Source organism: Camelus ferus, chromosome 15 (assembly GCF_009834535.1).
Source record: "Camelus ferus isolate YT-003-E chromosome 15, BCGSAC_Cfer_1.0, whole genome shotgun sequence".
In the NCBI taxonomy this organism is placed as follows: Eukaryota; Metazoa; Chordata; class Mammalia; order Artiodactyla; family Camelidae; genus Camelus; species Camelus ferus.
Window position 1 is genome coordinate 18,440,360 of NC_045710.1, and position 144,179 is coordinate 18,584,538.

General features: G+C 44.5%; 2 protein-coding genes and 1 non-coding gene across 4 annotated transcripts in view; 2 read left to right on the forward strand and 1 right to left on the reverse strand.

Annotated features, from left to right (window-relative positions):
• Positions 1-1,127: 1,127 nt before the first annotated feature.
• On the forward strand, positions 1,128-82,947 carry DPYSL5 (dihydropyrimidinase like 5). Its single transcript, XM_032497211.1, has 13 exons — positions 1,128-1,355; positions 36,926-37,190; positions 59,875-60,033; positions 61,998-62,177; positions 62,978-63,046; positions 64,911-64,955; positions 66,787-66,862; positions 67,979-68,135; positions 71,437-71,578; positions 72,859-73,001; positions 74,619-74,826; positions 78,037-78,205; positions 80,057-82,947. Exons 2-13 carry the CDS (start codon positions 36,930-36,932, stop codon positions 80,140-80,142), a joined length of 1,695 nt encoding a protein of 564 aa, XP_032353102.1. The 5' UTR covers positions 1,128-1,355; positions 36,926-36,929; the 3' UTR covers positions 80,143-82,947.
• On the reverse strand, positions 46,459-46,565 carry LOC116669086. Its single transcript, XR_004326473.1, has one exon. It is a non-coding gene; the product is annotated as a U6 spliceosomal RNA (small nuclear RNA).
• A 16,569-nt stretch (positions 82,948-99,516) lies between the features above and the next one.
• The window catches only part of MAPRE3 (microtubule associated protein RP/EB family member 3), a 48,332-nt gene continuing 3,669 nt past the window's right edge, over positions 99,517-144,179 (forward strand). For both annotated transcript variants that reach the window (XM_032497212.1, XM_014563510.2), the window contains exons 1-3: positions 99,517-99,680; positions 143,193-143,320; positions 143,970-144,115. In XM_032497212.1, coding sequence (XP_032353103.1) covers positions 143,200-143,320; positions 143,970-144,115 — 267 coding nt within the window. In that variant the 5' untranslated portion in view covers positions 99,517-99,680; positions 143,193-143,199. The remainder of the gene's footprint in view (positions 99,681-143,192; positions 143,321-143,969; positions 144,116-144,179) is intronic.

The window sequence follows — 144,179 nt, forward strand, 5'->3', positions numbered from 1 at the left end:
AGACAGGGAGGGGGGACCCTCTGGAGTAGTGAAGCACCATTTTGTTTGAAATTACCCCTCAGAGAGAAACATATCTGCTGGCTACAGCAAGGGAACTCCCTCACCTTCACTCCTTCCAGGGAGTCTGTCAGGGGAGGGGCTTCTGCCACAGCCTCTTGGGGTTCCCCGGGGAACCCTGGTATGAGGTTGAAGTGAGGCCTCAGTGCATTTTAACACCTTATCGATAACAACACCTTCGGAGTGACATTAAGTGAAAAGAGGCAAATTACTAAGCCGTATCTCAGCTATTATTACAACTACATGAAATAACATACACGGTAAAGGCTCCAGAGGGGGTCGGGAAGGTGGTACAAAAGGCCTGGTGATTCTCTCCTTTTTTAGATTTGCTGATTTTGTTAAACGACATGTTTATTCAAAACGTGAGGGGGGAAAAAGGTGAAGCGAATGTAAACTGAGTTATAAAACATTTCCAGACGCTTCACCATGCCCTGAAAGGAGATGTCAGAAATGGAACAGGCAGCTGGACCTGAGAGCTCTGGATGGAGAAAGAAGCCATTGCTCAACGCTGCTGAGATAATGAACTCCTGATTCGAGGCCCCAGAGGGAAGAAATGAGCACTTAGGTGGCCCCGAGTTGCCATCCACGTTGTACGTGAGAACATTTTCCAATAACTACACCCCCGCCCTCTCCATCCTGCAGTCCTGCTGAGCGCCCATTTCGATGGCGTCGGACTGGGTCTTGAAGGGAGCCAAGCGACCTTAGCCAGGCCTGGCAGCAGCTGGGAAGAGGCGACTGGGGCATTGTTTCAGCCCCTCGGGTGGGGTCCTGCAAGGGGAGGGGACGCGCTAGCCCTCCCAGGGGACGCGTGCATCAGCTCGTCCCAGTGCCTGGGCTTTGTGAAGTGTCTTGAGTTACCATGGAAATCCAAAGGAACGCGGAGAAGGGCGCGAGGGGGTCGGCGGGTTCTCGGGTCGTGCCCTCCATCCCCTCTTGGACCCGGGCCCTGCAGCAAGGCCTATCGGGAGTTGTAGTCCCAAGGCGGCGGCCGCGCGCAGCGCGGAGGATGTAGGGCGCCACGGGTCCCCGCCTCCCCCGAACCTGCTAGCTTGAGGTGGGGAGCCGGGGGAAGGAGCCGTCGAGTCCGTGATTGGCCGAGACTGCCTCCAGTCCCCACCCAAGTCCCCTCCCCCGCTCTCGGCTTCAGACTCCAGCGCCCGGCGCGCCAAGGCGGCGATCGAGCGAGCGCGCGTGCAGCCGCCGCCGCCGCCCCGAGCACCCGCAGCTCCCGCGCCACCGCGAGACAGGAGGAGAACCCACCCACCGACGGACCCTCGCAGCCGCGGCATCCCGAAGGAGTGGGTGATGGCGGGGCGGGCGGTGGGCTCATTTTCCCCGGGCTGGAACATCCATCTCACACACTCTTGTTTCTCCGGGAGGCGCACAATAGGGCGGGGGTCCGGGTGCGCCTTGGGCCCGGCCGCTGGGGACGCGGCGAGAGGTGTGGTTTGGGATTGAGGCCGGGCACCCCAGGCTAAACTGGGGCCCGAATCAGTTTCTCTTTGTAAGCCCACAGAGCTCCGTGCGGTGCCTTGCTCATAGTAGGCGTTTAATAGGTGCTCGGGAGATTGTAAAGAACTGGGATGAGGAGATGGCTTGGTTGGAGAGGGTTCACTCCTAGCGCACAGTAGGCGCCCAGCCTCACTCGTCGAGGTGTAGTGAATGGCTGGAAGGCTGGGCGGGGGCTTCTGGCCGTGGGCCGGTCCTGTCCGAGTCCCTAGATTGTTGCTGTCATCTGCCCCTACCCATCACCCATACACACCCTCTGTCCCTCTCCCCTCAGAGTTGGTATTTTCCCAGCCCGGGCCGACCTGGCGGTCCGTTCCACTAGTCCCAATAACGAGGCGGACGCCTGAGGACGATTCGCCTGCCGCCTCCGAGGCACCTGTCTGAACCACAAAGGCCGCCTGCCGCTGCCCGGCCCAGAGCGGGCGCCAAGCGGGATCCTTCGCTTGAGCCCATCGCGGGAGCCCTCCCCGCTGCATCGATCTTGGCGGGCGAGAGACGTCGACGCCCCAGGCCTGGGGAGGAGGCAGGAGTCAGCTGGAGAGAAGCTGGGATGGGGAGAGGCGGACGCGAGGCTTCAGTCAGTTTGAGCAAGGATGGGAAAAGATGGGAGATGGGGAACAGGGTGGGGATAGGTGACTGAGTCTGGGAGGAGGGGTAAGTGGAGACTAGGGTTTGAGGAGGAAAGAGAAGGGTCTGAGGAGGGAGAGGAGCTTGGAGCAGGTGGCACGAGACGAGGCTGGGACTGACCGAGAATGTGGGGGGAGGAGGGATGCAGGAGGGTGGAGACTGCCCGGGCTTGAGGAGGGTAGACGCCAGGGAGGAGGAGACCCGCGCGGTGAGGGGGAGGGGTCTCCCTGGGGAGGGAGGTCTCTGGGGAAGGGAGGGGCAGGCAGCTGGGGGGCGGATCTCTAGCCGAAAGACCCTCTGCTCTAGCGAGGGTCCTGGAGGTCCTGTGGCTGTCTGGGCGTGGCTCCAGGACGGGGCGACAGGCCCAGGATGGCGGATCCGGGACCGAGATGCCTGTCCATGCGAGGAGCTTTGTCTCCCGGCTTGACACCAGCCCGTAGGGACTCGTTTAGGGTTTTGTGATAATCCGCGGCGCCGCAGGCACACCCTTTTCTTTCTTGGTCCGGCGGCAGATGCTGCCAGGGAGGTGGAATGGGGGACGCCTTCCGCCGGGGAGACCCGGAGAACAATAGCCAGCCCTGGTACCCGCCCGACAGCGAACTAGGGCCCTCCAGAACTCAAGTGTACAGCTTTATGGTTGTAGAAAATGCTCTCGGAGAAATCACAGGGCACGTGCTTGTCCCATGGGGTTTGTGTTGGGGCACCAAGCCCCGCCATTAGTTCCCTGGTGTGAGACGCAGGTCCCCAGACTGTGGGACCGGCAGACAGACGCCGCCCCTGGCTTTAATACCTTCTGGCAGCGGCGCCGCCTCCCGCCCCTCGGTTGACCAATAACCAAGACGGTCAGGAGCGACCTACGGAGGTCGCCTCGGTGCTGAGCGGGTTCCCTGAGTAGCCGGCTTTGTCTGACGAGGGGGCCCACATCGAAGGTCTGCTGTCTGTTCATAGAGGGAGCAGTTAGGGCTGGTGCGGATTGTGGTAAAATGGGAAAAAGCAGGCGTGCAGATTACCGGGCACGGTGCGGCCACTGGTCTTCGGGCTTGCAGCCAGGGGACCGTTGCTTCCCTTTGCCAGTGGCCACACCCAGGCCAGCGTAGCCGTCCTTTGCACATTTCGCCGGTATTGTCTGCTGACCCAAGACGGGGACGGCTCTGTGATAGGAGGTGTCTCCTTGCCCATGGGAAAACAGATGAACAGAAATAGAAACACAAAAAGGGGCTCAACAGAGCTTTCCATGCACTCGTAGTTTTGCTTGCTGTCTAAGCATCTTTCATGCCAGGCTGCAGCATCTTGACATGTGAAATGACAGCCAAACCCAGCATGCTGTTTTACAGATTTTCTTTGATAATCATTTAGCTGATATTAAAAGTGACTCTTTAGCATAGATTTATACTTTTAAATTGCCATTCATTAAAAAAAAAAGAAGAAAAATAGCAAGGCAGAAGAATTTTTATTCCAGGAGTGGAGGAAGCTTGGCTAAGTGACAGACAGAGCATCATAGGACAAATTGGTGTGACGTTATTCGGCATGAAGTTGACCAATGAGCATTTTGGCTCTCTTAACCTAGCCTTGAAACCTCAGGATTTTTTTTCTTACCTGGGTTGATGCATAAGGTGAGGGGCTGTGATGTGACTGTTGCCTCTTGCCCAGAACATATGGTAGCTGCCAACATGAAGGCCTCCTACCTGGGCCGTACCCAGTGGCAGCAGCAGTAGACTCTGTCCTGCTCCTTTTAAAGGGTGCTGCTTTGAGGAAGTGCCTCTCAGAATTTGCAAAACTGGTCTGGAAGGACTAGCTGGAATGCTGTTCATTGGATGTTTTAAACTAAATTAATAGACCTGTCTATTTCTGGAGTAGGTGAAAACCAGGAAAGTCAGTGTTCGAACACCCAACATCTGACGCTGAAGGTTTTTTTCTTATGAAACAACTCCAATGGGAAATGTGTTTTCATGTCATTTCCCAAGGGAAAAGTTTGAGGGGTGAATGTTTTGTTGGTTTATTCCTCTTGGAAGAACTTTATGGATTTGTTTAAGGGTGTAATCCTGTTAAAGCACTGTGTGAACATACGACCCAATCTTTTCCTCCTGGGGGGTCAGTTCATGGATAAGGAGTGTCAGTATGACCAGCCCATTTCTACAGAGAAGAGAGAGAGAAAGCAGCACCCCCCTCCCCCCGCCCCTTGAAAATGCCTGGGAAACAGAGGAGAGAGGCAGGTGGCCTCAGAGAAGGACTTTCTGTCCCTAGAATTCCAGCATCCCATTCTTAACTCCTATTTCCCTGACCTTGGAGACCTCAGCTAGGTGTGCAAAAGATGTTCATGAGACATGAACACCTGGCTGTTTTCAGCATAGCCTCTCCAAATTGCAGGCATAAACCAGGCAAGTTTCAATATTCTCAGTGCACTGCATGTTTCCACCAATGAGAACAGTCACCCAGCAAGGCAAGTCTGCACAATTGGCCAAAATTAGATTTGAGGACTTGGCATAGGCTTCATCTGTGGTACCCCTACTTCTCCCTGTCCTTCTGCCCTGGATAGCTGAGAATTCTCCCTCCTTAATAATAGCTCCTCTGACACAGAATTCAGCTCCAGGGAACTGTAGGCCAAAGGCCATGACAACTGTGGACAAATCTCTGGGGTAAATTAGGACTTAGATAAATATTGAGAGCCAGAGAGTTGGTATTGTTAGAAAAGTGAATGTAAGACCCAATCTCTTTCTGGTGTAAAAACTAACCAAATTCTGATAGAATCTGATCCTGTTCATACATTTTTGTTTTCTGAGCTATGGGAAAATATTTCAGAAAAGTCTTCTAAGACTAATTTCACAGGAGCCTGAAGGAGAACAATAATACAGGAAATCTTTGTCAATGTGAAAACCTGTAGGGAGAAGTTGGTGTAAAATGAAATCAAATGAGAATAACAAGTAAGAGGGTGTTTAATTTCCTTGCACTGTTAGTGAATAAATAAGAAATAATTTCAAGATCAATTTGCCTTAAATTTTTAATATGAAGATGAAAGGGTCAAATACTATGGTATGAATCTTTTTTTTTTTTTTTTTTGCTATGGTATGAATCTTTAATGAACTTTGATATTTAGGTACAAAAGCAGACACATTATATACTTCAAAAGAAATTCATGGAAGAATACTCTTTATGATTTGTTCTATTTCTTTTGGGGGGGGTAATTAAGTTTATTTATTTCTTTATTTTTAGAGGAGGTACTGGGGATTGAACCCAGGACCTCGTGCATCATGCACTCTGCCATTTGAGCTATACCCTCCCCCTGTTGTATTTCAATCTTTGAAATTTCTTCAGTTTAAAATAAATGGACTAAACCATAGCGTCCTCTGAGCCTCTCACACCCTCCCATCAATCACAGCCCAGTTTTGTGCTTGTTGCCTTGCCTCCTCCCACCTGGACTCCCTCCTTACAATCCAGACTCAGGCAATGTACCTAGGAGAGAGAGCCTGGGTTTGAGCCAAAAAGCCTGGTGTCAAATCCCAACTCTGCCATTTTCTGTCCGTCTATCCTTAGGCGACTTACTTTTCTCACAGGGGCTCAATTTTTTCATACGATGGGGCTTCCATGAATTAATATATGTATAGCACTGAGAGTAGAGTCTGGCATCTGGGAAGTGCCCAATAAGTGTGGTCACCATCAGCACCATCAGCATACTCTCCCTCCAGAAGGTGTGTCCACAAAGGCAACATTTTGATTCCCCCTGTTAATCTTTCATCCCAACCAGGGCAAGCTGCTGTGGGGTATCAACAGTAAGAACAGAAAGAATGATTAGGACTCCTTTCTGAAACTCCCACTCTTGCAAAAAGTAGGAATAACTCTATACTGACTCTGAGCCCTTTAAGCACAACTGTTTTCAGCATCTGAAATCCTACAGGGTTAAGAATGTTCCAGAGGAGCTCTGACCCCAGGTTAGCCAAATCATCCCTGTAGATAGAGTTGGCCTGGGAACTCACCCTTCTCCTACACCATCTAAAGGAACAATCAGGCATCCATAACGGGTGAGATGCTATCATTTCAAGGCTGTTCTGTTCTTGGTGTAGGAAAGAGTGATTGTGTTTGGTTGATGGCAAATTGTTGAGAATAAAGATATCTCACCTTTTCCAGCTAAGAAATAAACTTGGTAGCACAGAATTACTTATTTAACAAACACTTTCAAAGCACTTATTCTGTGCCATGTGGGGTTCTTATTCCTATGAGTTAAATACAATACTGTTGTTATCCCGTTTTACAGCTGAAGCAATTGAGGTACAGAAACCACCCAGCTAGGGAAGTGGCAGAGCCAAGCTTTAAACCCCAGAAGTCTGCTGAGAGTCTGTATAAGTCGGGGTTTCTCCAGAGAAAGAACCAATAAGGATTGGCTTATGTGATTGTCGAGGCTGGCAAGTCTGATGTGTGTAGGCAGGCCAGCAGACTGGAAACTCTCAGGTGGGAACTGAAGTTGCACGGACCCTGTAATGGTTAGTCTTAAGGCAGAATTTCTTCTTCCTCTGGGAAACCTTAGTTTGTCTCTTAAGGCTTTTCAAACTGATTCTATGTGGCCATCCCACATTTTCAAGGAAAACCTCCTTTACTTAAAGTCAACTGATTGTAGATGTTAACCACATCTATAAAATACCTTCCGAGCAACACATAGAGCTTTGTTTGATTGAGTAACTGGCTACTACAGCCTAGCCAAGTGGACACAAAAATCTAACCATCACAGGGTCCGTGCTTTTGAACACTATCCCAAGCTACCTCACTTGTTGGGTGTAAGGTTTGTAATAAACTTAAGAGTTTAGCAATGGGCTATTCCATTACAAAATGGTGCTCCTTACTTTGTTTAAAATAGACTTTGGCCCTTTTTTTTTTCATCCATGTAGCTTCTAGCACAAAATACTGCTCAGAGCAAGCATTCAATGGATAATACTAAGGAATGACTGATTGAATGATTAAGATGATATTTTACAGGATTTTCCAGCCATCGAGACCTCTGGCTCTCCATTTAAACTTAAAATCACATGGCTTAAGTGAAGTTGAGGTTTTGTGAACGACTAGATTCTCTGGATTCAAAGTGGGAGAATATCTGCATTCTGAATTGGGTGTTGTGTCCCTCCTCACCCCCTAACATCCGGCCCTTTTCATTGGCTCTGCAAAGTTTTTTGAGTCTATCACTGCCGCAGCTTCTTGTGAATGTGTCTCCGTACACAGTAGCAGAGCCCAGGACTCGGTCACACCCTCTTTGTGTCACTTCAGTGTCCATAGACAGGCTTTTCCTTTGTTAATTTCAAATCCACCATGGGCTCCCCCGAATTTCTCAGGCCTTGGGTCTTTATTCTCCCTGCTTTTGTCTGGTCCTGTCCTTCCCTTTGTCCTTCCCCAGAGCATGATCCACTATTGATGGCGAAGTCGCCTCCTTTCTCATTTTTAGCATTTCAACCATATTTCTGCCTTTGTGGATTGATATTTTCATTCTGTTATAAAATCCAAACATAGCCCCCGATTTTTTATTTAATGTCTTTTTGCTCCTGTTTCCAACAGATGTGAAACGCAACTTTAATGAAGTTACTTGGAATGTGTTAAGTTTGGCATGTTGCCCAGTATTTGGGCTACACACATAAAAAATGGTGACTTTGGGGGACTGAGGGTGTATTTTTTAAATATTTGTATTTTCTAAACTTTTTAGTGAAGTGTAACAGCTAAAGTATACAAATCATCAAGTGTGTAGCTTTAATTAGTTTTCACAAACTAAATACAGCCATGTAATCAGCATGTGAGCAAGACACAGATTACTGGTACCCAAAATCCCCCTTGTAGTCACTACTCTTCCTCCAAGTTCACAAACCACCATCAGCATGGATCAGCTTTGCCTATTTTTGAACTTTTGTACAGTTGGAATCATATAGTGGGTACGCTTTCACGAGTGGCTTCTTTTGCTCAGCATTATGTTTGTTGCATTTTATATGTTAATTTTCATTGCTATATAGCATTCCCTTGTGTAAATGTACTACAATTTATTTATCCATTATGTTGTTAATGGCCATTTGGGTAGTTTCTAGTTCATGAATAGTGCTATTGGGAACATTCTAGTACATGTCTTTGGGTGGATGTATGTGTGTTTCTCTTGGGTATATATTTAGGAGTGGAATTCGGGTCAGGGCTATGCATGTGTTGTGTTTTAGTAGACCGTGCCAAATAGTACAATAAATGGTGAAATTGGGAAAAAAAAATGTCACTCCCAAGGCATGCAATGCTGTGATTCAACTGTTTTTTAGAAGTCCTAAAGGCTGGCAAAATTTTGTGTCTTGATCTTATTCTTATTCTTCAGTTAAAAAAAATAGATCTTAGCCATGTCTGATTCCACAGTAGCAGAAATGAACATTTTTAAATGGATGGCTGTGCTTCAGCCTTGGTCTGGCTACAGCAACTTTCTTACTCCTGTTTCTAAGGGAAAAGCTGAGAATCAGATTATAATTGCAACATAGGTCCAAAGATCATTCCAGAGATATCCTGTCAGCCTTGAACAAGATTAACAAGGGATTTTTATTCGACTGTTTTATTTATTGTATTGGGTCAAAATAACAATTTTGAATTGTGTAATTTCTGTGGCTTAAAAAAATTCCTCAACAAGTGTCAGTTTGGAATCACAAAGTTCAGATTTCTTATTTGGGGATTAGAATTATAGCATAAAGCTCATTTTTTTGTGGGTTTCTAAAAAGACTTAAAATGCACATGATTTTTACAATGGGATTATAATGGAATAAAACCTCTGCAACTACTGGAAAACAATAAAGATGAGACACATAGATACGAGCAGTAGCTTCCGGATCATGGAGATGGGCAAACGCACTTCCTCTCCATGGCTGGTCTTCACTGTTGGCCCAGGAAAGACGGCAGCCATCAACATGGCCAGTGTAGATCAAGGGCAGAGATTTAGGCACAGTTATAGGATGATGGTAATGAAACCTTTGCCACCAAAGGAGCGTGACGGGGCAGTCATGATTTCCTGAGTTGGCTGGTTTTTCCTTACGAGACCCATTCACTGCCCAAGTTGTTCCCCAGAAAGAATTTTTTCCTGTTATGTTTGGTACTGGTCCTCATACAAGCAAATGAGGGAGTTCAGATTTATCATTGCTTTCAAACTTAGACGTACTGCTTGAACTCTGAGTCCCTTAAGCACTTAGATATTTCATATCTCTTTTCATAGAAGACTTAATTTTGTACTTTAAACTGTATAATATTCCAATATTTAACTGATTGTAAGACCACTTATAGACCATTTTGCTAATACAGCTAATGTAATGCCTGCTTATTTCATGAAACCCTTGTCCGTACACTCACATAATTTTTACAGAGTTGTAAACACAATATGGATACTATTCTGTATTTTATTCTTTCATCTGACATTAGAAGAAGACTTTTCTGTGTCTTTGCCTAATTCAGAAATGTAAACTTTTAAATGGCTGCCTACCGTTTCACTAGAATGTACTATATTTAAACATTTACTTATTGATGAACATTTGGATTATGTCCAAGTTTTAAAATTTTTAATACTGTTTACATCTTTGTGAACATCACATACATGATTTTATTACCCAGCTGATAATATGTTTTTGAGAATTGAGATCCCCTTAAAAAAAGGTTTTGGTGCAGGGGATGCAATTTTACTCATAATGCTTGGTAGTTTTCACATAAAGAGAAATGCATAAATACATGTTAATGCCTTGAAAGACATAATAACATGTTGCAGAGTTCCTTTATCAGAGAATGCTTTCTAATGAGTCTTAGTTGGCAAGTTGGTCATCAAAAAATTTGTGTTAATACAGGAATAAAATTGTCTGAGATAATCAGTCATTTAAAAAACAGAACCTGCAATAATAACTTGGAGGGCAAAGGACTCCAAGTGAAACAAATTTTACCAGTAAATTCTACAAAATTGCATTGTCTCTTAATAGCAGATAGCACCAAAATTTGACCATTGTGAAAGAAATTAAATGGTCTCCAAGTTTTGGAGAGATGGAACAGTATGAGAAGCATCCAATACTTAGTTAAATTCTAAATATCTGCCAGTAGAATGCAAATATCCAGAAACTAGCAATCAATGTTGGAGCAGCCTGGCAAGTGAGAGAGAGGTTTACTAACCATCAGTACCCACACTTAAGTTGCACTGAGATGTTATTTGAGACAGGCTTGAACCTCCTCTCACGTGTCTCTAGGGTGTGTGCAAGGAACAGTGCAATTTCCAGGAAGCAGCTTGCACATAAGAGAGAGGTGGGGCTTGAATCCTGACTCTGCTACTTCCTAGGCATGAGAGACCTTGGACAAAGTCATTTAATCTCCCCAAGCCTCAGTTTCCTGGTGATTTAGAAGGATGCTAATATCTTTCTCATAGATTTATGAGGAGGACTCAAGGGATAACATGCCCAGAGCCTGGCGGGCTGTGGTAAGCACTAAGTAAGCGGAGCTAATAGTGTCTCTTGGTGCTAAAGTTAGGTGCTTTGAGAGGGGTGGGTATAGCTCAGCGGTAGAGCACATGCTTAGCATGCATGAGGTCCTGGGTTCAATCCCCAGTACCTCCATTAAAAATAATAATAAAGTGAGGTGCTTTGAGGTAAATAAAGGTATATTACAATATTGTCCAAGTACATGACTATCAAATGAGCAGGCTGGACAATAGAGTAGCTGGTGCAGAGGTAACAGAGCACACCGGAAGTTCAGTCAAAGTGGCTCGGTTCCCTCCTCTGTACAATGAGATGGAGACCAGATGCTATCTGGCAGCTCTGATGTTCTGTGACAGCCACGCTGTGTTGCTGCTGAGACTGTCACAATTCCTTACCAGGTAAAACCAGCAAGGCTTACAGTTCAGCACTACCTGTCGAAATTAAAAGTGCACACACCCTTTTACCCAGCAATACCACTTCTAACAATTTATCCTAAAATGTACAAGTATATGTGCACAATGAAAAACAGGAAGGGGTATTATTGCAGCATTATTTGTATTAGCGAAAAATTGGACCCAACCTAAATTCTCCTCATTGGAGAGCCAGTTAAATACATTATGATCCATCCTTACAAAGAAATATTATGCAGCCATTAAAAATAAGGCAGATAATTTCTGCTCTGATATAGAACAATCTCCAGTATATATTGTTGAATAGGGAGAAAGCAGGCAGAACAATATTTAATGGATGCTGCTATTTATGTGAAATAAAATATATACATATATACTTAAATTGCACAGTTAACCTTGGAAGGAAATACAAGAAAACCTACGATGATGCTGGTCTTTGGAGAAGGACTGGAGAACTGTTCACTATTTCTATGGTTTTAAATGTTTATCATGTATATATTTTACCTGTTTAAACAATAATAATTTGGCAGCCCTGGCTGGCTTGGATCACCTATTAGGGACTCGAGAACACTCGAGAAGGGTACAGGTCTCAGCCCCATGCTCATGGCTTATGTTCTCAAATGGACCCCCAGATGGAGGACCCCTAAATAAACCTGCAGAGTAGGGCTTTCAAGCCTACTAAAGAGACAGAATGTGTAACCCATTCAAAACAGAAAGGCTTTGGGGCCAGGAAGTGAAGATGACACGTTACTACTGACTCCCAAATACATTGCTAGCATTTTCCCTTTTAGTCATTTTCATTCAGGAAAATTTGGCTTGAATCTTGGGATGCAGAAGGTGAGAAGTGCTCAGGGGGCATCATGAACTGCGTGCATGTGCTCATCCCTTCATCTCTTCCTTCATGGAACGGGTGCTTACTGAACGCCTGCAGCGGGCTGGGTGTCATCACAGGATACTGGGGCTGGAAAGAACCTTACGTGACATTTAATCATTTCACAGAGGAGGAACCTCCGGGGCAGTTTAACTTCCAGTGAGCTGTATCCAGTGCAGACAGTTTCCGGTAATTTTCCCTCTTTCTTGTCAAATGACACGTTAAAAGACCCCTGGATTCTCCTGCAGAATTAATTCGTTTGAGTAGTGTTCCATTCTGCTTTGCATTCTGGTTACTTGTGGGCATGTTTTCTCTGTAAGGACAATGAAGACAAACTCCTGGGTTCACACCCTTGTGTGAGCCCTTCCTATGACTTGCTTTTAACCAACAGAAGATGGCAAAAGTGATGGGGATGTCATATCTATGACTATCATGTGACATAAGACCCCATTTTGCTGGCAGACTTGCCCTAGAGACTCTCCTGCTGGCTTGATGGAATAAGTGGCTGTGCTGGGAAAGCCCACTTGGCAAGAAATTGGATGGCCCCTGGAAGCTGAGTGGCCTCTCGCTGGAAGGCTATGACCATAAGGAAATGAGTTCTGTCAACTACCTGAGTGAGCTGGGAAGGAGTTCTTTGCAGTCAGATCTCCAGATGAGAACATAGCCCGTCTAAAACCTCGGTTGCCATCAGGCTGTAAGCAGAGAACCCAGGACTCCTGACCCACACAAAGTGTGAGGTAATTAATGTGGGTTGTTTTAAGCTACTAAGTTTGTGGTAATTCTTTAATTACTACAGGGGCACCTCTGTGTGTGGAGGTCCAGCAGAATGGGGCAGGGCGTTTTGCCCAGATTGGTGGGGAGAGGGGCTGGGATGGAGCTCTGCCGAGGAATTCACTAGAAAGCAATTGTGGGGGTGGTCCACACTCCATTAAGTGGCCCTTTTCGATGTATGCAACCTATTCCGGAAGTTGTTTCAGCCCGTCCTCGGTTGTTTTTGCTGTTGTGCTTTGTTTGGTGGTGGGAGGGTACTTGTTGAGCAGCAGGGGAATGGGGACAGGCTGAAGGTGGTTTTAGGGGCAACTGAGCACATCCTCGCTTCCTCCCCTCTAGCGTGCTGAGGGAAGTAACAAGGGAGGATGGAAAAGGAGGAGATCTTTTCTTTATCTGCAGGAATTGACACAGACTCACTGTTTCCCTGAGCCTCCAGACCACCCTCAGCAATTTTCTTCCTGATAAAAATCAATGACGATACAATGATGAGTTTCAAAATATATTTCCTGTATTGTGTGTATATTTAAGGAGATCGTGTGCATAAGTGCAGTATGCTTTTTAAGCTTGTATTACAATGTCTCTTGTTTCTTATTTGAGAATCTTTGTTCACGTGCTTCATGCTCTAGATGGTCAATAAGCAGCACAGAAAACGTGGTCTTTCCTCCTAGGATTGTAGAATCCTCTGTTCTCAGTTAGGATGTGTGGAAAGGTTTTGTTTTTTGGTTTTAGGTTTATTATGAGCTTGGAGTAATCAGAGAGTTTTTTGTTTTTGGGGGTTTTTTGGATAAGACTTAATCATAATCAGTATGGCCATTGAGAAAGACTCTATAGGTGAAGAGACAGTCCAGAGCCTGGGAAACATAGCTCAGGGCTTCTCTCTTTGTGTTTCCCCACTTCTAGGTAGTAGTCAACAAATTGAACATTTGCGGGGCCCTGTGCCAAGTACGACACAGATGTTAACACAAAATACCTATAATGCAGTCTCACCCCTCCGGCGACCACAGACTGAAATGCTAGCAGAGAAGCAGAGGCTTGAGATTCTTGAAGACAGGGATTCTCCAGTATTCATTTTGAAGCCCACCATCCAGGATGGTAAGGGGCACCTAGAGGGCGTCTGTCTACCTGGTGGGTGATGGACATGTTGGTTGGCCAGACAGAAGGTAAATAGTGTGACAAGGATAGCCCAAAAAGTGAGCTATCTGAACCCCGTTGCATCCTCATTCATTGCAGTGTTGCTCTGAGGTTTAGAAATAAAGCACATCTGGTACCATGCATGGCACATACAGGGGCTCAGGAAATTTGATTGACCTTAAAGGACGGATAGGTTGTTTTTGCCTCGGTGAAAATGATTTTATTGCTTCCCCCACCCCTGGTTTTATAAATAATATGTGTTCACTGTGAAAACGTAAACAATATTTAAATGTATAAGAAAGAAAATAAAAGTCACCTGAAATCTCACAACCCTAAGACAGCTGCCATTTGCATTTTGGTGACCTTCTTTAATGCATCTCATTATGTAGACACACCCACACACATAAGCCTATTCTGTTTTTTGTTTCTTGTTTTAACATTTTTTATTGGTTTATAATCATTTCGCAATATTGTGTCAAATTCCAGTGTAGAGCACAATTTTTCAGTTATACATGAACATATATATATATTCATTGTCACATTTTTTTCTCTGTGAGCCACCGTAAGATCTTGTGTATATTTCCCTGTGCTATACAGTATAATCTTGTTTATCTATTCTACATTTTGAAGTCCCAGTCTATCCCTTCCCAACCCCCATCCCCTCGGCAACCACAAGTTTGTATTCTATGTCTATGAGTCTGTTTTTGTTTTGTATTTATGTTTTGTTTTGTTTTGTTTTAGATTCCACATATGAATGATCTCATATGGTATTTTTCTTTCTCTTTCTGGCTTACTTCACTTAGAATGACATTCTCCAGGAACATCCATGTTGCTGCAAATGGCGTTATGTTGTCGGTTTTTGTGGCTGAATAGTATTCCATTGTATAAATATACCACATCTTCTTTATCCAGTCATCTGTTGATGGGCATTTAGGCTGTTTCCATGTCTTGGCTATTGTAAATAGTGCTGCTGCGAACACTGGGGTGCAGGTGTCATTTTGAAGTAGGATTCCTTCTGGATATATGCCCAGGAGCGGGATTCCTGGGTCATACGGTAAGTCTATTCCTAGTCTTTTGAGGAATCTCCATACTGTTTTCCATAGTGGCTGCACCAAACTGCATTCCTACCAGCAGTGTAGGAGGGTTCCCCTTTCTCCACAGCCTCTCCAGCATTTGTCCTTTGTGGACTTTTGAATGATGGCCATTCTGACTGGTGTGAAGTGATATCTCATTGTAGTTTTGATTTGCATTTCTCTGATAATTAGTGATATTGAGCATTTTTTCATGTGACTATTGATCATTTGTATTTCTTCCTTGGAGAATTGCTCGTTTAGGTCTTTTGCCCATTTTTGGATGGGGTTGTTTGGTTTTTTCTTATTAAGTCATATGAGCTGCTTATATATTCTGGAGATCAAGACTTTGTTGGTTTCATTTGCAAAAATTTTCTCCCATTCCGTAGGTTGTCGTTTTGTTTTATTTATGGTTTCCTTTGCTGTGCAGAAGCTTGTAAGTTTAATTAGGTCCCGTTTGTTTATTCTTGCTTTTATTTCTATTGCTTGGGTAGACTGCCCTAGGAGAACATTTTTGAGATGTATGTCAGATAATGTTTTGCCTATATTTTCTTCTTGGAGGTTTATTGTATCTTGTCTTATGTTTAAGTCTTTGATCCATTTTGAGTTTATTTTTGTGTATGGTGTGAGGGAGTGTTCTAGCTCCTATTCTGTTTTAATTGTTGACAATTTTCATTCTTTTTTAAAAAGAATTAGATTTTCCTCCTCCCCCATTTTTCTCTTATCCATTCCTCTTCTCCAACTAAATACCACCTCCTCACCCTTCAGTAACCACTGTAAACAAACAGGGGTGCTTTCACCCATATTTTACTCCATACACATTATTGTGTATAAATATAGATAGATAGATAGATAGACAGATAGATATAGATAAAGATATAGATATAGATATAGATATAGATATAGATATAGATATAGATATAGATATTTTTCAGCCTTGTTCGTTTTACCAGAATAGGATCCTTTTATTTCTGTGTGTGTAGATGTCATGGGTACATGTATTGGATTTCTATTTTGGTAAAATATGTATCATCTCTACAACTTGCCTTTCTTATTACATCTTAGAAGAAGCTTTAAGCCAATTGATATGGATCTAAGTTTTAAAAAATTGCATGATATTCTATGACATGGATAATGTGATATTGTGATATAATATGAAATATATATTTGGTCTTCATCCCCAGTTCCTGGCACAGAGCTTCTAAAACTCAATTTTCTGATTGATTGGAGAGAAAAGTGTCTTTTGTTATTCATAATAAGCCCCTTTCAACCTTACCTGAGTTTATGCTAATAAGGTGACTCTCCCGGGCTGGGTGCTGGTTGCCAAGGGAACCAACTAGGCGATTAGAGAGTTGGAACTTTCAGCCTCACCCCACCTCCCAGGACAGGAAAAGGATTGAGAGACTGAGCTAATCACCAATGGCTGATGATTTAGTCAATCATGCCTATGTGATGGAACCTCCATAAAAACCCTAAGGAATTTGGAGAGCTTCTAGATTGGTGAACACATCAAGATGCAGGGAGGGTGGTGCTCTGGAGAGGGTATGGAAGCTCCACGTCCCTTCCCCATGCCTTGCCCAGTGTATGTCTTCCATTTGGCTGTTCCTGAATTGTATCCAGTAAAAGTAAAGTGTTTCTCTAAACTTTGTGAGCTGTTCTAGCAAATTACTGAATATGAGGAGGGGGTTGTGGGTATCACCAATTTATAGTCGAATGGTCAGTGACAACCTGGGACATGCAGTAGCGGCAGTCTTGTAGGACTGATCCCTTAGCTGGGGGGTCTGCGCTAACTCCCAGTGGTTAGGATCAGAAGTGTTGTGAGTAGGGAAACAATTTTCCTTTAGATAGTACTGGATTTTTCAACCATTCTCAGTTGATGAACTTTCAGTTTGTTTCCAGTTGTTTGGTTTTTTGCCTTACCAGAAGTGCTGCAGTGGACTCTCTGTCCATGTCTCCTTATGTTCTGGTGCTTTTATTTCTATGGATGGAGTCTTAGGAGTGGATTTGCTGAGTCAGAGTTCTTTTTACAATTTTAATAGAGGTCTTTTCAGATTGTTCCCCAAAAGCATGTAATAATTTACATTTCCATCAGCAACGCCTGCACAACCTCTCCCAACCCAAGCCCCTCTTTTCCCAAGTCCTGCCGACATCAGGGATCACTCTGGAATTTTTGCCAGTTCTGATGGATGTGAAGTGATACCTCACTGTGACTTTTATTTGCATCTCTTTGATTATTGGTGAGGTTGAACGTCTCTTTATAAGTTGTTGATCATTTAGATTTGCTCTTCTGTGTGTCACATCGATATCCTGTGCCCGTCTTTCTCTTGGTTTTATTTTTCTTATCAATTTGTAAGAGTTCATCGGTGTCATATACACTGCACGTTTCTCAAGCTATTTGTTGCTTATTGACTTTATTTCTATGATACCATTTTTATATCAAATGATATCTTTTTCTGTAATACCACATTCTAATATTTTTATTGTTTTATGTTTTACATTTAAATAAATTCAGATGAATGACAGATTTGGGTATATGCTGTAAGGCAGGGGGCCAACTTAATTTTCTTCCAGACAAATAGCCAGTGATGCCAGCCCCATCTATCATTAAGTAAATCATTTTTCCCCCTGCTGGACTGAAGTATCACTTTTGTTGGATTTAATTGAAATCTGCTACGAAGCACCTTACTTTGCTCCACTTATCTGTCTAATCATATGCTGATACCATACAGCTTTAATTACAGTTATTTCATCTAGTGTCTTTTATTATTCCTAAGGAAGTCCTGTACCTACCCCACAGTACTCCTTTTCATAGTTTTCTTGACTCTTCTCAATTCCATTATTATCCATTTCAAAATTAACCCTTTGGGAATTCTAATAGGAATTTTATTACAGTTCTCTATTAATTTTGGGAGAATTGACATTTTATGGTATTAGTTTTTCCTATCTGAGAATATATTTGTTTCACTTTGTTTAGCTCCTATTTTATGTACTTTGAGAAGTTCTATTAAGAATCTGTGCCTGTCTTATAGTTTTTTGTTTTTTTGTGAAACTGTATTGAGATATAACTTACCTACAATAAAATTCACCCATTTTAAATAGTGTACAATTCACTGATTATTAGTATATTTAAAGTGTTGTGCCACCATCGTGCAAATTAATTTTAGCAAATCTCCATCAACCCAAAAAGAAAACTCAAGCCTATTTGTATTCACTCCATTTCCTACTCCCAACACTGGGTAGCCTCTAAACAAAATAGATCCAAACAGAGAAAATACTTTAGATCTAAAATAGATCCAAATAGAGAAAATATATTTAGATTCATCTTTTCTGGACCGTTCTTAGTGGGGGTTTTTTGTGTTTTTTTTAATGCTTAAGTGTTTTCTAGTGTTTTTCACTATTGTGAACACAAATTTTTTTCCTATTTCTATTTCTAGCCATCTGGCTGCTAGCATAGGGAAAAATATATTGATTTTATTATATTTATCTTATAATCTGTTGTCTTATCAAATTTCTTAGGTTTTCTAGGTGTACAATCATAACACAATTTATCTCTTTTTTCCTACTTTTATCTTGAAGATTTAATTTTCTTATCTTACTACATTTTTTTAGGGAATTGCAAACATCATTTAATAATCATGGTCAGAGAAGGCATCCCTGCTTTCTTCCTGATTATAATGGCTATGACTTGCCATTAAAATGTAATTTATTGACAACTCTTGATGAACTGCAGAGGCAGAGGAAGTCAAAAGAAGGTTGAGAGGGAGTTACCTCTCCATGGCCATTTCTTCTAAGCCTGGTATAAAATAGACATTTCCTTAATCATTGGCTGGAGCTGCACTGTATAGTGCCTTAGCCACTGAGTTCCTCAGTTTCAGGTGTCACATTTCAAGTGCTCAGTAGCCACATATGGCTACTTGTTACCTCATTGGACAGCACAGCTCCGAGACCCTGGGTCAGAGGGGAGAAACCACCAGTAGGGCTTCTGTCCAGCCTGGTAGCTTAGACTGGTGTTTACAATTTTAAGGGATTACTTAAAAGAAAAAAGATGTGACAGAGCCTGAAGGTGGCCCACAGTGTTTAAAATATTTACTCTCTGGTCTTCTACAGAAAAAGTTTGGAGACCCCTGATCGAGTATTTGCCTCTCCAACTGAGTCATTTTTATATACCCTCTTTCCGATTTTCATTTTACAGTATCATCTTTTTCTTTAAGTAGTTTTGCCTTTTGAAAAAGAAAAAATTTATCAATGCCATAAATAAATAACTAGAAAAATAAATGTATTGAAAGCCAACCTATGTTATTAAATTCCAATAACAAACTAGACTTTGCTCTTTCCTTTGTTAAAAAAGGGAGATTAGCAAGTGCGAGGTATTAGAAAAGACACACGCACCACCTGAGAGGTTTTCCGTGATGTAATCAGAAGCTGAGAAAGCGAACTGAGAAAGAAACCACCTCCTCGCTCACGATTCAAGGTCGTTTATATCTCAAAATGTGTACAAGTGTCCCTGGCTCACTTTATGGCTGCTTTGCTTTTATGAAATACTTACATGAGTACCTGTTTTTGCTAACCGAAAGAGGATTTTCGCGTTTAGGAAAAAAGGCAAAAGACGAAAACAGTGTTCAGCTTTCGTTTTGCTGAGACCCTTTATAGAGGCGGCATGTGCCTCAAGCCTCACATGGCGCCGCCAGGCTCCTTCCCCAGGAACCACATTCAGCATCACACCTGCCATTGCTTTGAACTGTGTCTGTGAGCATCTCTGTTTCATCGGGATTTATTTTGTGCATCCGTTAGCAAGATGTCACCTCACATAACTGCTTCTTTGCTTTATGCCATTTTGCTTAGAAAGGTTTCATAGGAATGCTCTACTTTCTGATGAGGTATAGGGAGAATACTGTGCCTCCTAAAATCACCTGTAGCGATCCTCAATTTTGGAACACCAAGCTGAGGACAGAGGGGATGGGGAGCATGACTTTGGCTTAGGCAATGGCTGGATTTGGGGCAACCTAACTACAGGAGCGATAACTTAAGACACCATCCTCACCTTACCAGTGAAAGGGCGTGCAAGACACATTTGCATTCTCTTTATAGTGTAGGTTAGAGCACCAGGTGTAAATTTATAATTGGGCTATATCACTTTAACCTCCACAGAAATGTCATCACTAAGTTAAAATTTAATAGTATTTCCTCAGCCTTTTATTGATGTTTGCTCTATATTAAAAATGGCCCTTGGGAAAATATTTCTGCACCTTCTGCAAAACTGCAGTCAAATATATCCATGTTTCTTGTTTCCTTTAAAGAGTAATCCAATAAATTCCTTCTAGAATTATCTACAGAGAAAGCAGACCTGCTTTTTCAGCAACATTCTGACTGAAACCTTTTGAATGTTCAGTTGGATAGAGGGGAGCAAGGAATTATTTGGGATTCAAAATGCCTTCCCTGGTGGGTGAATCAGTGCCTCCATTTATCCAATGAGAAGAGTTTTCCCCTTCCATCCCAAACCATTCCCCCTTTGACTGAACTGCTGGGAAGTTTAGCATTAAATATAATTCCTACTGAATTATAGCTCTTCTTTTTCTGATTTCTCTTTAGCTGTCCTCTTTTTAATGGAGTTTTGTTGCTTTTAGGTCAAATTTGCTGAGGTGTAATTTACATACAATAGACACAACCATTTTCAAGGTTCATTTAAGAGTTTTGACATATTTATACCCTTGAGTAATCACTAGGATGATCAAGGGATGGAATATTTCTCTTCCCCCCAAAAGTTCCCTTGTGCCTCTTTCTATTCATTCCCCTCCCCCCTCCTCCTACTCTCCCCAACCAGTAATCTGTTATCACTGTAGGTCACTATTTCTCTACTAGGGAGAATTTGCCCCTCAGGGGACATAAAATAATGTCTGGAGACATTTTTGGCTGCCACAACTATGCAAGTGAGGCCAAGAATACTGCTAAGTATCCCACAAAGCACAGGATAGTCCCTACAACGAAGAATTAACTTGCCCCAAATTTTAGTTGTGCCAGGACTAAGAAACCCTACTACAGCTATAGATCAGGTGTGCAAATGATGGCCGGCAGCTCAAATCCAGCCTCACTGCCTATTTTTGTACGGCCCATAAGTTATAATGGTTCCCATGTATACTCTGTCATGACTGGCTTCTTTCACTTAGCCTGATGTTTTCAAGGTTAATCTATCTTGTAGCATGAATCAATACCTCTTCCCTTTTTATTGCTGAATAATATTCCATTACATGTATAGGCCACATTTGTTTATCCATTCACCTTGATGGAAGTTTGGATTGTTTCCACTTTTTGGCTATTATAAATAATGCTTCTATGAACATTCTTGTGTTAGTTTTTGTGTGAATATATGTTTTCATTTCTCTTGGATTTATACTTAACAGTGGAATTTCTGGGTCATATGGTAATTCTGTAACCTTTTGAGGAATTGCCAGACTGCCTTCTAAAGCAGCTGCATCATTTTTCATTTTCACTAGCAGTATATGAGTGTTCCACTTTCTCTGCACATCTTCACCAACACTTGTTATTATCTATCTTTAAAATGACAACTGTCCTGGTGGGTGTGGAGTGGTTAGCGCATTGTAGTTTTGATTTGTGTTCCCCTGATTGCTGAATGATGTTGAGCATCTTTTCATGTGCTTATTGGCCATCCGTATATCTTCTTTGGAGAAATGACAATTCAGCCTACCGGGAATAAGATAGTGGGCCCTTTACCAAGCAGGGCTTGGGTACAGGTCATCAGATGCCTGATGTGGAGTCTGGAGTCTGTCTGGTCCTCAGCAGCAGAAGAGATGCACACAGTCTGGGCTTGTCCAGTGCCATATGCCCTAATGGGGAGTCTCAGCATGTTGGACTCTAGTCTTTAGACTTGCCTTCAGAGATTAGCCCTTGGCCTGGGCAGGGACAGGGGAGGAGACTGCCAGGACTGGGAACCTAGGGAATCTGACCAGCCCTTCTGAGAAAGAGAGGGTTTATAAAAGTAATTGGGTGTCTGTCATCTAGTAGGAGCAGGTGAACAAGAATAAGAGGAAATGCTGGCATTCAGGATGAATTAAATGGGCAGACAACCAGACTTCCCATTATTCCCATTTACTTGCTTTTAAGAGATGTAGACTTATTCATCCCTTTTGTTGGTAGTTACTCAGCAGGTGCTTCACAGCCCAGCAAGGGCTGAAGGAAAGGCTCATTACCTCTTTTTGTTTAAGTGAATGAAGGTATCTCCCTTTTTTCGTATTCAACCAGGAAAAGCCTTTTGAACCCTGTACAATCAATTGCTCCCTCTCTCCAACTAGTCATTCAAGGAAGACAGACAGCCATATGGGCTGAGTCAGAGAAGGTGTTCATCTCCTATTTTGCAGCCATTTGAAAAGACGCTGTCTTGTCTGCGGCCCAGGTGAATGGAGTGGAAGAAGGGGCCATTCACTATTGCCCGTGGAGGTGACCCTGTCATTTGCTCTCCTCACTGAAGAGGATGCCCCTGGTGCTGGCTTGGTCCTAGAGTGGGGTGTGGGGTGTCTTTCACTGAGATTGGGGACACTGGAAGAGGAGCCAGATGGAGACAGAGTGTGATGAGCTTAGTTTTAGATGTGATGAGTTTGAAGGGCCAGTAAGACATCAGAGCAGAGCAATCCCATAGGCCATAAGGTGTACAGATGAATGGTAGCTGAATACATGTACAGGAGATGTTCACTTGCTAGTGAGTTGGCTGCCCTGGCACGGACTTCCTCAGCGTCTATTCTGGTGCTACTGCCCTCTTAACCAGGACTATCATCAGTGCCACGGCTGGTTTATTATAAAAATATGTTTCTAATCAAATAATGCAGAGAGATTGAGTCCTGCTGCAATCTCCTTTCTCTGGGACAACTGCACTTAATAGTGTTATGCCAAAAGCTCATTTGTATGTGAGCTTATTTACATATATGTGAATATGTAAAAGTGAGATTCATGTATAAACGATATTTCATATTCATATATATATGAAATCTCATTTAAATATAAATATACAAGTAGATACACGTACCATGGGTCCTGTTCTGTAACCTACTTTCTTCACTTAGCGCCATATCATAGATCACTTAGCGCTGAATAATAGATAACCTCCTGTGTCAGTACTTAGAGATCTGCATGATCCTTTTCAATGACTGCATAGCCTTGTATTGTGTGAAAATGCCATTATTTATTTAAACAGTTCTACTGACAGGCCTTTGGCTTGTTCTCAAATTATTTGCTATTATAAATAACAATGCAACAAAATACCTACATAATACATTTTGTGCAGTGGTCCGATTATTTCCTTAGAAAAAGTTTTTAGATGTAGAATGTACATTAAGTTTCAGATGTTCGGATTCCCTTCCAGGAAGGTAGTACCAATCTGAACTGCTAACAGTGTATGAGGGTGAGTGCATCCGGGCATTGCTCTCTTTTATCTATGCCATGAGGATAAGTGAAAAACGTAATTTCATTGTCTTCATTCACATTTCTTTGATTATTAATAAAGTTGAACCTCATTTCATTTGCTTATTAGCTATCTGTGTTCTCCCCACCCCCGTGGGTTACCTGTTTATATCCTTTGCCAATTTTTTGTATTGGAGTATTTGTCTTTCTCTTAAGATTTATAAGTGCTCTTACATATTACAGGTATCCTTGGTTATATGCCTGCAAACATGTCATAACCAGTTGTTGTTTGTCTTTATTAAAAGTTATGTGTGGTATCTTTTGCTGCATTAGTTTTTCACTGTTATTTTCGTCATAACTATGTCAGTTTTTTGCTTTATGGTTTCTATCTTTTGGATTATGCTAAGAAAAGCTTAACCCATCCAAAATGTATCAACATCTCTTCTATGCTTTCCGCTAGTACTTTATACTTTTATTTTTCATGTAAAGTGGGAATCTAATGATGTTACTTCCTCGCTTGCCACATCAGCAAGCCTTCCTGCTGCACTCAGCACCTAAGCCCATGCTCTTGGCATCTCCTGACGGGCCTCGGATGATCTGGGCCCTGCCTGCTCTCCAGCCTCATTCATCAAATATATCAACCATCCCGAATGCACTGCTCTGTTTGCATCTGGAATGCCCAGGCTTGTCTTCTCCCCATCACCTGGTGAACTCCTAAGCAACCGTTAAGACTCGCCTCAAAGTCACTTTTTCTGAGAAGCAGTCCTTTATCCCAGTCAATGTGAAGTGCTTCCTGCCTCTTCTGGTACTAACACAGCTAGCCTCTTAACTCAGATTGAAAATTTTGTTGATGCATTTCTTTCTACCACAAACTTGTGAGCTTCTGGGGTGTGGGGAGAGGGACGTTGGAGCAGCATCTGGCACTTAGTACATTACCATTTAGTAGGTGCTAACCTACCCCTGTGATCTGCTTTGCATCTTAGCAAGCTCAATGCACTAACAGTGTGGAGGCCAGGAGACCAATCAGAAGTATCCAGGTAATAGTGATGTCCTTGTTCAGGTAGCTGATAAGGGCCTGGCCTGAGGCAATGGTTTTAGAGCAAAGAGGATCAGATACAGATTTAGAAAACTGAACGGACAGTTGAGTACAGTATTTTGTTTGAAGTGCCTCCTAAATGTTCAGCACATGAGTAAATCACAATGTTAGCCCATTAGCAGAGTCCAGACCTTTTTTGATTCTGACATTATTTGGTGTTTAGAATTACCCTTATTCCTATTCCTTTCCATGAAGTTGTGTGACCTTGGCTAGACAGCACCCCCAGTCATCATCTGTCAAGTGGAGATAGCCCATCACCTCCAAGGGCAATTGTGAGGTCGTTTCAATTCACTGCCATGTGTTAAGGACCTTCACAGCCCCTGACACACAGTAGTGCTCAGTAAATGTTAACATTCTGGCCTCCTCCACCTCCTTACCTTGGGCGATTGGGTCAGTTGCCGTCTTTTGACTGATCTAAGGGATTCCCAGAGAGAGAAGCTGAAGTCAGCTTTTATTATTGCGCTTCCACAAAGCACAGGCGTGCCCTGACAGCTGGTCTCCATCTGTCCACAGCTCTCTGCTTGCCCTGTTTACTAGTGCTGCCATCTCACAGTCATCCCCAGGCTGTTTTTCTTTCCCTCCAGAGACCCTCCCAGCAGTCAGTCCTTTCTCAGCTCTGCAACTTCCTTTTCTAACCCTTGGGCACCACCTAAGTAACCTACTGTCTTCATTATTTCAATCACCGCTCTCCCAGCCTCCACTCAAGCTGTGCCAGGTATAGAAGTGAGCAGACCAGCCCCCAGATCGTGTCCCATCCCCAGATCACACTCAGCATCCTGCTCTGTGTGATCCAGAGCATCCCGGACCCCTCGTATCTCATTCAGAAGCCTGAGCCTCTTGCTCTGTGCTCCTTGACTCTATACCCTGGCTCTCCAAGCTGCTTCCTCAGCCCAGCCTAACCTCTTGGCCCCAAGGCAGTTCGTTGCCTTGCCATTCCCAGCCCATCCTTGCCAACTTCTGCCTCTTGTCTTTTTTTCATCCCAAAGAATGCCTGCTTTGTTCCTCTGCCTCAGGCTTGCACCAAACACCCTCACCACCAGCACAGAACTCTCTTTTGAGATGCTTTCCTTGCCCTTGCTAACAGCCCGCTACTGTGGCTGACACTTGGTACACAAAAAATCCTTTCCCACCACTGTCTCATATGATCAGTCCTCCTGCTTTCCTTCACCGCATTTAATGACTCAGCTGTGCTTGCCAAGCCCTTGGAAAGATAAAATGAGGTATAGGCTTTGCTCTCAAGGAGCTCCAGTCTAATAAGTATGAGTCCCAACCCACAGTTTCCTCAGCCATAAAGTGGGGATGATCATGTTTACTTACCTCATAGGGTTGTTGTAAGATTTATATGAAACTCTGTGTGAGCCTGACACAAAAAGAGCTCAACAGCGATGATGTGGTTTGGATGGTGCTGATGGCCACTTTACAGCCGTGAACATGGGCTTGGAGCAGTGAAGGACGTGCCCACAGTCACACAACTAGAAAGACAAAGCCAGTTTTGGTGCTTGTGGCTTTGCCCACTCCGTCTCCTCACACCCCACTTGCCTCCTTTGTGTCCCACTCGAGCCCGTTCGCTGCTCTCCTAAACAGGTCTGTGAACTGCAGACACACTCAGGGGAGTGGCATCGCTGCCCAGTCAAAGGGAAGTTGGTCATTTTCACCCCTAGTCCTTTCTGTAAGCCTCCTACGTGTGCCATTTGACCTCCCACTCCTGGTGGACGCGGTGCTTCCTGCACGTGCCCGGCTGTCTCACCCAGGTGAGTCTGTCTCCAGCGAGGAGACGACAAGCTCAGAGTGGCTCACCTGCCTTGCTGCCCGTGTCCCCAAAGTTAGGTTCTGTTAGTCACATAGGTCCACAAGTGCTGATGAGAGTGGCTTCTCAGGCTCCGGAAATTCTGGATCGGGGTAAAATATGTCTGCCTCAGTGATGAAGGTGAGTCAGATCCATGAGAAGGCAGCGAGCAGAAGCCAGCACAGGAGGGGAGGGTGTCACTGATTATTGGCGTAAAGTCAATAGCAGATAAAAGCACTGCATTTGGGGAAAGGGGCTGGAAGCACATTTTTAAGCCGAAGATGAAATATCTGGTACCTCTTTAAATGAGTCTTATATCACAGAGAAAAAATGTTTGTGTCCTTCTGAAATCTATTTAAGAGTCGAAATAAAGGCGGAGATTGGTTTGTCCTAAAGCCCAGGCCTTTTAGGAAATCTTCCAGAAGGTGGTGGGGTGATGGCAAGACTTCCTGAAAAGAAAAGGAAATGATTTTCACCTTATTTCAAAAAATTTTAAACAATATTAAAGTATCTATTTTAAATTATCCTGTTTATTTTTCACTACATAATTATTATCATATAGAAAGTTTGAATCATTAAAGTGGGACAATCACCCCATAACAAACCTTGTTTATTTTTATCTGATCTGTTTTTGTGCACATATTTTTATGTGGTTGTAATAATACTTGACGTATCATTTTTCTCTGCTGGCTTGCAGTTCTTTTTTATGAGATACATCCAGAAGACTGCCGAAGCGCAGTCATTCACTTTTGCCTGGTTTAAATGTTCCACGAATGGAATCATACCTTACTCTTTCATATCTTGCTTCTTTCCCTCAGTTCTTGTTTTGAGATATATTTGGCTGTAGTTGGTTCATACTCATTTTCCGTTTAAAAGAGAAAAAAGTGGAAGTTTTATTTTCCTGCTCAATTTCTATTCCAAATCTAGACTTTACCAGGTAGCCCAGGTTTGTGATGCTTTTGTAGTTGGGAAAACGCGTTCTTTCCCCCTGCTGGTGGCTGTCCCCACCCTGGCCTGAGAACGGAGGTCTCAGCGAGAAGAGCACTTGTCCCACTGTTCTGGCAGCAGCGCTGGCCCCTCCGCCCCTTGGCTGGCGTTCTAGGAAGCAGCCACTCTGTGGGCCGCTGGAGACCTCTGAGCTGCAGCTGCTGTCCTTCCAAGGGAGCTGATGGAATTATTTCTGGAGCCTGGAGACAGCTGGCGAGAGCATGGACAGCCCAGCAGGGCTAAGGAATCTGCTAGCGGGTCGGCCAGAGCAGGGAGGGTTGTGGTGATGCTGATTCTACTGGTCACGACAAGCCTGGTGTTCTCGGTCTAAAGCCTCCGTTGGGAGACAGGAACCCTCATCTCCAATGTATGGCCACCTTCCTCTACCCTTCCTCCAGGGCCCTGGAGCAGCTGGGCTCATGGAAGGGGGATTTAATGCATACTTACTGGTGTTTGCTGGTGCTCGGCCTCACCGAACCTCAAATGAAAAGCCTCCTGAGCTCAGTGAGTAAGTAGGCACCCAAAAGGAGCTAGGCTGTTGCCCAGATGCCAAAGACCGTGCGTGCCAGGCTGGGCTACTCACACAGGCGCACACGTGTGAAGCACACGGAGAAGCCGGTCCTGGGTCAGCAACACACATGCTCTCACGCACGCTCAGCCCTGCCTTCTAACAACTGCCTGATTTCTCTCGTCACTAATCTTGTCCAACAAGTGGCCCACAGCTCCATTTCTTACCACCCTCTCATGGCTAATCCTTTGGAATTTCGCTTTTGCCCTCCTATGCGTTGACAACACGTGGTCGGTGAGCCCAGCCCTGCTGGGCCAGGCCAGGCCAGATGAACCCGTGGGATTAAAACCACTTACTTGATCTTAGCCTGTTAAGGACTCACCCCCGTTGGATGCATATGTACTTCCCCAGAAGCCAGGTCCACCCCTTCACATGTGGCAGCATCCTGGTCCTAAGCCTGTATTTTATGCTCTCTCAGGAGCAAGCTCTTCCTCGTTCACCATATTCACACCCATCACATCGACAGACTATGGGCGTGTTTGCCTCCCTTTCCTCCTACTGCTTGCAGAGGCTGCCCCAGCACTGGGCTCTCACCTGTAGTCTTGCCCTTTCCTGACCTCCCTGGTCCCATTCTACCTTCTCTACCATGTGGTGACAAAGATGGTGGCAGTATTCCAGATGCAGATGCTTTGTGGTCTTGAACAGATGGTCCCCAATTACAAACACCCTGGGCCAGCCCTCACCTCCACCCACAGTCTCGATTCTGCCCAAGCCCTGGGTTAATGGAAACAGGGCCCCTGGGACGTTAGAGGCTTCCTGGCTGGCCAGTTAGGTGCAGAAATAGTGTATTGTAACCAGATGAAGGATCCGTGTGTGTCTCAGGGTGAGTGTAACATCGGCCACAGCCTCTCTAGCCTCTGCCCTCCATGTGCTACCCCTCGGCCTTACTATCCCTGCTTCCTGTCCAGGTCCTTGGCCTCCAGGTCCCCACTAGTCCTTGGAGAGCCCCAGATGAGAGATGGAGGACCTACCCTACACCTTCCCCAGTTCCTCTTCCCGCAGTTGGCATCCAGAATCTCTCAAAACATTTTACACAAAGTCACAGGTGAACAGAATCAGGCCCACCACTCATGCCAGCCCTCCTGGATACTGACACGGTCTAGTTGGAGAGGAATCCAGGAAGGGTTTCCAGATTCCTGCTTGCCTCAGCAAGCAGAGAAGTAGGTGGAGAAGAAATCAGTCTGAGGGCAGGTGAAGTGGGACTACAGGAGGGGTGGAGAGGTGGTCATGGAACAGGAACAGCTGTGATCTTGTCCCTTTTTTTTTCTTGTCACTCGATTGTTATTAGTCATTAGTCCATACAAATTGACTAGGGGAGCAGTTAACTCTGAGAAGGGGGTTGTAGGTTGGGACAAAGGAAGTGCCAGGGCTTGAACAGTAATAGCAATGCTGAGTTCACAGGTGTTTGTATCATTATTCTTTATACCTTACATGTAGGTTATAAATATTATTTAAAATCTCCTCAAGAGTTGATAAAGCAAATTGAGAATCAGTTATAAAATTATAATGTGTTTTAATATTAGTTAAGAATTTTTCAGTGCTTTACTATTTAGAAAGCAATTTACTTTTTAAAAATTAAATTTATTAAATGCTTGGCTGTTTCCTACTCACCTCAGACTTCCTTTTTGGTTTTTGTATTCTGTCGAACCTTTAATTTGTTCTCATTTTTTAACTCCAAGAGCATCCCTTTCCAGAATCATCCCAGGGGGCTCTAAGCACAAACACCCCACCCCCTCCAGGGATGGCGCTCCCATTATTCTGTTTCTCTTCCCTATGTGCTGATCAGAAGAAAAACAGGGGTGGGTATAGCTCAGTGGTACAGTGCATCTTAGTTAGCACACACGAGGTCCTGGGTTCAATCCCTGGTACCTCCACTGAAAAATAAGAACAGTAACAAAAAGAAGAAAAATAGCTGCATGGTTTTGTTTTCTTTTCCAAACCCTTGACATATCTTTGATCCTTTAGCAAATGTTATCTGCATGGAACAAGGGAAAGGCCATGCCATTCAGCCTGTGCCCTGTGACCTGAACGGCTTCACCTCCCCTCCAGCTGCCACCTCAGATTGCTTTAGGGTTGGCTTAAATGCCACAAACCCTTCTCAACTGTGTAGGGCTTTCATATTCTTGGATATCGCAGTGACCAATTGTCTGTAAAATCACACATTTTTCTGTGGATTCTGCCAAAAGAAATGTGAGTCTTAAACCAATCCTATTAAGAGGAAATACACGGCTTAAACCAATACCTATCAAGTTGGTTTTAAGGTCTTTGTGTAAGAAGTGTCCCCTGTGCACCATTCTGGCTCGTGTGTCTGTGCCGAGCACTGAAGTCGTCCAGCATCCGCCAGCTGAGCTGCTGGCAGGAGGCAGCTGTGCCGGACAGACTGTGCCAGCCCCCCTCGTCTCACACCTCCCTGCAGGCACGGGAGCTGTGGAAGGTGATGACAGAAGCAGGCAATTCCAAACACAGTGTTGGGGTTGGCATTTCCTTGGCAGGACGAATAGTGTGCACCTTCTAGGAGTGTGAGGTGTGTGCATTTCGTGAATGAGAAGCAGAGCTGCACTAGCCTTGAGTGTCCGCTCGACAAGATGCTCTGTGCACTTCTGCACAGGAACTGCTTAACGGCAGTAATAAGGGCAGGTGGGTGGGCGGTGCGGGAAATTTACTGCTATCCAGCAAGACAGTTGTTGGAGAGCAGATAGCAAGAATTGTTACTATTTTAAACATGAGGCTTTCTCGCGAAAGACTGCACTCCTGGCTTAAAGCGTGGTCCTTCTGCACCCAGAAGCCCCCCTTTCCCCAGCCTGTGCATCTCCTTAGCTCTGACCCTCCACTAATTCAGGAATATGAGGAATCCATGCCACAGAACCAGGAAACTGGGGTATACAAGCGGTGTACACTTGAGTAAATCCACCATCTTGCCGTGGAAGGTGTCTTTGCTTCCCTGAGTAAATTGTAAAATAATTAAGATTCCTAACATTTGCAGTGTAACACCACCCCATTAGCCCTGGACTAGGTTCCCTTCTATTCAAGGTCACTGTTGGTAAACTCCAGGGCTGGAGGGAAAGGCACGGTAGACTCATGAATCTATGCAGCTCCAGAATTCCATACTTCTGATTTATTTATTTTTAATAGCGTTTAACTAGCTGGCATTTTTTCCCCATTTCTTCCTGGGAGGACAGATATGTGGTCTGAATTCTCCCATTTGCATAGACAAAATAGCTGGATGATCAAATTTCTGGGTTAAAAAAAAAAATGGGAATGTGGAATATAGCCAGAAGTTTTTCAAGGAGGTGATATTTATTTTAAGGCCCAGTTATTACTTGATGATTTGATTATAATGTTCAGTTCTGTCTAACGTGGTCTCTTAGCTTGAGCTGCTATAATAATATCATAGGCTGGGTGGCTTAAACAACAAAAATTTATTCCTCACAGCTCTGAGGGCCAGGAAGTCCAAGATGAAGGTGCCAGCCAATGCAGTTCCTGGTAAGAACGTTTTCTTGCTTGCAGACAGTATCTTCTGTCTGTGTCCTCATATGGCAGAGAGAGATCTCACATGTCTTTCCTTATAAGGTCCTCATGACCTGAATGTCTCCCAAAGACCCCATCTCCAAATATCATCACATTGGGATTAGGGCTTCAACATATGAATTTGGAGGAGGGGAACCTAAGCATTTAGCCCATAGCATGTCATGAGCCAGTGGGCTGGATACTGTTATGATGTTTTGGAACAAAATGGGTGACTCCAAGCATCATAAATTAGTAAAACTGATCCTGACCTTCTTGACCATGACCACTGATAAAGGATGTTCCCCTAATATGCTGCCCCAACCAGAGCAGAGGGAAAAACTGTCACAGCCCATGGCGTTTGCACTGCTTAAGAGCATGTGTTTCAACAACTGGTCACTGTGATTTCCAGGAATATGCAACCCCTTTGCGGGGACTCTCCTAAGACGTATAAGGTGTCTCCCCACCCCTCCCCGCCTCACTCTGTTATGTCCATGCACGTGTACACGCACAGACAGCAAGTGCACTGTGGAAAAATACACCAGCGTGTCTTTCGTTTCTTGCCTTTAGGAAAGACGAGCAGGGAAAGCTGTAGGAATGAGGTGCTAATGAGGTTACTGGGGGAGGTGACAAGCACAATGAATGTCAACTGTCACACAAGTCAACAGCGAGGGGGGCGCCAGGACAGATTAGACATCTTGGTGATGTAGACAGTTTGGAAATGTAGAAATGTGTGGGGAGGATCCTGGTGTAAAGACATTTCTACCAACACCGACTGGCTGGTCTCACCCAGTCACAGCTCTGTTGTCTGGTCCGTGGTGAAAGACACCCAGTTTAAATCAAGTTAGATTTAAGGTCTTTAGGCAAGAAGTGTCCCCTTGACACTTTAGTCATTTATACAATTATCTGTGTGTCTCTCACCCACTAGACTTTTTGAGAGGAAGGCCTATGTCGCTTCAGAGTTGTCTCCTGTGACTGACACTGAGAAGGAGTGAAGTTCTAGAATATTTTCATGCACACAGATGTTCATTTTAAAAAGGTATTCTCCAAAAGCACCTTGGGCAGGGATTGGCAAGCAACCATGCTGCGATATTATCCAAACACACCAGTCCAGGCCTGGAGCGTTCTGAGACCTTGGTAACCACATCTGCCCCCAGTCTGAAGCTGGAAGTTTGCCAGAGGACTGGGGGCAGCTGACAGTCTTGTGCTGGATCAAATCTAACGGCAGGACTGTTATTTACAGGGTTGGTTTCTGATGAGGACTCTCTTCCTGGCTGGTAGACGGCCGCCTCCTCACTGTGTCCTCACATGGCCTCTCTTCTGTTCATGGGCGTTGGGGAGAGAGGGAGACTCTCTGATGTCTCTTTTTATGAGGATACCAATCCTATCTGATCAGAGCAACCTTATGACCTCATTTAACCTTAAAAACTTCCTTAGAGGCCCCATCTTCAAATATAGCAGCTAGAGATTAGAACTTCAGCATTTTGGGAGAACACAAACATTCAGTTCATAACTACACTAAAAACAACTGTCTGGCTTTCAATCCCTACTCTATATTAAACTAGCTGTGTGACCATGAAGAACTTTCTTTAACTTTTCTAAGCCTCAGCTTCCTCATGGTAAAAATGGAGGCAATAATGGTACCTATCTCAGGGCATTGTAAGGATCAAATAAGATAATGTATATGATGGATTTAGGAAAGGGCCCAGTACATAGAAGGTATTTACTAATTGTTAAGATCATTAACAGTGTCCTCTAAGTTCTGAGAATGAGCTCCCTCTAAGGTAGTCCTAGGAGTCCACTCCAGCTTGGATTTCCAGGACTAGCTCAGGCCCGTGGGAATGGGATCCCCAGACTGGAGAGGTTCCAGGATTCCCCAGTGTTGTTGAGGGAGCCCAGCCCATTCAGAGAAGGTTAGCCTTCAGGGATTTCCAATGGCAGCCGAAGCGTTCTAGAGAAGGATTCAGTGTTACAGCTGCTGGTAGCAGGTCCTTTTTCATCTCCTCCTGAAGAGGATGGCAGAGGGTGGGACTGAGCCCACTGGACCTGAATGGAGGGTCACATTGGATTCCTCCTGGCTTCTTTGTAGCTTAAAAAAAAAAAAGCTTCTTAACATGACTTTTCAAATTCTAAAAGGTAATACAAGTTTATTGCATAAAATCAGAAAAATACAGAAAACTATCAATAACTTAAAAATCACCTGTAAGTCTTCTACCCAAAGTTAAGTCTGATTAACCTTTTCTTTAAGTAACAGACCTGGATGTGAGACCCGTCCTTCTGTCCTGGAGTGGTGTGACCTTTAATGGGCTACGTGTTTTCAAAACCTCTGTTTCCTCCTCTTAAAATGGGACTAAAACTTCCTGCCTTGTTCCTACTTTGCAGGGTTGCCATGTGAATTAAATTCCAGGCACAGGGTGTTAGCTTATTACTAAGAGCTGTTTTTCTGTTGAAGAAGACACCCTTGGCTGATGATTCTAGCATCAAAAAGCTCAGACAAGAATCCCCAGTAAATCATTATCACATCACCCATTCAAGTTTTCCACCCTCCAGCTGTGTGCTATGAGTATGTGTTCTGGATTAGTAAGTAAATCAGTACTCTCATTTACCACAATGACATAGTGACTATGCAGCAATTTCCCAGCGTAAATATTCTTATTCTTACTTAAAGCTTCTTTAAAAGGTGAGGATTATATATACGTATTTGTACAGAGGATTAGGTGTGTATCTTACCATCACCATCATTTTCCTCTGAGTACTTGCATCTCTCTTTTTGTGGTCACACTTGGCCTTGAGAAAGAATGAGAGAGAGAGATTGCATCTCTCAGGCTTTCTCCGCTTCCTTTGGTCAGAGTGGTTGTGTCCATCCGCTAAGAACCAAACTCATTTCCTGATTATTGTGTATTAAATTAAGATTCCAGTTTTTAGATTTTAGGACAAAATCTTCTCCTGAAATATATTCAGCTTCAGACAATGGGCTTGTGGCTGTGACTATCCATGTCTTCCCTTCCCTCTGGCCCGTAACTTCCCACTGCCTCTCTGTCCAGTGCCTTCCACACTGAGGGAGAGGCCCCTTCTCCCCAGAGGTCAGAATGATACCTGGCGGGGCCCAGATGTTCATGGGGGACAATGTCTCTGTGCAAGGGAACGGTCCTCACTCCCAGTCACCTGTCTTGTTTCCCAGCACTACCCCCAGCAGCAGCCCCTCAAAAGGCCAGCCTCTCCTAACAGCAGGAGAACCTAGCAGCTGAGGCCACTGAATAGGCACTGTAAACTTTCTTGTTGTGGAGATTCCACGCACTCCAGTTTGGTCAACTTGACAAAAAAACAAACTGCTTAACCAAGTGTGTCCAGGATATCAGGCTAAGCTCTCCAGATATCTGACTTATCTCCTTACAGAGTTATTCCTTCAACAGATTCCAAGACCTTTTCATCCTGGGACACAGGCTTCCTGTACCCTGTCTGGTGGCAGGCAAAGAGAAATAATGAGGATGAGAAGGATGTTGCTTCCTTTGCTCTGTTCACAGTGATGTGTATTGGAGAGGGGATGAAAGTTGAACATGATCCTGGATATAGAGTTGCCAAATATCCCAGACAAATGTAGAATTGGTCAAGGATCATTCTTTGCCTATGAATATCCAGTTGCTCCAATATCATTTGTTGAAAAGATTATCTTCCCTCCATTGAATTGCTTTTGCACCTTTGTCAAAAATCAGTTGTATAGGGCTATTTCTGGGTCTCTTTTCTGTTTCATTGATGTTTGTGTCTATCCCTCCACTCATTCCACACAGTCTTGATTACTATAGCTATATAATAAGTCTTGAAGTCAGGTAGACTGATTCCTTCCACTTTATTCTTCTTTGTTAAAACTGTTTTAGCTATTCTAGTTCCTTTGCCATTTCACATAACTTTTGACAATAATCTTACCACTATTTATAGAAGATTTTTGCTGAGATTTTGATAGGAACTACATTAAACATGTATATCAATTTGGGGAGAATTGACATCTTTACTATGTTGAGTCTTCCAATCCATGAACATAGTATGTCTCTCCACTTATTTATATCTGCTGACTTCTTTCATCAGTAGATTGTAGTTTTCAGCATACAAATCCTATATGTTTTCTTAGATTTGTGCTTAAGTATTTCAATTTTTTTCAGTGTCCATGTGTTCATTGCTAGTATATAGAAAAACAGTAGCTTTTTGTATGTTGATCTTGTACCTTGTAATCTTGCTGAACTTACTTATTTGTTTTAGAAGACTTTTTTGTAGATTCTTTGGGATTTTCTCCATAGACCATCATGTCACCCATAAATAAGAACAGTTTTGTTTTCTCCTTTTCAATCTATTGCCTTTTATTTCATTTTCTTTTGTTATAGTGCTAGCTAGAACTCCCTTTGTTGAATAACAATGGTGAGAGTAGACATGTTTTCCTTGTTCCCAGTTTAAGGAGACAGTATTCAGTTTTTCATCATTAATTCTGATATTAGTTGTAGGTTTTTTGGTGATGTTCTTTATCAACTTGAGGAAGTTAACTTCTATTCCTACTTTCCTGAGAGTTTTTGTCATGAATGGGTATTGAGTTTTGTCAAGTGCTTTTTCTGCATCAGTTGATATGATCATGTGATTTTTCTTCTTTAGCCTGTGGATGTGGTGGATTATATTGATGGATGTTCAAATATTGAGTCAGCTTTGCATCTCTGGGAATAATCCCATTTGCATGGTGGGATTCTTTAATTCTTTTACATATTGCTGAATTCTACTTGCTGAGATGTTGTTAGAAATGTTTGTGTCTACATTCCTGAGGGATATTACATTGTAGTTTAATTTTTTTGTGTAATGTCTTTGTCTTTGGTATTAAGGTAATACTGACTTTATAAAATGGCTTGAAAAGGTTTTCTTCTCTACTTTCTGGAAGAGATTGATGTTCATTCTTCTTTAAATGTATGGTAGAGTTCTATGGCTTTTGAAAAATTGGTTCTGAGGACCCAGTCTGGACCAGATAACGCTAAACCTCTGAGGGTGGTGTTTGAGCATGGGTGCTTTTCAGAATCTCCTCAGATGAGCTTATTAAGGTGCAGCCAGCTGTGGAGCTTCAATGTGGTAGTGGACTTCTTGAGGCAAATACGGGAGAGTGAACTGAAGCAGAATCCATCTGAAGAATGACATGAATTAAACAGCTGTGAGGTTTGGAGAATTTGGCTCTCTGAGACATGCCTCAGGAGACTCTGATGTCTTCTGGGCCATATGGTATAGTAGGGACATTGCTCATACCTCTGGGTTTGACTTGGCTAATTCATAGCCATAAATTCCATATTAGCAATTTCAGCTTTTTCATCTGTAAAATGCCACTTCTGGAGTTGTTTTGAGAATAAAGTGAGACAGCAGATATGAAAATGCTTTAGAACTCCCATAACATTTCAAAAACCTGAAAATTGATATTTCTTTGTGCCCCAGCTTCACCCTTACTGCCACAGTGTCATGATTCCCAGTGAGTCCTATTGTGAGGACCACAGGAAGCTTGTGAACACAGCTGGCTGTAGGACCAGTGTCCTCAGGCTGTGGAGAAACTTCCTCCGAATCCCCCCTCACTTACTCTGCCCATTGAATTTGGGCTCTCATAAGAAAGGGTGGGACCTTGGTGACAGTGAAAAGGGACTTTGACCTTGACCAATGTCTCCCTCTCACCTTCCTTAGGAACATGCTTGCCAATTCAGCCAGCGTACGGATTCTCATCAAGGGAGGCAAGGTTGTGAATGATGACTGCACCCACGAGGCTGATGTCTACATTGAGAATGGCATCATCCAGCAGGTGGGCCGTGAGCTCATGATCCCTGGAGGGGCCAAGGTGATTGATGCCACCGGGAAACTGGTGATCCCTGGAGGCATTGACACCAGCACCCACTTCCACCAGACCTTCATGAATGCTACGTGCGTGGATGACTTCTACAACGGGACCAAGGTAATGCTTCTGTTTGGTGAAGATGCCTTCCTTTGTGGTTTTTCTGTTTCTGGGGCTTCTCCAGACTAGACCCACATGAACAGGGTGCTCCCACTATATTGCTAAAAGAAGTGTGCCCTTAATGAGGCGACTTTGGCAACTAAAATAGGAAGTTGTAGGCTAAATGTCATAGGTTTCCATAATTATGGGAAAAGGGGCATTTAGAACTATTTTCCTGGTCACATTACTTACCTGTGTACTCAGGCCAAGAACTGATTTTATTTTTATATTTTTACGTCACGTAATAGAGACCTAGTAAAAGAAGAGAATTAGCTGGTGTTTGTTATTGTGTATGTATGTGGTCTGATGGACTCCTTTATGTATAACAAGCTAAATTAATTTCACAAAGATTGTGAAAAATAGATATGCCTCTTCTAGATGATTTTAATGGTAGAAATTATGAAACAGACATAGTTAGCTGTCTGGAATGAGAATACCTGCCCAGTAAATGTTTGTTGAATGAGTAAGTCACTGATACTTATCCATGTGGGTCTCTACATCCAGCTGGATGTCAGATTCACTTATAAAGATTTTTTAAATGCAGAATTGAATCAGAATCTTAAGAGCTAGAAGTCCCTGACCCGGGCAGCAGCCCCTTGTACTGTATGATTTACAAAGGAATTGGCTTTTAACGTTCCCTGGGTGAAAGGGAACCACCAACTGCTGCCCCAGGTGGCTGCAACCCTTTGTCCTGCTTTGGCCCACTGCCTCAAATCCCCAGTGGCCCTGGACCCTCAGATCTCCCCTCTGTTCTACCCGGGGTTCTCAGGGAGCCCCTCGCCCGTGCTCAGTGCTCTCCCCCTGGGATCCATCTTCCTGGGGGCTCCAGTACTCTTGCTGCTAGGCAGCAACTGTCAAAGCTCCCCAAACCCACCCTAAAGAGCCTGTCTGGGGCTGGGGCAGGCAGAGGCTGGCCTTGGGGTCACAGCTCTCCAGGATAGTCCACCTCATGCAAGTGGCCCTTAATGCTCCCTTCCCAATCCAAGGTCAGCAGACCCACCCCGAAGGCCTGGGCCGTGAGGAGTCACAGTAGCCATGGCCCAGCCTGTGCTGAGGCGAGAATGCTCCCAGGCCTGATACTCTGGCATCCCGGGCCACACCTACCCACTGGAGCCAAGCCCAGGGAAGAGAAGTGATTGGTGGATCCTCCCAACTTTCTCTTCTGAGAATTCCCCCAGGGCCCTACGAGTGACGCTCTACTAATGAAATAGGGAGCCTCGTCCTCATAAACTCTTGCAGGGGCCTCTTGAGGGGACCCTGGTGGCAGTCAGGGTCTTTGTGACATGAATGAGCGCATTCAGCTCACCCTCCCCATGCACCCGAGCCGGCCAGGCCAGGCCTGCTTTGTTGGTGGTTATTGTTACTGTCACTGTTATTGAAGCAGATCACACATACAGAGAAGGGCACACGTTCCAAGTACACAGAATTGTCACAACTCAACACACTCTTGTGACCAGCACCCAAATCAAGAAACCAAACATTGTCAGCACCTAGAAGCCCCCCTTGTGTCCCTTCCCAGTCACTGCTCCTCACTAAGGATAGCCACTGTGCCTAATATCACAGTTTAAAAAATATGTAACAGCTTAATTGAGATATAATTCACATACTTTAATTCACCTATTTAAAGTGTGGAAGTTGGTTGTTTTCAATATATTAACCATAGGTTGGTTGTGACTTTATTAAATTAAATCAAGCAGTCTATACCCTTGCTCAACATTATTTTTTCAATCTGTGTCTGTGAATCTCTTCCTTTTTTTGTAAATAAGTTTGTGTCATTTTTTAAGATTCCTCATATAAGTGATATCATATGATACTTGTCTTTCTCTGACTGATTTTTTTTTTAATGGAGGTACTAGGGATTGAACCCCCAGGACCTCGTCCATGCCAGGGACACACTCTACCACTGAGCTATTACCCACTCCCCTGTTCAATGTTATTTTTGTGATATTCACCCATGCTTTTGCATGTCGTGCTTGATTCACTTTCATTGCTTCACGGTGTTCCCCTGTGTGAGAGGCCACGTAGTGCCTGGCCATTTTGCTATCAGTGGGCATTGCAGTGGTTACTAGTTTGGGGCCATTACAAATGCCATCACTGTGAATGTTCTTGTACATGTCTTTGGCAACCGGATGTAGACATTTCTGTTGGCGGTATTTCTGGGAGTGGGATTGCTGGGTCATAGAGGACATATATATTTAGCTTTAGGAGATAGTGCCAAGTCATTTTCCAAACTGGTTGTAACAGTTAATACTCCTAGTAGGAGAGTGAGAGAGGCCACAGTATTTGCCATCAGCATAACTCTGATAACCACACCAGTCCATCCTGCAGTCCATCCTGCAGTATGCTCAGGCCTTGCACCAAAACTTGTAGCTTACTGGTTACTGTCCCCCTTGGCAGACCTTTAGTCCAGGGACGCATGCCATGCTGTCACTACACTGCCTACCAGCCTCTGGGAGGGCAGGCTGGCCTTCCTTGTCTTATTTTCCACATTGTCATCTGCCGGGGCCTCATTAGCTTGGAGTGATGAGTTTTCCCCTGAGAGCCTCCAGCTCTCTATAGCCAACAAAGACCTTTGCACGAGCATCTTTGTGCGAGGTAGTGACTCTTGATCTTTTCTGAGCTTCTCATCCATGGGAGCTGCTGCCTCTGGAAAAACACATAAAAGTCCATGTGTGATTAAAAGTCCCACCTCTCCCAGATCCTGCAGGTTCAGGCACCCCCAATCTATGGGAAGCCCTAGTTACAGGGAATTTAAGGGCCCATAGACCCCCAAGCCACTCTGGCTGCTGGTGTTACCAAAACTGGCCCTTTGTTCTATCCATTCCCTAAGCAAGATCAGGCTTTGTCCAGGTGCCCCAGCTCATACTGAGTATCTGTTTCATCTCACAGCCCCTAACCCAGTCCTCCCCACACCCCTTCAGTTGACCCTGCCCAGAGTCCTGCCTCAGACATCCCAGCCTCCCCAGAAGCGACTCCTGCCCCGTCCCCCCTCCCCTCCACTCCTGAGTTTGTGCTCCTACAGCTGGATATTTTGGCTTCCTCTTTCCTCTAGTTCCTGACAATCTCCTGCAGAGAGAAAACGCTCTCCTGTTGCAATGCTGATCTCAGGGATGCATGGATTTAATTATTCACACAGCCTGTGGCACTCAGACCGAAGCTGTGTACCCTGATAGATTGCCGCTGACCTACTTTGTACCTTCTAAGAAAGGTAGCGGTTGATTCGCTGTAAGCATCTGGGTTTATAATAGAATAATAATCCCAAGGAAAAGCTCACCCAAGTGATTAGCCTATAGAGAAAAAGAGATCAAGTTGCATCTTTTTGTTCTTGTCCGACAGATCCGCGGGGCCTTGAACTCTGCACCCCCTGAGCTATTGCATGCTTGTCAATTTGGCAGCCGCAGCCAGGGCTGGGAAGACAAAACAGTTGAAAGCCTGGCTTTTCTGAGAGCATCTGGGTCTCCATTGTACTGGGTCTAAAGGGATTTCTCTAGCACTTCTTTAACAAATGCTTTGCCCGCCTCTGCTTCTGTTAGAGGCTGTGGCAGGCTCTGCCTGGCTCCCCTGCCTCTGCCGCCCTTGCTCACAGCCTGTCACTTGATCCTCCTCCCCGCCTCCTCCACACCCTCCCAACCTGTAGGCCCCACCCTCCCAGAGGCTCAGAACCTAGTTTCCAGAGGTGCCAGGACCCCCTGCTTGTTAATAATGCTGACCCCATTGAAGAAGGAGGTTATCTCCTGTGGGAAGGTGGGGGAGGAGGGGAGGGGGGAGAGCCAGTGACACCAACTGTGTTAATAAAGGCCTAGGATTTCACTTGGGCCATGGGGGTCTTTTATTTTTATTCTGCCTAGCCTACTTAGAAGTTGCATTTATTCTTTTGTGTTGTATCTAATATTACATAATAAGAATGTGAATGCAGGCTGTTGGGCTCCACCCCTTCAATGGCTCTCCATGGCCCCGTGGGAATATCAGATTCAGGCTTTTATAAACTGCAGGCACAGCCCTTTCACTCAGGTGGTGATAGAGGGGGCAGACATGGACAATGGAAAAAAGCTTCCTAGATGCCTTTTCTGCCTCCCGCACCTCTAAAACTGTACTAAGAACTACTGTCTAGGACAATTGCTCTCAACCTCTGGAAGCAAATTACAATAGAACTACTTGGGAAGTTTTTAAAAAATACTTGTCCAGGCTCCTCCTTTCCCCTACGCCACCTCCCCAGACCAATGAAATCAATGTTTCTGGATCTGCCTCTTCCCTCATCAGTATTTTTCAAAAAGGCATCCCTCGTGATTCCAGCACTAGCATGTGGATTATTAAGGAACTTTCTCAGTTGCCTTGAATGGCATGATGTCCTGGCTGCTACATGCCAGGATGACATCTGCATCCCCCTTGAAAGCTTGGGCCAGCCTTGCCTCACCCTTGCCAGTCTTATTTATTTGCTTCTCTCTTTCTATTCACACTGTAAGGTCCCATCATTGGGCTCCCAAACCCCAACCTAGGGCCTAGAACCCCTGTACTTGCTAAGTGTCCCTAGCTCTGTGTTCTGTCCTCCTGTCTGTACCCCATAGACATCATCAGTGAGCAGGGAAGTTGGCTGTGGTAGAGGTGTCACCAAACAGAGTCCAGCTGGGTCTGTCCCTCTTCTTTGAGGACCCAGAGACTCCCTCTTGTCTGTCCCAGGGCCATCTCGTCACAGAGACAGCCTCCCACTAACTCAAAATCGGCATCAGCAAGACATCTATTCTTGTAGTCAAACCACAAGGGGAGCCAAATCCTAACTGGAAGAGTACTTGGCCAGCACTGGGTCAGCCTAGGGGATGTTCATTGGCATAGGCTAGGATGGCCTGCCACATCTCACCCCCAGTGGAGGGTCCTTACCCTCCTTCCCCCCCACTGCAGAGGACTAAACCTGTCAGAGTCCTGACATATGACACGCTGGGACATAAATAAATTCCCTTTGGTGTCCACTCTGCCAACATTCGTACCAAGGAGCCCATTAATCCATTGGGCAGATTATTTTTGCTATTTTGCCTTTGAAATTTGCTCTTTTGAAATTGAAGCTTTAAATGCTGCTCACTTCCTTTCTTCTTTTTTCTTGACACCAGTATTCTGTCCCTTTCTGTTTAATTTTGGCCAAAATGTCTTTCCAGTCTTTTCACTCTGCAGTAGTACTCCCTGCTTATTGGGGTCAGACTCATATGGGTCTTGCTTATTAATTGATGCTCCCAAGTTCACTTATGTCTTCATTTCTGTGAAAAGCTGGAAGGAACCTTAGAAATCTAGCCCCACCTTCCCATTGATAGGAAGTTCAATGAGTTGCCCCAAGTCCCAGAGATAGGTGGACCAAAATGTAAATTTCAGGCCCTTTTCACCAAACCACTTAACGTTTCCTAAAATCGCAGACCTGGACAGTCACCCCTTTCAGACAGCCTGTGACCTCTCGGTGGGCTGCATGCAAATAGTTTGCTTGACACTCTATGGCTCCAAATTTGCCTGGACCCAGATAAAGGACATCTCAGAACTGATGCATCAAGCAGACAGCAGGGTGAGCTCTCTGCCTCCCCGAGACAGTGACTTTATAACACATCACTGTCCCTAGAGGGAGTAACATTGATGTCAGTGCCTTAGAGCTGACAGTTTTTGCTGCTTACAAATGGTTGTTGTGAGGATTAAATGAGGTAATGCATGAAAAACACTTCACACAGTGCCTGGCGCAGAGTATGTTGTAAATTAATGTTAGTCCCAGGCTATGACTACCTGCTTCCACCCTAGGGCTGGCCTTGGCTCTATCTTCCAGTCTCTTGGTTTACTTGATCCACCCACTTTGGTATTGTAATGAAATTGTTCTACTGTCCATCTAGTGCCTGTGCTGCCTGTGTCCTGGGCTTTGCCAGCAGGGTCATGTCCTGCTTGAGAACTTGCAGTGGCTCCTGGTTGTCTAGTTCAGAGTCCTGGATCTCCACCCTGGACAGCTCCCCCATCTGACCTTGCCCTCGCCATCCAACCTGCACTCCCAACATGTGTCCATCAGGTAGGGGGTTTCTTCAGCCCCCTCCCCTATGAACATCCCATGCTCTCCCCTGCCATCCCTCCCACCCATCGGTAGAAACCTTCAAGATCTACCACACTTATGTCACATTCTTCCTCCAGCTAATTTAGCACCAGGATCCACTTTCTTCTCCCCGACTGAAACAGTTTGTCATCCTGGGGCTTTCAAATTGTTTTCTGTATAAAGTTTGTCTCTCAATTAGATTGAAAACTTTGAGGGACAGAGACCACAATTGATACTTAACTTATGACTCAGCACAGAGCCACATAGCTGTAAACGTGTAGTAGATGGTCAAGAAATAGAGGAATGTCAACATACTGTGACAGTCATGAGCACAGACTGCAGTAGACTGCCAGAGTTTGAATTTCAGCTCCACATTTACTGGCTATGTGATTTGGACAAGTTAATCTCTCTCGGTCTCTCAGTTTCCTTCGCTGGAAAATGGAGATTATGGTTCAACTTTAGGTGTGTGAGTTACTACTGGTAAAGAACTTAAAATAGTACTTAGTGCTTAGTAAGCACTATAAGAGTGTATGTTAAATAAATAGACCATGCTGATTGAGGACTAACTCCTGGAAAGTCCAATTGTACAGTTTCTTCTTGTGTATATGTGTTAAACTGTTAGACATCAAACAGGAACAAAAAAATTGATTTCCATCTCTGCTATCAAGGTTGACCCTGTGTTTTAGATTTCAGATGGAGCCTAATAGTAATGGTGATGATTTCTAGATAATTTTTCTCTCCTTCTTTTCTCTTAAAGACAGAAATAGCCAGTCATAAACTCAGCAGGTATCAGGAGCTATTTAAAGATGTCCTGCTTCAAATCAGGTGTCTTGCTTAACAAACCCTTGCTGGCAACTTTCATTCTACGTCTACATAATTGCAGACCAACACGTAGGCCAGGTTGACCTTTCTTAGAACAAATGTAAGAGAGGAGATCTGTCATTTCTTACAAATTTTGAAATCTAGTATTGAGGGGAAAAAAATCTCCTGTAGTGACCAAACAGCTCCTCAATTCTTAGAATAAGAATGTTTGCAAAGAACTGACTGATCTATACAGAGAGATTATTGCTTTTTAAAACCTTTAATTCAGGAATAGAAATAAATGAACCGTTTATGATTGAACCCAAGCATCTTGGAAAATTTTCATACCTCATACAAGTTCTGCTTTTATACTCGCATCCTCTGGGGTTTAAAAAAAAAGAAAGAAGAAAAATACATGATGTATTGTATGTATACTTCAGTGATGCATATAATACATGAATGATGTCTTTTTCTTCCGTTTTCTTTTCTGAAAGCTTGCATATTTTTAATATTTCAATAAATATTTGAATATGACCTTATGGAATGCTTCAAAAATCTCAGTTGAAAATATCTCTTCTCTCAAACTTTGCTGAGGTTAACTGTGATCTGAAGTTGCCAGATTTCTATGTTAAATGTCAGGTGCATGTCTTAGAATGGTTTATTGCACTGCAGGTGGAAATGTGTGTAGACACCATGGTAGTTTCTGCCTCATTGTTCCCTCAGGTTATCCCTGTTGCCAACCACGTTTTTCTCTCCTTCTGATCCTTTTTTATTTCCTGTTAATTAAAAATTAGGAGCTCTAAGGATCCTTAATTAGTGACTATATGAAGATAAAGCTGTAGGCCACATATAGTAAGAACTTTCTCATTAACCGATGTTTATCTCTCACACCACACACACACATTCACACTGTGAGACACCTTCACATCCTCATACTCACACATTCTCACAGTCACACACTCACTGTCACATACACACACATGCACTCACTCATGCACACAGTGGTAGAGCTGGAAGTACCACTAGAGATGAATGAATTCATAAATAACTTTTTGCTTTAGATTTAAACTCTCTACAGTATTCTCAGTATTTAAAAATAAACTTAAACTTGATGGATGTTGGTGAGCTCTATTCTTGGGAAGAGTATAAAATGAAGAAGGTCATGATTAGGTAACCCAATGAGGCACCTTTTTTTTAATCTTTATGTTATACTTTTTTTTTTCAACAACTGGATTTGGGTATAATTGACATACAATAAGCCACACATTTTCAGAGTGTATAATTTGATACACTTTGAAATATATACACACTGTGGAGCCATCAGTGTTAATATAATGAACATATCCATCACTCCCTAAAGTTTCTTTGTGTCCCTTGTAATCCTTCTCAACATCAGGTAACCACTGACCCGTTTTCTGTCGCTGAGGATTAATTTGTATTTTCTCACATTTTTATATAAATGGAGTAATACAGTATGTATTCTTTTTTTGGTCTGGTTTCTTTGACTTAGCATTCTTAAGTTTTTGGCTATTATAGACAAAGCTACTATTAACATTTGCATACAAGTGCTTGTGTGGACATATGCTCACATTCCCTTGTGTAACTACCTCGAAGTGGGACATGTAGGATAGATGGTAGGTGTACATTTAGCTTTTTAAGAAATTGCCAAACTGTTTTCCAAAGTGGTTGTAACATTTTATATTCCTTCCAGGCTCCACATCTTTGCCAGCACTTGTTATGATCAGTCTGTTTAATTTTAGCCATTCTAACAAATGTAGCTCCTTGTGGTTTTAGTTTGCATTTCCTTAATGGCTAATGTTGAATGTCTTTACATGTGCTTATTTGCTCTGTGTATATCTTTGATGAAGAATTCACATCTTTTGCCTATGTTTTAATTGAGTCATTGATCTCTCTCTTTTTTTTTTTTTAGTATTTAATTTTATTTTCTTTACAATTTTTGTTGTTGTTGTTGTTAATGGAGGTGCTGGGGATTGATCCCAAGACCTCGTGCACACTAAGCATGCACTCTACCACTGAGCTATACCCCAATCCTTTCTTTTTTTTTTTTAATAAAATGTCCAGAATAGGTAAATCTTAATTTTTTCCTTCTAGTTTTATTGAAATATAATTGCTATACAGCACTGTATAAGTTTAAGATGTACAACATAATGACTGCACTTATGAAATGATTATCACAATAAGTTTAGTGAACATCCATCATCATGAGATACAAAATAAAAGAAAAAGAAAAAAGGTTTATCCTGTGTGATAAGAACTCAAGATTTACTCTTAACAACGTTCACAAATACTATATAGCAGTGTTAATTACATTTATCATGTTGTACATTACATCCCTAGTACTTATTTACCTTCTAACTGAAAAATACGGAACGCTTCACAAACCTGCATGTCATCCTTGTGAGGAGGCCTTGCTAATCTTCTCTGTATCATTCCAAGTTTACTGCTGCCACAGTGAGCACTGCTGGTCTTCTTTTTATTGAGTTGTCAGAGTTGTTTATATATTCTAGTTACAAGTCATTTGTTGGGTATATATTTTGCAAATATTTTCTCCCAGACTGTGACTTACCTCTTCATTTTCATAAACAGTGTCTTAGGAAGAGCAAAAGTTTAAAATTTTGAAGTTCAACTTACTGATTTTTTTTCTTTCATAGTTTATGTGCTATAATCAAGAAATTTTTGTGAAATCCACTAGATTTTCTCCTATGTTTTCTTTTAGAAGTTTTATCATCTTAGCTCTTTCATTTAGGTCTATGATCCATTTTAAGTTAGTTTTCCTGTTTTTGTGTTTTGTTTTTTTAATGGAGATAATAGAGATTGAACCCTGGATCTTGTGCATGCTAAGCATGCACCCTACCACTGAGCTCTACTCTCCCCCTCTTAAGTTAGTTTTTATATATGGTGTATGGTGAGGGTTGAGGGTCAGTTTTTTGTGTATGGCTATACAATTGCTCCAACACAGCTTGTTGAAAAGAGTATCCCTTGTCAAAAATCAGTTGACTGTGTATGTGGGTCTATTTTTGCACTCTCTTTTCTGTTCTTTCAGTCTATTTCTCTATCCTTACACTAATACCACACTGTTTTGATTATCATAGCTTTACAGGAAGTCTTGAAAGCCAATAATATAAGTCCTTCAACTTTGTCCTTCTTTTCCAACGTTGTTTTGGCTATCTTCTTGGAAACAAACTTTTTAGTGCAGGCTGTAAACCAAAACCTTAAGAAAACTGTAAACAGAGTGCTTTAACCAAGCACTTGATAAACTTTCTCAGCCCTTAGCATGGTCCCTTTCTATTAGCTAAAAGTTAAGAATTTTCTTCAAAATTTTCTCAAGTTATTTGGAGAGAAAAAAAATCTGTGGGTTGTGTATGTTAAAAGGAACTTTATTGGGTGCTGGGGGTTCAGATGAGGGCCATGTGTTGTTCTCCCTGATGCTTGATTACATACTGATCTCAATATGTTGTCTTCACGTGATCTGTATCTTAATGTACACTAAATTGTGGTGATGGTGTGGGGAAGAGTTCATTCTGCTCCCTCTCCCTTTTAGATTTAGAGTCAGTAGAGAACAAGAGTGGGCCAGGAGTTCTGAGCAGACTAGATTAGGATAAAACTTTGTGGAATGGAATTCTCACTACTGAGTTGTTGCCACCCTCTCCCCTTCTCTCTGACAGGTTTTCTATTCTCTTTGGTACCCTCTGTTACCACCAGGCCTGGGCTATAGCTCTTTCCTGATTTGGTACCCTAACTCTCACTTTGCCAGGCTTAAGATACTCTAGGACTCATATTTGGGAGAGCACTCTGGCTCCGAATCTCTAAGCTTCAGACTTAGTGGGCCATCAAAGAGTCTATTTTTCCTGCTGTCTGGAAAACAGTATTCAGAAGAGAGCAGGCTGAGCCTCTGATGGGCTTGGGCTCCCAGCCCCCTACATAGAGCATGGTGTGCACACTTCCCCACAGGACCTACAGCTGAACTTCCATCCCCTGCCCCCTCCAATGGGGTGCACTGAGCTTCCGTGCCCATTATACACTGACTGTGATCTTTAAAGCCCCCCTCAGGCAGCCTCATTATCCTTCCTTTCAGGGCAGGGAAGCTGAGCCTCAGACAGGTGACATAATTTGCCATGCTAAGAAGTACAGGCCTGGGTCTGCCTGCCTCCCCGCCTTGACTCCAGCCCACATTCCTCAACACCATGGATCCAGGAAGGCCTCAGGGCAGCCTCCCTCCACAGTTTGATAGCACTGGTATGACTTGGCTTTGGGACCAAAAAGAGGACTCACCAACATTGGAGTAGATGAGGGAAGGAGAGCACATAGGGTTACATGTGGTTTATTTCTGGATTGTTGATAAACCCCTCTTCTCTGGCATCTGCGGGCAGCCTGGACTTTTAATAAAGATGTTGGTGGCCTGCTTGTCTGTAAACTTTCCTGCTTTGGGATGAGAAGGGGCCTTGCTAAGAGGGATGACAAAGGGCCCCTCTGTGCCGCTCTCTTTTAGAATGGTTTCCCCAGGCCCCTCGGCTTCTCAGAAGCTGGCAGCCACGTTCTCTCCGCCACATAACTCCCTCTGAGGATCATCTCCAGTCTCCATGGTAACTGCATGTCAGGAGACAGCCTGCTCTGTTCTGCGGCTTTGTATTAAACACAATGAATTTAAATTGGATGCTCAGCAGTGAAGATAATCATTCTGGATTAGAGAGATGCCTGGAGCTCCTCATTTCATAATTTTAGATGTTGGCACAGTTCTTAGCTTTAGCCCCATAATTCAAGCCCAAGCCACACCTACCCTTCTGTTTCTAGACTGCAGTTAGGTCCAGTTTCACTTGGGCTTTTCTCCATCCTTTGACAGAGGAATCCTGGAGCCAGGGAGCCCCGCAGTTGGCCAGGGCTCTCCTGAGCTCTAGAAGGGGTGGCATGATGTAAAGGAAACCTGGGGTTCCAGGCAGATGGGCCCTCATTCAGTGTGGCTGCGTGATTTCCTCTGAGCCCCATTTTTCTTATCTGTAAAATGAGAGGAGTAACCTGTACCCTACAGAATCATTTTTTAAATTTTATTGATAAAATATATATAACATAAAATTTATTGTTTAAACTATTTTTAAGTATACAATTCAGTGACATTAAGTGCATTCACAATGTTGTCACCACAATGATCCATCTCCAGAACTTTCTTAGCTTCCCCAACTGAAACTCTGTATCCATTAAATGCTAACTTCCCCATTCCCTACTCCCCATAGCCCCTGACAACCACAATTTCACTTTCCATCTCTGTGAAGTTGACTACTCGGGGCACCTCGTATAAGGAATCATTACAGTATTTGTCTGCTTGTGACTGGCTTATTTCACTGAGCATAATGTTCTCAAGGCTCAACCATGTTGTAGTGTGTGTCATAATTTCCTTCCTTTTTAGGGTTGGATAACATCCACTTTATGTATCTACCACATTTTGTTTATCCATTCATCTGTCAGTAGACACTTGGGTTGCTTCCACGTTTTGGCTATTATGAATAGTGCTGCTCTGGACATGGATGCACAGATATCTATTTGAGTCCTTGCTTTCGATTAGAGTCATTTTGAGGATCAAATAAGACAACAAATGCTGAGAACCTTGCACGGAGCAGGCTGCCAGTAAATGTTTATTTCCCCAGGAGCTAACTGCCACAGTGGTCCGATGGCGTCCGTGGGAGTCGTGTCACTTTTTGCTAGCAGGCTGCTTCTGTGTCCCTGGGACATTCTAGTCTTGTTGGGTTGGGAATTAACACAATTCATTCCAGGGTTTAAGGAAAATATCTTAACCACGGAAATGTGCATCAAGTCTCACGATGAGAAAACCATGCATGCTTTTACATTTCTCCCACCAGTTGGCATTCATGTATTTCTAGTTCCAAAATGAGAAAATGTTAGGGCTGATGTATATACTTCCCTATCAGTTGTCTATTTTAAGTACACCCTCCGGGAGACCCTGAAGCTGGGGTGGGATCGCCCCAGGCTATGAGGCTCTGCTTAGTTACCATTTTGTTGGTATCAGATCTGTTCTTAGTGTTATGAGATTTGGAGTAAAAATATCTAGATCCCAGTCTTGGCTGATCTCTAAAAAACTGAGATGGTAAAAAACTTCTTTCCAACACGGTGGATGTGAAGATTAGATGAGGGAAGTACTTTGCTGTGCAGGTGACCCTCTCCAGGAGCACTTCGTGCATTGAGGGAGGAAGGGACCAGGTCCCCGTGCTGGTCTGCAGACCTCCAGGAGATTCTCTCTGGGCCTAGTTTCATCCGAAAGTTTCTGTAGTGGGTTTACTCCCCTGCTACCTTGGTCCCTGCAGGGGTGAGAATCCCAGAACCAAGGAACCATCTTTCCCTGTGGGGTCCTCTCATATTAGCCTTTCCAGGCTTGGCCGGTGATTCTGCCGCCAGCATGCCCACACAAGCAGCCCTGGAGAGAGCCAGCACCGCTTTGTCCTGAGGAATTTGCTACAGAAGGGAAGGGGGAGCAAGAGCTCTTGTATGGCCTCCCTCTGACCTGTGCCTGATCCAGCAGCTCCCCGCAGCATGGCAGTCAGGCCTGTTCTTTATTGATGGGGCTGAAAGGAGGAGGCAAGATGGGGATTTCACAGCGAATCTCAGACCTTTCTCTCCCTCTCAGCAGCACGCTCGCTGTTAGTAGTTCTCTGTGTGCCGGGAGCCTCCCTGTTGAGCAGGAACCAGGCAGGCTTAAATCAGAGCTTCCTGAGCTGGTGTGTCCACTGTCCCTGGGACCTGAAAGCTACCTCATCTGCTCACATCAGGGAGGGGGAGCTTGGGCCTCCCTCGAGGGCATCTTAACCTCTAGGGCAGCTCACCTCTTGAAGCCAGTGAGCCAGGGAGATTCTTGCCTTGGTGGGAGGACTTTCTTGGCTTCCAGAACCCCATGGCAGCCCGCTCCTCCTCCTATCTCTTTGCTCTCCTTCACAGTCTCCTACCTGGTCTCGTCTTACTCCTTCCTACGGTGATTGCTTCTCAGCATCCTACCCGCGAGTGCCTTCTGCTCATACTCATCTTCTCTCCCCAGGTGATCTATTACTGTTGACTTTCAGATTTATAGCTACAGCCTAGACACCTCTGAGCACCTGCCCCAAACTCAACACATCCACCACAACCCTGCTTCTCTCCTGGAAATGGCACCCTCATCCTCATAAGCCAGAGCTCACTTGCCCAGGAGCACCAGACTCCTCAGCGATAAAGCTAGACCTCAGATCTAGGTCTGCCAGGCTCCAGAGTTCAGGCCTCTCCCACCACACCTCCTGCCTCCACACACCATCAAAGAATTGAGCTGTATTTCTAACAAACATAAAAACTCAAATGTCACTCTAAGCTCCAACCAAACTCTGGGCTGTCTCCAGGACCCCTCCCCATTTGGGGCTGTGCTGGGCCTCCACCTGGACCCCTGTGTCAGCCCCCAGCTCCCCATTGCCTCAGCTCTCCCAGCCTGCTTTCTCTTTCCCAGCTCCTGGCTTCACAGAACTGGCCTCTTACAACAACAGCACATTGAGTTCAGCCCTCTCTTGTTGATTCTGTAGTGCATTTCCCAGACGATTTTCTTAAACCTCACCTTGGCTCAGTTCAACATTCCTCATTTTCCCCAAACCTTTCCTCTGGGAATTTGGCTTCATTTCCTGTTTTCCTAAGAAGTCTGGGGCCAGCTCTCCTCCATGTCTCCTCTGATCATCTCTTTTATTCACCCTGCTCCGGAATGGAGGGAAGAGTTGTTCCTCCCAGCCTAATAGATATGAATTGCAACCCTCAGTGTCCTCATCTGAATAATGGGGATTATAAGACACCTACTTCACAGGACTGTTGTGAAAATTAAACAGGCACTGAGGACACAGTCAGCGTATATTGGTTTTGATCAGCAATTTTCATCTCCACTGGAATGTCCCTCAATCAGCTCTTCCTGAAGATGTCTAAGAAGCCCCTTCCCTCCCAAATGTGGTTGTTCTTCTCCTGATACAATTTTTTCAGCCACACAAGCCTAAAACCTCCCCCACTGTTTATATCCCCTCCTCTTCAGTCATCAAACCTGGCTGCTACTTCCCCAGAAACAGGGTTCACATGCGTCCTTCCATCCCAGTCCCCAGGCTGAGGTCCATCATCTCAGCACTGCAGTTAAGTCTGCACTGTGCAGCTGAAGTAATGCTCTCGGGTCTGATTTTCATGTTCTTGCTCCACCCAGAGAAGCCTGCTGTGACTACAGGTGTGTCCAGGGATGGGGGTGACCCGAGTCCTCTCTGTAAATGTACTCCTATGCCCCACACTCCTGAAGCCCCCCCCCCCATTACCACCACCTCCACAACACACAAATGGCTACACTTTGCGAACTGATAGAATCCAGGTTCATCAAGGTCCACACAATTTGGTGTTTTCATCAGACCTACCTCAGCCAAAACCAAACAGGTCTCTTCTCGTCCCTCCAGCTGTGCCCCCAGCTCTGCCCACATCATTTCCTTCCCCAGAGCATCACATCCTGCCCCCCTGCCAGCCCTCAGCCTGCCCATCCTACTGTGGCCATCCCCTCCTCTGGTCTTCTTTTGAACTTGATGCTGCTATCAACATTGAGGAATGTTATCCCATGCTGCTTTGTACTGTCATTATTTTGAAGTCATTTCTTTCTTTTTAAATCTTTTTTGTAGGGGAGGGGGTAATTAGGTTTTATTTATTTATTTGTTTGTTTGTTTGTTTGTTTGTTTTAATGGAGGTACTGCGGGATTGAACCCAGGACCTCATGCCTGCTAAGCATGCACTTTACCATGGAGCTATACCCTCCCCTCTTGAAGTCATTTCTATTAAAAATGAACTTTCTTCTTGCCCTGTTTGCTAACTGGACTCTAAGCACCTTAAGTTGCTTGTATTTCTCACTTCTTCTAGAGCATCTGATACACATAACATGATGTGCACGTTTGTGCTACCTACAAATTTTACTTATTGTTTATTAACTATAATAGTTATAATAGTATAAATCACCAGTATTCACTGGCCTCCTGCTATGTGCAGGTAGTGTCCTAGGTGCTTCACATGCATTATCTCATTTAATTCTCACAGTAACCCCACAAGGGATGCAGTAGTATCCCATTTTATAAATGGGGAAATGGAGCTCAAAGACATTAAATAACTTGCCCAGGGTCATACAACTATATGTGACAGGGCTGGAATTTAAATCTAGATCTGCCTGTCTTAAAGCCTGATTCTTGTCACTCTACTATTTTGCTTCTAAATATAGCATTAATGTGCCTTTAAATGGCAGGCAGATTAAGTGTGGGAAAATGGCCTTTTCCCAAAGTATATTGCAGACTGAGTGTTGCCTGAGTCCTCTGCTGAAAATTCAAAGAATGAAGGGTGAGTTTTAGAAATGGTAATGCTTAGAGGGAGAGCGCTGCAAGGTCAGGATGTGGGACCCATGCCCTAGACAATGTGGTAGAGGCTGCGGACCCAGAAGGTTGGAGTGAAAAGTGAAAGGAAGTTTAGGAGTGCAGTTAATTCCAAATGTACAATTTGCAGAAAATCAGTCGGTTGCAGAATGAGCTCAACAGGCTGCAAATCATAGGCCAAGAAAAGGCTTGAGAGCTGTATGTAGCCAGAGGCACAGAGTGGGTGACCCCAAGGAACTGATCACGAATCACTTGATGTCCTGGAGAAAAGCTAGTGGGGGTGGGGGGTTATTTTGTTTGTTTGTTTGTAAAGGAGTATTTGATAGAAAATGGAGAGGAGACTTCAAGAGAAGATGGAACAGTGGTCAGCATCCAAGTGGCCTGGAAGGGAATTATCAGAGATAGGGTCAGTGTCTTGAGTCCCTGTGTGGGCTGGATGAATTGGCAATGAAGCCAGCATAAGCCTGTTACAGGAGTGTGATGTCCCTCAATCAGGCCAGTGGAGCTGGTAAAAATGTGGGACTCCTTGTTAAAAAAAATTAAGAATTTCAAAAGCAGAGATTAAACCAGGGCAGAGCCCTTCTAAATGCAGGGCCCTGTGAGACCACACAGGCCATGTACCCATGGAGCTAGTCGTAGCTGGTGGGCTTAGGTTTCAGGATGAGGAAGGTGTTTACTGAGTGCCAGGTGTGAGTATAACTACCATATATGCATCATCTCACTTGATGAAATGCTCAGGCCCTCCTTTGGGGAATTTCTCACATCCCAAAGAGTGGTGCTGTTTAAGAGCTGGCTTTCCAGAGGGACAGTGAGCAGCTAATAGATCCCTAAAGATGAAGGAAATTACTCAGAGCAAGAGAGAAACCACTGAGCTGGTTATTCTTTTTTCTCTTGCACTTTGAGCAAGTATAAGTAAAAGATGGAAGATAATTTTAACATGAAAAGAAAAGGAAGTGGTTCAGCAATTCTGAGAGAAGCAGATCCATCTGAACAAATGATGATGGCTTTCCCAACTGTGTTAAGAAGTGTGGAAATGCTTGCATTGAATTTAGTTTGCAAAGCACATCCAAATACTTATTTGATTCTCAGCGCAGGATTGTTCCCTCTGTAAAGATTGAGTTGCCCTTAATCTAAGCAGATCCTGCTCTTATGATTCCATCACTTCCCCCAAACACACCCCTTTTCTGTGCACTAGTATGAAAATATGCTCCAGGAAGTCCCTTCACCATCCCCAGTGAAAAACCCTGCAAATTAGCTCTGGCCCAAGTACCTTCTCAACAGCTGGGCACAAAATGTATGCTTTGACCTATTGATTCTTGACCTTGGAGCAAGAGAACCAAACCTTTTTCTTTAGTGAGGGGGTTGAGAGGGAGTAAGAGAAAAAAACCTTTGCTACTGGGAACTCAGCGAAATGTGATTAGAGCTGCAGCAATGTAGAAGATGGTAAGAGGGTGACTCTCCAAAGATCTTTGTCCTGACAAAGCCAGGAAGGGCCAATACATTGTTCTTTCCAACACAGGGATGTCAGCAAATAAATTATATGTGAAATTTCTTTCCAATTTGCTGAGCAGGTCTCTGGTCAATATGGAAACTCATGCACCCACAGTGGTCTGGTAACTTCTGAAGCATAAAGTTAACATTTATAATAACAGGTTCAGATTGAGCTCAGTACAAGTTCCTGCCAAATGTATGCCTAGGAACTGTGTCATAAAGTAGATTACCGTTGGGTACTGGCTTTTCTTAGAGAAAAAATGGGCAATAGGGGTAACATGACTGGGCATCAAACAAATCCAGATTTACCCAGCAGTATATCATAAATATCAAAAACAAAATAATAACCCTTTGAAATAGTAAAATTATGTTTCATATCCTGCCAAATGTATGTCATGATACTGTGTCTGTTGGTTAAACAAATGGTCCTAAAGTTCATATTAACTTACCAGTGAGAGATGTGAAGTCTCACATTCACAGAAGAAATGAATGCCACATACACACTGAGGAATGCTTGGCTGGACAGTAGTTTATGTTATAAAACAAAAATAAAAACAACACATACAGAAAAACTAAGGGCTTGGGTTGATAAATGGGCAGTTCTGGTCAGCCACCAGGCTCCAGGAGGCCCCACTGAGTTAGCTGTTCCATGGTCACGTCTGGCATAATTGGAGATGCCCATGTGTCATGAAGCAGCAATTCCACTTCCTGGCAACATCTACCCTGGATGCGGGGACTGCTCTCGCATGCATGAGATGCTCAAGCACCACGTGTAGCGGTAAATGTCCATGAACTCAGAAATGAACACATACCTGGAGGAGCTTTCATGTGATGAATTAATTTAACTGAATGAAATGTATCTACATAAATGAATCTTAAAGATGTCGAATAAAAAAAGCAAGTTGCAAACGGACATGTACAGTATAATACCATTTGTTTACGTTTTTTAAATTTGCAAAACACAGTAAAAACAATCGTGAGTGGGAGAGATTTCTATCAGCCTCAAGGGAGAGGGATGGGAATAGGAAGGAGGGCTTCAATTGTACTGGAGATATTTTATTTCATTTTTTTATTTAAAAACATGTAAGGGGAGAGGGTAGAGCTCAGTGGTAGAGCGCATGCTTAGCATGCACAAGGTCCTAGGTTCAGTCCCCAGTACCTCCATCAAAAATAAGTAAGTAAATAAATAAACCCAACTACCTCCCCCCAAAAGACAAACAAAAAATTAAGATAAATAAATAAATTCATCTGGAATTTTTTTAAAAAGAAATAAACTCTAGATTTAAAAAAAACATAAAGTAAATACAGTAAAAAAACATTAACATCTGTTAAATTTGAGTAGTGCATTCATGGGTATGTATTGTATTATTTTCTGTACTTTTACCGTATGATTGAAGTGTTTCATAACTTTAAAAGAAAATATTTTAAATGCATAAACATGGTTAACTAAATTTTGAATAGTTTTAGCTTCCTCCAAATTTGTTTTTTATGTATATTATATATATAATGTATATTATATATATAATGTATATTACTGTATATTCTAGTAAATAAATTTAGAAAATTAGAAAAAATAAATTACTCAGACTCTCATCTTCCAAAAACAGTCATTGTTAATGTTTTAGTATTTTTCCTTCCATTTTTTTTTTCTTTATGTGGGTGTGTGTTTTTAAACATACTTCTAAGCATCTTGGGTACACATATTGAATTCTGCCTTTTTCACTCATTATAGCTTCACCCTTGTTCCATGTTAAGACTTAGCCTCCATGAACATCATTTCTATTGATTTCTAAATCTTTCATAGCTTACTTTTCTTGCATAAAAACAGTTACGAACATTCAGCAGTCACACAGTCACATTTCCTTTTGATTATCGTAAACATAATCCTTTTGAAAGTCTCCAGAACAGGATTGGGTCACACTCTGCTGTTGATTTCTACAAGGCTGTTTTGTGTGGGATGACAGTAAAAAGGTCTGTCACATCTGTGATATCACATTCCCGCAAAGACTGAGCTTGTCGGCATTCATCCCGTAGGCGGGAAGTGTGCATATTTTAGAAGCCAGCTCTGTGTGCATCTTGCCTGAGAGGAAACAAGTGCTCGTGCATCCAGCATCTGGTCTGGGCTCCTGAACCTGCAGCTGGGGGAATATTTGCTGATCCCGTTAAACTCCTGGTTTGAGGCCCAGGGAACAGCAGAAATTATTCCAGGTATTTATGTGCCCCTACCTGGCTTATAGATGCTCTCACATCAATTGCCTCCTAATCCTCTCTGGGCCCCTGAGGGAGATGCAGAGCCGGCACACGGGATTATAACCAGTAATTGGGAAAGTCAGGACCACTGCTGGATGATCCTGACTCCTTCCATCCTTAGACCCAGGCAAAAGGAGCCTCTGCTGTGGGCTCTGGACTCTAGGCAGCTTCCCCAGGTCTGCCCAGAGCCCACTCTTCCAATCCTATACCACACCCTGGGGCCCTGGTATTCCCTGTCACAGGCCTGAGCGCCGCCAGGGCCTGCATTAGCCTAAATCTGTCCTCCTGGGGGCCAGACCACCAGTGTGTGCATGCCCAGGCCCAGGGCAGCATCTTGGAGGGGTGCTCAGAGCTTAGACCTCCAGGCTGCAGGAAGTATCCAGGGTTGAGGGGTGAGGGCTAGAGGCAAGGGAAGAGGCTGAAGGCCAGCATCCCCTGCAGTGTACTGCAAAACTGCAAGGTCCCTGAGGATTCTAAACTCAAACCTGGCCTTCTCAGTCGCTATGAAGCTATATCTGTTAGAGTAGGAGGATAGAATAGATGCTGTGTAACAGTTCGTTAGCTTGATCTATAACTTTTAACTATTCAGAGATTCAGCAGGAAGACCTCCCTTTCTACTCTCAGAAACCCACAGATATTAAGAACGGTCTTGGCTCTCTTAGAACACGATGCTGTTTCCAGGTTCCCTTTTTTTTTTCTATGCAAGGCTACAGATATACTGAGGGGGTGCAAAGAAAAACAATCTAGAGCCCCAGAAAAAAATAAAACAATTTAGTGTGTAAAATCCAAATAGATCAGACACCCCAGTGTCAACATATAAAGCAAGAAATGCATTTCAGGACAAAATAGAGTACAACCACCTGCTGTGCAGATGAATCAGCCTGGCACGATGTAGCAAAATCAGAAATAGAAGCCAGCTAGTAAAGCTCCAATCTGCTGTCCTTCCCCTTCTCTCTGTTTCTCTGCCTCCCCCGTCACAGTTCCTGCGCGTGGACCACAGAACTACCACCCTCTGTTGGTTGCTTTAAGTTGTGCAAGAAGCCAGACCCCTGGTTTTCCTACAATAAGAGAAATTGTCTCACCAGCCCCACCAGGGTCAGCGTGGAAAATCAGTGTTGCAAGGACTTTCATTTAAATTGTTGTTTGACCACTGAACTAACTTTTTTCCAGCCCTTTATTCCCCAGCAATATTTCTGTCTTGTGATCGAGGATTTAACTGAATGGGAAAGCATGAACTCATTCAGACAGTTTCGTTGTGCTGTTCTTCTCCCGTTCAGAAAACAGAGATAAACAACTAGACTCTGAATAATTAAACACACATATTAGGACAAAAAAGTCTTTACAAAGTCTATTCTGTAAGTGATGATTCACTTGACTTTCACAGCTATCCAGCAAGGAAGCTACTCCCATGGTATAGGTAAAGAATCTACATCAAAATATGAAAATGAATATATGTATGTATATGCATGACTGGGACATTGTGCTGTATACTAGAAATTGACACATTGTAACTGATGGTATTTCAATTAAAAAAAAAAAAAGAATCTACATAGGAGACGTCAAGTAACCCGGCTGAGGTTATTCAGCTGAGAGATGGCAGAGTGGGTATTCTAACTTGGGGCTGATCCTAAATCACTGTAAGGATTCAGATATTCAAATAAAAGAGTAGATTTTGTCCAAATTTTAATTCATCAAGAGAAGAGAGTCACCTTATATCAAAGCCCTCATAGTCCCTCATGTTAGGGGAGCCTGTCTCAATTTTTAATTTTCATTTTAATGAAGTTTTTTGGAGAACAGCACATTAGCCTGGACTAGCCTCTGAAAAATGGTAATTTTGGAAGCTTGTGGAGGTTGCCTGACCAAATTAGTTTTTAAAGATGTGGGGATGGATCTCTAATACAGATTTAGTAATTATTCCTGGAAGTGTGCTTTGTGATTGCAAATGAGGCTTTTTAAAGATTTCTTTTTAAGTGCTACCTTGTGGAGATTGTGGATAGGATGATTTTTCACTGATAAATCATACAGGGACCTAAAATGTTCCAACAAGACAGATGGAAATGAAGTTAATGTTCTTGGAAAAACTAAAGACAAAGACCCTGATATTAAAGACGCATATAAAAACTTTGAATAGATCTGTTTCATGAAATGTGAGAGACCAAACAAAACAATGTATTCAAATTAACATTTTATTCATGACAGTTTAAATATATAATGTGTAACTAAAATAATAAACATTATAAATAGATTTACATTATGGCAGACATTTAATTATGTCATCTATATATTCAAGTTGGCCAGAAATCATTTGGGGGAACTTCTCTTTGGGAAACAGGGGCTGATCTCAGGCTCGGGTAACAAACACACTCAGTGGTTTTTCCAAAGCACCAGCTGCAACCCAAGATGAGGAAGAAGCAGGTTTGGGTGCTGGATCCACAGCAATGATGAAGGTTACACACTGGCCCCTGTGTCTCCAGACAGCTCCTCACAGTTTCCCAAACATTGCTTCACTTGTACTTCCCAGCCTCCTGTGCAGTAGAGTTGGGCTGTCTTGAAGGTTCCCCCGAGGACCCCATGTCCCCCAAAATCAATGACTTGGGTTGGGGTCGAGATGTGATGAGACTGCTTTTCCCATCTCTCTCAGGCAGCACTGGTTGGAGGTACCACCATGATCATTGGCCACGTCCTGCCTGACAAGGAGACCTCCCTTGTGGATGCCTACGAGAAGTGCCGGGGTCTGGCTGACCCCAAAGTCTGCTGTGACTACGCCCTCCACGTGGGGATCACCTGGTGGGCACCCAAGGTAACAGTGCTGGATGGAACCCCAAAATAGAAACCAGTGCCTTTTTTGGCAGGGGGTGCCATTTGGTGGGAGCCAGTGGCGGGGTGATGTTCTCCTGCAGTGTGGAACACCCCTCTCACCACCATCCTAACTCCCCCAAATGACAAAAGAAAAATCACTTATGATTCCATAAGGGGGGCGGTGGGCCTGTCTTGCTTAAAGAGCCAGTTTTCCAGGAGACACAGAGGGCTCACTGGCGCCTTGCTTGGACCACAGGTGCTCAGCGTCTCCTGATGGTTTACATTAGTGCCACTGACATGTAAGGATTTGCTGCTGAGTAGTGGGCTCAGCAAGGGTCAGGTCCCCAGGGTTGGATCATTTTGTGCTTGAAGTGACAGCACTGAGGTCTCAGAACAGAGGGTCCTGTCCTGGCTCCTGCCTGATATGAATGGTCTGGGGAGCTTCCTTCCTGCTGGGACCCAGCTGCTGCTCTGAGCGCCCTGCTCCTTATGCGTGGTCGAGGCTGACTCCCACTGGGCCCTCTCTCAGTTCAGCCTCTGTGCCCCTGGCTTTCCTGTCCTCCCGCTGCCCAGGCCCCAGGGCCAGAGTCCCGTCCCCTCTCCCCGGATTCCCACTTCCTTGTTCTTCCTGAATACGGATACACGTAGCGTTCAGATTTTGCTTCATTTCTGGAGTTTTACTGCTTATTACCCCAGGGAAGCAGCCTGGATATTCATTCTTTCATCAATGATTTCTTAATCACCGTGAGCCGGTACTTGAGTGGGTGCCCTGGAATTATAAAAATAAACAAGCATTAAGAAATTTTACAAAGGTCTCCAGCTATGGACCCTGATCTAAAGGGCCTGACTCCCTCCTGAGATGGGAAATAAAAGCCTTGCTGGATTTCTGCCCTCAGGTACGAGTCTTGAGTGTGGGGCTCACCCAGTCTCTTCCATTATTTCCAAACGTACTTATGAAAGGCCTTGGAGCCCCCCAACCTTACACCATGAAGACCCCCCTTCCTGGTACCAGGCAAAAGGTGCAGACCACCTGTATGTCAACCATCCTTCATCTCACATGGAGCTTTGTCCATTCTGGACACCCTCCTGGATGGATGACCCCTACCCCGAGCCTCTCTCCTAGCCATCCCTAAGTTCCCAGAGGTTGTAGAGATTTTCATGCATCTAGAATTTTAAATTCTTTTTTATAATAATCAAATAATTTTTTTTTAAGTACAGATTTAAAAAATAGAAAAGAAAGGAAGCATATAACCAGTCACCCCTGACACAATCACTATTATTTTTAGCTTATTTCCTTCTGGTCTTTTTTCATACCTACTTTCTTTCACTGAAGTGTGGGCATTTTCCATTTGGTTGCACGGCCTTCATGACCATCAATGCTTTGGCCACTGAATGTTCTGTCAAGTAGGTGAATCACTATTTATTTTCCTATTGTTAGACCAATGTTTCTTCCATTCTTTCCTAGTATAAATAATATTGGGATGAATATCATTCACATAGCTTTAGTTCATGCTTGGCTTTGACCCTAAATTAGATTTTCCCCAGGTCTCTGGATTTTTAGTATTAGTGTGCCTTCTCTGTAACACTTCTTCCACTGTGGGGGGTGGGGGGTGTGTGGAGGGAATGGGCCACAGGTGTAAGTCATTAGTGCATTTACCATGAAGGCTGATTTGGAGACAGAACCAGAGGACCAGCCTATGTGATAGAAGAAACATGCCCAGAGAATGTCACGATTTAGTTCCTATATTTGTGTCATAAGGACAATTTTCAAAGTACTTCCATTTGCTCACATGACCTCACAGCAGCTGGTGGAGTGGGAGGAAAGCAAGATACTGAGAGGTTGCAGGTGGTGTTGTGGTGGCTCCAATGACAGACCCCCATCTCCTCCACACTGGGCCTGTGTCCAGCAGTCCACCTCCTGGATATGTGTACTCACATGGTCTTGCCTTTCACTTTGCTCTGCAGGTGAAGGTGGAAATGGAGACCCTGGTGAGGGAGAAGGGTGTCAACTCGTTCCAGATGTTCATGACCTACAAGGACTTGTATATGCTTCGGGACAACGAGCTGTACCAAGTGTTCCATGCTTGCAAGGATATTGGGGCGATCGCTCGAGTCCATGCTGAAAACGGGGAGCTTGTGGCCGAGGCAAGGCAGTAGAGAATATTGGGGGAAGTGGGGGGCACCAAAAGAGGCAGTTCTTGGGGATTCCGGACCACCCATTACTCATCCTATAAAACAAAATATAAAAACAAGTGTGAGATGTTAACACCCCAGATGACAAATCTTTGTCCCAAAATCCAGACTTTTCTAGTGTCTGTAAAAAACAAGTCTCTTTGTATAGTTCAAAAGGATTTCTAAGTCTTGGTTGATGAGGTCTTAATTCTAATATGATATTTAACTTCCATTATAGCAAAGGAATTTGGAGCACCTCTAAGAAGTATTTTTAATGAGATTTGACATACAGAATAACTAAGAGTCAGCTTTCCCCTTTCCTGTGCCTCCCCCAGAGGAGCTGAGCTATTCTAAGGATCTTCTCACTGATGCCAAGATGACAAACCCTTTTGTACTCCTAGGTCTTTAGTAGGATGCTTAGGGTGAGGGTTAATCTAGGCATCGCTGGAAGCTCGAGATTTCACTAGATTGCCAGTGAGGAAATTCTGATTTTCAGATCAATAAAGCATGCTTGTCTTTAGTGTCCCAGGCCTCCTGGCTGGTGACTGAACTGTATTCTTAAGAGGAAAAGATATTTTCAATCATTATGAAGTGAGACTCAGGGGAGCCCTGTGCTTATCTCGCCCTCTTTAGAAGACGAATATTACAGAAGTGAGAAGTGCAGCAAGTCTATGGGAATGGGCTGTGTCTAGCATATTTCACTGTCCCTTGGGTTCAATATTTTTTTGTATCTCTATGATCCTCTCAATATTCTTTCTATTGCTATTATTCAGGGCGCTAAGGAGGCGCTAGATTTGGGTATCACAGGCCCTGAAGGAATTGAGATCAGCCGTCCAGAGGAGGTGAGGAAGAGTTCTGTGTCCTTTGTCAACTTTTTTCTTAAAGGTTTGGAGATTCTTTAGGATAAAAGATACATCAGTAAATATGAGTTGTATGGTATCACTTTCTCCATGGGCGAAACTCCCTTCCGGAAGCTTCCCAGGGAGCAGCTTCCTCCGTGCTACAGCTGAGCTGGCCTGGGGCTTCCCTGGGGAAGGCAACTTGGGGGAAACCAGACCCACCTCACTGGGTTCTGATTTCAAGGATCTGAGGGAGGCAATGTGAGCATGCCAGGGGTTGCTCTGCCCAAAATTGAATCGGGAGAGAAAAGACAGACTGAAAGTTCCTTCAGATGTTAGAAGAAATTCCAAGTTATAAGCCAGTGACTTAGCATTTTGGGGATAAGATCTCTTTGAGCATCTGAAGAGAACTTTGGACCCCTCCTACCAGAAACGAGAGGCACATGCATGTCTGTGCTCTTTCCCCTTTTCCTATTCCTAAGATGGTAACTAACCGCCCTGCTCTCCCTCTGCCCTCTGGTGTTCTCCTTGCACAATTTTGCAAGATGTCATCACAAACCCCCCAGATCCCCCTTGCTGAAGAATTCAGCTCTGGAGAGACCACATTAGACAAATAATGCATTCTTTTTTTTTTTTTTATTTATTTTAGATGTAATTATTTATTTATTTTTGGCCAGGGAGTGGGGAGGTATTTAGGTTTATTTACTTTATGAGAGGTACTTGGGAATGAACCCAGGACCATGTGCATGCAAAGCGTGCACTCTACCCCTGAGCTATACCCTCCCCAAATAATGCATTCTTGCCCTATGACCCTGTTCAGACATCCTCTACCATTGGTGAGGGGAAGGCTATTTTCGATTTCTTCAAAGCCTTAAATGCAGAGCGGTGGTTGGATGTCCATGAGGGATTGATGGGGAGGCCTTGAGGGACAAGGAGCTGGAGACAGGATGTGATGGTACTGTCCTCAGACAGGAACCAAGTCAGCCTAGTGGGTCAGCTGGAGGATTGTGGTCCCACCTTGCTCTTGCCCTAGGTCTGTCAGAGCCCTTGACTGTAGTTCCTGTTTGGGCACCTCAGAGTTGGTAGAGAAAGATATACTGGATTGAACAAAGTCAATACACTGAGACTGCCTATGAGAACAGGGATGGGTAGGGGACGGGCACAGGACTGGACCTTCTGGAGTTCTAGGGGAGAAGAGCCAAGCTCTGAGTGTAGGGGTAGTAATAGCAAAAATTATCACCATCATCATCTATTGATTGAAGGGGAGCGTCCTGGGTCTATACCCGGAGAGATTTTTCTCCCCAGGGACATTTGGCAATGTCTAAAGATATTTGTTTATCCCAGCTTGGTGGCAGGGGGAGGATGTTACTGGCCTCCAGTAGGTAGAGTTGAAGGATGCTGCTGAAGAGTCTCCAACACCCAGACGGCCCCCACCAGCGAGAATTATCTCATCCAAAATGTCAGTAGTGCTGAGGTTCAGAAACTTGATCTAGGCCAGTTCCAGCTTGAAGTCAGTCAGTATTGCTCCTTTGCTACAGTTCTGAGGTGTCTGTGGAGAGAATGCACCAGAAACCAGAGAAACTGTGACTCTGGGTTTTTGCTTGCTCATTTTGTTGCCTTTAAGCCCTTAGCAGCATCCAGCGAAGATGTGCCTGGATCACTAAGTCCTGGGATTCTCTCAATGTGAGCAAAGGTGATTGGAGCTTGGTGCCCCTGCCCTGGGCTTCTCCCCACTCAGAGCCAGCTGTCCCCCTCGGCCCTGTGTCAGACGTTCCAGTGCTTTCCATCAGGTGGGGTCTCAGGCAGATGTAAGCTTGTTTGGGGAGTTGGTGAAGCTTGTTTTCTTTCTGTTCTCTGTTTCCAACAGCTGGAAGCTGAAGCCACTCACCGAGTTATCACCATTGCAAACAGGGTAAGTAGATGCCAACTCACCCTAAGCCCATTCTCAACTCTGGGATCAGAAACCAGTCTGTACGGTGGAGTCCCATTCTGGTGGATGCCAGCTCTGTGCCTGGCTCCCAGGACCCCAAATGAACATTGTTTGCTAAGTGAACGTTGTTATTCCCACAGACCTGGCAGGAGTCCTCCTTGCCACCAGCTCTCCATTTCATCCCCACTGAGCTTGCTGGGACCTGGTTCATTGCTCAAGTGGAAATGGCTCCCAAGGCAGGGCAAGGTGGGGACCTCAGAGCTCATGGCAACTGAAATCTGTTTCTTGTAGAGGAATAGAGAGATGTTTGCTTAGAGAACCATGATTTAAACCTCTGTCTCTGGGCCATTCATAATTTTTCCTTGCTGGTTCAGGGTAAGCAGGCGCTGATGTAGCGTGGTGGTGGGAACAAGCAAGAGACATGAGGCTTTGACCAGACAAGCTTCCCATTGTATGCAAGGCAGTCACTCTGATATACTATTGAGTATCTAAAATTGGAATGGTAATATCACCCACTCCTCACAGGATGGTTGTGAGGATCAAAGGAGTTGTGAAAGGAAAAGCACTTTATCAACAGTACAGCCCTGTACCAAGGTCATTTCTCCTCCTAAACCATCATTAAAGGGTTCAATTTGCTCAGAGAATATAAACTATCTTCTCTAGAACACTAGTTTTCTGAGTGAGGTCCCTGGACCAGCCGCATTGGTATCATTTATTAGAAATAGGAACTCAGAAATGCAAATGCTCAGACCTGTGCAGATCCACTGGATCAGAAACAGGCTGACACCCGGTGACCCCCAGCAACCTGTGTTTTAACAAGCCCGCTAATGATTCCTAATGGGCGCTAACTCTTGAGAATTTTTCCTCTGGAAAGACCCGGGCTCCCCCGAAGGCTGTAAGCAGTGGGTGTTTTTTGTTAGGAACACCAGGGGAACACAGAGAGGTTGGAGGTCCTGCTGGTCTCAAAACTAGTCAGGAAACTTCTGCCAAGCACATCAAATGTCAGGCCGGTTCCTAAATTCTTGTCCTCCTAATCTGATAAGCAAAGAAGGCATCAGAATAATATTTGGGAAAACAGTTCCCCATTAGCCCTTTATAAGTCTAGGAGCTGGACAAAGACAGTTTTACTGTTATAACAGTAGTTATGTCATCAATTACTTCTTGATGGAGACTCACCCCAGAATAAGGAAGGATCTGAACAACAAAAGGGGAGTTCCTTGTTTTTTAACTCAAACATACGCCAAGAGAAGTGAAGCCATGGACCTTGGTTGCACAGCTTGGTAGAGGAAAAGCTAATTAGTCTCACAATCCAGGTGTCCATTCGCAAGAACGCTCCTGTCTGGTGTAGACTCTGAACCCTGAACCTCTTGTGTATTGTTTCTTCTCTGGGATACAGTCTGTCTGCTGATAAAGCAGCCCTTAGATGGCAGGCATCATAATTTTGGATATGGAATATAATACATAACTGTCTCTAGGTCATCATGTTCATGAAAAGGAAATTAAAACAGTCCCTCATTTTAAGTTGTAAATAGTCTTGGTGTTGGCTGGTAGAAAATGTGAGGTCCTGCCCTCAACACCTTGCCCCAAGGTTCCCCTTCTGGGCTCTGGTGCCCAGCGCTGCCTGTCCCCTCCTTGCTTTGTGGGGTTCCCCAGCCTGTGTTCCCAGCAGGAGACCATCACCCTGAGGGTGGAGCTGAGCTATGCAGGGCAGGGGTGGTTCGGGGGCCAGGACTGAGCTGGTCTGGTTATCTTGATGCTTGTTAGGTTTTGGGGGTTGATGCTCTCTCCTTCCCATCATGTCTCCTGTGTTTAGACTCACTGTCCAATCTACCTGGTCAATGTGTCCAGCATCTCGGCCGGTGACGTTATCGCCACTGCTAAGATGCAAGGTGAGTCGGTGGGCTGGGATGGACAGTACACGTGTGTGGTTGGAGCCTAACGGGGCCCAGCAGCTCCGTGCACTTTCTGGCCAGGGTCCTGGGACCAGGCCCTGAGCCTGCCCTTCCCTCCTCTCTCCTCCTATCTTCCTCAGAAGCATCCTGCACTAGCCTAGGTTCAGTCCATTACAGCCAGTGTTTTCCTCTGCACGTTTGTATGCATAACAGCTTTACAGAAATGTCTGTCATCTCTCCTGGGTCTGGTAAAAGATTTCCAAGTTTTCAATCAATTCATTAATTGGGTATCTTTTAAAGTCTCTGGTTTTACTAGTGGTTGCCTTGGTAACCAACATGAAATCCTCGACCAGTTCCAACAGACATTTCAAGGAATACCCACGAAGTTCCTGGAGAAATGTCAGTATGTGGGCCCAACTTCCCTTACAGCCACCTAGAACCCTGTGTTTTTTTAACTCAAACAGCCCCGAGGCACCTGTATGTCTCCTGTTGATGAGCACCTTGCAACCCCTAAAGGCTTTGTACGTGCCTGTGCTCTCAGCCCGGCTCACAGTGCCAGGGAGGTCCTGTTAACAAGAGAACAAAGTCACAGTCAACAAACCTGGGGCTAAAAATCAGCAAGGGCTTCCAGCCTTCCCACTGTACTGCCCCCTAGATCCCACCTCCTGCCTCTTCCCTAGAGGGACCTCCTTGGGTGTCTCACCTGTGCTATTGTCCCAGCCTCCCACCTCCATCTCAGTGCCCTCCAGCCCCGGCTACAGAGCCCACCCCCAGTATGCTCCCAGCATCCAGACTGCCTGTTAGCGTTGCATTCTCACCCCTCCATCTTCCCATCAGCACCCTGCAACAGCTGTGCTCCAGCCGAAACACACCCCTCAAAGCACCATCAGTACTGCCTATCTCAGTGCCCTTGCCCTTCTTTTCTTGGAGTCAGCATGGGGACAGGGAGCACCCTGGCCTTGAACACACCTGTGCTGTCAAACGCCTGAGTGAGGTTGGGCTAATCCCTTCCTTGACGACTTCAGCTCCTTCACCTGCCTAGTGAGAGGCTCAGATCAATGATCTCTCCAGTTCACTGGCTTCCTACTTATGATTTGACCCGTCTTCTTCCAGGGAAGGTTGTGCTGGCCGAGACCACCACTGCACATGCCACGCTGACAGGCTTACACTACTACCACCAGGACTGGTCCCATGCGGCCGCCTATGTCACGGTGCCTCCCCTGAGACTGGACACCAACACCTCAACCTACCTCATGAGCCTGCTGGCCAAGTAAGGCGTTTCAGCGGGACCGCAGTGCAGCATTATCTCATAATGCGCACCAGTCCCGGAATTTGTAGATCTTTAAGATGATGTCATAGAGGCCCCAAATCGGACCTAGGTTTGACTTCGTTGTGCCTGGAGCATGATTTTGCTTTTGTTTTCTTCTCCAAAGCCCATCAGATAATTGCTATCCCATGGGGCAATTTAGATCCAAATCTAAATAAAATGCTTTAATGAATAGTCTGTATTTGGTGGGACACAAACATGGAAAGATTTTGTTTTACGCACCCCCCAGGGGAGGAGGGCAGGCAGCCCCCACCCCACCGGCTCTCCTCACCGAGGGGCTCAGGCAGCCCTGCCTGTCCACCGCCCAGGCAGGTGCCCACTGCTGGTACCTCTCTTCTCCGTGGGTGAACCTCTTGAAATGTCCCCTCCTTGACGGGGTAGACTAGTGGGGGAGCGGGGGAGGGAAGCACCACTCAACCTATGAAAAGAGGAAGAAGGGAAAGACCTCAGGACTCTCCATTCTGCCAACACCTCAGTCCCCCCGTTGCAGGGGGCCGCCATTAGATAATGGGGCATTTATTTTATCCATGTCCTTAGTTTTCAGTCCTGATGGCCAACAACTGGCAAATTTCCACTCAACATCCTTCTATGTTAACAACTTAAAGAGCAGTGTGGGCTGGGCACTTGGGGCTTTCCAAATATGCCTGGAGTGCAGTCAGTAGGGTCCCAGAGTGAACATGGCCCCTGGAGAGGCAGGAGACACCATGGCAGTAATTATCCTCTGTCCCCTAGCTTTGCTGTGACGCTGAACAGCTGCTGCTCTGACAAATTCAACTAAATTGGTAGAGTAAAGGGAGAAATACTTTTAAAAATGCTTGTCAGTGGGAAAAGCCAGCCTCCTTTTCCTCATTATCAACACAACAGAAATAAACAAGTATCAAGAACCCACTATATAATTTGGGCTCAGTTCCAAGGTCAAAGAATCTTTGGAACTACCTCTGCCTGCCACCAGGATATTTACTGAAAGAACAAAAAGATAGGAAATCCTGCAACCAATCCAAATTACAGTGCCCAAACCCACACAAATTTAAATAGGCAGAGGAATAGAAGTATTATTAATTGAATAATTTAAGTTTTTACATCTAGCCTATTTTGTCAAATTTATTTAAATTATTTAACTAAGTTCTATTCACTTGAATAGAATTGCAATTTCCTGTGACCTATTATGAGAATAGTTTATCCCTGTTTAATCAGTGCATGTTGTAAATGTGTGCAATTGTACAGAATTTGGAGCATAGTTTTAACATTTCTAGGAATTTATGATTACTATAATTTTGCTTTTATGACACATTGTTGGTGATAATTGGTATTATGCAAAATATTTGATAGAAAACCAATTATTAAATTTCTATAAGAAAATATGAGCTTCATAATAATCTACTTAGGATATGATTTCTTCAGATATATCAGGGTAAAAAATATAATCTGTGGATTTAAAGATTTATCCTTTATTTAAAATCTCACTTTTAAAAAAATTGACATACAGTTGATTTACAATGTTGTGTAAATTTCTGGTGTACAGCATAGTGATTCAGTAGTACATATATATGTATATATTCTTTTTCATATTCTTTTTCGTTATAAACTATTACAAGGTATAAAATCTGACTTTGTAAAGGGACCAGAAATTCTTTCATTTGAATATATATATTCTTAAAATACTTAACAAAAACCAGTGATGCTTTAAACTTTAAAGAGTAGGGATGGCTGTGTCACATCTCCTAGATTCAGGGCAGCATCGGGAGACCTCAAAGCCCTTCTGGAACGTGACCACCCTCATTCACTCCTGCCTAGTGAGCCCTGCCTTGCGTGGGGGCCTTTTTGGAAAGGTGCGTTCTTAGTAAGACTTGTCAGTTAAAGCATGGGTCCCAGGGTCCCTGACCCACGGCCCATGACTCTGATGGGCACCTTTTCTGATCTGAGCCCTGCCTGGGCATCTGGAGGACCCCTGAGGAAAAAGCAAAAACCTAAAGATTCTGTTCATCTCTGGTGGGTTCTGCAGGACTGTGGAATGTTGGGGGGGCCTAGGGGACCCTAGAACAAACCCTCTGCTCTGTGGAAGAGCCCCTCCTGCAGTCTCTGAGAGGGCCCAGAGCAGTGTCTCTGGGCAGGGAGGTACCAGCGCATGCCAGGCAGAGCTAAGTCATCTCACTGTGGATTTGGCCAAGGATTGGCGGAAGCTCTGACAGGCCCCCAGGGGGAACAGTCCCACATGCAGCCTGACCCCGAACATCAGAAAGCCTTAAGAATATGCCTCCTCACCAAGCCACATAATGCCTTCTGCTCCCAGATTCCCCTCTGAAGCCGGCACCTGGACGGCCCACGTGCACTCACAAGGCTGTAGTACCTCCTGCAAGTTAAGCTAGACTCTAGGGCCCCACACTGTGTCGTCCCCCCTCTCCCACATGACCCTGTGCTCCAGCCAGGCCCCTCCCTGCCTTCCTAGGGTCTTTCCTCCTGAGATTGTCTTGCCTGGGCGATGGAGCCATCCCTCTCTGCTGCCCCTCACCACCTCTGAGGCCTACAGAGATCTCTGAACTTGAGCTGGCTGGCTGCCTCCCTCCTTAGGCAGAGGGTCTGCCACCATGTGCACTCTCACCGATGTAAGTCTCTGCTCGAGTTCTGAGCCCCTCGAGAGCCCGGCCATGCCTCAGCCTCTGAGGACCACTGTCATGGAGGGCAGCAGTGATGAAGCAGTCAACTTGCGTGCTGTTACTGGTTGATTAAGGCAGACTTCTGTCCTGTCCTTCCTCTCCCCTGCTGGGCAAGGAGAGCCTCCACATCCAAGCAAAGCTTAGCATGGAACTTGAGTGTTTTACCAAGCACATGCTTATTGCCAGCAGGGCCTGGTGGGAGTCGAGGGAGGGGATGAGAGGGAGTTCGCATACGGTTCTGAGGAAGTAAAACTACCTCCACCCTCCCGCTTTAGCCAAACAATTAAGCGCAATTTTTTTTCCTCCCTCCACTATCTTAACTCTTAAAAGTCAACGTCCCAAAGACTCTTGATGTCTCCTGTGACACTGGCAGTCTGTGCCACAAGTCTGCATGTATGCCCATTCTGCAGATGTGTAAACAGGTTCTCACAGATTAGCTCGCTAGAAGTCGTACAGCTACAAAGTGGCAGAGACAAGATTGAAACCAGCTTTGCTGGATTCCCAAGAGAAGGCTTTCCCTGCACCTGTCCTCATCCTCTGGGACCCCAGCCTCCCATTTCCTTACCAGTCACATCCTTCTCTCTACCCAGTGATACTCTGAATATTGTGGCATCAGATCACCGGCCTTTCACCACGAAGCAGAAAGCTATGGGCAAGGAGGACTTCACCAAGATCCCACACGGCGTGACGGGCGTGCAGGACCGCATGAGTGTCATCTGGGAGAGAGGAGTGGTATGTTCCTGCGCCCCTCCCTGCTCTGGGCCTCAGAAGAATTTTCACCCTTAGGAGGCCTGGGTCAACCACAGCTCCTGTTTCACCCAAATACAAAATGAAAAAGTCTTCTATTTTTTCCTGATCAGAAAGGTAATAAGATCTAGCATAAAAATTTGGAAAATACAGGAAAGTATTAGAAAAAAATCCTCACGATACCATATTGAGAAATTATTAATATTTTGATATATTTCTTTCTAGTTTTCTGCATGTACTGTACATTATTTTAATAACTGTGTTCATCTTTTTTTCATATAACAGTATATCTTGTGTGTCTTTACATATCAGTAAAAATTCTTTAGAAACATCTTTTTTAATGTCTAAATAATATTTCCTCCAAAAGAAATACCGTACTTCATTAATCCTTCCCTGATGTTTGGAACTTACAGCTGTTTCAAATTGTTGCACTTACAAATAATGCTGCAGAGAATCTCTTTGTTCGGGAGTATATGCCAGCATTTTTTTAGTGGAGGCACTGGGGATTGAAGCCAGGACCTCGCGCATGCTAAACATGTACACTACCACTGAGCTATACCCTCCTCCCCTATGTGCCAGCACTTCTAATCATTTTCTGAGGACAGATTCCTAGAAGTGTATTTCTGGGCCAAAAGATATGAAGAATTTTGAGGCTCTTGATACATTTTGTCCAGCTGCCTTTCAGTAAAGATAGAGACTGGGACTTCATTTGAATACTGCCTGTTCTGCCCATGAAGAATAAGTAGTTTTGGTCTTGACCTATCACGGATTAGATGAAGCACAGAGTATGAGCCCAAAGAGATTTGAAATCTTCAGGGTTAAGCTCCCAGTTCAGGGAAGGCCCATGAGGCAGCTCAGGAATCCCCTGTGAAGGGAGCCCACGGTGCTCTCGTGGGTGGGGTGATAAGATGCTTTTCCAGCACAGAATATATGTCCCTCTGCGGATGAAGGGAAGTTCCTGATTTATCCATAGTGAGCATATGAGTAGAGGTGGTTTTGCAAACAGGAGGTAGATTTGCACCAGGAAAGCAGCCTTTTGGAACAAGAGCCAACTCACCACTGTTGCTGGAAGGAGATAGAAGTAAGCAAGTGTAGGGAACCAAGCCATGTGGGTTGGTTCATCTGAGAAGATGCCCGTGACATTGTCCTTCTCAGCACCATTGTTCTGACTGACTAAAAGGCTACACAACAGGGTCAAGGGTGACTGGGGGTTTGAGGTACACACACGTGGCCTTGGTTGACCTGACACTTTTGCAATATCTCAGGTTGGAGGAAAGATGGATGAGAACCGTTTTGTGGCTGTTACCAGCTCCAACGCAGCAAAGATTCTCAACCTGTATCCCCGCAAAGGCCGCATCATCCCTGGAGCCGATGCCGACGTGGTGGTGTGGGACCCAGAAGCCACAAAGTAAAGCCTGCTGCTAGTCTCCAGGGCTAGAGGGACTTGGGATTTTAAGGAACTTGTATTACAGAACTCCAAAAGCACATCATCTTTGCACTACTCCTAGCAGAGAGCAGTATGACCTGAGGTGTGTTCAATTCAACAGATATTTGAGGGCCTGCCATGGTTCAAGCACTAGGAACACCACAGTGAACAAGATGGTCTTCAGACCTGCTGTAGTGCAGCTCCATGTGCACAGCACTTTACAGTTTTTCAAAGCTGCATCACATCAGCGATCTCACTTGCTTTCATACAGTCCCAACAAGTACTCAAGCCTAGATTTCTTATTTCAATTTTACTGTTGAAGAAACTAAGACCAGAGAGTAGAGAGACTCCCCACGTCACACAGCTAATAAGTGGCTGAACCAGACAGATATCCTGACACTCAATTACAGACTCTCCCACCAACACTCTGCTTCTCTCGTTGAGGGAGTGTGTCCCCTTCAGCGCACAGCACTTGACACTCCATGGCATTAATAACACAAGTTGAGTGAATCAATGAAGTGCATCAGGAGTTATCAAGTCATAGGATACAGAGCATCTCTTTTCTCAGAGATTTGGGCAGGGGAGATGGAAATCACTTTTTAATATTAAATTTCATTCACTCAACAAATATCTGTTAAGTGCCACCGATTGCTGAGCACTTTTCTAGGTGCATAAGCTGGCAGTGAATAAGATAGACAAAAGTGTGCTGGAATTCTGAAGATAAAAAGTTCAGTTGCAAAGAAAGTTCACCCTGTGCACCACCACACACCGCCTTGCCAGATCCCCATGCTGCTTCTCCGTTTGGGCACTTGAGAAGCCGTGTTCTGCATCCAGCCTGGGGCTGGTCCCTGTTGCTGTGGCAATGTGGCTGTTAGTCACTGCTGCTAGCGGAAAGACAGCTAGAATTTAGCCCAGTGTGTTAGTCTTCTAGGGCTGCCATAACAATACCACAGACAGGAGGCTTAAACAATATACATTTATTTTCTTACAATTCTGGAGGCTAGAAGTCCAAGATCAAGGTGTCAACAGAGTTGATTTCATTCTGAGGCCTCTCTCCTTGGCTTGTAGATGGCCGTCTTCTCCCTCTGTCTTCACATGGTATTTTCTTTGTTCACTTCTGATGTCTCAATTTCCTTTTATAAGGACACTCATCTGATTGGATTAAGACTCATCTATATGACCTCATTTTACTTTTATTAGCTTTTAAAGGCCTTATCTCCAAATACAGTCACATTTGAGGTACTGGGGGCTAGGAGTTCAATATATAAATTTGGGGTTGGGGAACACAACTCATCCTAGCCTTTGGAGGTCATCCCTTCCCACTGAATATCTTCCCTTTTCACTGAGCATCATCCTTTCCCACTGGTCATCATCCCTTCCCACTGATCATAATCCCAGCGAGCACATCCCCTCCCACTGAGCATCATCCCTTACTACTGAGCATCATCCCTTCCTACTGAGCACTGTCCCTTCCCACTGTGGTGTGCATCACCTTTTCCCACTGAGCATCATCCCTTCCCACTAAGCACCTCCCTTCCGTTGAACTGTGACATCTTTACCTCCTCTCAGAGTGTTCTCTCCCGCCACTCCTCCCACCAGGACCATCTCGGCAAGCACCCAGGTGCAGGGAGGAGACTTCAACCTGTATGAGAATATGCGCTGCCATGGTGTCCCGCTGGTCACCATCAGTCGGGGACGGGTCGTGTATGAGAACGGCGTCTTCATGTGTGCTGAGGGCACTGGCAAGTTCTGTCCCCTGAGGTCCTTCCCAGACACTGTCTACAAGAAGCTGGTCCAGAGAGAAAAGGTACATGAGGGAGGGGGAAGAAGATGTGTGGGAAGAGGTTGACATGATATTTTATATGACTTTTAAATCTCAAAGATGCTCTCACTCTGCTTTCCTGTGGAATCCTATTGCCTAGATAGTCACTTTGGGAACAATCAAAATAATAGAAAAGGAGCACCTGTAATAAAGTAAAATTTATTGGGAAGGGTCCTCAGCTCCCCAGCCCTGGGCTGACCCAAGAACCAGAAGGAAGGAAGGTTCCATCAGGTTGGGTGGTGGGCAGACTGGTCTTCCCGCTCTCTCCAGGCTCCCCAACCAAGACTTCATCCTGCCTCTGGTCCTCAGTGGAGCCTCTCTGCCATTCATAAAAACCACGACTTTCTTCCCCAAACTATGGTCCGGCTCTTCCATACTGAGAAGGGAGCATGTGGTGGGGCAGAGAGAATGCCCAGCCGATGATGCTGGTCCTGCCCCCCATCTTCAATTCCCAGAGAGAATTTTAGGTGATCAGGCAAACAGGGAGTCCTGAGACCCCAAAGGCACAAGTAGGAAAGTGACACTGTGACCACAGAGTTCCTTTTGATTTGCAGGCTCAGGGTCATCGAGGTCCTGCCACTGCCTGGTTCCCTCCAGTATTGATGAAGCCAGGGCGAGTAAAACTGATATCTGAGAAGCTATCATCTAAAGCATATGAGTACACAGGGCATATTAACACCAAAAGATCAACTCTGCTGGCGAGCTTTCCACGTGGAGTAACTCTTCTCTCCCAGAGGCCAAAAAACAAAGAGAAACAAATCCCAGTCTCCTGTAGGGGAGCAGACTTGGGTCACCTAAAGAAGACACGACTTTACTTATCCATCTGTTCAATCCCAAAGCAAGCTCAGGGTCTCTGGGGTAAATGGTCCACCTCCAGTTACTTCCCAGCCACTGACAGTGGCAGGAAGCCTTAGCCCCACTACTGGAGGATTTGCCAGAAAGAGCTGTAAGGATGATGCACTCACACCCAAGACTATCTGGCAAAGGGTGGTTGTGATTTAAAATAAAATGGAAAATAACAAGTGTCAGTGAGGATGTGGAGAAATCGGAACCCTCACCCATTGCTGAAAGGAATGTAAAACGATACAGCCACATTGGAAAACACCTTGGCAGTTCCCAAAAAGTTTGATAAATTTGCCAAAATGACTCGGCAGTTACCCTCTTAGGTATAGACATACTTAAGAGAAATGCAAATATATTTCTACACAAAATCTTGTACATAAATGTTCATAGTAGCATTATTCATAAAGGCCCAAAAGTGGGAACAACCCAAATATCCATCAACTGTTGAATGGATAAACAAAATGCAGGAATGCCCACACAATGGAATATTATTCAGCCATAAAAGTGAAAGGAGTGCTAATATAGGCTACATACAACATACACAAACCTTAAAAAACATCATGCTAAGTGAAAGAATCCAGTCACAAAAGGCCACATATTATGATTCCCTGTATATGAAGTGTCCCAGAAGACGCAAATCCATAGACAGAAAATAGATTAGTGGTTGCTTCAGGCTGGGGGAGGGGAGAATGGGAGTGACTACTTATGGGTACAGGGTTTCTTTTTGGGGTGATGAGAATATTTTGAAATAACATGGTGATGATGGTGGCACAACCTTGTGAATATACTCAACACCACTTAATTGTAAACTTTTAAATGGTTAATTTTACAGTATGTGAATTATATCTCAGGTTGGGGGAAAAAATGTCTGGCAACATTTTTGTGTGTTTTCCATAAAAGATATTTCAGTCAGAAAATAGGGTCAAAAGAGGGCAGAGAAAGTGTTTGACACCCTTCTAAAAACCAGCCTCACAAAAAGGTAAGATAGACACTAATTCACAGCAGACAACCCTTCGGGCCAGTGGAAGAGCCCCAGCTTCCAGGATTGATATAAATTCAACTCAGGGTCCCTTTTTCTATGGCCATTATTATAATGACAATGTCAGGTCCTCAAGAAACAGCCAGTTCTATTCCCTGTTCTCTGGTCTTGCCCTTATGTAACAGAATGCAGGTATGCAGAAAGCTATGGGAAAACCTCATTTTCCAAAAATTATGAATGAGCAGTCCCTACAGAGCATGGGCCCCATGAGAAAGTAGCTCTGGTGTAGGGCTGCCGGGAGCCAAGGTCACTCACTCAGGATTCACCTCAGGTCTGTACTCTCACACTTCACCACTGGGACCCCAAAGTGCAGCCTGGTAAAGGCCAAAACCCTTCAAACCAGCTTTGACGTTCTGAGGGCTGGGCTTAAACTTCAGATCTATTGATGGAGAATACAAAGGAATATGTAGACTGAAGAGCCTTCCAGAAATCACCCATATCTCTTGTTTCTCTGAGCAAGGTTTTCAATAAGCAGTGAGCAGCAAAGGAGATTGAGGTTATGTCTCTGACAAGTGCCTGGGGAGTAGATTTATGCTGCTCCTTCAGACCCAGTGCACACACTCCAACACACTTCCTCATAACAGAACTTTTTAATGTGATTAAGCACCATAAATGACCTTTGCAATAAAACAGCTGCTGGTACTTAGGTGTCACTTGCCATGTGCCAGAGCAGTTCTAAGAGCTTTACACATACTATTTGATTTGATCTCATAACAACTCTGTTCTAATAAGAAAATAGGCACAGAGAGGTTATGTAACTTGCACAAGGTCACACAGCTTATAAGTAGCAGAGCTGAGATCGGAACCTAAGCAATCTGGTTGTAGAGTACAGACCTGTAACTCTATTGCTGCCTTTGTGAGTACGAAATTAACTACTATTGCTACTGGGGAATTCTTACCTCCAAATCAGCTATATGTAGCCTCTATCCCCACAAAGCTGTCAGATCACAGTGAAAGGCATGGCTTCTTGAGAACCTGGCAAGTGAGGGATGCTCTCTAAAGCTGAATACCTCAGAACTATCTACCTGCTACCTTGGAAAGGATTCCACCAATGGGTATCTCCTCTATGTGCACATGCGCATGCACACACTATTTGGAAGGCGTTAAGAAAAGAATTCTCTATCGCCTGTGTTCAAGGTGTAGAAAGGCTTGGTCACATGCATTACTTTGGGTCCTGAGCAGAGTGGCAGGGTCTGGAGTCCAGTGAGCCGTCAAGAAGGCTCTGGTGGTGGCGGTGTCTTGGCCCTGATGGTTGATGGTGTCTGTTCTCTGATAGCATCATCTTTTCTCTTTTTCTCATCCACGTTCACTAGACCTTAAAGGTTAGGGGAGTGGACCGCACTCCCTACCTGGGGGATGTAGCTGTCGTTGTGCATCCTGGGAAAAAAGAGATGGGAACGCCGCTGGCAGACACTCCTACCCGGCCCGTTACCCGACACGGGGGCATGAGGGACCTTCATGAATCCAGCTTCAGCCTCTCTGGTAAGAGCAAGGGCCACTTGTTCTGGCACCTGCATCTTCACCACAGTGGGGTGGCAGGAGGAGGGCAGAGGGGCCAGGGACCTCACCCAGGCGGTGGGACTAACGGTGCTTTCCTCTCCAGCTTCTCCTTCCCTTCCCAATCCCATGTCTGGTGATGAGCACTGGGTCCCAGGTTAGACACACAAATATGGGGGGGCTGGGCAGGAGGGCTCTCTCAGTCCCTGGGCACCCGCCACTGACAAGCCATGGCCCTTCTGGGGCTTTCTCCAGGATTTCTAAGTTCAAATATTTTCATCCTCTGACACATAGGGGTGCCCCAGAGATGATCGGAGCTCAGAAAGGCTAACTCTGTGCTATATGGGACTGCACCCCCATTTCCTACCCGCCTCCTTGCCAGCCTCTCTGAAAGGCCTGCTACTTCCCCTCCACCCTTTCCTCCCTCACCTTATCCCCACATTTGCTCCTCTGTCACCTTCTTTTTTGCCAGGAATTGTACTGTGCGTCATACAACAGATAATACATGGGGCTCATCTGTGCTCAGGGACTTGGTTGCTGACAGCACGTATCCCAGGGGCTCCTCCGGAGTTAAAGGTGGCAGGATCATTGCTGCATAAATGGCAACCCTGACTGGAGAATAGGCAGAGGCTGTAAGATGCCCTGGTCCTGCAGGAAACAGTGACCTGGACTTGAAAGGGGCAGGGGCCGGGTCTCCCAGAGTGGCCTTCAGGACTAGCCCAGGTGCAGACCTGTATCCACTCTGCCAGAGCTGTGCTGGGTGGGAAGGTGAGAGGTGTGAGATCCAGGTCCTTCCCACAGAGCCTGGCATTTGCTAGTGTTGATGAAAGGGCAGAGAGCGAAACCAGAGGGGTGCCAGGGAGCGGGACTGCCTGCTGAGCTCCCTCTGCGCCCAGCTGTGCCCGGAGCAGCTCACGTGGTTCCTGTCCAAGGAGCTGACAGCCTGTGGGGAGGGGTCCCTTCTACATCCTCTCAGAGCCAACCTCATTACAGAGATAACTCCTCCCCACCCTGAGGGCCACTGCCACTCCCTCCAGAGACGGGACCAAGTGCAGGGAGTCAGAAAGGGATCTGTGGTGTGGAGTGTCGGTGGGCACCCGGCCCGACCTGTCCAGGAGGTGTAGCTCCCCATAGCTGCCTGGGCACGGCCCTTCCTGCAGCAGCCAGCCCCAAGAGAAGCGGCCACCCCCTCTCTTCCCGCTGCTCAAGCCACGAGCCCCCTCTGGCTGGTGGCTTCTTCTGCTCCCTCCCAAGTCTCCGGGCAGAGCCAAGACCGGGCAGAACTGCTCTCTGACTCAGCAGGCATCAGGCAGCCTCTCACCTTCCCTCTGCCCCAAACCTTGTCTGTTCTAAATAGGACAAGCTGATGAATGTCCCACTACACTTCCTGGGGTACCAGGCCTCCTCTTCTAAGTCTTGGGATTGCAAGATGTGGGGGCCTTTAGGGTGTTGTTCTTAGATTTTCCAAAACAATGGTACACCCTCCCTTCTTACTCTCTTGCTCACTGAGGCTTGTGCACAAAGGGCCACTTGCCAACAGACCGATCTGTATGTGTGACAAGAGACCATAGCTCCAGGGCTGGGAGCAATGAAGGTAGCATAGCAAGGCAGTTAATCATAGGGGCTCTGAATCAGGAAGACCTGGGTTCATATTCAGGCTCTATCACTTATACTCCGCGTAACATTAGACAGGTTACCTAACTTCCCTCAGTTTCCTCATCCATAAAATGGGATGGAGTTGCTTGGAGGATTAAATTAGATCCTTTATGCGGAGGACCATGGTTTTATTACCCAGTCTAGAGAAGTTGAGCTCACCCTCTGCCTCCTTCCCTGCAGGTTCTCAGATCGATGACCATGTTCCAAAGCGAGCCTCAGCTCGGATCCTCGCTCCCCCCGGAGGCAGGTCGAGCGGCATTTGGTAAAGTCACTGACCAGCCCCCCAAGTGAAGAGCCATCGCTGCCACCAGCCCGCACACCCTCTGGCCACAGCTGCAGGGGGTGGGAGAGTCTGGGCTGGGCAGCGCACCACCTGAGGGGCCACGGGACCCGGGGAGCCCTCCCCATGTCTGACACGTGATTCACTGTGCTTCGAGCCAACCCTAACAGGCACTTTGAGTTGTGTTCCTCCTGCTGCAGTCCTTTCCTGCCTTGGCCTTGGTGGGCTTTTCTGGGGCCCAGGAAGCCCATGCTATGCACAGAGCCCAATGCATAGAGCCTGGCCCAGCCCTTCCTCTCACACCCGTCTCCACGTGCTGGCCTTGGGAAAGCCTCGACTTTAGTGCCCTGCCCCTGGCTGACTGCCAGTTGTCCAGAGCACTTTAGCAAATATGTTTTAAAAGCAAAGGACTCCCTCTCCCATCCCCTTCGGCCCGGTGGTCACTTTTCCCAAGTCAGACAGGTGTTAGCATCCCAGCCATGCCCAGAACGCCCCGTTTTTCCTAGCTCACCTCTGGCCCTTGTGTGGGTGTGGCTGGGACACTCTGCGCCCTTTGCTGGCTGCTTCCTCCCTGCCCCCCGGGAGTCCCAGGCCCAGAAGGGCTAGCTGGGTGGGCGTGAGGCTGGTGCCAGGCGCGTGTACATGATTTCGTTTTGCACGTTTGGTTTGCGCAGTGGTTTGGTTTGACTTGTTTGTGCATCCTGTGAAAAATGATGGTGCTTCGTGTCACTAGCATAGCATAGAAACAGGAATAGATGTGGACCTTAGGAGACGCTGCATCAACACCAACCAGACAGCCTAGGGCACAGATGAAGGGGGCAAGAGGGGGACGCTGGACTCAGGGGCCCTTCTCCCAACCTGGAGTTTTCCAGTCCCCTCCTCTCCCCTCCTGGTCTAGTTTCATGCATCTGAGAGGGTGCCCAGGATGCTGGCCCTGGAGAGCTTCAGGAGCGGGGTGGCTCTACCCATCTCACTCCCAGAACTAACCCAGCTGCCTGTAAGCTTCCCCCTGCTGGACAGAGGCCCAGCTGCTCCTCCTGTGTGATTGGCTAGAGGCCTCATGCCTGCTAAGAGAGGGGGAGCGATTAGGGGCAATGGTCTAGTTAGATGCTGGGTAGGAGCCCAGGCCAGTGAGACCTGGCTATAGAGCCCAAAAGACCCCCTTGCTGCATAGGAGCTGGGGTCTCCTGTGGTCAGCACCTGGCCCTTCCCTGCTTGTGGGCTCCATGTCCTCCCACGTCCAGTTGGGCACCCCCTGCCTCAAAGCTCCAGGACGTTTCCATGGAAACACCAGAGGGGATGTCATGTTGCATGTTTGGTTCAAGCGCCGGGCTTACACATGGCTCCTGGACTCCTGGGCCGGTAGTTGTACCCTGCACATTTCTGCCGTGCTTTTCAGGTTTTCAAAGCCTTTCCATATATGAGCTCTCAGTTGCTCCTCATGACAACATAGCACGTATTATTCTCCCCATTTCACAGATGTGGCCCAGAAAGCTTAGGCCTTCTGACTCCAGAAATGTCCAGGACTGCCCTTAAGAGCTTGGCCGCCTACCCCAGCTGTGGAAAGGAGGCATGGAGTGATGTCTCCTGTAGATCCCACCTGAGCATTTGACCAACTAGAAGACTTACTCCCCCCAGCAGGCATTCTGCTTCATTTTGCACAAGTAGATTTTTCTTGTAAACAAACTAATGCATATTCACTGTTTGAGCCAGAACTAGTTAAATGTTGGAGGCTTGCCATGTGTTTGAGCTGCCTCCACATCCTCACTTCTCCTTTCATGCTCCTCTTCCTCAGTTAGAGGCCAAGAGGACACAGACGGTCACCCAGGGAGCAGAGGCAGCAAAGGCACTCATGGAGGGTGGTGGCCATGGGGACAGTCGATAGGGATCTGAGCCCAGGAAATGTGATGCTGACCCCTTGGTACAATGCACATCATCTTTCTCCCTTTCAGCCCTTGCTGGGTCATGGGCCTTGGGCAGATGCCAAAGAGCCGAGCAGTGGTAGTGGCCAGCGGGCACTGCATCTCTGCTTCGGCTAGGAAAGCTTTACTTTCTCTGAGTGCCTCTGCTGGAGAGATGCATGGTCCATGGCTCTGGGAGACCACATCTTGATGTGGTCCATCAAAGGCCTTCCACTTCATTCACCCCCGATCCTTACATAGACTCCTACCCTTGTCCAGGAGCTTCTAGATGAAAAGCAGAAGGAGGTTCAAGGAACCAAATGAACGGTCAGCCCCCACCACCCATTCCCTGCCCCTGTGCAGAGCACCAGCCAGCACCATCGCCAGCCCCACAAGCTCCTGGTTGGAATGAGAAGGGTCTCTGGTTGCACTGAATGCAGCTCTCAAACTGGTCTTGTACTTGCTGAATAAATACTGTTGTTCTTGCCTTAGCTGCTCTCTAGGTTTGTGGGGTTAAGTTTCCAGAAAATTGTGCTACCGTGTGTGCGTGTGTGTGTGCGTGTGTGTAGTGCTAGGAGTCCACAGTAGGTCTCGGTCCAGCCAATGCCACGATCAGGGCTTTTCCAATACTGACCCAGAAACCACAGAACCACGCGGAAACCCAAACCCCCTCCAGCGGCCCAGGTGGCAGGCACAGCCTGGAGTCAGGATGGAGCCTCCAGCACCCAAGTGACTTCCTCACTCCTCTGTAAATGTCATGGTGCTAAGATTGTGTCAGCCCCCAGAAGACACATGGTCCTGTGCTTTGGCCACCCGATTGAGGCAAAAACAAAACAGCCCGACTCGTTGTGTTCTGGTGCAGGTTTGTATTAAACTGTAGCTACTTCTCACTCGGTCTCAGTTGTATTTATTCAGGGAAAGAGTTCGGTAGGGGATCTCTTCTCCAGTGGCTGGGGCGAGGCTTCAGTTGCTAAAAAAGACTCAACTTTGGTTTTTCACTCATGTTGGGTGGCAGGGGGCAGCTCCCTGGGAGGCCTGAGCAGAGTTTGCAGATTAATAGTTGAGAGATGGGAGCCTCAGGGGCCTAACAGCCTCCTCTCTCCTAGTGGGGAAAAAAACCAAGGTTTTTGATGCCAGATTTCCCAAGAAAATGTTGCTTGTTATCTGAAACAGGAATAGATACAAAAGGAGGGGGAAACTAGGCTTTCCCCAGCTACCCTTTGTCACCTACTCTCTTGGCTACCATTTTGGAAACCCATAGCTCCCTCTTCGCACTGGATCCCTTGGCTGATAGAAATATGGTCTCACAAAAAAGCATATGACAAAGGACTGTCCCGAGGTTAACGTGTCTTTGAAGGACATTCGGTCCTTCTCTGGCTCCCCAGAACCCCACCCTTTGGATTGGACCACTGTGCCTTCAGACCCTTCCACCTGCATCAGAACTAATCGGCCTTCTTGCTGGAGCTCAGCCGCAGGTGGGCAGGTTACCGGATCAAATACTTCCACACTAAAGAGTGAGGAAAACTGTTGCTTCCAGTACCATGGGGTCATTTGTACTTTGTTCTTAGCCCTCAAAAACAAAATTTTAGTGAGGGAATTTTAGGTAGAGTGGGGAAACTTTCCCAGCTCTCACTAAATAAGCAACCATTCTACCAGTAAGTCAGGCCATGACCAAAAGAAATACCCAGCACCCTGCAGTTAGGGCAGAGCGCTTGCTATAATGAAATGAGCCAATTATATAAATGTGTATAAACTCTCCTGGGGTTTCTGAGCCAGGGGGAAACTCCATTACCTGGCTGGTGAAGGAGGCTGAGTCCCTGGGATGGTACTAGGCTGAAGTTTCTGTGTTACCCTCTTTCCCCATAACCTGGGAGCACACCAGAATTTGGTTAACTGCCAAAAATCCCTTGTAAGTGTTTGAAAAATGGCATGGCTGCACATTTGACAGGCCATGTGCATATCATCAGGTGATTTATGGAGGAAAAAAATAAAAGATAACCCAGGAAGACACTGGTTGCCTTTGTACACATGTAGTTGTGGAAAAACAAAAGACCACAGACTCAGACTTTAAAGGAAGGCTTAATCGTTGATAATCTGCATTTGGGAAAAGCTGAACCAGTCAGTAGCTAGGTAACAATCACCCTCAATTTCTTCACTCCAATTACAGGCTGACTTTAAGATACAGGTACAACCTAACACTAAGAATTGCCTTGCCGTTGGTGGAGGAGGAAGTGTCTCATGACACCCACGGTATGAAGAAGAAACCTCATGATATACTGGGAGGTAGACCTATGGTCCTAAGTTAATAAAAGGCTATTTGACAGTGTTGCTGATTACACATCTGAAAGGACTCAGTACTTTTCTGGTAAGACATTACAGGATCTAACATTTTGTTGCTACTTGGTACCATCTTATGATGATGGAAGCTGAGTTATTCCCCTTTTCCCCACACGTATCTATAAACCACATGTGTATAGCTACAAGGATCTTGTCTGGATTTGCCTAGGCAATCTTGGTTTACGTCTATTGCCCCAGAATAACTATTAACAGTGCTCCCTTTCACTTTCAAATGTATCCTGCTTTGGACAATATATGATCACCTATGTACGCCTATATATTCATTAAGCTATTAATATACCTGTCAGGAGTCAAAAGTTTTTCCATCATTGCAAGATGAGGGGCAGGGCATGGTGGGTGGGGGAATGGGTCCTTCTTCACGGGTGAGGAAAGGAGTTTTCTGTGACGATCCCTGAGTCTCCACACAGCCCTTGGAGGCCTCACCAGGTCTCAGTGGCTGTGGACGCAGCAGAGTGGTGAAGGCCTAGGACTCCTTCCTAAGCTTTTCAGTTTAGCTTATAGACCTTATTATTCCATTAAAAGTTGGAAGCCTAAAAATCTTGATCATTGTTAAATCGAGGTGATGAATACAGGGCGGTCCATTGTGTTTTCTCTTTTTGACTATTTTGGAAATTTTTCATAATTAAGAATTAAAATCTGGAATTTTGAAAACCTGAAAAAAAAAGTTGTAAGCCTACCAAATTTTATCATTTACTTTTAAGGAAACTTTGTAAACTTAATTAACACCTCTTACAACAGTTTAAACTACCTTTAAAATTCTGTTTCCTTTTTAAGTACCTTCCTTAAGTACTAAATAATTATTACCAACCTAATAAACTTATAAATATAGTGAGCTTAGAGGTTTATTGGCTGTTTTGCTGCTAAACATAAATTTAGTAAGATTTAAGTTTAAATTCATGTCTTACGTTTTATGTTATAAATTTGTACTGAAGTACTCACTCTAATAGGCCAAAATTTTCCTTTCTAAGTACATAAACTACCAAATATGTGCAGATCCTCTCAATATAAAAATGTTAATACTATGAGTTTGCTCCTGTAAATTAAAGAGCAACTCACAGTGAAACACATTTGCTTACAGTGACACCTATTGAAATTTCATCGTCTCCTCGCTGCCTCTTGCTTTCATAGAATTGTTGGTTTTAAACTATCCTCTGAAGTGTTGCCATCTAGGCTTACCTCGACGGGAGTTGTTCCCTTTTGGTCAGTTCCCAAAGATGCCAAGTTTTAAGACACTGGAGCAGTTCTTTTCAGTAAACTAGACCCCTCCTGGGGTTAGTCTTTGACCCCTTTACTGCTGGGGGAGCAGAAGCAGTGGGGAACAATGTCTTCAGGGGAGGACAGTGGCATTTTGAGCCCCAAAAGAAAGGAGACTTTGGTGGCAGGGCCTTGAGGGCCTGTTCCTGTCTCACAGGTGTCCAACAGAATTCCAGGTGTCCACACAACGCAGGACCTGGAGGCTCCACCAGGGGTATTCTACGACAAGGCACCACGCATGGGGGCTGCTGAGGTTCATTCAGATGCTCAGCTGTCCCATGTCCAGGATTCTATAGGAAATTCTCCCCAGTGTGGTCTGGTGGACAGTCAGAGCCTGTATTTTTTTCTACATTGTGAGGGTCTGAGCTTGTGCTTTGGAACCTTTTATAGTTTTTATTTGATGCCCATAAATGTGGTTTTTTCATTTCTCCTGGGTATCTATATGGGAAGCTATGAAAGGATTTTGCCTTTCTTCTGTAACTCTCACTTTCCCACAGCTCTCATGCCTTCATCTGGCATCATGCTTACAGGAACGATCAGGGTGAAATTGTAATTTGGACAATCTCTGCTATCCCAGTTCCATGTTGTTGTTTTTTTTCTTAATGAATTCAGTATATTCAGGTTCATAATGATTTAACATGATCTAAGTAGGGGTGGGGCTCCTTTCCAAACCCTTGAGCTGAAATAATTCATTAAGTCAGTCAAGCCCAGTGGTTTTCAACCAGGGGCGATTTTGTCCCCTAATTGACATTTGGCAATGTCTTGACACATTTTTATTGTCAAAACTGGGAGGCTGGGTGCTACTAGAATCTAGTGAGTAGAGGTCAGAGATGCTGCTAAGCATCCTACATGCACAGGACAGCCCCCCCCCCCCCCAGTAAAGAACTGCCTGACCCAAAATGTGAATAGCATCCAGCATGAGAAACCCTGGTCTAGTGTAAGGGTGAAAACAGGACATTCAATCATTTTAGGAAATCATTTGGGAAAAATATAAAAGGTGGCGAGAGGTAGCTGAGTTTACTGATGCCTACATTGTAGGTCAATGGTTTTTGGTTTTTTGTGTCTGGGAGGGGGGAGGTAATTACACATATTAATTTTTTTTTAGAGGAGGTACTGGGGATTGAACCCAGAACCTTGATGCATGCTAAGCATGTGCCCTGCCACTTGAGCTATACCCTCCTCACCATGTCAAAGCTTTTTGAACTAAAAACTCCCACTGGCTGAGCTGAACCACAGTATCCCCAGGCAGCAGAGGAAGGTAAGGAAGCTGCTGGGAAGGTAAGACATCAACGGATCTTACCATGTATATGCAGGGCCTCATCTGGCAACCCTCTGCCACCATTATCAGGGTCCATGTGGCGCCAGATTCTGCCATGACTACCTTAAAGTGTTGCAAGAAATAAAAGACCACAGTTGCAGGGTTTAAAATTAGCTTTGGCATTTACTGAGCCTTGCATGCAGGGAAGAAGGAGGTTGAGTCCTCACCAAGTGACAGCTCCATGACTGTCACATCTCAATTCTTTAACAATTGAAGCATAGGCTTTCTTTTATCCATGCATGTAAACTAAGACCCTCTCCCAGAATTGCTGTTTGGCCAGTAGAGGAGGGGGGCTTCTTACAACCCAGGAAGGCGAAGAAAGAAGACCTCATGCTTCTCAGTTGGGAAAGGGAGGGTGAACATTATGGTTGTAAGGAAAATTCAAAAAGGCTATTTGAAGAAGTGACAAACTATACATCTGTAAAAAGGGAACAGGGTTTGCCCAGTAAAGTATTAGGGATGTATCTTTTTTTCTCAATTCAAATGCTTTGAGTGTAACAAGTATACAATGAAGTGCATATGGCGATTTCCCGTTCTGCATATAAGGGGCTTAGTTGCTACTCCATCTTAACAAGTAAAAAGCTGAATGGACTGAAAAATCAGCAGTGATTCTTGGATCTGTAATAGAGGGAAGGACACAGGACAAACGGCCGCCCCCAACACTGGCAGGAGAGAGAGAGGCGAATAAAGTAGCAAGGATCACACTCCCTGATTTCAAAAGCTATTGTGAAACAGCAATAATCAAGACAGCACTATGTAGTGCTGGCATAAGGATAGACATAAGATCAATTAAATAGAACTGAGAGCCCATTAAAAAAAAAACAACCCAAGTGTTTATGGTCAACTGCTTTTTGACCAAGATGCCAAGATGATTTAATGGGGAAAATAGTGTTTTCAGCAAATGATGCCTGAACAACTGAATATCCACATGCAAAAGAATGAAACTGGAATTTTACCTCACATCATATATAAAAATTAACTCAAAATGGATCAAAGACTTAAATGTAAGAGCTAAAGCTGTAAACCTCTTATAAATCTTCATGACCTTGGATTTGGCAATGAATTCATAGACATGACACAAAAAGCATAAGCAGCAGAAGGAAAAATAGATAAATTTGAGTTCATCAAAATTAAAAACTGTGCTTTGAAGGATACTCTAAAGAAAGTAAAATGACAACCCACAGAATGGGAGAAAATATTTGCTAAACTTATATCTGACAAGGAATTTGTGTCTGAAACTTATAAATATGTAAATATGACTCAGAAATAAAAAGACAAATAACTCAAAAAAATGGGCAAAAGATCTAAATAGACACTTCTTTGAATAAGATGTACAAATGGCTAATAAACACATAAGAAGTTCAACATCATTAGTCATTAGGAAGATGCTAATCAAATTTCACTTCACACCTACTAGGATGGCCACAATCAAAAAGTCAGGTAATAACAAGTGCTTGCAGAGACCTGGGGAATTGGAACCCTCGTACACTGGTGGTGGGAATGTAAAGTGGTACAGCCACTTTGGAAAACGGTCTGGCAGTTTCTCAAAAAGTTAGAGTTACCATGCAAGCCAGAAATTCCACTCCTAGGTATATACCTAAAAGAAATAAAAACATGTGTCTATACAAAAACTTGTATGTTAATACTTGTAGCGGCATGATTCATAATAGCCAAAGGTGAAAACAATCCAAATATGATGTTTGGGTAAACAAAATGTAGTATATTCATACAATAGAATAGCAACTATAGATAGGAATGAAATACCGACACATGCTACAACATGGATAAGGACTGTGAAATATCTTATAATGAACTAAGAAAGTGCACAAAAATGTGTGTATATATCCAGAAGAATTGAAAGAAAGATCTTGAAGAAATATTTGCACACGCATATTCACTGCAGCCTTATTCACAATAGCCAAAGGATGGGCGCAACTCAAATATCCATTAACAGATGAATGGATAAACAAAATGGGGTATATGCATACAATGGAATACCATGCAGCTTTAAAAATGAAGGAACTCCCTTCACATGCTACAACCTGGATGAAGCTTGAGGACATCATGCTAAGTGAAATAAGCTAGTCACAAAAGGACAAATACTGTATGATTCCATTTATATGAGATACCCGATGTAGTCAAACTCATAGAAGAAGAAAGTAGAATGGTAGGTACCAGGGGCGGGGGAGTGGGGAAGCTGTTGAATGGAAATAGAGTTTCCATCCAGCAACATGAAAAAGTTCTAAAGATCTGCTTCACAACAGTGTATACATACTTAATACCACTGAACTGTACACTTAAAAATAGTTAAGACGGTAAATTTTACGATATATGTCTTTTACCACAATAAAAAAAAGAATTATAAAAATTGACCATTTACTAGACCACAAAGCAAGATTCGAAAAATTTCAAAGCATCAATATTGCACAGACCTCATTCTCTGCCCACATTGCAATTAACTTAGAAATAAACTACAAACAGTAAACCCATATGTTTGGAAACTGTTTTAAGCTGTTGAACAATTTATCCATTAAAAGGAAAAAACACAAGTTTAAGTTGTGATGTGTTTATATAAAATATAAATGTTTAATACAAAATAAAAATTGTGGTGTTTTTAGCTAAAGTGGCATTTAGGGTTAAACTTATGACCTTACCCTGCTTTTAAAACAAAACAAGATAAAGTCAATGAGTAGATTAATGGTTAAATATGGCAGATTAACAAGCCTATTTCTCTCTATTCCCTCTCAAATCCTCACTAACATGGCATTTAAAAAGAGGTGTTAAGCCACAAGGGAAAATGAGACAGGAAATAACATGACAGCATATAAAGGATATCAACAAAAATTGGGGCAGCAAGGGCAGCAGGCAGTAGTCATATGATATCCCAGAACCCAGAAGAAAATCCAGAGTAGAGGCCCTAGGGATCTCCAAAAGCCACGGACTGGAAGCAGGAAGATTGGCTAAAATTCTCTATGAGGAGCTGTTAGACCCATAGATCCTCCCACTCCTACAAGCAGCTGTCCCACTCCCTTCCACTGCCAAGGGGAGAGGATAAACTCAGGAGGAGTTAGTGTAGGACAGAGTCCTGAACAGTGAGATCAGCCTACCCCAGCCTCCTTTCCATGTCATCTGCTATAACCAGTACAACAGATTATATACCCCTAGACAAGAAATCTAAGAATTCCTCTGGGCCAGCTGATTGGCCAAGGAGAAAATACCCACATTCTGATATTTAGGCGGGTCCTGCAATAATTTGGTCAGTTCGTATCCTCTTCCCAGGGCAAGACACCCCAGCCAACATGCCCCACCGATGAGTTCAGATCTTCCAGGAAGCTTATTTATGTCTTACTCTTAAAGATGAGAAAACCTCCAAAAGAAAGACAGTCCCAAACAAACATAAGAACAAATTATCCCAGAGGAAACTGAGATGATTCAAGGAGTCAATGAAAACTTACAAGATAAAGAACTCTCCCAAAGAGTATAAACTTATTTTAAAAATCAGAAAAAAAAATCAGAGTGAAAGACAAGAATATTAGATGATCAATCTAAATGCAGTTTCAGAGGTAGGAGTACAGAAAAATCAAGGAAAAGGTATTTATTTTAAAAAATAATCAAGAAAAATTCTAAATTGTCTGAAAGACATGAGTTTCCAGACTGAAGGGACATCATCATGACATTTCTAAATAATGGAAATAATGCTTGAAGAGCTAGCAAGAAAAAGGCACTAGCTACGTACAAAGAATTGGAAATTGAATACCACCTGATTTGTCAACAAAATACCAGAAGATGGAAAACTATGGAGTATGTCTTCTAAATGTTGAGGGAAATTAATTTCCAACCTAGAATTATATACCCAACCAATCTGTCCCAAACAAGGATCAATGAAAAGTCATTTTTCAGACATGCAAGATTTAAAAGTTTGACCTTCCTTGTACCCTTTCTTGGGAATCCATTTGAGGGTGTGTCCCAACATATTAAGCTATAATAAAAAATAGAAAGACATGGGATAAAGGAGATAGGAGATTCAGCACAGGTAAGAGGATAAGGAATGGTGGTAGAGGGAATTCCCTGGAGGGCAGCGGTGTAGCAGCCTAGAGGGCAATTGGTCCAGAAGGGAGCAATCCTGAGAAAATCCTGACCAGGAGGCTAGAAAAGCTCTTTGGTCCAGTATTTCCTCTTTTGTTTCAATGTACTATAAATACTTAGCTGAAGGAGGTCTGGTTGTTTCAGAACAACCAAAAAGTAATGCCCTATTGTTTGTTTTTTTTTTAATTGAAGTACAGTCAGTTTCAGTATGTCAATTTCCGGTGTACACCACAATGTCCCACTCACGCATATACATACATATATTCATCTTCATATTCTTTTTCATTAAAGATTATTACAAGATATTGACTATAGTTCTCTGTGCTATACAGAAGAAGTTTGTTTTTTTAATCTATCTTTATATATAATGGCTAACATTTGCAAATCTCAAACTCCCAAATTTATCCCTTCCCACCTTTTTTCCCCAAGTAACCATAAGATTGTTTACTATGTCCTTGAGTCTATTGCCCTACTCTAGATAAAAGAGAACTGAAGAAGAAAAGGTGATTTGCAAGAATGAATTGTGGGTTATCTGAGTTTGGGGATTCCTTACACACATCTAATTTAACCTCCGCAGAAGTTTCAACCACGCCCCTGACAGATCATCTAACCCAGGACTCAGGACACTTAGTCCAGTGACAGAGAAGAGCCTTAACCAGGCATACTATCCCATTCCCCCAGAGCTCTGTTTGTTCATTCTTACTTCCTTAATTGTAACTAAATTCTGTCCCTCTGCAACTTGTGCCCATTTGCCCTAGTTCTTCCCTCTGGAGGCGCACAGAACAAAGAGCCACCTCATTCATGTAACGACTCTTCCCGTCTGTGCACTTTATGGTAGGCTCCACCCTGACCACCCCACTCATGTTCCCTCTAAGCAAGTAGCTCTCCAACTCCAGCATGACATCAGAATTACCTGGAAGGCTTATTTAAACACAGCTCACTAGGCCCCACCCCTAGAACTTCTGACTCAGTAAATCCGGTGTGGAGCCTAAGAATTTGCATTTTTATTAAGTTCTCAGGTGTGCTGAGAAGCAAACTTTGAGAACCACTGCTCTAAGCAAATATGTTGCTCCCATTCTGTCAGCTATCAGTCCATGGCATTGTTTTCATGCCACTCATCCTCATCTTGAAATGTGGCACCAAGCCTCCAGAATGGAGGTTGTGATGCTTCTCATAAGGCAGTGGCTTCCTGGAGACTGCAAGGAACAGCCAGAGAGAGGGCCCTGGGGAAGTGAAGCCCTAAGCAATGACGGTCTTTGGAAAGTAAGTGCCTTCAGCTCCCAGGCTGACCAGCAGCCGCTATGCACTGACTATTCCAGAAAGGTATATCTTCCCCTGCCCCTTTCCACTGCTAGGCTGGTGTCCTCTTCTACTCTGTCTCTGCCTTGTTTGGCCTTTCTCTGCTCCCCGAAGTCCTGAGTCCATGGGATGGCCACTGGCCACAGTACTACCTATAAAGGCCTCCAGGTGGCGCCTTAAGCTCATCAGTAGCTGCTTCTTTGGCTTAAGGTGCCAAGGCTGACTTAACCTAGGTGAACTGGTAAAGCCCAAGAAAGGCAGATCTGTCCAGGTTACCATGGCCTCAGTCCCAGCCTCCAGAGCAGCTCCAGATCAGGCCAAGCTTGAGTGTGAGTGAGGGGCCATAGTGGCCCTTCTGCTGCTAGGAGAATTCCTGGGGAAGTTGTCCCTTTCAAGGCCAATCTCAAGGTTTAGGTTAAAATTGCCAGATTTAACAAACGAAAACACAGGATTCTCAGTTAAACCTGAATTTCAGATGACAAATAATTTTTTTGTTTTTAGTGTAGATATGTCTCAAATAGTGTCTGTTGCATATTTATATGTAAAGATTATTTGTTGTTTATCTGAAATTCAAATTCAATTAAGTATCTTGTATGTATCTGGCAACTCTAGGTTTACTTACATGAGTTTTCCACCTTCCCTTTAATATATGCTTATAGATTATCTACCAGGCACATGTTAGATACTACAAAAATGAACAAGTGAAGCTTCTGAATTTAGAGATTAGTTTGGGGGAAATATATATTAACAAGTAATTATAGTAAAGAAAGCGCAGGAAGCATGGGATAATGGGAATCTGGATTTTGGTATTGGCTTTACGGTTCAAACTCTGCTTCTGATGCTCACTAGCTCTGTAATCTCAGGCAAGTTAGTTAACCTCTCTGAGCCTCTGTTGTTTATTGTGAAAACGTGAATGATACCAACCTCAGGAAGTGACCAAGGTTACAGGGAATGGTATGCATTTCATGCCTGGCTATTGTAGCAGGTGAATAAATGCTAGTTTCCCCTTTATAAATATGAAACACCGTAAGAGAGAGTCAAATAAAAGTGCCAGGGTAGCAAAGAGCTTTAACTACTTTGGGAAGGTCTCTACAGAGAATGTACCATTTCACTTTTTAAATAAAAATAACAGCTGATACTGTTTATTGAATGCCCGCAACACACCAAGCCCTGTCCTTAGCACCCATCTAACCCTTATGTTCAGTCTCTGCGATTTTTACTATTATTTTCCCTACTTTACAGATAAAAAGACTAGGTTAAATAGCTTGCCGTAGAGTTAGTGATGGATTTAGAATTTCAACTCAAGTCCCTGTAGCTCCCAAACCGTGCCCTAATCTCTGTCTAACGCTGCCTTTTTGTGAATCGGCCCCTGATGTTTGAGGTGGCGATTGCTGCAGAGAGAAGAAATGTTTGTGCCCACGAAGAGCAGGAACAGCAGATGCAGAAGCAAAAGCTGGGGCAGGTGAAAGAGAAGCTTCCTGGGGCCCGAGGCCACCTCAAACTCATCCGAGTTAATCCAAGCCTTTATCAAGCACCCGATCATCGTGGGGTGGGGGGGCGTTCTCCACAAAAAGCAAGGTAACATCTTGCAGTCTAAGCTGCTGGTCTAGAGTTGCTGTTCATTCCGGATACTGCAGGTCATATTAATGTTCACAGGTGTAAGACCTTGGCAAATTCTAAAATTGCATGTCTGCTCCTGTAATGTGACAGGGTATAACTGAGGGGGAAATCAAGTGACCTCTTGACTCTAATGAGAGTTTGGTTATTACTGATAGTTATCCTTTGTTGGGTATTTATTTTGTATCAGGCACTGCTAGGCATTTTTCATACTTTATCTCACTTAACCATCACAACAACAAATGAGAAAAACCAAGGCCAAAGTCATACAAAAAAAGAAGTATTGGACCCAAGGCTTGTGCAGCTCCAACTGGGGGAAGGGTTAGATCCACTCTTCGATAAGGTCTTCTGCTTCAAGTCTTGTGATTAAAATTCATTCCTCAGTAAAATGACATATGGCTTCCTTGAGTCCCCTGTAAATTTTAAAACCACATCAAGGATTCCCTATACATGAGAATCAGTCCTATTTGAGTGCCTTGATCTACTTTTAGCTAGTTTCGAATTAATAATGAACACTGTTGGTAACAGTTACCAGCACCGCAGTTCCTCCTTGCCTCCATCTCACAACCAGGTGGCCCTGCAGTAGCCAATCTAAAATTCAGCCCCCATCAGTCAGAGTTAACCCACTCTCTTAGACTCCCTCCACCACTTAGCTTCCCCAGTCACCCTGGGCAATGCACCAAAGGTCAGGTTGTTTTTAACTTGCTTGGCTGTTTTTAGTCCTATGTAAGGTGCTAAGAACATGGAGGTAAATAAGAGATGGTCTGAGAGTGAGGACTTCTGGTGGGGAGAGATGCGGACAAGCATCATAACACAAGATGATGGGGAACCAGGACAAAGAACGTACCTGATACCAAAGAGAATATGTCAGCTGCCGAGGGGAGGTCCCTGACAGTGTCACAGAGGAGATGACACTAAAGCTGGTCTTGAAGAGTGAATAGGAATTTCCCTAATAAAGGGAAGGTGGACTCCCAGCTGGGAGAACCCTGAAACACTGGCTCGGCCATGAAACAGAACTGCTTGCTTGGCCAACTGCAAGTGTTTGCTCTTTGTGGCTGACATATATACGGTGAGAGGTAATGAGACTGGGGGGCATAAAAGGAGTCTAAGGAGAAGTCCAAAGTCTGGTAGGGGCCAGACTATAACAGAGATTGTCCACCATGTGAAGGAGCCTGAACTTTAATCCTTCAAGCCAGTGTTTCTCAAACTTCCCCCTAAAGTACCCCCAAAAGGCATTATGGATAGTTCAGGCATGGAGGTGTCTTGAGATCAAACCCTCTTAAACATCTTGTCTTTAAAATTCTGTGAATCTTGCATTCAGCTTCATCATATGTCTGTTTTTTAAAAAAAAAATATTTTTAGGTTTTCCTGAATCTCTAAATAAAATTTAAACTTGAGGAAGATATAACTATTATATACCCCCTCACTCTGTTCCTTTAAATGAATCCCCATGCCCAGAAGTTGCTTCTGCCAGTTTGAGAAGGGAAATCATGGGGATTTAAGCAGAGGAGTTATGTTGATAGATTCTCTTCTAGAAAGAGCCTTGTAGCAATGGTGTTGAGGATGGGTCAGAGGTGGGAGAGACTGGAAGCAGAGAGACTATGTGTGGGCTCTGCAATAACCCAGGCAAAGGATGGTAAAGGTGATAGAGATAAAGAAGGCGAACAGATCTGAGAGATACTTAAAGTGAAATTGATAGTACGAATTGTTCTGCTAGAGAGAGTTGGGGAGAAGAGGTGGGTTAGGATCACCCTCAGGTTTTTCTTGGATAGTTATGTCATTAACAGCATTAGGGGACATAGGAAGGTTAGGTTTTGAAGGAGAATGGTAAATAAGTTTAATTTAAGTCCATTGAGTTTGAGGTACCTGTAGGACATACGGTGGAAATATCCAGAGGGCAATTACATACACAGGTCTGACAGCTGGAAGAACTGATTAGGATGGAGATACAGAGTCAGAAGTCACGGGAATAGCTGATTATACACATATAGAGAGTATGCATAGAGGGAGGAGAGAGGGAAATGAGATGGGAATCCTGGGGATGTTTAAGGGCAGACTTAGGGAGCAAGGGAGAATTTTTAAAAGGCATGTCACAAAGTCAGGAGGAGCCATGGCTCCTGGTGAATGGCCAATTTCAGGGCTGAGGCAGGGAACATACAAGATGAGCTTGGAACACCTTGTGCCCAAAACAAGGAAATGTTTAAAGAATGACAAGGACAAATCCAAAGGACACAGGAGCCAACCTGAAGTTTCTTCCACTGGCCAAATCTGTGACAAATTGGGCATCCAAACAAATAATAAGAAGAAAGGATTATAACCCATCGGGGGAAAAAAATCCACGTCAACACAGCTGTAAATAAATGGGAGTGGCTCCAAGCCCTACACCAGGAACTGGCCATGTGTGCCCATTAGATTTCAGAATTGCTATGAACTAGTAACTCCTGTGTGAGCCTTCTGTTTTTCTTCTTTTTGAAATAATGTCTGTAGCAATTATCCCACGCCTGTGCCACTAGGGTATGCCGAGTGTGTATATGGCAAAAGATGTGTCTTTTTACTTCACAGGTCTTCATAGCAAGAGGACTGGTACTCAAGGAATTACATCCAAGGAACTGGGGCTGAAGAGCCATACCCACTCTGGGACATGAGTTAAACGACGAGATCCTGGACTCCAAGGTGCTGCTGTCACAGAACAAAACTTGGGGGTCTTGAGGGTGGGGATGAGTGTATTTTGCATTGAGTGGGATCTGAATTGTTGTCTTTAGACAGTCAAGAGTGACAGATTGCATTTTTCAAAGATGATTCAACAATATGTCCCATCCACATGCTCTTATTATGTGACTTGGACATTGCTCCCATTAAGAGGTGGGGTCTATTTTCCCTTCCTTTGATATTAGGTAGACTTTCGTGATTTTTTTTTCAACCAATAGGATATGGCAGAAGTGATGTCTGAAGCTAGGTTATAAAAAGGGAAGCAGTTTTTCTCTTTACTCACTATTATACTTGTCCTTGAAACCTTCAAATACCATATAAGTAGTCCATCTGCCCCGAAGCCACCATGTTGTGAGAAAGCAAACTTTGAGACGACATGAGGAGAGAGGGCTGTCTAGGCTGCCCCTGTAACCACATAAGAAACCTGAGCCAGAACCACCCAGCTGAGCTCTTCCTGAATTCCCACCCCTCAGAAACAGAGATAATGAAATGGTTGTTTTATAAACCACAAAGTTGGAGTGATTGGTTTTGCAGCAACAGGTAACTGACACACAGTAAAATGTTACCAGGTGAGAACCTGAGTGAAGGTTATGCAGAAACTCTTTGTAGAATGGTCCTTTATCCCACATATGATGAATGTGTAGGGCTACAAGGATCATAGTCTTTTCTCAGGTTGACTCAGGGCCATCTACACCACCCAAGTCCACACCTACAATCATGGAGATAAGCTGGAAATTCAGAATGGAAAAGCAAAATAAACTGAGTCTGAAAATTTCCCCTCGTCTTTGTGACACCCAGACACACTATAGATACGTTTAGGAACAGCTTCAGTTCTCCAACTCTGTGGCTTAGGAAAAGGTGTAGCCTGCACTTGGTTTGTCCTGGGAATTACCCTCTACAAGAAACCCTCTCCTTTCTGAGAATTGCCTTGAATGGGAGGAGACTGTCTTGACTCAACATATGCTGTGCCCCTTTCTTTTCTTACTCACTATGTGTGTAATCAGCTGTCATCTCCTTCTCCCCTGAGAAAATGGGCTCAGTCAGAGTGCTTTGACACCCATAGTCCTGGGGTGGAATCTTTGGGCGCTCAAAGGGAGACTCGGAAAAGAATGCCAGCCTATGAATTCTTACTTCTGAGTCATTTGAAGAGAATGCAGCATCTCTGGCATGTCAACAAGCCCAGCAGAATCCAATGATGGTCACCAAGAGGGCTCTATCCGAGCTGCGTTAGGAGGTGGTAGGATGGTATGGCATGAAGAGCTTGCACTGATTAAGGAGGGTGACAGGAGTCATGGAGGAGGTCAGTACCTTGTGAGGAAGTTTATTTAGTGGAAACATTTGGGATAGTGTAGAAAGGAGACTAGCTAGAGATGAGGAGTCAGGAAACAGAGAATGCCAGAGTCTCAAAATTAATAGATGACTGGAGTTTGGGCATTAAGATTGAGAGCTAAGGGAGTGAGAGAGGTATAACAGTAGCAGTAGTACTTAAAGATATAGTATGTGTAAAGATCATAAGGAAAATGTTGGTGGAGACTCTGAGGTATTAGGTCAGAGAAAGTGAGGAAGAACAACAACAAAAAAATGTTTTTAACCTTTTGATTCCTTTCACCCATTTCTTGGGGTCAAAGAAAATCTTTGGAGAATCTTTGAAGAAAATCTTTCAGTTGATTCAATTACATAAACACTTACTGGAACTCTGCCTACTATGTGTCATATTCAGTGCTAGATGCTGAGGGAGCAGATGAATAAGACAGTATTCCTGCCCACAAGGGGCATGTAGTCTGACCGAGGAGACACATGTGAATCAAGAACAATACCGTCAGATGTGTGTAATAAAAGAAGGTATGTACAAGATGGGTACAGAGGTAACCTTAAGCTATCCATGGTAGTCAGGGCTGAGGGAGGGAGACCTAGAAATAATTTGCACAAAGAGAACGAAGCTGATGAAATCACAGTGGGGTGAGCATAGTGGAACCCTGGGCAGAGCACTGGAGGACAGGGACAGTAGGTGTGGACAAGAAGAGGGATCTAGGAGAACTGGGGAGATCTGTGAAAGCAGACTTGGAATCGGGAATTCGCGAACATCAATGACCACATCAAGGAGGGAGCTAGTTATGAGGGGGGAGAATTTAAACTGGCTAAGTGGGCAAGATGAAGAAACAGGAATTGATTATAAATGCATTAGGAGGGACAATAAGGTGGATAAAAACTTGTGATATGTGTATAGACGATTTTGTAGCTCGATTTAGGGGTAAAGGTATAGACTTTCTGGTAGGAGACAAAAAGGAATGTTTAACACAGGTAGAGAAAAATTGAATTTGGGGATTAGAGTAACAGGCTGCCATTGAAAGCCATAAACCAAGAGAGGAGAGAAAACCCAGCCTTAGCTCTCTCGTGTTGCTGAAAGGAAAGAAATACTCTCTTTCTCCTTTGCAGTAGCGATGAGACAGATAAGAACCCGTCATCTGGCTACTATTGAATCAAGTGTAAATGGTTGTTCCTTCTGTGATCAGTTAGGGAGGAGGAAATGTTACCCTGTTGTTAAGGGAAAAGGAAGGGGCTGTTCCCAGTTGCCATGGTGACAAGGTAAGCGCGTTCCCTCGGTACCGCCGTAAATTTATGAGGCTGTCTCGTCTCCTCGTTGCTATGGCAATTTAGAGGGACTGTTCTCGTCGCCTCCCACCTCCCGCCGCCGTTGCTAAGACAAGGTGGAGGTAGAGGCTGTCCTTCCCTCGCCGCCCAGTTGCCTTGGAGACGGCGGGTGCCCTGGCCCCGCCCCTCTCGGACTGACAGCGGTGGCCGCATCGCGCCTGCGCAGTGCTCTCTTCCCCCGCAGTCTCTGTGCGTTGAAGCCGGAGACCGCGGCGGCCTCTGCTAGGACCCTCCGCCCCGGAGCCGCCGGCCGGAGCCGCAGCCTCAGCCGCAGCGCCCCCGCCGCCTGTCCCCTCCCCTGCCGCCTCCGCCGGAGCCACCTCGCGCACTGTGAGTCCGGGCCGAGGCTACTGACGCCGTGGGGCTGAGTCAGCGGGAGGCCCGGGCCCGGGCTGGGGGAGGGGAACCGGGCTGCCCCCTCGCCTCCCCACCCGCGCCCCCGCCCCCCAACCGCTTCTCGTTCCCGCCCGCCTCCCTCCCTCTATCCCGCTCTCACGGGCTCCCTGCGGCCTCAGCCGTCAGGCCTCCCCGAGCCACTCCCCCTCCCCTTCTCTCCCTCCAGACCCACCTTGGGGGTCCTTCCCCACTAGATGCGGCGCTACCGCACCTCCACCCTAGACAGATTTTCCCCCTCGAAACTGCCTCCGTTCGCCCTTGTCCCTTCTCCTTACTCCTCTTGGGCCTGACATCTTCGGCCTCCCCAGTGATATGCCAGAAAAAGAGTGACAAGGGAAGAGAGCGAGGGGAGACTTGGGGGAGGGGGGACGTTCTGCCTGCTCAGACCCTGGGGCCTCAGGTTTCCGACCCGCACGCTCCTGCCCTGGCTGGTGTAGGGAAGCAGGTCTGGACAGTTCTAACTGGCAGCTTAGAGCTTGTGGGGCTTTCCGAATAGATTCGCTGGGAAGCATTCAGCTTCATCATGATCAGCTACCGTTCAGTGAACACCCGCTAGTGCACGGTGGCCTTGTAGTGGGCTGAGCTCCTGCCGTGGAGGGTGCTGTGGAGAGGGACTAGAGGCAGTGGAGGGAAGAGGGGGAAGGTTGCGTGTGGGAGCCGAAGTTCCTGCGCTTCCGGTGTGTTGTTGTGAATAAGCATCTTGCAATACTCTTTAAAATGCTCCCCCCACCCCCTTCGCAGTACAATCCTGGTATAATGTGAGGTTTGGAAACAGGCCTGATATCCATAGCAAGTGCTTACTGTTTGTATGTTGAGGGGTTGTGGCAGGACTTGACCTCTGATACCTGTAAATTCCATGTAGTAACCAACTGGGTAATAGTTTTAAGGTAACATGTGCAGAGCAGAGAAAAACTGAGATTTCTCTATGATGTGGGTCTGAGGCTTGTACCCCCTGCCTCCTACAGCTGAGTCTTTGTGGGAACTGTCACCTGATAAGGGTTCTAGCATATTTGAACAACTTCCTAGATTACGTTTGCTACCCATCCACCTGCCCATCTTGCATTGCCTGGAATAGAGGAGGTCCCCAAACTATTGTCTTTTTCTAGAAGAAATGGAGCTGAAGTCAGAGTTGGTGCCCCCAGCCAGAAGCTGTCTCTTAAACATGCCTCAACTCGAGGGCTCCTAACTACTGTGTGTGTACCTCGTTGCCAACTTCCTTTGATACTTTTTTTTTTTTTGACTTCCAGATTTCAGTGTACAATTAGAAAATATGCATAAATATCAGCCAGTTAAACTGTAGAAGAGGCTTTGGCTTTTTTACTTCAGGCTGCAAAAGGAGTAGATGGTTTGGTTCTGGCTTGCAAACAGTGAGAAATAACGATTTTGCTCCTTGACTTTGCTCAATCATGGCCTATTGGCAGCCTCTTCAGGGCCACTCCCCACCCCCATGCCCATCAGATTAGTTTACAGTAGCAAAGACGGCTGTCGCCCTAGTTTTAAACATAGAGATGAAGTTCAGGAAAACTACAGCCCCCATGCAGCAGTGCAGTTTCTTCTGTTTCGAATGCCAGTCTGGGGTTTGGCGGGATGCACCTGCCTGTGGGGCAATGGGAACTGTGGGGCCTGAGAGTTACATTCCTTCTGTGTGGTCCTCTCTGTGTCGCATAGCTCACCGAAATACCCGAGCAGGGCAGGAGCAGACAGCTGTGCTGGAGAGCTGCTCCTCCTGGGTTGAGTGTATTTTGGGAATCAGCGATATTACTGGGGTGGAGGGTTGTGAATTAAGAAGCAAGAAAATGTGTCAAGGCTAGATAGATCAGGAGGGTATGAGTAAAATGTTCCCTTTCCAGTTTGCTGTGGGATAGGACATTTTCAGAGCATCACAGTGGTTTTTATATGGATTAATTTGCCTTTGAAATCCATACCAGTGTTTTATGAGATAATGATGGAATGCCTTTTAAACTGCTGCTATTGAGAAACAGGACTAATACCTGTGTTGTATACATTGCCTATCCAGTAGTTACTGAGTGTAATTGTTAAGATCAGGGAGAGGGACATGATTTGAACCAAATTAAACCTAAATCTATGCAATCTATGTTGTAGTTTTGTAGTACTATATTTCCTTGATTCTAAGACACACCAGCAACTTAGCAGCAGCTTTTAGATAAAATCATTTAACACTACCAGATCAAAAATATATATATATATTGACTCTGAAGTGCATCCTAATTTCAGGAACAGTGCATCCTAATAGCCAGGAAGTGGCAAGACTTGGAGGAGGGATTTGTGTGTCTTAGAACTGAGAATGATATATTTTTTTTGAAGTGTAGTTAATTTACAATGTTGTATTAGTTTCTGGTGTATAGCATATTGATTCAGTTATACATATATATATATTCTTTTTCATATTCTTTATCATTATAGGTTATTACAAGATATTGAATATATTTCCCTGTTACACAGTAGGACCTTGCTGTTTATGAGAACAATATTTATAATGTTCCTGAGTATATGATGGTTCTGAGACCTTCACACATTGTGCGGATGTATTTCCTTAAGTCCTTTCCCTAAGCCAGCCTACTTTAGGGGTTATGTATGTAAGATGATTGCCTGGAGGTAGGCATAGCAGTTGGCTATTGAACAGAGGAGCAGTTGACTATGTGGGAATCCAACCCCAAGCCTTCATATGGTACTCTTCAGAAGCTGAGCCAACTAGCTGGCTGCAAACATCTTATAAGCTATACCTGAATTTAGCCAAGTAACGTCTTTCAGAAGCTGAACAGAAAATATATTTTTTCTGAACCAGAATGCATCTGATTTGTTTACAGACACATTTGTAAAGATCCTAAGACACATGTCCTCCCCCCATAGGATGTTAGAAACGGACAGGACTTCAGAGGGTTCATTGTTCTCATTTCCAGATTTTAACATGAGACACCAAGAGACTTGTACTTTCAGTAAGTACAATTATGGAGCCAGAGCAAAAAATAAATGACTTGCCTGAGGTCACACAACTAATGTAGAAAGTATGTGAAAACATTCTGTAAACTGTGTACACCATGCAAATTAATGTTGGTAGTTATTAGTGGCTGAGTCAGGATTAGAACCCAGATTGCCAGTCTAGGGCTATTCTGCAATACCACGTTGCTTCATTCCTTGTGTTTAATATTCCAGAGAGTTTTAATAAAAGTAATTTGGTAGTCTGTAATTAGCCCTGTAGACAAGGGCTGGTTTTATTGTCTGAGATGTTGCAAAGCCAGGTGAAATTTAGTGTCACACTGTCTAATTAAATATTTATTCTTGCCACGTTAAAAATAATAGTTTTTCCTCACACATTGCAACTTCAGGAAGTTTTTCCTTTCTTAAATTTGCATCATCTAACATAAGGCAAATGTGAAGGTGGGTGTTTGAAGTCTTCTCAACTTCTTATCCGTGAGGCTACCACTGTATTCCAGGAAGCAAGGTGGAGGGGGCTGAAAGGAGGCCAAAGGAGGAGCAAACTAGATTATCTTCCAGCTCCCAGAATGTAACCTTCTGTAGTTCCAGGAAGGGAGAGAAAGGGAGGCGGTCTGGCCCCTGGGAGCAGACAAACCTGAGTTCAAATCCCAGTCCCGCCACTTCCTGGCCGTGTTGTGGAACCTGAGCGACAGTTTTCTCACCTGCAAGCCTCTGCCAATAACCATCTGTTTTACAGGGTGGTTGTGAGGATTAAATGAAAGGAAGTGTGTAGAGTACCTGCTTAATAAGAGATAGCAATCATTAATCTATATTACTAAAGTATAAAATAAAAAATAATGCTTTCAAAATTTCATGATGACCCAAGTCCGTCTTGGCCCCTCAATTCAGCAACCCCCGTCTCCCAGCAGCCCTCTCAGTGTGTTTGACATGCACAGAGAGATTTATCCTGTGAAGACCTGGCACTTGCAGTGTTATTTCAACTGCCAAAATAGGAGTATATGAACTGCCCCTTTGTCTGCATGTATTCAGCTGACCTGGTTATCTGAAAGGCTGGCAGGGCAGGAGCAGTTGACTAGGAGAGCACAGACTTGGTGTGTTTGTGTGTGTCATGGGGGCAGTTAGTCCTCCGTTGGGGAGGCTGGTCTGGGGAGTGACCTTAATTTGAAATGGAAAAGCTGCTGAGCTCTCCCTCCTGAGTAAAGCTCACAATGGCCTTCATTCACTGCCTCTACTATTAGAGGTGCAGCTTTAATCAGTGACTGCTTGGATCAGGTCTACATCTTGGAGACCTGGAGGGCCCGGGAGAGGAGCTATCCGTCTTGGGAGGGAAACCTCCTCACTGGTAAGGAGAGGCAAAGGGAGGTCATTTGGGGTGGCAACAGTTCCAGATGGGGTCAAGGCAGAGACTACCATGTAATTAGGGAGCCAGAGCAAGCCATTCAGGTGGAATACAAATGAACTTAAATTTCTATAAAAATTTCACTTGAGAATAAAATACTCATATATAATGAAAATGAGTATTTGTATGTATATGTATGACTGAAACATTATGCTGTACACCAGAAATTGATATAACATTGTAAACTGTCTATACTTCAATAAGAAAAGAATGCAAATTTTAAAAAATGTATATTTAAATAATATAAAATTTAAAAGCAAACAATATAATTTCAAAAATACTCATATATAGGCATCTAAAGACAGAAAAGGTAAACACAATAGTTCTTACCTCTGGGAAGTAGAATTTGAATGTGAAGGAGTGAAAAGGAGACTCAAAGGGGACTTCTCCTTTATATACTTCTCCATGTGAGTTGTTATAAGAAGCATGTAAGCTTTTGTAAGTTAATGAAGACCAGTAGAGTTGGTAGTGGTTGTTTTTCAGTAAGTACATTTTGATACACAAGAAGCAGTTGCCTTTAATTGGTGCCATCAGTGCCTGGGACAGATAGGGTTAGACTACTTCCTTCGAACTGGCCAAGACAGTTTGCACCAAACCAGGCTCGTAGATGAGAACAGGATCCTCCAAGGTGACTGCTTCCCTGGCAGCCCAGGATACTTCCTGACCTCCTACCTCACCACTTCTTCCTAGTCTTTTCATTCCCTTCTTGGGAATAATCCCTTCTCTTAAACAGTTGAAGTAATCATTGCTATTCTCATAAGCTAATTTAATTTTCAACTGTTGATAAAAATGGCATCTGATCTGATGATCTTTATGAAAAATCCATGCCCCTTACTTAACATCAAGAGGGCTTGAAGTATAAAGGAACCCCAGCTGAAATGCTGGCACATTGTGTTATGGTAGCTGCATTTTTAGATCAGATCTGGCTGATAGAGTACATCTTTCACACAGTGATTTACTAACTGCTTTTCTAAGGAATTACCGATAAACTGACAAAATTATTAAGTATTATTGAGCTTTACTTTTTCTCATAAGCTGGTCAGTTGTGTTCCCTAGCCAGATGGCCTGTTTATTATAGAAAGATGACACACCTATCATTGGACACGTGCTTTGACTTGCTTAACCAAGAGTTAGGTTGGGTTATGCTGAGTAGTCCACATTCCATCACCCAATCTTCCCTTTGGCCAAGGGTACAAATTTGTGTGACATTTGGCCAGGGCTTGGGAGGTATCCTGTGGCCAAGGATGGTTTTTCCTCTGTGTAGAGCTGACTGGCCAATACTGGCCTAAGTCCAGTATCTTGTTCTCACTAGCATCGTGCTCTACCAATTTTGCTAAACTGGCATAACATACCATCAGTGTTTTGAGCTCCAGACACATTATTTGCCTGAAGTAAATAAAGATTTGGCCTATCTAAAGTGTTTTGACTCCGTGTAAAATGATTTTTTTCTCCGAAACTATTTCCTATATATAGGAGTTACATACCATTTTTAAGGTATGTTTAAAATAAATGAGCAAGAAGCATTGCTTCAAATCTGCCCAGTAATTTTAATGACATGTTATCAAAAGCCTTAAAAACATATGTTTAGACCCGAAATTGCTGTTCTAGGAATATTTAGAAAATCGGAGATGTATATAAAAAAATACCTGTATGATGACTTTTATTAATACAACATTTTTAATAATACCAAACAGTTTAAAACAACCAAAAGTGACAACAGTTAAGCATTGGTCAGGTTCACTGTGATAAAATACTACACAGGCATTAAAAATCTTGTAGAAGAATATTTATTGATGTCAGAAACATTTGATATAATCAGTGAAAAAAGGATGCAAAATAGTATGACAAGAATGATACCAATTTTATTTTAAAACATATGAAAAGATACTAGAAGGACTTATGCCAAAAACCATAAGTGATTATCTTTAAGTAATGGGATTGCCTTTTTTTTCCTAGTGCTTTTCAGTGTTTTCCACACTTCTGCATTAAGCAGCTACAACTTTTATCACAAAAATTTTAAACCAGTGATGAATAGATTCCATTGTAGCACAATCTCTAAGAAAATCACAAGGTATTTAATTTTTTAATTATTTTGTTTCACTACGATCATGATGAAAGATACCCACTTCTCAAAGACATTTCTTTAGATACTACTTCATTTCTTCCTTGAGAGAGAGCACGGATGGAGTATTATTGGGTGGGTGTGTGACTTAAAAACATAGCCTAGAAACTCCCAAATCCATCCATCCAAATAAGTAACTCTCTTGACTCAAATGAGATGTAAAAACAAATTATGAAAAGAAAATGTCTTCAGATAGTCTTCTTTGCCTCTTAGCTTTTACTGCTTAAATTTGTCAGGTATCAGTAAAACCCCATATACTGCAGAGCTCCATTTTGGGTGGACTCTCCCCATGTCTTTGCAGATTCTCTGGTGTCTTGAGAGCCTAATTTGAGGCTTTGTCTCATGTGTTGGTGGTACCTATCTGAACTATCTGTTTTGAAAGACTGTGCCCAGGCCTGCTGCAGCCTCCTTCCTCCCTTTGTCCTTGGTCATTTTCTGTTCAGCCATCAGCTCAGAAGCCCTTTTTCTTCCAGGTGTGGAGAAGGTTGGGTGCCCACCGGTGGCCACCTGATGGCAGAAGCCCTCTGCAGGGATGGGCTGGGCAGTCCCTGGAGCTGCAGGCTGTGAAGGGAGGGGCTAGCACAGCAGCTGTCCTCTCGCTTCATTTTCCCCATCCCCACACACGTTGTATGTTATCTCAATGGCCCAGTCCAGTGGACTGATACCTGCCCTAATACCAGTGGTGGCATCTGCCCAACTCTGAGCACTGGGGGTCCAGGCCGTAGAGTTGAGGAACTATGTGACCTATCACATAGCTCAGCCTGCACTGTGATAAATATTTTCTGAGCAGGATCTGCCTCTTCTTCCAGGTGGTTCTGACTACCCGAACACCTGTCCCAGATGAGGTGGAGGCCTTCCCTGCCGCCTGGGATTAGTGAACAAGTCTTTGGGTATGGCTCACTGGAGAGGCTCTACCACTTGGAAAGAGCAATTGTGGGAGAAGCATTCATCTTCTCTTGAGGGTGTTGTTGTCCTGGTCATCTTGTAATTTAAATGGTGTTCCCTGACTGGTAAAAAATGAAATCTTAGCTGCTCTGAGTCAGCAAGATCATAGTTGAACTAATGAGGGTTGTGCCATGTGATAAGGGATGGGCCTTGGACCACTGGATGAAATTAAATATCCCTTCCCGTATGAGGAGTATTTCACTGAAGGCTTATCTTCAGTGGTATAATATGTACTGCGTAGCTAGACTTTTCTGCAGTACAAAACTCTTGGCAGACAGCCCTCAACCCCCACTCTGGTCTCTGCAGATTGTTGCCACTTATCAGGGACTCTGATTTAGGCTCTGATCTGTTCTGATTTTAGATGGGTAGAGTTCACAGCTGAAAGCTCCCAATTTGGGCATCCTATTAACACCTTTAAGTGACAGGACCACTGCTAAGTACAGAGGTGTGTTATACTGGCCCTAAAATAGCAAGGTACAGTGTTTTGAGACTTGATAAGACTTGTATTCCCCAGAAAGTATAGTTTCCAGGTTTATAGGTTATTCATATAAATTTGGATATTGTCTTCTCAAGGCTTTATTCTAAGTATCCTCTCAACAAGTACTTTCCAAATCCTTTCTATCTTATATTCATAGTCATTATAAAAGAAATGAGATTCAACCCCTGTCCATAGAGATTGAAGTCTGGTTTGGAAGATAAGATGGATGTGTGGAATGATTAGTGTGTATGACAACATTGGATGTCAGTGATGCATCTGTTTACTTTGTTGTATAAGACATGGTCTTTGCCCTTAAAGAACTCAGCTAACATTCTGGTGAGAGAATTGGGCACAAAATAATGTAAATCGCTGTAACACAAGAGGCTAGGAACTCCAGCAGTGATGGGAAGGGGTACTTTGGTAACCCAGGAGGAAGGATGACCCTGAGCCTGTAAGAGCTGGGGAAGGCTTCAGAGAGGGCGGCATATTGGAGCTGGGTGTGCAGGGTAATGCGGGGTCCTGCCCACCAGAGGACAGATGAGTAAGAGAGTTCAGGCAAAAGAACTGAAAACAACAGTGTATTGTGAGTCATTAGCGCTATAGAGCCTAAATTCAAAAAGGATTCTGAGAGGAGAATAATCATTGTGAACAGGAGTAATCAGAAAAGTCATCACAACGGAAGCAGAACCTGAGCGTATCCTGAAGATGAGCAAGCTTCGAGTAGACAGGGCACCAGAGAGGCCTTTCCGCGAGGCAAGGTGCAGCATCAGCAAAGGAATGACCGGCCAAGATCACGAGCAGGTCACCCTTACCAGATTGAGGCTGTGAGAGTTTGCACAACATTGGTGATGTTAACCAGAAATTAGGAAGTTGAAAAGACAGTTTGGAGGTCAGTTTTGTTTTAGACGTGGAGAGCTAAGGGTGACAGTTGGAGACATACAAGTGTAGCGATCACAAAAGCCCAGAAGCTGAGGGTGAAGCTGGATTGAGCTATGGGTGTGAGAGTCAGCAGCACAGGGGGGATGGCTTCCCTGAAGGGAGGTCTCTATAGAGGTCTTGGGTACAAGCATAAAGAACAGAGCTCTAAGAAATAAGCTTGGCGAATTGTCCATAGTTAGGAAAAATATGAAGCAATGCGGGAAAGTTGAGAGGCTTCAGTGGCAAGGCAAGAGAGCTTCAGTGCTGCTGGTTTAACTGGACTTAAGGATTCATCCAGAAAAAAGTCAGAACAAGAGTGTCAGTCCAGTAAAACACTAAAAAAGGAAGCCCAATTGGGTAGGGTTAAGGGAGAAATTGGGTAGAGAGGAAATAGAGGCAGTGGATGGTCCCCAGAGAAGGCAACAGGGAAGGGGAGAAAAGTAGTAACTAGAAGAAGCAGCAGGGTCAAAGTTTTTTTGTTATAATTAGATTCTTTATCAGCAAATGTATATTAAATGTTAGTAAGCGTGTATTTGTTTATGTAATTTTTGTGTGTTAAAGTGTGCTTCATCCTACAGATTTCTCTATATCAATATAATCTGTATATTTGTTACTTCAAATATCCCATTCTTTCTGTAGTATTCCATTATATTCATGCCAAAATGTGCTTAACTGTCTATTATTGGACAACTGGGGTATTTCCAACATTTTGCGAGTGCAAATGTCTCTGCTCTGCACATCAATGTACAAATTACTTTTTTTTCTTTCGTGGGTTATTTCTTCAGGGTATATGCTATAAAGTAGAATTACAGAGGCAAAGGGTACAAACCATGTTGAGTTTTTTTATTGAGATATAATTGGCATATAACAATATATTGGTTTCAGGTGTACAACATGATTCAACATTTGTATATACTGCAAAATGATCACCACAGTAAGTCTATATGCATCACCACACATAGTTACAAATTGTTTTTGTTGTGATGAGAACTTTTAAGATCTGCTCTTTTAGCAACTTTTAAACGTATAATACAGCATTATTAACTATAGTCACCATGCTATACATTATATTCCTCAGGACTTATTTATGTTATAACTGGAAGCTTGCACCTTTTGGCTACCTTCACCCAGTTCCCTCTACGCCCACTCCTGGCAACCACCGATCTGTTCTCTGTATCTATGAGTTCATTGTTTTTAGATTCCACATATAAGCAAGATAATACAGTATTTATCTTTCTCTGTCCAACTTATTTCACTTAGCATAATGCCCTCAAGTTCAATCCATGTTGTAAATGGCAGGATTCCCTTCTTTTTCATGGCTCAGTAATATTCCATTGTATGTATATACAGCACATTTTCTTTATCCAGTCATTCATTGCTAAACACTTAGATTACCTCCATGCTGTTGTTATTTTCTAATATGCTTATTATACATTGTTTTCCATGGTGATCCAACCAGCTTACCATCAAGGTAAGAGTTTGGTATTGACTTAGAATGATTTCTGACAATAAGAGGATCTGAGCATGTTTGATGGTGGAAAGGAAAAGGAATTATTTGAAGGAAATGATCCAGATACAAGAGAGAAGCAGAGTAAATAGGAATGATCTTGAGGACACCAGGGAAGGGGTAACTTTACAAAGGAAGGAAGGGAGCCCTTCCTCTGAGACTGGGAGGAGGAGATAGTATGGCTCTTTCTCCCCCTGACTTGCAGGGTGAAGTCCAGCGGAGATGACTGAGTTCCTACTCAGAAAAGACCTTTTCCTTAGTAAAACAGAGCCAAGGCCACTTGCTGAGGTGGGGGGGTGAGGTCTTGATGGTCTGAATTAACCACTGTAAGGAATGAGCTTGGGCGTCTGAGAGATGAATGAGTCTTGTTGTGCCGGAGTGAGAGCTGACTTAGACCCATGAGTTCCCATGTAACGGGCTAAGTCTCTGAAGTCCTGTAGCCTGGAGAAGCAGCAGTTAGTGGGGGAGCACCAGGATGGGGGTGGCTTGGTACGCTCAGGGCAAGGTTTCCAAGGAGGCAGAATTTGAGATGGCAGTGAAGCAGCTTGCCCTAAGGTCAGAGGTGGAGGGAAGTGCTGCAAATCTAAGACAGGCGCTCGTTGTCAGTGGAAAGAGGGGGCAGAGTAATCGCAGTCCAATGAGAACAGAAAGCAGGTTTGGAAGATGAAGGATGAACAGTAAGGAGGTTATTGACAGGAAGATTTTAATTTTAAAATTTGGAAGAGGCTGTTTTTTAAGTTATTTACCTTTGTGGATGTTGTTTGTTTTTTTAAAACATGCTTAAACTAAAAATTAAAATCTCTGGAGTAGAGCTGTGCCTCCAGGGTGTGGCTGGATTGCTCTAAGGTTGAGGAAGGAGAAATGAAGATGGAGGAGGGTCAGAGTCCAGCTTGATGAGGTGTGAGAACCGTGAGGTGTCTCTGCTTGTCAGCCACTGCTTCTGTGGTCATAGCTTGTCACTACAGGGTGGCACCCAGCCACCCTCCCTTATCTACCCACCCAAGTTTTAGTGTTTAAAACCTGAGGAGGCCAAGCTTCCCTAGGCCTGGTAGTCATATTTTCAATGTCTTGTGGGCCTGGCTGTTTCTGACTCTCTGCCCAGGTCCCCTCCTGAGCCATTCCTCTCTGGCCTCTATCCGTGAAGTTTCTTCCTCCAGCCAAATATAGCCCCTTGCCAGGAATGCAGTTTTTGGGTGGACTGTAGGTTCCATTTCAGCCTCACTCATCCCTTCCCTGGGAGCTTTGTGCAGTGTACAAACTGTGCAACTGTATATAGCAGCCCTGTTTCTCTCTTGCCTGTTTTGAAATTTGGCCTAAGGCCCTCGCCTCCTCTGACCTCTCTCCTTCTCATGTCCTCCTGGATCATTCACTTTGACCCTGACCCTGACTGACACCCTTGGTTGTGGTCAGTATTTCACTTGCCAGATTTACATTACCTTCATACTGTACAACTGAAGCCACTTAGACAGCTAACCATGCATAGGAGTCACTGAGGCCGAGCAAGGAACAGAGCAAGGTAGAAACACGTGGAAAATCAGGTGTCCTCATCAACACAGGAATGTGGAGAAGCCAGGACCAGTGCTCTGCATTATTTCCAGGGCCTTCAGCTGAGTCTAAATCTTGCCCATACATTTTGTAAAATGGTGTTTCACTAAAGCCGGGACTAAGCAGGGGTATGGCTCCCAGCCAGTCCCTCCCAGGAAGGAACAAACAGCTTGCAGTGCAGGCCTCAAGCCAGGTGGGGTAGAAGCTAAGGTGCTTTTTTTGCACGCAGGATTAAATGGGCTCTTTGTCAACATGGCCTCCTGCCTTGTTCTTTTCTCTTTTCTCTTGTCAGCCTAGGTCTGAATAATTAGCTCTTGGCTCATAATTAGTAAAAAGAAGAGGAAGAGTACAACTGATAGGCTGCGGTACACCTAAGAACCTTGAACTTGGAGTTAGGAGACATGGGTTTGGAGTTATTGTGACCTTGAACAAAACACATCTCTTCCTTTTTCTGTAAATTGAGGGGTCTTTGCATATGCTGTTCCCTCTGCCTGAAACATTCTTTCCTCGCCTTTTGAGGCTAACTCTCATGTCTTGGCCTGAATGTCATTCCCTCTGGAAAGAGTTCTGTGACCTCCACCCCAGCTCCACTCCAGGTTGGGGACCACATCAGTTTGGTTGTGGGATCAATTTATTGGGTTATAACCAGCATTTTCTAAATGAAAAGACCAGAAAATATCAAAGTGCATCACTCATAGTAAGAGTAAGAGTTATTTAATGAACTTTTGTTTTATTGTCTATGTCTGTGTGTGTGTTTGTACATATATTGGATTGTAAAGTAAAATATATCATTTACTAAGAGGTTGAAAGCCATTGCTTTCAAAACACTCTAGTCCTGTATGTTTCTTCTGCAGCACTTAATGTGAATATAATTACGTAGTTGCTTGTATGATTTTATTGGTGCTTATCCATTCACTAGATAACAAGCTCCATGAGCCGAGGATCAAGACTGACCTACTCCTCCGTATAAGACCTAGAAACTGTTGAGGCTCAACACATGTTTGCTGAGTGAATGGATTTCTGAGGGGAACTGTGTTGCTGTTGGGCCTTACTTCTAGGAGGCGGTTCCTAGGAGTGAGTAGAGGGTGACTGCGGTAGTAGACGAGAAAGCCCTCATATTCGTCCCTCCTGGACGAGAGTACCAGAAAGAGCAGTTCTTTGATCCCTCAGTCTCCACCTTGGGAGTGGCACCAGAAACCAAGAAGGCCAAGCCAGCTCCCCTGAGAAGGAGCCGGGAAGAAGAGGCTACCACTACCACTACCCCATCCCCCAGGAAAGCCTCACTTGGGCTTAGGTAACTTTCCCGTATCGAGAAAACAGGACATTCAGAGACGGAACCCACCACATAACCTGTGCTTACACAAAGGCAAAGTCGGATCGCCTAGCATAACCTCACCCCAAGGCCCGCTTCCCACTCTCCTGGGTATGGGTGACTAGACCTTGGCCTAGGAGCCCACCGGGTCCCCAGGGAAGACCCCAGAACTCCTTTTTCCCCTGCAGCACCCCCCACCCTGCCTACCAATGCTTCCGGAAAACTGCTCTGCTTCTTGAGATATCTTTCCAGACCGAGCCAGTCTGCCAAGAGGTAGAGTGAACACCATGTGCCCTCCCAGAGGTAACCAGCCTCTGATTGTAGTCCAGAGGACTTCCCACGGCCTGGAAGGCTCCATTGGCGAGACCCAGCCAGGCACTGCTGCAGCCCAGAGCTGGCCTGGCGTGTGCTAAAAGTCATAGCTAAAGAGGGCTTGTGCCTCTGAGGCCCTCTTGAGGGCGCTGGCAACCCAGTAATAACACAGGTTCTGTCACAAGTATTTAAGAAGGTCTGATTTGCCACTTTATCCTCAGAGCTCATCATTTGAATTCAGATGATTCCGGCAGCATCTAGCTGTTCCTTGGAAATTATGTTGCTTCCTGCCTGGAGCAGATGACCTCTTTGGGAGGGATGGATGAGGGAATAATAACTAGTTGTTTTAGAGCTCCCAGAGCTGTTAGCTAAAACATCTTAATTTATACATTGCTTTCAGCTTGGTTTTCTGGAATTGACCATCCCTTCTAACAATGTCTCCAAAGAGACATTGGCTTCTTTAGGAAGCCCTCTCAGGTACTGCACGTGGGTTGTTGAGGACAGAAGGCAAGCGAAGAGAAGTAACTGAGAAGCCTATGACTACAGGTTGGCCCTGGGCTACTGGTTTTGTCCCCAGTAATACTATTTCCAAGACACTGAAATAACATGTCAGGGAACTTTGTTTTGAATTCATCCCCAGGAGACACTTTCACTGTGCTAGTGGAGAAGGTGGAACATAGGGCCAATGGCTTGTTTAAAATCAGGATAAAACTCCACCTTAGCTAGACTTACCTACAGGTGTCTAAATGCCCAAGACTCACTGGCTGAACTGCCTAAGCCACTTGGAAAGGAGTAGAAGGGACATCCCTGGGTCCTGAATTCTTCCTTCCCCAGCCTGGTTATCAGCTGCTCAGTACCATTTAGATAGAGGTGCTTTGGCCCTGAGAGAGGTTAAGATATGTGCTATTAAAACCCTTTTTCCCCCTGGGGAAGAATGTTGGCTGTTCCTCAAAGTCAGTCAGAACCCCACCAGGGCCATCCTCCCAGCTCATGAGATGTTTCTAGGTTCTCTTCTGCGCACCTCGTTTCTCCATGTCTTGACAGCGTGGATCTGAGTGGGTGAAGCCATCCTCATAGAAGTAACATGGCAGAAGTAGGCTCGACAGGCCCATTCCACCACCTCAGGTCTGGCCTAGACCAGTGCCAAGGTCACAGAACAACCAGTGTAACCCACAGCAGCCTCCACAGGGTGAAGGAACAAAGAGGGACTCTTCAGCTTAGAGTCCAAGTGAGAGGGAGATAGGTCGGTCTGCATATTAGTGTCCTCCTGTGCTGTAACAAACTACTATGAACTTAATTGCTTAGAATAACATAAATCCATCATCTTACAGTTCTGGGGGTCTGAAGTGGGTATAGTGGGCTGAATGGTGGCTCCCCAAAATTCCTGACCCTCAGAACTTGTGTATATTATTTTATATGACCAAAGGGGTGATTAGGAATCCCAAAAGGAGGTACTTACTCTGGATTTTGGGGGTGGGCCCTAAATGCAATCACTTGTATCCTTATAAATAGGAGGTGAGGGAGTTTTGAGAGGAGGAGACAGTGTGACCACAGAGGCAGTGATTGGAGTGATGTGGTCACAAGCCAAAGAATGCCTGCAGCCACGAGAACTAGAAAAGGCAAAGAGCAGATTCCTCCTAGAACCTTCAGAGGGATTGCAGCCCTGCTGACACCTTGATTTTGGACTTCTGGCCTCCGGAACAGTGAGAGAATAAACTTCTGTTGTTAGCTATCCAGTTTGTGATAATTTGCTACAGCAGCCATGGGAAACTAATATAGTGGGCTAAAATTAAGGTATTGACAAGGCTGTGTTACTTCTGGAGGCTCTAGGAGAAAATCCTCTCCTTGTCTTTTCCAGCTTCTAGAGGCTGCCTGCTTTCCTTGACTTGTGGCCCTGCCATCACCATGTCTTCTAAAGACCCTTGTGATTATTTTAGGCCCACCTGGATAATCCAGACTAATCTTCCCATCACAAAATCCTTAATTACATGTGCAAAGCCCCCTTTGCCATTTAAGGTCACGTTCACAGGTTCCAGGGATTAGGACAAGGACATTGGGGTGGGGGTGCTACCACAGTCTGTATAACCCTAAAGGGTGTGGATAGGAATTTACCACGTCCCTGGGTATTCAAATTAGATGCTACTCCCTGAAGTGAGAAAGGCCATATCAAAAGAAACATTTCTTTTGCAGAAGTAGTCATTGTGGGGTGCATTACCCTCACAGGTTCTTCTAGGCAGAAAATGATTAAAAAAAAAAAAGGTGGGGCATGAATGTGAGCTACACGAGGTGAAGTTCTCCCTTTAAGCTTTTGAGGTGATGATGTGTGGTGGGGGAGCATCTTATCAGTACTCACCTTTGGTGCTTATCAAGCAGACTAGCTGAATGGGTCCGTAAGGGCATTTCACACAACCATCAGTCATAAAGCTATTGCCCTGTGGAGACACAGCCTCCTGGAGATGAGCCAAAGGGTGCGTCACAAGAAGTATACATGGTACTGCAATTAGAGGCAATGGGCAAGTTCACTGTAATGGCTTGGGGAGGTCAATGTACAGGGCATGTGGGGAATATTATGGCTCCCATTGTAAAAGATGGAAGTAGTTTATGGGGGTCGTTGGTCAGAAGGCAGAGTGAGAAGCTGAAGAACCACCATTTGAAACATATGTTCGTCTAGAGGTCAGAACTCGAGAGAGCCACCCAGGAATAGTCACTCTTGAAGGCAGATGGGATTACTTGAGGCAGTTTGAATCCACATCAAGACCATCAAAAGCAGAGTTCCCATTCTGCTCCTGCCTGTCTCTCTGACTCTGGGAAATAATTGTTTCTTCCTCAGAAGTGAATAAAACTTCCTACTTGGAGAGGATGCGAAATCATTAATTATTAATATTTATTTGCATATTTACAGATGAAAGGCATGCTGACTTCAAAGAAGTAGAGTTAGAACGGGGGAAGAGAATTAATTCTCAATGCTAAAATTATCTGCTAGAAAACACTCATGCCTATTTTGAAAAAGTTTTTCATGGTTGAATATAAAGTTGGAGAATCTTAAAAGAGGATTTGACAACCAGTAAAGGGATCAGAGAAGAGTCTCTTAGGACAGAAATGTTTGTGTTCCTAACCACTCAAACTCATTTCTAGGACAAGGCATTAGACAAAGGTGTCCTGCATGCATGTGAAACACGATGAGAAGTTATGGTGAATGCCTTGGAACCTTGCCAAATAATTAGTGGTTTAATTCTGATTCAGCTCGTCTCTTCACAACACAAAGGCCTGAGACTCCAGTTAATGAATTTCACTTTGAAAAGAAGCAGTTTATTGGATACATGCTCTAGTTTAGAGCACAAGGCTCAAGGTAGAGGACAAAAAAGAATCCGTCATCCTAGGGCCACCTCTCTGTAGACAACACTACACTCACCTCCTAGGCAGGCGGGCCTGCTGGAAGCCAAGTTCTAACTGCCAGGGCCATCGTTACACAGTGTGTCCTGGCCCACTAGTCAGAGCAGCCACAGTAACGTGGCACTAGTGTCTTTCATGGGACCAACATCCTTACTCAGTGGAATGGGAGGCTCCTCCTGGACCGTTTTTAATACAGGGACACTTCACCATCTCAGCATTTAGTGAGAGTGTGAGGTAATATCTGTCTCAGTCTCCAGCTCTTTTTTTTTCTTTCAGTTTGTGATCACATGATCATCAAGAAAGAACACCGCATACTTTTAGCTGCTTTTTAAATGTTGGCAGAAGAAACCAATTAGCTAAGTGGTCATTAATAGCTGACCCTTCATTGAATTTTTTTTTGTCAGCATCCATATAAGAAGTCAGCATATTTCTTTATGTTTGTTCCCCAAATTGCTTTACCCCATCACAATATTCTGGAATCCAACCAGAAAGAAGACTGAAGCCTTTGGAGGTGAGGGAAAACTGCAGTGTTAAAAACCATGCTTTCCCGTGACTTGGCTTAATGCTGGTCGGGCCACTGACTGATTAACAGTGACGGGAGCTGTGCTGCCTCTGAGCTGGTAAACGGGAAGTTTTCACATGTGATTTCTGGAGCAGGGTGGCCTCAAGTGTGGTCCTGCTACTGACTCACCAGGAAAGCCTGTGAAGAATGTAGGCTCCTGAGCCCCAGCCCACATCTGACCACTCGGGGGACAGACTCAGGAATCTGCATTAGAATAGACCAGTCAGGTGATTCCTGCACACCCTGCATTTTAAGAACCTCTGCTCTAGAAATTGTCCTTCTTGAGATACATGGGGTCAGTCTTTGCTTGAAGGGCTTCATCCAAAGCCAGATGTGACCCTTGCCGCTCCTTAGCAGGAAAGTGATTCTCCTCCCTTCATAGCACATTGGGCCTAGGGAAGAGTTATGCTCTGGCTCAGCACCACTCTGTGCGGTGAGGTCCCATGTTCATTCTTGCCAGGCACACAACTTCACCACCTCAGCTTTTCCATAAACAGCACCCTGGTCTCCCAAATTGATACAGAAACAGAGCCTTAAGATGCAACTGTCTTTGCCTCTACATGGTTTGATGGCCTGCTCAAGATTTTCTTAACTCCCTAAGAAGAAAAGACTATGTGGGATTTCTGATGGCTCTTTTGAAGCACATGAGGAAACACCCACTAAGCTCCGAGCGCCTGGGCAGCCCCTGCTTTTTGTTACCAGGAGAAAAATGACCTGTCTCTGTGTGACCTGGGCACTATGCAGGTTGCTTTCTGTACACTGCCTTGATTAATAAGAAAACTGATCCAAGGGCTGTAATTCAGGGGAAAGGACAATAATAACATGAACAGGAGGAAAGGCAGACTTGAATTATGTTCTCAGCTTCAGTGTTGACTCATCCTGGTAAGAAAGTGAGGCCAGTGCCTCTATTTATCCTTCAATAAAATGAGGTTATTACCTGTTCCCATTGCCCAATCATGAGGACAGCATTGGGAATACTTTGAACTGCTCAGATGAAAGATGATATAAAACTACAAAGCGAAAAGTTGGTATAGAAGAGGATGCTAGAAGACAGAGTGAAATGGCCAAGTGAGAGCAAAATCTAAGGATGCCAGGATTTTCCACGATGCAATTGTGGGGACTTTCTGGGCCTCCAGTTGCCTTGTTTGTCTTAGGAAGGATGGTATGAATACACACTATCATAGAAGGAGAGGCAGCCTAGTGTAGTGATTAAGAGCAAACGCTTTGGAGTCATCAACCTACTGAGTCAGAATCTCAACGTAGGAGACAACACAGCTGCGGTTTTAAGAAATCCCAAGGTGATTCTGAGGCACACCCCAGTTTGAGAAACACCGTGTCCTCACCAGACTTTGATGGTCCCCAAAAAGGCTGTGTGTTTCCACATCTCTTACGCATGCTCAGACTGTACCCACTCCCTTCCTGCATCACAAGTATTATCTCTTGATTTTTCTTGCTATGAAATGAACTCCAACTCTTCTTTCAAGGCCAGATCACCTATCACCTTTTGCCTGAAACTTTCCCTAACCTTTTCAGAGAAATTAATTATTTTGGATACAAAAGACTATGCTACCATCAGAGAATGAGGTGAATCCCTATACACTGTGTAGAAAAATAACCATGATATTTTAAAGGGAAAGAAACAGTCACAGAATATTTATATTTTGATTCTGTTTTTCTTTAAACAATGAAACAAATATGTATGTATGTAGTTTGAGTATCTGTATTAAAAGGTCTGAAGAATACACATACCTGATACCAGGAAACTTTACTTTTTTATTTTATATACATCTATATTATTTGATTTCAGTACCACTTTTCTAATTTTTCAAATTCAATAACAAAATGATTACCAAGAGATTAATTTCTCAAATAATTGCTGGGGAAGAATGGATTGATGTTATAGCCTTTGTATATATTATTGTTCTGTCTCTCAGCTGTGTCTCAATTCAGCTGTGAGCTCCTTGATGGCAGGGGCCTCGTCCTGGTTATCTGCCTGTCACCAGTGCCCAGCACTGTCCCTGACACATTGTGATGCATGGTGTGTACTTACTGAATTTAAGAGATCTAAAACAGAGTCTGGGGAGGCTTGATTGATCAGCCCCTGGATGGTCAGGTCTGCCACAAAGGCACAGCCTGTCCATCAGTCACATGTCTAGTCCTAGTAGGACAGTAGCAAGAAAGAAGTGATAGTGATGATTGAACCAATACTGCCTACAACCTTGATGACAGAGTAAAGAGCTTGATGGTCATGTTAAGGAGAAGAGGGACTTCGGGTGTGGCAATTGACTACTAATTGTCTGTGGGTCACTGCCATTCACTTTATTAAAAGTCACTCCTCCACAGTTGTGATCCATGTATGCCTACTTCAGAGTAACCCCTATTCTTTTTCAAAACTGAATAAAACTCCCCACTCACTTTGTAGAGCCCTAAAGAAATAAAAGAAACGGCTTCATGTTCACACAGTTTCCCTAGTGTCTTCTTTCTATCTCTATCCCTCCAGAATTCTGCCGTCATAAGATTGCCTAAATCATCTCTCTGGAAGTCCCTGGCAACTTCTAGGCATCCACTCCCAGTCTTACTTTTCCAGATCTGACTCTCAAACTCCAAGTTAGGCCAGATGTAAGCAGGTAACAACTGTCTATGTTCTCTGTTTGACTAAAATTAACGGGCATTCTTCCTCTCTTTCCCTTATTGAAATAACTCACTGCCATAAGTCATGCTAGACTTTTCGCCTTCACCTTCTTAGGCCACACATGTGAGAACTGATTTTCTGTTCTTCACTACCACCACAACCCATGCACAACCTTCATTTGTGCCAACTTCCTATGAGAAGCTGGATGTGTATAATTGTTTAATTTCATGATTTGGGGAAATCAGAAACTTACTACTTCCATATCTAAGAGAGAAAAATAAATGAAATATGTTCATATATTTTCATCTAAAAGCTATAGCATTACTTTTTGTGAAAAAAAGTGATTTTAAAGTCATATTATGGGAAGCAGGACATTCATTTTCATGAGTAATGTTCTCAGATTTTTTTTTAAAAATTCTAACCTATTCTAGAAATTGTGGATGGATTATTTGAAGGGGAGAGAAAACAGGTCACTCAATAAATATTAAGCACCTACTTTGGGCCATGCTTTAGAATTAAGAATACAAATACAAGACACTGCCCCTGCCCCTGAATGCATGTTGCAGTTCTAATACACTCTGCTGCAGTCACTCGGTGTGTATGGGTGTAACTCCCTGCCCAGTGAAATGGCAGGTTGAGGGCCAGCTGCTGAGCACTCGGCCTCCTTCTCAGCCCTACCAACTCCGATGTTTGCTAAATTTAGGAAATAGGGCAGTTCTGGTCCTTTATCCTACTAGCATAGGCCCAGCTTGGTCTTGGCCACTGATTGGGTCCGAAAGTTCATGCTTGGCAGGAAAGCCAGAACTAAATGGACATCTTGGGAACCATACTGTCCTGAGTAGGGGACAGGTTTCTCCTACAAGACAGAGACTTATTGAGAATACTGACTTTAAAGAAGGCTTCCAGAATGTGGCTAGAGCCCTAATCGCTGTAGGTAGGAGCTGTCCAACATTTCAGCATCTGCCCGCTTTGAAGGAAGTGTTATGATGATCTGGCTGTTTTGACTGTTTTGTTGTGTGCCATATTCTAAGAGAACTGACACAGTTCAGGATCTAGCCTCTCAGGTCTTTAGGTCAGATACTTTAATGATCAGCTCTCCTTAAGTCACTGAGCCCTGAGAAAACTAACATATTTCTTTGTTCAGGTGCATTTGTGCCAGAAAGTAAATTTAATATAGCAAGGAATATAGTTCTTCCCTTTAAAGTGGTGCCTTGAAAATCAGAAAGATAATCAGCACTTGCTCTGTGAGCACAAAATGAGAGCAAATAGACTTTAAGAAATGATGTATCATCTACACTGTGGTCAAGGTTGATTACTTCTCCCCTTTCCACCAGAAGACACACTGTACTAGTGACCAAAATATCAATGTCAGCTAAACTGAGTGCCACTCCTTGGACAGTGTGAAAATTGCACTAACACAGTTTCACTTTCCAGGCATCCTTTTTCCTGGATTGCACAATAACCACCCACTCTGTTTATAATTACCTTTACAACCAGATTCTGCATAATGACATGTGACAGTTTTTCTAAATTTGTAGCTTATTTTGCTTATTTTGCTGCCTTGTGACCTCTGGGGAGATAGATTAGTCTTACTTATAATATTTCCAAGTCACACTATTCCTCATGATAGGTAATCCTGTCTATAACATATAGATACTTGTTTGCAGGGATCAGTAAACATTTTCTGTAAGGGCCAGAGAGTAAGTATTTCATACTTTACAAGCCATACAGTCTCAGTCAAAACTATTCAGTTCTGCTATTTTAATATGAAAGCAGCCATAGACAATATGTAAATGAGTGAGTGTGGTTGTCCTCCAATAAAATTTTATTTACAAAAGGTGGGGAGCTTTGGCTCATAATTGATGACCCCTGCCTCTTAGTCATAATCAATCACAGAAGGGGCTCTTTCTTGTCCTTTTCCTGACTTTGCTTCAGTCTTCTTTTATCATAAATATTAATATGATGCTTAAGTCTTCAAAAGAGGTTTTTACTCTCTCTTAAGAGGACCAGGAATCCTTAGAGAAATGGCTTGTTCCAAGACAGAGGCAGGAAAAGTGTAAGTTGAGCCTGGAGCATCTTTTTACACCAGAAAGTAAGGAATTTCTCTAAGAATGATGGGAATGTGTCAAAAAGACTCAGGAGCCAGCTGAAAGGGGCTCCCAATGGCCAAAATTGGGACAATCTGAGCATCAAAATAAATGATAGTAATGTGTTACAGCCTATTGAATAAAGTAATCTATGAGTGTGTACTGATCTAAAGAAATAAATGAAAAAATACATGGAGGAATGATGGGGTTAGTGATGGTATTAGGAGAAAAAAGTGGTTCTCATACAAGTTAGAGGATAAATAAGAATCACCTGGGGAGCTTTTCCACATACCTGAGCCTCATTCTAGAGAGGACCCTGTGTGTGTGTGTGTGTGTGTGTGTGTGTGTGTGTGTGTGTGTGTGTGTGTGTTGGAAAAGCTCTCTCCAGGACACATTGCTGAGTCTTCCCTATTTGGGCCATAAAGACAATGGGAATACGACAGATGGGAATATTGTATCTTAAGTCTGCTTGGCCTATTCATGCCTGTCCATCATGTCTGTTCCTTCTGTTATCGGAGTGTTTGGTCTTGGAAGCTGGTAGGTCCAAGAGGTGGAGCTCCTGTCTCTGGGGTCCTTGGGCAGCCGTAAGAAATAGATGAGACATTAGGAGACAGGAGTTCCCTTAACTAGCAGAGACCAGCCCCTACAATATTTCCTTTTTAAGCTCTTCACCTGAGAAACGGAAAAATACCTGGAGGAAAAGTATCTAGTAAAGAATTAGTTCTTACTTTCCAGGGAATTTTCAGGAGAGAAAAGAAAAGCCCGTTAGCAGACAAATGAAAGTTGTGAAGTGAGCATTTAAAACATTTTTATTCTATTTCAAATAAGTATAGATATGTGGGGCCAAAGATGTATATATAATACATGATTTGTGACCCCTGACTTCAAGGCACACATGTTTGGAAAGAAGTTGAGGAAGAAATTAAATGGCAATATAAAAGACAGATTGGCAACTTAAATGTTGTGTGGCAGGCCACATATATACTTAATCACCAAATGAATGATGCAAACTTACAAAATTCATTAAATTTAGATGAGTGAGGTATTGCCAAAGGCTAGAGTGGTCAGAGAAGACAGAGTGATAGAATCAGCAGCTATTGGAAGGGACCTCAGAAGGTCACCTAGTCCAGCCTTTAGTCTGGTTCTTGACCCCACTGGGACATCCCTGAAGAGTGTCATCCAGCTTCGAAACTTGCTGTGATGGGACCCTGCCCCTTCTGGGATAGATATGCTGCCTTTAGCTCTGCTAGAAATGTTTTTCTTCAGTTGGTCAATATCTATCTTTTTATGTACTTCCAACACTTTGGTCACAATTATACCCCTTGTGGCCACAGAGGAGCCTAATGCTTACCCTCCCCTTGGTAGCCCTTCAAGTCATTAAAGATAATTCTTAGATCAGCCTTAATTTTTCTCCCATCTGTAAGCTCAACCTTGAGTTTCTCCATCAGATCCTTGTATGACCTGGATTTGAGTGTATTCGCTACACTCACTGTCATAGTCACTCTTCTTCAGACATGATCCTCTTCATGAATGTTATCCTGAAAGTTTGCTTCCCAGAACTGAATTCAGTATTCCAGGTGTGGTCTGACCAGCCCAGATGGGAGCAAGATTATCACCTTTTTCATCCTAGAAGAAGGACTTTATAATCAGATGTCTAGTTTCAAACCAGTTCTGTTCTTACTATCTATGTTATCTCAAGCAAGTTACTTAAGCTCTCTGAACCTCAGTTTAGTTCTACTAATATCTGAGAACTTACCATGTGCTGGGCACCATACTAGACAATAGGGGTGCAAAGACTTAATCTCAGCCCTTGAGAAGTTCATAGTGAAGTGGGAGAAAAAGATATGGTAAGTACTGTCTGGGTTAGAAGTACACCCATGCATATTACAGAAACACCTAGAAGGCCAACCTAACTCAGCCCAGTGTAAGGAGATGAGAATCGGGGAGCTGACACTTGAGATGAATCTTGAGATTAGACTGGCATTTTCCAGGTGAAGATTGGTAACAAGGAATGGAAGGTATTTCCAACAGAAGAAAAGTATGAACAAAAAACGCCGAAGGCTGACTCAGCCTGGTACGGTATCTTAAAGCAGGAACGCAGAATGGGAAGGGGGAGTGGTGACAGGAGGTGAGGCTGGAGAGGCAGGCAGGTGCCAGTCACGGGGAGTGTGCTGGAAGGCAATGGAAGACATAGAATCGGGGGCTGCTTTAATGGTAGTCTGCAAAGTGGTGAATGTGAAGCCAATAAAATGGAGCTAGTGGTACCCTCATCCCAGCCGTACCTCACCATGTTGTGAGGAGTAAGTGAATAAATAAAATGCACAGTAAGGTCAAGACCATGACGGGTTCAGTCAGTGGGGTCCTCTTCCCCAGCCTCTGTCACTGTTCCCTTTTGTCAGTCCCATCACAGAAGCAACTAACATCACAGTCCCATCAGTTCAAAATCCTTAGGTGTTTGCACATATCTGTTGCAAATCCTTACATCCTCTGCCACATCTCTACCTTCCAGTTTGGTTTTTATGATCCAAATGCAGACCCTCAAATGTATTTCTTTTGAATAATTTAGCCTGGCACAGCAATTTAGGATCCTGATTCTGTCAGCCAGTGGTCGTGGAAGTGGTGTAACATGAGCCTCCCCTTAAAAGGAAGAAGGCATTTTCAGGTACAAGAGAGGGCTGGGAGGGATTCAATATTAGGAAGACTGGCGGGAGGAGGACAGTAATCTGAAGCTGAGGGTCCAAGGGATGGAGAAGCCAAAGAAAAGAATGATGGGGGGAGGAGTGGAGTAAGATTGTGAGCACCAGGCCAAGAAGTTTGGTTTCTATCTTATAGAATCTGTATGGGTAAAGGGCCACTGGAGATTTGGTGGGTAGATGGAAGGATGAAAGCAGTGTTTTTGGAAAGTTTGTCTTGCAATGAGGGGAAAGAAACTTTAAAGGAGACTAGAAGCAGGAATGCCATCAAATCACAAAGTAACAGTTTGGACAAGGATGTTGTCAGTGAGAATGGAAGGGATGACGTGGATGAGAAAAACAATGATTTGACAACTTGGCCAAAATGAGAGAGGTAGGATTAGATTCCAAATACATGCGCTTCTAATACGGCATTTCATGGATCCTTGCAGATTTAGTTTCTCCAACCTACTAATCTTTCTGGCAATTCTCAGTTGTTGGTTCTTAAAAATAAAGATTCTATAAGACCTTAATTTTTAAGATGCAAGTAATACATTCCTACTTACATGGATGACTGATTACACATAAGTGTGAGTGAGTGTGCTTTATCCAGATAACAGAACAATTTTTTTAAAAAGTACTTTAGTGATATAAAGCAGACATTTGCCAGGAGTATACTGTGAGACAAGTGTTAGAAGGTTTGTCAGGTTGAAAGATGTGGTCCCAGCTCAGGGAGCTCACTGCTGAGCAAGGGCGAGTAGCCCGTGAACAGATGAGTAGAATGCAGGGTGATGTGAAATATGATGGAAGTGTGGGTACAAGGCTGTGCGCCCATCATGTCCTTGCTGTACCATGGCCAGATGAGGCAGGAGGAGGGATTGGGAAAAGGGACAAGGGCAGAAGAGAAAGGACAAGAAAGGGAGAAGAGTGAAGAAAGACAGAGATAAGGAAAATAACTTACACTTTATTACAGTATATAATGCATAAAGCACTTCCAGATAGATCATCTCATTTGATTCTGCCAAGATGCTTAGGAGAGAGCAAGAAATGAGAGACGGGGTGGGGAAGATGGGTCTTGCTTCCCATCCCCCTTTTCCCCCCAGTGAGGAGGAGAGAAAGATGCACTAAGAATTGCTCACAGAGTCCCTTGTGGCCTCCTGGGCCTGGGCCGTCCCAGAGGAAAGCGCCCTGCTGGTGGAGGCAGACCTCAGCGGGCCTGGTTAGGATCTAGTGAGGATCTTTCAAAACAGAGGAACCAGCAAGGAAGGGCTGGAACCACCATTCCTGTGAAGTCTGAACCACCCAGACTACACGCAATAGAAGCCTTTAAGTGGTTATTTTGGCAACTATTGTCAAAGACTTTTGCTGCCTGACCACAAGCTTTCTTCCATTACTTTTCTACCCTGTTTTTTAAAAATATATTTCATTGAGTTTTTTGCTTGTCACTAAAGTTATACATTCATTGTAAAAAAAATTAGAAAATCCAGATAAACCCAAAGAAGAAAATCAAAATCTCTTATAACCCCCTATATCAGACAGAGCCACAGTTATTATTTTAAAATATACCCTCACGTTTTTCTTCTATGCCTATGGGTATATTCCTGCTCTGTAACACTTTCCCCCAATTTAATGTATTGTAAACATCCTTCCATGTCTTTCAGTTGGGACTATGTTTTGGTACAAGTAACAGCAAGCCCTAATGACAACTAGCGGTGTTAGTTACCAGCACACCCTAACCCAAACCAGCAGTGGCTTAAGCAAATAATAGGGGTATTTTCCTCACATGACAGGAGTCTGGAAGCAGGAGGTACAGGCTAGCAGAACAGCTCAAGGACATCATCAAGGACACTCCAGCTCCTTCACCTGTTGGCTTATTAGTTCATGACTCAAGGTGGCTCTCAGTTGTAAGAGAGGCTGGGAAGCAAGTATTTCATTTTTCTGACCCTGTCTAGTGGAGAAAGGCAAGGGAAAGTGGTGTTGGGAGTCGGTGCTGAGTCAGTCAGCCAGTGGTGCCAAAGAGTCATTACATGTTCTTCTACAATATCATTTTCTTAAGCAGCTGCACAGTTTAGATGCACCATTATTTGTTTAACAATTTATTATTGTTGACCGCTTCACTTGTTTCCAGGTTTTCACTATTATAAATAAGTTTATATATATTAAAGTTTTATATATACCCATAATTATTTCTTTAGTATAAAATTCCTTAATTCTATAAGTAGAAGAATTAAGGTCCAAAACTATATAAAAATGTAAAGCCTTTTTTTTTTGCCAAATTTCCCTTCAAAAAATTGTACTAGATTACACTCTCACCAACTGTGTTTAAAAGAGTATTTTTCCCTGCACCCTCAATAACAGACTTTGTTTGTTTGTTTGTCATTAAGCTATTATCCTATGACCATTACATGGATTTAACTTTGCATTAGCCTTGACCAGACTGAAGTGCCCAGCGGCCAGTGGGAGCCCAGAGCAGGGACCCTGAGAACCTCAGCCAGCCCCCACCCTTCACCATCCCTACCCAGAGGTGCGGGTCTGCAGGGTGTCCTTTGCTTCCGGGTGGGTGCTGTGGGGCCTCGTTCTGACAGACATTGCAGAGGACTCGTGATGTTTCTGGTGAGCAGGTACCTCACTCATCTACCTTTATTTTGAAAGTCCTTTCTGCCACTATGGAGTCATCATCATTTGTTCCATTTTAGTCCTAAGTCAAGGCTATCCTGGCTTGTCTGGGGTTGAGGTGCTCCTGGGGTCTGGCCTCTTTTGCAGCAGCCCTCCGCACATCTTCACATCCTGATGCACTTCAGGTGAGGCAGCCTTACAGGCCCACTTCACAGTCTGTAACAGAGAGAAGGCCGAGAAGACATCAGTATTGGCAGATTCCTGGAGGGTATTTTAATCATATTAAGCTGCTCTGGGGACATGCTGCAGTTTCCTGGGGAGGTGGCCAAAAAATAAATTATGCCTACACATCTCCTTAAAATAGTTATTAACTAGTCAGCAGTTAGCCACTATGTACAGTCTTTCTCCTCAAACAAGGTGTCATCCATGGGTGAGAGAAGGATTCCTCTGGCCAGATCATCTCTGCACACATGGTAGGTGCTTAAATGCTCATACATTTCGACATATATTTGTGTGTGGATAAATGAGTGACTGATAAATCCAAGAGAGACTGTGCTCAGTGCAGGAGCAGAGGCCAGGTCCCAGCACCACATCACCACTCCTCTAAAATAAGAAAAAGAAAACTCCAGAGTTGTGACTCCAGGAAGGAAATGATAAGGATTCTATTTCGGTGGTCCCTTCAGGACATTACCCTGACCTCCAGAGAGATGAAACACAGTGTGAGAAGCACTATCTTAAGGAAACTGAGTTCTCTGTGATCTGTCCTTATAGGGCATGGTTTGAAGCTACTGTCAGTCATTACTGCCATGAGGGAAAAGAAAGGAAGAGAATATTTATGTACATGTGAGATCTGGAAAAACCTGTGGTGTTAGGAGAGAAGAAAGCAACTCTGATTCCCCTTGAGTGGCTAAGGATTTGGTTCTTAAATGAAGCCATTTTTCTCCTTCTCAAATTATCTAACAATCTCTTTTTCCTGGAGCAGAAACCAATCGACCAAAATGACCTCACTGAGAACAGGACATCTAAAAGTAGAGTAGCAGGACATGTCATTATGCATTTGTCAAAACCCACAGAATGTACAACATCAAGAGTAAACCCCAGTGTAAACTATGGACTTTGGTTGATAACAATGTGCCCGTGTTGGTTCATCAATTGTACCAAATATGCCACACTGATGAGGGATGTTGAGGGTAGGGGAGTATATATGTGTGGGTGGGGAGGGCTATGTGGGAACTCTGTATTTTCTGCTCAATTCTGCTGTAAACTTGAAACTGCTCTAAAAAAATTAAGTCTATTAAAAAATAAATAAATAAAAGGAAAAAATAAAAAATTAAATAAATAAATAAATAAATAAATAAATAAATAAATAAATAAATAAATAAATAAATAAATAAAAAATAAAAGTAGTTAGCAGGATTCCAAGTATTTACTACAATGAATAGAAATATGTGGGAGAAAAAGTAATAGGGTTTCACTGGGGGTAAGCCTATACCTACTGGGAAATGTGTATATTTAGTGAGCCACAAACATTGTACGGCGTGGAGGACCATCAGATTTAAAGGAGACCCTAAAACCAAGTGCACAAAAGCCTCCACTAGTCTAGCTGCTGGTGCCTTTAGGGGAGCTGAGTGGGCCTTCGCACAGGTCAAGAGAGACTGCAGTTGACTTGATGTCTGATGAGTCCCACGAAGTTGAGTCATAACGCCAAAGGCTTGTCCACATCTCACATACACGAATAGAAATGTTTATGATGATTAGATGGGCCAGTAGTGGGCAGTTGCCGAAGGGCTAATTTAACTCACAAAAGGCCTCTTCATATTGGGATTCTCAAGGAAGGGATTTGCATACCAAGGACATGTTAAGTTATAAGTGTGATAATTTCAGAAAAGTTGAAAAGTTTTAAATGACCTCTGATCAGTCAGAAGTAAAGGATTTACCTCCTTGGGATAAATCATGCCTGGGTAATGAACTTTAACATTGACAAAATTGTAACTTCTCTCTCAAAACCTTATGCCCTTTCTAAAAGAAAGCAATAGATAGCTAGAATCAGTCTCAGAGCTTCCCTCATCTTTAGGATACGACAGAAGGTGGTCCCTGTAAAGAATCACAGGGAAATTTAAGGTCCTTGATTTTGTGGTTGAGCACTCGTAAAAAGTAGAAATAACCTCAATAAGTCTTTAGGGCGTAACAGCCCAGGTATGTTGCTGACTTTCCCAGAAGAAGGCAAACAAATATTGACTATTTTGATCTAAAGGGACACTAAAGAAAGCAGAACATGAACCTACAACTTTAAAATATGCAACCCCAGGAGGTACTAGAGATAAAAAGAGTATTTGGTTCTGGTCAGGAAATGACTATTCTATTTATGGCCCCAAGGTCCTGAGTAAATCTATATCCCCACCCATGGGGTAGGGGTATTATGCAAACTTCTTCAAGAGATGATGAGTCCTTTCTCTATTATGCTTTTGACTATTTTTGGCCTTCTTTAGCTTCTGATTTAAGAGAGTTTTGTGCAAGTTTGGGTAGAAATTTAGATAGGTCATTCTGAACCTTAATGAATTCAGCCCCAGTAATCCTGCAAACAACTGGATGTTTGAAACTTAGTTCCCTTTTTATTCTAAAGCTCCTCTCAATTTTGTTCCAGTCGAAGTCTGCCTGAACTGGTCGCTATAGTTCTAAAATATCTTTGATGAAATTATGCCATCTAGAAAGATAAGTTCACAAACTCGGGTTACAGTATAAGTGTATGTAAACAGAAGCCTGGCCCAGAGGGGCACAGCCTTAGGTTTAAATTTAGACATATCCATAATTTTTTTAATAGGCCAAAGAGTTGCCTGTGCACCTTTGTCTTCTCAGCCCCCTCGCCAACCTAGAGCCTGTGTCTTCCAACTACAAACCCCAATAAGATTTGTAGTTCCAAAGGACAGAAAAGTATGGAGAGACCTCTACCAGAGCCAGACAGTCATGGACAAAGCAAGAGAAGACTGAGGAATGTTCTCATAGGCTTTTTTTTATAATCGCCCAAAACTGGAAACAACCCAGATGTCCTTCAATGGGTGAATAGATAAACTGTGGTATATCCACACTTGTACCATTGTTTGGACTATTACTCAGCAATAAAAAAGAACTGTTAAATCCATGCAACAACTTAGATGGTACTCAAAGATGTTACGCTGAAAAAAAAAAAAGCCAATCTCAAAAGGTTACTGCATAATTCCATTTCTATAACATTCTTAAAATTACAAAATTATACTGATGGAAAATGTATCTGTGGTTGCCAAGTTAGAGTGTGGGGAGGGCATAGCTATAAAGGGGTAGCATGAGGGAGTTTAAGGTTATAGAACAGTCTGTATCCTAGTAGGGTGGTGGTTACATGAATCTACACATGTGATAAAACTTCATAGACTGTACAACAACAACAAGAGTGCATGTAAAAACTGACGAAATCCATACAAGATCTGCAGCTTAGTTAATAATGTACCAACATCAATTTCCTGGCCTTAAGAATTCTTATGTAAGATATTACTGGGGAAGCTTGATGAAGGTACACAGGAATTCTTTGGCCTATTTTGCGACTGTGGGTCTAAAATTGTTTCAAAGTAAAGAGTTTACAAAAATTTGAAGCGGCACTGATTCCTGCAAGCAGCACTCAGGAATCTCCTCAGTTTTTACCGGAAAAGATAACAAACTAAAGCTTCAAGAGTTATAAATTTAATGCATTTTCTGAGCACTGTAATTTCATCTGCTGTGATTTTTATTTGGAAATTATGCTCAGCTATTTTAACTGTAGTGTTGTTACAAATATTTTATATACATGAGGGAAAAATCCCTTGGTGAGTTCTTCCCAGGATGGAGTAACTCCTAACCGCCATACAGAGCTCTTGGTTGTAGCTTCCGTCTACCTTTAACCATATCTCCTTCTGCTCCCAGCATGCATTCTGGGGTGAACTGTGTGTAATTCTCTCCATCCTCCTGGTCCATTCCTCTATCCTCTTGACTTTTATTTGCTTGATGAACTTCTTCAAGACCCACCTCCAACTCTGCTTCCTCCACAAAGCCTTCCCTGACCCAGAAAGCAGAATCTCTCCAGCAGCATCCCTTCCTGCATCTGGAGGTTGTAGCATGATGTGTCACCCTTTGATTATTTTGTTCACCTGTCTTGCACCCACCCTAGTCGTGAACTCCTCAAGGGCTCAGACTGGGTCCCATTCCTTCTATAGGCCCCATGCCTAGCTCAGTGCCTGGAACACACACTCCATAAATGGTGATAAGCAAGTAAGTGAATCTGAGGTTCTGAAAAGTCCTTAGTAACACATTTTGTTTGTTCTACCCTACCTTTAAAAAAATTTTTTAAGTGGCTGTTTCTTTATTTATTTATGTACAGGGGATAATTAGACTTACTTATTTACTTATTTTAAATTTATTTTTTAATGGAGTTACTAGGGATTGAACCCAGGACCTTGTGCATGCTAAGCACATACTTTACCACTGAGCTCTACTCACTCCACTGGCCCTGCCTTAATAGAGTAATTTTCAAAAGGGGTTCTGATTATCCACAGTTAAACAGAACAGTAAATTAATATTTAAAACATTTTCCAAACATTCAACTTAGTTAAGACCTTATTATATTAAATTTTTTTCCATTCTTTTTATTCATTACACAGTGTTGTAAAAAGCTTTAGAAAGACCATGAGGTTGCAGTCGTGAGCCTCCTTAGACAGATAAGATCTAGAACTTAAGGACAGGACACAGATTTTCCAAATTTTATTTATTTTTTTTAACATTTTTTATTGATTTATAATCATTTTACAATGTTGTGTCAAATTCCAGTGTTCAGCACAATTTTTCAGTCATTCATGGACATATACACACTCATTGTCACATTTTTTTCTCTGTGAGTTATCATAACATTTTGTGTATATTTCCCTGTGCTATACAGTGTAATCTTGTTTATCTATTCTACAATTTTGAAATCCCAGTCTATCCCTTCCCACCCTCCACCCCCCTGGCAACCACAAGTCTGTATTCTCTGTCTGTGAGTCTATTTCTGTCCTGTATTTATGCTTTGTTTTTGTTTGTTTGTTGTTTGTTTGTTTTTGTTTTTGTTTTTTAGATTCCACATATGAGTGATCTCATATGGTATTTTTCTCTCTTTCTGGCTTACTTCACTTAGAATGACATTCTCCAGGAGCATCCATGTTGCTGCAAATGGCATTATGTTGTCGGTTTTTATGGCTGAGTAGTATTCCATTGTATAAATATACCACATCTTCTTTATCCGGTCACCTGTTGATGGACATTTAGGCTGTTTCCATGTTTTGGCTATTGTAAATAGTGCTTCTATGAACATTTGGGTGCAGGTGTCATCTCCAAATTTTATTGAAAGAAGCAAGATGTTCTTCACCTTGCAAGCAGTCACTCTAGTCCACCTACAATGCTACAGCTGACACAAATGGCCTTGGTGACAAACCCCTGATTTCCCTCTTCAGCATCCTTTTGGGCAAATGGTCTGGGACTCCATAATTGTCTGCAGGTCTAGCTTCTGTCCTCAGATTCCAAGAAAATGACTCAGAGTTTCATCATTTCTTCTTGCACAATCTAATGGCCATTTCTCCATCCAAGGTCTGGTAACTTCATTAAACAAGGCAGGTAACCTCCTCCTTGAAACTGATCCCTCCCTTGGCTCCTGGGACACCACTTACCTCTCCCATTTCCTCTCTTGATTGCATCCTCTAACATTCCTCTAAGATTTAATTATTGGTCTCATGCTCATTTTTCAAATAAAAATAATAATAAACATGTTTCCCATGTCCCAAATTTTCTGTTTCTCTTCACTGCTTTCTGACATCCTGTCATCTTTAAAGGCCTAAATTAGGTGCCATGTTCCCCAGAAACCGTCTAACTTCTGAGCCCTGCTCGTCCTTTATACTCTCCTGGAGCACTTAAAAGCCGAATATACTTTCACTCTTTAGTACTTCATATATTCTGTCTTGTGGGATCTCTTGTTTTATAAATTACTCTTACTTCTTCAACCAAAGACTCCTTAAGGACAAAACTCATGACTTACAATGATCCTGGGTGGGCATGGTGCCTTGTGGAGCACTTCACACATATGGCAGCGGTCAGTAAACGCTTGGTGAGTGAGATTAGAGCAATGTTGCACTCGCTTAGAAAGGGAAATATATGGAAGAAAACCTTTGAAATTTCTTTTCCCTTCTCCTAATGCTTGGGGTCCTAAATCCTGCACTCAAGCTGTGCAAAGTCAAATTGCTCTTCCTGCCACAGTGTGGTGGAATTGGAATGGAAAGAGCATAGGGTTTGGGTGCAGATGGCCTGGGTTCATGCTCTGGCCTTGCCAGTGGTTGATCTTGAGCCTGAGCTTGAGAGCAGGTCACTTGAACCCAGAGTCTTCATTTCCTCATATTCAAAATTGAGATAATAACTAAGGCTTTTTGGAGACAAATGCTATAATCCACAACACTGGTGTTCATGGTGGGAATTTGAGGTAGACGAGGAGGGAAGCTATTTGAAGGTAAGCAGGCCTGATGGTACCTGTCCTAGACATGGCCCCACTGCAGGGGAGCCCCGGACATGGCCCCACTGCAGGGGAGCAACCGTCTCCGGCAGGGTGGGCAGGTGGGATAGAGTCTAGGGGGCGTGAAGGATGGTAGTCTGCATGAGAGGACAGAGACTCAAACGCCGAACCTGGGCAGGTTTGTTCTGGACCTCATCGAGTAGACTTTCTGGTGGAAAGGTTAGAGGATTAAATGAGCAGTCTGTCAAAAAGAGAAGGAAATAAAACTGGTGGACTGGCTGTGGGGGGTGGAGGAAGGAGCTCTAAGAGCAGAGAAGGGCTGGGCTTGGGGTCAAGGGAAAATAGGCTGAACGATTCATAGAATCCAGTCTCAGAGGAGGGGAGAACATGTCCCTTGGCCCGACAACAGCTGTCAGCCACACAGTCTGAAGAAACATCATTTGAAATGAAAATAAAGTGATGTGGTTTGTATGTGCCCCTCAAGACCAGATCGACTTTTGAAGCATGAAAAATCAGCAAGGAAACAGCAGGCCCACTAGGGCTGCAGACACCAGTGTTCTTGCCAACATGTCGCTGCAGCCCCCTTCCCTCTCTATCTTCAGGCTAGCTGCGGGTAGGCCAGCAACCGCCCCCCCCCACGCCTCCAGGAGGCCAGGGGCAGAGGGGCTCCCCTTCCCAAGAGGGGTGCATGGAACTAGACAGAGAGCCAGTCCTGGCTGGGGATCCTCCATCAGGTAGAAAGTTCCATTCTCAGGACCATCCTAAAGCCCTGCCCTGAGGAACCCAGCAGCACCATGTTATATAGTTTCTCTTTCTTTGTATCAGAGGAAGAGGTCTTCTAAAATCTCTTGCTGAACATCCAGAGGCTTCCCACTGCATCTGGTTGTGTGTGGCCAGCAGATGCAGCCAGCCTTCTACTCTCCTCCCTTCTCCTCCAGGTCAGCAGACAGGAAATGTGGCCAGAAAACCATCCTCTCTGAGCCCACCCAAAACCCCACATTGCAGTTCAGCCTCTCCCATTCATTCATTCATTCATTCAGCAACATTTATTGAGCAACTGTTGTCCAGGGCCCTGAGCCCATCCTAATTAAAGAGAGAAACAGACAACATAGCTCAACACAGGAGCCACAGCCAGAAGCCACACCTGTCCCTGCTCTCTCCCTCCTCAGGACCCTGATGGGAGGGCTGTGGGGAGCTGGTCCTAGGTGCTGGGAAGAAGTGAATCAAATGTGACAATCATTCTCTGCCTGCCTTAAAGGTGGCTCAGCCCCCAAAGGCAGAGTGATGATAAGTCTCTGGTTCCCACAGACGGGATCCCTCATCAACCCCACAACCACCCCATGCTCAGTAGTATCATCATTCTGATTCTTCAGACATGATAACTGAGGCTTGAGTACTTCAAACTACTTGCTCAGTCTCACAGGCAGTAAGTGGCAGAGCCTGCAGCCAAGCCGCATCTTCTACAGTGAAACCTCCCTGAACCACACTGCACAGCTTCCAGAATTCTGCTGCTGGTAGCCTGGGTTTGATGGGCGGCTCCCAGCGTGAAAGTTTGTTGACTTAAAAAGTAGATGCTGGAGGAACTTGATCTCCAGTAGAGAACCTTTAGAAAGAAGGGTTTACCCTTCTATCTGCCCACGGAGAAGGACCCTACTAAAAGTGCATTAATTTTAGCAAGTGAGGAGTTCCTTTTACTCCCATCCCAGGTTTCCATTAACCCTTTGAATTATGGCCACATAGAGCAATCTGGCCAGACCTTCCCAAAGGACTTTTTCCTCTGGAAAGTAGCTACAAGGGGCATGGCAGCACTGTCCACAGCTGGCTGGGGAAAGCCTCTTTAAGAGTTCAGATCGTTGTTCAGCAGGACACGTTTAAGACTCCAGTGGCCAGGAGCTCAGCAGTATTCAGAATCTTAGGGAAGAGCAACATGACCTAAAAGTGTGAGAACAGAATCCTGGAGAAGCTCCAGTCTCTACCTGAATCTATACCTTCCAGACCCTGTCCTGGATCCACTGGAACGGGCACCTGCATGTTGCCCACCAGCCCCGGAACTACCCTACCTGCCCCATCTCTACATTTGGCTAATTCAGCTTTGGGAGGCTGAGCCTCCCTGTGAGTCAGGGCCTTGCTCAGCCATGAGAAGAAGGTGATTGGCTGGGTCTGCCAGGGCTTTGTGACCCGCCAGCAGGGCTCCTCCAGGCCCTCAGAACCCTTCATCCCAGCCTGCACACATTGCCTCCACGCAACCCTAGAATAACCTGGATGTGTGACCCAGGGGGCAAGAGGTAGCAATTTTGCAGATTTTCCAAACAGGTGACTTCAGCCCCCCTGGGCCAGGGCAGGAAGGGGTAGCCCAGTGACAATGGGCATAGCCCCACGTCAGGAGCAGAAAACGTTTCAGCAAGCTCCTCAGCGTTCTCTCTCTCCTGATCCCACGGCATCTGTTCCAGTTTCCTTGGCTGGTAAGATGGCATCTACAGAGCAGAACATATGGGAAATCTGGAGTTGAGAAGGGATCGTGGTCAGAGGCCCAGCTTCAGGAAGCCCAGATGGCTGTCCCCAGGCAGAAGGGGCAGAGAAAAACACAGTACTATAGTCTGCCTCCCTCCTAGACTGGCGTTCCATGGTCCCAGAGGCCTGAAGCTGGATGTGTGTTGGGTGCCTGCTTCTCAAACAGGTGCCTTGGATTCTCACTCTCTGCCCCAGTAACGCTGATAACACTTACTGAACACATACCATATGCCAGGCCATGCTCAACGCTTTGTATACATGACTCACTCAGTCCTCCTAATGAGCTCTATAAAGTGGGGACTGTTACTGTCCCCATTTTATGGATGAGGAAACTGAGGCCCAAAGTCAAACAGCTAGAAAACGTTATAGCCAGGATTTGAACCTAAGTTGTCTGACTGGAGATCTAGTATTCTTAAAGCAGCACCTTTTTGGAGCCTGCTGGAGGCACACCCACCACCCACTGCAGGACAGAAAGACCTGGGTGTCCCTCATAGCTGTGGAGGACAGAGGGTAGAGACCTGGGAACTGCAGGGGGTTCTTCTACGGACCAAAGAATTAGAGAAGACTGGGGGCCCCTGAATTATCTTCAAGATATATTTGTGGAAGATAGATTTCCACTGAAAAGTTAAAAACAAAAAGCCAAAATTAGGGGAGGGTATAGCTCAGTGGTAGAGTGTGTGATTGGCATGCATGAAGTTCTGGGTTCAATCCCCAGTATCTCCATTAAAATAAATAAACCTAATTACCCCTCCACCCCCCCCCAAAAAAAAAACCAAAAAAGAACAGGATATCTTAGGGGGAAGGTATAGCTCAGTGGTAGAGCATGTGCTTAGCATGCACAAGGTTGTGGGTTCAGTTCCCAGTACCTCTATCAACTAAAAATTTTTTTAAACAAAATTAGATTTTAGATTTAGGCCAGTGATAAGGTTATTAAATATTAGAGAGTGAGCTTTCAGAGTTATGCAGACCTATTTATGATTTAGGATATAAATGCCTGTCTCTAAGGCAGTCCTAGGTATCTGGGAAGGAGCCGGATGGTCTCTAGAAACTCTTTGAGGCCATGGGATGTTGAGATTTGGTCTTGATGACCATATTCAAGGCCTCAGGCAACAGAATGACCAGCAGCTCCACCTCTCCTGATGAGAGCTGTAACTGCCTTTCCCATTACCAGGGATGCACTGTGAACCTTACGGTCCTCGCTTAGGAAATGATTTAGCAAAATCACCAGATTAAACCTCCTCAGCTTTTCTTTCCTTTGACTCCAGACCTGATAGCAGGAGTCAAGACCCTGCAGAGTAGGCTTTTCCCAAGGCCACGTCCTCAGTCTGATCCTCATTTGGAGTTTCCAGATGACCTGGAGGGTGACATGCCACCACCAATCAGGGGCTGTTTCTCCTGACAGTCACCATGTGCCAAAGGCCATGGCAGAAACACAGGGGTGGGTTTGGAAGACCCTGCTGTTGTAGCCCTTGGAACAGAGCCTGCCCACTCTGGGTGGTTGCCTACCATTCTCTCAGGGGAGGTGAAGCAGCCCTTGGTAACAGATGTGTTAACTTCAAGAGTTTTCTCGGATATTGTTTCTGCTGTAATTGGAGGCAACTGGTCCACTTAGGGCCAGATGCTTGGGCAGATGCTTTATATTCCTCCACCCCTGGAAGCTGGTCTGGTTTGAGTCTAGGCCTGAATCAACCACCAGTACACAAGATCATCAGAAGTTGGACCCATTGATGAGTTTCACTTATGGCTTTTGGGAATTGGGAAGCTGGTTGAGTCGAGTCCAGAATCTTAGAGCAGACCCAGTGCCCTGGCCACTCCAGCTGGTCCAGCTCTTAGAGCACATCCAGATCAGGACTAAGCACTCCACTCAAGCGCCTGCCCTGACACCATCATGTTTTGACCAAACCCGGCTTCCTCTTTGGAATACCAGATCAAAGTTAAGGACTCTCCTTTTTCAAAATTGAGCTAGGGAGAGGGGGATTTGGGAATGGGAGGAACTTTTAAAGGAGTCTTTGCTCAGGACCTAGGTGCCACCTGCTGGCCATAATTTAGTTGTATTTATGGGGCCAAATCCAAAGAAAAATTAATACAAGGGCATCCTGCCCTCCCCATCATGAGGGATAAGGGAACTAGAGGCTTGTTTCTTCATGACCCTCTGGAAAGTGTGAGAATCCTTGCAGAGACCCCTGAGTGCCTTGGATGAGTCCTCCTGAGCCAAAATGAACCCCAGGGGGGCCAGAGAGTAGCATCACCTGAAAGAAACCAGAGCCGGTTCTGAGGGGGAGACAAGACTCTGATCCTTGTATCAGCTGCCCACCCACACCCATCTCACCCTCCCACCCAACTCCATCTGACCCCCACCCACTTCCCCAAAAGCCACACAGGATGTAAAATGCATGATCGGTGGTTGGGCCCTGGAAGGAGCCATTTTTTCCAACTTCCTTCTTACAGGCATTGTTCCACTTTGGGGGCCCTAGATTCAGACTGATCAAAGGTGTGGAAAATGCCCTCCCATCATTAGGCATGGACAGAGCTGAGAATTTCTAGCCAAGCTGGGAAGACATAGGCCTTTTTAAGGACCTGTGTAGCTCTTAGTGACTCTTAGAGCCTGATAGCAAAGTCTTTAGTTGTGTTCTAGAAGGGAAGCTGGAGATTTTTCCTATGTACCATGGAAGAAGATGGCTAACACTGTCCTCCCAGGGAGGGGCAAAACATCCCAATATTCCCAGCCTGTACCACTGCAATGCAGGCCAGGCAATCCCAGCCAAGGACATGCATCAGACGACGACTGTGGTTCTAATATCTGGCTGTGCACCAGAATCACCTGGAGTGTTTTTTAAATTATGTAGATATAAAATATATGTGTGTATAACTATATATGTAATACACTACATATATTATACAGTCAGCCCTCCATATTTGCAGGTTCCACGTTCACGGATTCAACCAAACACAGATGGAAAACATTTGAAAAAAAAATTCCAGAAAGTTCCAAAAAGTAAAACTTGAATTTGCCATGAACCAGCAACTACTTACAAAGCATTTACATTGTATTAGGTATTATAAGTAATCTAGAAATGATTTAAAGTATACTGGAGGATGTGCATAAGTTATATATGCAAATACTACACCATTTTACATAAGGGCCTTGAACATCTGCAGATTTTGGTATCCACAAGGGGCCTGGAACCAAACCCCCATGGATATTGAGACCTAGCTGTATTGTATATTATATATAAGTATATTGGTATATAATGTATAGTATGTTATATATATTTATATATACTGTATATGTATATGTACCATATTATATATAAACATATTAGTATATATTTATATAATGTATATATATAATTGTATATACACTATATAATAATGTAGTTACATATATAGAAATAGTCACACGCGCACACACACACACACACACACAACACACACGTGCACTTCTGGAAAGTCTCTGCAGGAGAATCGGATTTACTCTCCCTGTGAAGAACCATGGTGGGGCGCATGGAGCAGGCCTGAACCCTCAGCCTGTCCAGTGCTGTGGAACCCCAGGAAGGCTGCCCTCAGGCTGGAACACCCTTGAAGCTCAAATGATTTCAGTCAAAGACTGGAGGACTAGTTTGGATTATGACCAGTGCTTCTGCTTTTCTTCAATAATCAGCCCTTGAAACTCATACACAGTAAACAGGAATAAAATCCCTAAAGTGGCTCAGAAACTCCCAGGACCAACCTAAGACCACCCTATACCTCCCAGAACCACCCCTGACCAGCCCAGGCTCTGTGCCCCAGGGGCCCAGGGCCAGAACAGCCCCCAAGGCTTCCTGGAGAAATGAGCCCCTAAGCCTGTGGAAGGCCAGTATCCAGAATAGCTTGTCCCCTCTGCACGCAGGTCCCAGCAGGCCTTTGCAGGCCCCTGAAGGCCTGGCAGGGTCTGACCATTCATGCTGGGGCCAAATCCATTCCTTGCCTGCGCGTGCCCTCTCCCTCCTGGCTTCCTATAGCACTTAATGTTTTCACCACACTTTCGGGCATCCAGTTATACTGTTCTGTATGTTGGTCTCCACAGCAGGAGAGACTCCTTGAGGACAGGGGCAGTTCTTTTCTATTTCTCAGAGTCCCTAACTACTCATCCAAATACAATGCAATTTCCTTAACCCTACCCATCTGCCTCCTTAATCAAGTTTGGTGTCCATCCACTCCTGCCGTGCCTGCTCAGGTTACCTTAGGTGAGTTCCCGGGAAACTGGGAAGCACCCTCCTAACTCCAGTCTCTGTGATTGTTGCTCACTGACAATTGGTCTGAAACCCAAAAGTGAGTGAAACAGCCTGGCCATTGAAGAGCTCCCAGTCAGGTGGAAGAGAGACACAAAAGTGATTTCAAGAGAACGTGATCAACGCCGTGGTTGAGTTTGCTCAGGGTGCTATAGAAACACAGAGGAGGGCCGTGTCTCCCTGCACAGGGGTTCAGAGAACATTTCATGGAGGAGATGGTGCCCAAGCTGAGTCCTAAAACTGAGGAGGGGAGGGGAGGTCCAGGCCAGAAGGTGATAAAAGACAATTCAGAAAGAGGAGAGAAAGTAAGGAGGTGTCACTCACTCATTCAACAAATTTGCTGAATACCTTGCCTGTCACCAGCCTGGAAACACCACTCCTGGCTTTGAGGTGCTTGTTGACAAAGGAGGCAGGCATTTAAACTGTCCAGTGGTTAGCGCAAGGGTCAGATTACAGGGCAGTGGATCAGAAACATTGTGTAAGAGGATACTCAAGTGCAGTCAAAATTACTCTTGGAAATCTCTAGAATTGTCAGCTCCTGAGTCCTTAGAAACTCCCAAGACAATAATTTTTGTTTCTCTTGGCTTTTTGGCCCTGTCTGGCCTCCCTTTCCCTGGACAATAAAGGACAAGGTCTATTTTTAAAAGGAGGAAGACAAGGAATAAACAAGATTTCTCGATTTTTCTTCAAAAACTGTTTGCAGTTAACTGTGCATTTGGTGAGGTTCCATTATATATACTTGGGCTGGGGCCATGGGGGAAGCACAGCCTAGCAGGTGCCAGCTGAGCCTCTGAGCAGCTATTCGGATTTGTGCCTGCAGACCCTCTTGGTCAAGTGCAGTTTCTGACACAGTAGGTCTGGGGTGAGGCTCAAGAATTGGAATTTCTAACAAGCTGATGCCTGTAGAGCATCAGTGCTGCTCCAGAGACCACAGTTTGAGAACCTCTGGAGCAGAGAATGCATGGACTCTGCAAGCGGGGGCTGCGTTCCAGGCAGAGGGTGAGTAGGGAGCTGCCCGTGGCTCCAGACTCGGGGACCAAAGTAGGAGACAGGACTGGAGACGGAAGGCCAATTTAGGAGTTTGATCAGTGATGGGAGGGGGTCACATTATAAGGGCAGATGCCCACAGGGGACAGAGAAGTGAGCTGGGTGTATTCTTCCTTCACAGAGACACTTTGCATATGAAATCTAGAGAAATATTGTTCACTCTAGAAATATGTACTCTCACAATTCTTGACATACACAGTCCTTTTGGTCTGGTTTTCCATTTCTGAGTAAGACCTAGTTACAAGAAATAGTTCCCTCTTCTCTTAACGGTGCAAGTCAGTGATAAACAGCAACTGACCCTTGATCTCTGGGGGAGTGGGGGAAGGGTAAGGAGGCGCTCATGCCTACTGGCCAGAGGGGGGCGCCTCTGCTCAGCTCCAACTGTAGGTTACTGTGCAGGAACATAGGCCCAGGGTTGCCAGAAGAAGGCAGAAGTCCCAAATTGTTTGTGTCAAACTTCCCAACTTTAAAATAGGGCACTAATTCAGAAGTGTTTCCAACACTGTGAGTGCTAAACAGTTCAAGTCTGGAAGGCAAATCCAGCCAATAGGTGTCTTGTTTTTTGACTGCTGATGGAAAGGGCTTTAAGCTGGGGAGCAGTGTGGCCAGGGCTGCTTTCACATAGATTCTGACCGCAGCAGTGTCAGGGATGGATTGGGGGAAGGAGAGACTGGAGGCTGAAGGGCCTTCCAGGCGGCTTCTGCTAGCCCTGGCCAGAGAGAGTGGATGCAGAAACCCCGAGGTGGCGGGAGAGGTGGCGAAGAGCAGGGCCTGCTGGGAAGGTAGAGCTGCTGGACTTGATGAATGGCTGACTGGGAAGACACCCCCTCCAGGTTTCCAACACAGGCGACTGGGTGACTGGTGGGAACATTCACTGCAGTAACAAACACAGGAGCAGAAGCACATGTGAAGGGAAGTCTCTGGATAAGTGGAATTGAGGTGCCTGTGGGTTGGCCAGAAGGCCGCAGGGATATGGGGTCTGAAGTCAGAGAAAACTCTGTTCAGGTACTGTCTGATTAAAATCCTCTAATGGCTTCCCTTTTTTAAGCAGAAAGTCCAGGCTCCTTCTCATGGTAAACAAAGCCAGTCCATTCCAACGTCACTGCACCACACCCCACACAAACACCCGCTCCCAGGCCCGCTGAACGCCCAGAGTCCAGAATGAGCCATGCCTTTGTTCTTGCTCATCCTGTGGCCTGCAAGGACCCCTTACCCCACCCCCTTGTATGTTACCCCACCCCCTTGTATGTTCAGGGAATTCCTACTCCTTTCCAGCTGCTCTGAAGCCTTCACAGACCCCGTCAAGCAGGAGAGATCACTCCCTTCTTGGTGCCATCCCTGAACTCAGCCCCTGCTGCTTTTCCTGCCCCACAGCAGATTTGCTTGTCCCTAAACTCCACGGAGGCAGAGACACATCTGACCTCACCAGTTCTTATCACATGCCTAGCATATAGTAGACACTCACCAAACGTATAAAGGGTGAATAAGTACCCCTTCTCCAGGAGGTAAACTGCTGGTTGGGGGAAAGATGCTTCTCACTCTCCAAGGGAACATACAACTCTTTCTCCCCTTGCAACTAAAGAACAGCACAAGGGCTGACCTTGCCTTTCTTCTTTCTTGGCAGCTGGGGTATGGCCGTCAATGTGTACTCCACGTCTGTGACCAGTGAGAATCTGAGTCGCCATGATATGCTTGCATGGGTCAATGACTCTCTGCACCTCAACTATACCAAGATAGAACAGCTCTGCTCAGGTAGGAGGCTGGGATGCGGGAAGTGGGCCCTGCTGGAGGGCAAGAGAGGGAAGGCGGGAGGCAGAACACCCACAGCAGAGAATGTAGCTGGTAATTAGCATTAAGGAGGAGAGCTGCAGAGCCCTCAACTAGTCAAAGTGTTTGCAGTTGAAGTAAGGAGATAAATAGGGGTCTCCGTAGAATGAAAAGATTCAGAAGTGAAAAGCAGGAGAGTCGCAGTGAAGGGCTGCGGGAGGGGTGGGGCAGTGGGGGCAGGCGGTGAAGCTAGAGGTTATCAGCACTTGAGGTCCAGTGTAGCTACTGGGGGTCCCAACTGCAGCTCTTCTTGTAGTGCAACCCTAGGCAAGTCACTCCACCTCTCTGGGTCTCAGTTTTCCCACCCATAAATAGAGATGACATCAGCTATCTAGCCAGGGTTGCAGTTGGGATTAAATTACATACATGCAGTGTTTGAGACAGTGCTGGTACATAACTGTGTCAATACATAGTAATCGCTCTCATCCTGGGAATTCTGGCCGTGTCTGTCCTGCAAGTAGGACTGGCCCTGGGCCTGGGAACAAGGAGAGACAAGAGGAGACTGGGGAGTTCAGAGGCGTAGGCACCCATGGGCCTGGGGAAGTGAAAGCGAGCAGCCCGGGCTTCCCCGCAGGGGCAGCCTACTGCCAGTTCATGGACATGCTCTTCCCCGGCTGCGTGCACTTGAGGAAGGTGAAGTTCCAGGCCAAGCTAGAGCACGAATACATCCACAACTTCAAGGTGCTGCAAGCAGCTTTCAAGAAGATGGGTGTTGACAAAGTAGGTGCCTGTGCTCTGAGGGGCCCCAAGAAGCTGTGTGACCCCAGGGAAGAAGACGGCCCGC

What these genes read in the sequence shown, in the direction of transcription:
- DPYSL5 (XM_032497211.1), top strand. Translation starts at nt 36,930, where the DNA reads ATGCTTGCCAATTCAGCCAGCGTACGGATTCTCATCAAGGGAGGCAAG. An exon ending in TTATCACCATTGCAAACAGG is followed by an intron (nt 64,956 to 66,786) that starts GTAAGTAGATGC and finishes TCCTGTGTTTAG; the next exon opens with ACTCACTGTCCAATCTACCT. An exon ending in ATCCAGCTTCAGCCTCTCTG is followed by an intron (nt 78,206 to 80,056) that starts GTAAGAGCAAGG and finishes CCTTCCCTGCAG; the next exon opens with GTTCTCAGATCGATGACCAT.